Here is a 108,594-nt window from a genome sequence, read left to right as displayed (position 1 = left end):
GGATTGCATCAATTGACTCCTGATTTCCTGAAGAATTGGCAGTTTGGGTTTGTACAGGTGTGTGAGAGACCAGACCATCCTGATGCCCTGATTAGTAGCTAGTTCTTGAGCCATTTTGAGGAAAGGATGGAGGGTCTCACCCCAGTCCCAAATGGTATTGCCAGCAAAGGAACACTTCATAGACCTCACCCCAATTCCCATGTACATATGTACCCTTTGCTTCCTCCAAGGGCCTGATGGTAACTCTTGCCGAGGGAGGGGGTTTAGTCTCTGGGCCACCAGGTGCTGATCCCTATTTTAATATGTGAAGATACTCAAGGCTCATCTGCACTTCTGCTTGTCCTATGCCTAAAAAGCACAGGTCCAAGCAGTTCCCCCCTGCTCCTTTCCCAGGGAAAACCAGCTCTTTAGTGCTAAATCGGAGCAAACATCAACCTGGAGAAAACCCAGATTGAGCACTAAAGAGCAGTTTACCCCGGAGGAAAGTATTAGGACAAGAGGAAGTGTAGATATGCCCTCAGTACGTTGAACAGAAGTGCCATACACCTAGCTGCTGTCTTTGATGCTGTTTAACTAGAGTCCTCCTCTTTCCACTTTATAATAATAATTATTTATTATTTATTGTGCTAGTTATTTAAACCACTATACTGTGACCTTCTCAATGCAAAAATAATTAATATTAATAATGTAGATAGTAAACCATTTTGCACAGCCTATTGCAAAGGCTACATTAAGGGCATTTTACAGAGATTTTGCAAATAGTACCTTATTAGATTTACAGGAGCTGCTAAAATTCCCCCTCCTGCAAAGGATGGCTATCAGTATCGACAGGGGCTGAACTGGTTCCAGTGTGATGACTAATCATTTTTTGCGGCACTTAAAAAGCCTGAGTTGCTGAAATAGACATTCTGAATGCACGGACGGCAAAGCTAATGTAGTGGTCACTGTTATTTTATAGTGAAGATTCATTCCTATCTGCGAAAAAAAAGAGATTTTTAGATCACTGTATGCATGTTGGTGATCAGCAAATGTGGTACGAAAGCTATGTTGTGGCAGTGTCTCTGTCAGAAGCTGGGTATTACTAATACATTTCTGTCCTCTGTTTTGCTGTAACTGAAAACGAGAAAAATAAAGTAAACTGGAGACGAGTTGGTTTTGGCTTAAAGCGTTGGGGAAAGTGTGACATCTCCATATGCAGTTTTGTGGTCAAGAGATCAGGACTGCCTCATGGGTTTGTGCATTCGCTCTTCTCTCCCACACACACTCCTGCCCCACCCCAGTTTCAAAGTCAGGTGCAAAATAATGGTGCCAATTACCTGTTTTACCCAGGAAGCCATACAGCATAAATACCAGGGACTGCCAACCTGGCCCTGTATGTGACAGTGTGCCCACCAGTACCTCCTATGGTATCTGGAAAAGATCTTGGTAAATATTCCTGCCCTGTTCTATGTTCTTGTCTCTTTATTCTGCTCTTTTAAATGTGGCAGACCTTTTGTGTTATGCCACAAACCTGGTGCCTATGGAACTTTCTCAAATTTCTGAATATCCTTACTGGTAGCCCCTGATATATACAGAGCTATATATTGCAGTCTGAGTTACTCTACAGTAAGGATTCTAAAATGCAAGCTTAAAAGTTGCCAGTACAGCTGTGCAAAGACCGGCAACCAATTAATACACAGGTTTGTCCTGCCAATTCTACTTGCTGGTGTTGAACTCTAAGGAGGGAGAAACCCTTTCCAATCTACTGCAAATAACCACCAGGAGATTCCAATCTATCTTCTGCCCATCTGTCCTGCAGTGTTGCAGTCTGCACTGAGGTCAACACTCCTTATGGCTAGCTTTAACAAAGCTGAGTTCAATATTGGGGATTTGAGGCTGGTTTGTAAAATCTGTTTAAAGGTAACCATGGTTAATATTTCCCTCTGCAGATGGCATGCTAAATCATGAAAACTGAAAAGCAGGAATGCACAAGCTTGCAGCCTGATGTTCATCTTTTAATCATGGTTCAAGAAACCAGAAAACATTACATACATCTCTCTGCACTGCACCAACAAAATAAATCTAGCATCTCTTGACAGCAGCCTCAGCCTTCTAGACTGTTCCTCAGCCATTCAGTTGGGCTTATACTTAGTTTTTAACTTTAACCCATGGTCTTTGGTTTTCGTAGGAACCCCTATGCACTGACTGACCCCACAACACACAATTTGGGTCAGAGATTCTTTTCTCCCAAAATACAGATTTATGGACACCCTGACTTCTCACTCTCCCTCCTCCTGGCAGAAACCTGGCATGATGACTTATTTCAAACTTCATGGAAAAGATGATTTTTAAATATGAAGACTTAACTGACACCAAATCAGTAATCTTGGGGAATCTTGTATCCAAAGTACTGTAGTGTTAAATAACTCATTCCATCAGTGCAAAGACCTCTGCTCTGTGTGCTCCCTAAATCTATGATGGGGGTTCCCCCAACCTTCTGGAACAAATTTGGGGAGGATATGGGGCACACAGGGGGAGCAGAGGAAGGATATTCCACTGCACAGGCAGAAATTGCCCTGACTGGACACATTAGTTGGATACTGCCCTAAATCATGCCAATTCCTTTTTTTCCATAGTCACATTAATATTTCTTTGTTCCTTATGATGCGTACATACTTCCCAGGATAATTTCTTCATCTTTACTTGTGTTTGTAAAGGTGTAAAGTGTAGAAACTTGGGTGGGTTCATATTTCAGTGGGAATCAGCCTAACTCATACTTCCCAGAATGATTAAGCAAACTAAAAAGCAGCTTATCTTTGAAATTTGCAACGCAGTTCTCATACCAAAAGATCATGCATGTTAGAGGAAATTGTGTAAAAATATGTATATGCCAGTGAAAGTAGCATTTAAATATGCATTATATAAGCGGGAAGTTGTTTGAAAAATGGGCATATTAAAATTGGCACTGAAACTGGATGGTTTACAACAAATTAAGACACAGTAAGGCACCAAACATTAAAAAACACCTTATACAGGGCTGCCTTCAGATGTCTTCTAAAAGTCAGATAGTTGTTTATTTCCTTGACATCTAATGGGAGGGCATTCCACAGGGCGGGCGCCACTACCGAGAAGGCCATCTGCCTGGTTTTAAGGGAAACAAATTGCAAACCAATGTGGTAAACTGAACTTAAGACTGGGAAAAAAGGATAAACTGAAATAAAAAATGTGGGTAGATTCGTCCACTGGTATCTGCAAGTACCCACCAGCCCCTTAAGGTGATAAAGCCATTATTTGCAGGTTGGGGTGGGGAGACAGAAAAAAAGGATTACTGCTAGTGTCGTGGTGTTGCATTTGGCATAAGTGTGTGGTTATTTATGGCAATTTCTTTTACTGGCCCTCTCATCTGAACTGCGGGACTATGATTAACCTATCATCATCATCATCATTAAAATTTGTATACCGCCCTTCATCTGAAGATCCCAGGGTGGTTCACAACAGAAAAAATATAAAACAAGAATACAAAATATATAGTAAAGCAAAAGCAAACACAAACCAATAACTCCCCCCCCCCCACTAGTTAAGACAACTACTAGCAAAAGAAAAGGCACTGTTGTTGATTTCATGCATCCTTTCCATTTTCCCTGCACAGCTGAGTTTTATGGAGCAGGTTTAGCCTTTGGCTGGGCATCTGCCTGCCTGCTTGCCGTACTGCCATGATGTTATAGGCCCAGGCTGTTTCTAAGCTGTCTCCAGCAATGCTGGTAGGAGTCCAGTTGAGGAAAGGGAAGCGGGCAGCCACCACACAGGCCCCATCAGGGAGTTCTGAAAGCAGTTTTTTCTCCAGGAGCGGGACCTGCCGAGAGAGGCCTGCTTTACAATGACGTTGACAGCAGCAAGATTTGACAGACAATGAATCTCGGACAAAAAGCCTTGGGGAGGGCAAAAGTGCTTCTCTATCAGCAGAAGTTGGTCTGTTAGGGCAAAGTCCCACCAACCTCCATCTGCCCTCAGCCCCCATCTTCATGCCTCCTTGCTTAACTATCAGGCCAGGAATTGAACTGCCTATCCCTTTTCTGCCCCTTAGTCTCAGGGTTGCCTTTGTAGAATGCAGCAGGGAAGAGGATGGGGACGAAACAAGAATTAGGGCAGGTCCACACCATACATTGAAGGCACATTCAATGCATATGTAAGAACATTCAACACATCCTCCAAAGAATCCTGGGAACTAGTTTAAGGGTGCTGGGTACTGCAGCTCTGTGCAGGTGAAACCATAGTTCCTAGGATTCCTTGTGGGGGGAGGCACATGCTTTAAATGTGTATTGAAAATGCTGTAAAAGTATGGTGTGGATTTGCCCTGAATTGGCCCTGCCTGTCCTTGGCTCTGGCGCCACTTGCTTTCTGCCCTACCATTTCCAAAGGGGACCAGCCACCACTGGGCTGTATAGAACTTCAGACTGAAGCATAATCATTTGTTGCATGAACTAAAAGAAAACCTACAGAAAAATTGTTCTATTTCTATGAATTTTGGCCGTAACTGCTCCTTTGATTCATGTGGCTTATGTGATGAGTTTATGTGAACGTTCCTCTACCATTGCCTAACATAGAAGATTCATCGAAGCAAGGCAGTCAGCATCTATTAGGGACATGGGAGGAGACACAGGGCCATAATGTTTTGGTTTTAATATAAAATGAGCGAATAGATCAGCCTCTTCTTGAGCTAAAACAACACCATCTGATAACTGCCTAACTGGAGCTTGAAATATCTGAGTGTTTTTACAAGGTGTCTGAAGCAAATTGATGATGTCTCTTCCTGTGCAGCAGTGGGAACAGCGAAAAAGACCTGTTTTCAGTCTGCATACCCTATGATAGTCTGCAGAGGCAGGGTTATGTATAAAACACCCCCCGACGATGCATACAGAGCCAGATGGTCCTTCAGAAAGAATTCAGTTTGGTAATTCCGGACTTAAATCAATTAAAGGAAACCCTTCAAGGTGACTCCTGGAAGCTGCAAAGAGAAGACTGGGCCAATTTCTCTCTTAACTGACCAGCATCTAGCATAAGGTGACTTGGGAATAGTGAATTTCAAACTGCAGCCTCTGCAGAAATGAAGCAACATTATTTGCTTTCGGCTGACTTTGCAGTTGGGGTGGGGGAAGCTGGCAAGCTCAGCATCTGGCTGTGGTGACTACACAGCAGCAGTGTAAATAGAGCACACAGTAGTGATGTCTCAGCAAGACTGCTGGGCGCTTCTAGGGCAATCGTCATTCTTTAGCAACGGTTGCCACCTGGTCCCACAAAGGAAAGCCAGCAGACAGTGTTAAAATGAAAGACACTGCCAAAACAACTAAATCAGTATGTGGTGAAGATTGTTAAATCCCCTTTGGCTGTCAGTACAGGAGTAGGATTTTTAAAAAAACCAAGCACACCTTAGCAAGCAGGTGCAGAAAACTAATTCTAGTTATCCTGTTGAGTTATATAGGGACTAAGGAGGAGGAAGCTGACTCCCCAGGCTGGTTGCAAGTGAAGTAGGCAGATGCAGGCACACACAGTCTGGTAGGCTGTGCCCCTTTTGCTCAAATGGAGCTGCCTCCACTGTTAGTATAAGGTTTTCATTTCTATGTCTCGACTGATTTCTAGGACAGAGGCTGGACAGTACGAAGCAGATGGGGACAATTCCTTCTGCTGGGGAAAATGAGAGCAAGTGTTTTGCAGAAGATGTTTTCCACTTGTTGGCTGTGACAAGGAATTTATCCATCTAAAATGCTTCTATGCTGCCTTTCAGATGCAGCCCTCTCAGGGCAGCTTACAGAAGGTAATTAATAAATGCAAGAAAGCAAACACCTAATTATAGAAAGGATAAACAGCAGGCGTTCAAAACCCAACACACTTTTTAATAGAATGCGATTTGTTTTTAAACAGACCTTTACGACTTAAGAAAGATTGGGTCATATGCAGTTCTTTTGGCGAGAGTGCCAAGGATATGGGACCACAACGAATAAGGCCCTGTCTCCAGTACTCACCAGCCTAATGGATACTGAGGTGAGCCTAAGAAATAGGGTTTCAGACCGAATTTTAAGACCGGGGCAGGTTCATAAGACTGAATGCATAATACTCCTGCCAGTTAATTGAAGGCATTAGTCTATTAGATATCGTGAAGCCTGGGCATTGCACTGACCATCCTTGGTTTTGCTAAGGTAACAGAGACAAGCAACTACTCACCAAGCTGGGAGCCAGGAACACAGTGACATTGTTGCAGTCAGAGAGATCTGCCTTAAAACAACAGCACCAGCACCAGCACCAGCAGACAATTAGTCAAGAGAGATGGTTCAATGGTTGTTTTCTATTCTGGACTGGACTATTTCCCACTGTGCTTTGGGAGGCAAAGCACAGTCCCATGGTCTCAGATATTGCAGCACATAGTTCAGCTACGGAACTCGCTCTCTTAAAAGAAACTGGGGCCAAACAGTGATGCTGAACCTTGGGAGATTTGGGACAAACACAAGGAAACACTGCTTCACAACACATAGCTAAACTATATAGCAGGAGCAACCAGTGTGGGTTGGTTGGTGTTGAACTACATCTCCCATCACTAGATGTTGTTAGACTACAACTCCCATCAACCCCGGGCTTCTGGCCATGCTGCTGGTGCTCATAGCAGCTGGGGGCCCAACAATATCTGGAAGTTGCAAAACTTAGGGGAAGCCTTGCTGCTAACGTTTGCTTCTCCTGAGCTTCACTTAAGATGCAGGTGAGATGGCTACCGCAGACAGCTCCTTCTTCCACTTTCTGTTTGCTCCTTACAGGCCTAGCTTCTTGCCTCCGTGTGGGAAGAGCTTACCTTCCAAAGGTCTTCTCGCCGGAAGAAAACCTTTCCATAGCATCCAGCCCTCCAGGCACGGAAGTTGGACAGTTGTAAAAGCCATGGATTGAGCTCATAGCCAACAGTCGGCCTGAAGCCTTGTTTGTAAGCCTCCAGCACCTGGAAGTGCAGCTAGAATCAGGCACATTGTCTGTTGCCTAATGCTGTGCTAGTTTCATGGCGCAGGTCACATCTGCACACATTTAAACCCTCTTTTATTGTTTTAATGGTTATGGAGAATCCTAGGAAATATAGTTTGCTGGGAACTGCAACTGCCAGGACCATATAACACCGGTCCTGAAAGACCTACAATGGCTCCCAGTACATTTCTGAGCACAATTCAAAGTGCTGGTGCTGACCTTTAAAGCCCTAAACAGCCTCCGTCCAGTATACCTGAAGGAGCGTCTCCACTCCCATCGTTCAGCCTGAACACTGAGATCCAGCACCGAGGGCGTTCAGGTGGTTACCTCACTGCAATAAATGAAGTTACAGGAGACGAGGCAGAGGGCCTTCTTGGTAGTGGCACCTGCCCTGTGGAACGCCCTCCCATCAGATGTCAAAGAGATAAGTAACTATACAACCTTTAGAAAACATCTGAAGGGGGAAGCTTTTTAATGTTTTATTATGTTTTGTATATGTTAGAAGCTGCCCAGAGTGGCTGGGGCAACCCAGTCAGATGGGCAGGGTACAAAATAATAATAATAATAATAATAATAATAATAATAATAATAATAATAATAATGTGAAATTAAAGGTAAAGGTAAAGGTACCCCTGCCCGTACGGGCCAGTCTTGACAGACTCTGGGGTTGTGCGCCCATCTCACTCAAGAGGCCGGGGGCCAGCGCTGTCCGGAGACACTTCTGGGTCACGTGGCCAGCGTGACAAAGCTGCATCTGGCAAGCCAGCGCAGCACACGAAAATGCCGTTTACCTTCCCGCCAGTAAGCGGTCCCTATTTATCTACTTGCACCCGGGGGTGCTTTCGAACTGCTAGGTTGGCAGGCGCTGGGACCGAGCAGCGGGAGCGCACCCCGCCGCGGGGATTCGAACCGCCGACCTTTCAATCGGCAAGCCCTAGGCACTGAGGCTTTTACCCACAGCGCCACCCGCGTCCGTAATGTGAAATTAGCAGAATTTAATTCCCAGGATTCTTTGGGAGAAAGCTATGACTGTGAAAGCGGTATAAGCATGTTTTAAATGTACGGTGCGGATTAGCCCCTGAAACAATGTACAGCCGCAAAGGGTAGGATTTCTGGCGTTAAATATGAGGAAGCACGTATATAGCTCAGTGTTAGAACAGAAAACATCCCTGTAATTAAACAGCCCCCACCCAATCAACAAAAGGTCATTTATTCCTCGTTTATCTCAATCACAACCGAGCAGTGAGTGTTGCAGGCAGATGCTGATCCTTGCCGTGCACCAACAGCCTTGGCAACCCCACCCTCGGGTGCATTTTGACGTGCTTACAATTCTGCCATCACCCGATCCTAAATCCACCAGCTTCCCAGAGCGCCCCTGCAGCAGCGACATCATATTCCTCACTTGCTTGACACTGGAGGGTACATATGGCACCTGGATTAAAAAGGAAAGAAGCTGGTGAGTTTTGCAAAAGGCATGGATATTAGGAACATGGGAAGCTGCCTTATACCACATGAAACAGTTGGTTCATCTTGCTCAGTGACAGACCCTCCAAGTTTCCCTTTTTTCCAGGGACGTCCCTGATTTGGAGAAGCCGTCTCGGTTTCTGGTTTGATCCCAGAGTGTCCCGCTTTTCCTTTTCCTCTTTTCATTGGAGAAATGTTGGAGGCTATGGCGTTCTCTGACCCCCGAGCCATCTGAAGGCAATCCTGCATAGGAAAGTTTTTTAAATGTTTTATTATGTTTTTATATATGTTGGAAGCTGCCCAGAGTAGCTGGGGCAACCCAGTCAGATGTGTGGGGTATAAATAGTAAAATTATCATTATGGAATGGGACATCCCTATTTTCATCGGAGAAATGTTGGAAGGTATTCAGTATTTCAAGCAAGGGACATTTCCACTCCTACCTGGAGATGCCAAAGATTCAGCCTGGGACCCTGTGCTCTACGGCTGAGAGTTGGTCCTTCCCTAAGATGCATCATTCATTCATTGAATGAATTTGTCTGCCATCCCTTTGGTAAGGGTTACCGGGGCCAGTCTCAAAAATATATGTAAAAGGGGAGATGATAAAACCAGAGAGCGAGATAGGGTGGGGTGCTCCCTGTAGATTAATTTATTTGTATCTAGTCACTAGGCCATGGAGGATGATCAATACGGAGGTATCATGCACAGCCCAGCCAACCTCAGTCTGCCCTTGGCCAGGTAAAGGGACGCCTGACCATTAGGTCCAGTCGTGGCCGACTCTGGGGTTGCGGCGCTCATCTCACTTTATTGGCCGAGGGAGCCGGTGTCCAGCTTCCGGATAATGTGGCCAGCATGACTAAGCCGCTTCTGGCAAACCAGAGCAGTGCACGGAAACGCCATTTACCTTCCCGCCGGAGCAGTACCTATTTATCTACTTGCACTTTGATGTGCTTTCGAACTGCTAGGTTGGCAGGAGCAGGGACCGAGCAACGGGAGCTCACCCCCGCACGGGGATTCGAACTGCCGACCTTCGTCCCCAGCCCTTGGCCAAACCCCACCTAATTATTCCCTTTCTCACAATCATCCAGTACCCTTTAGATGTGTGCTCTGCTGCCCCCTTGTGGTAAGTTACTTATTGCCCATACCCTCCACAGACCTGGAGCTTCTCCTGTGCCCTTTGCTCTGGTCTCTAACATTTTAAAACGGTGGTAACCCCTGATACCTGTAAATACACTTTGCGCAAGCCTAGGGCAAGAGATCCGGCCCAGGCAAAATAAAGGACCAAGCTGGTGCTTGCTGCCACCTGGAAAGGGCTCCAGGAACTCCCCTTTTTATGCAGCTCTGCCGCCAGCTTTTCTATGTTGTCATGATCCATGCCTGCAAAAACAAAGGAATGTGCAAATCAGTTCCTAGTTAAATATTGCATCTCTGCCACTGCAGTATTGGCTGCAAAAAGAAGAAAAGAAAAGAAAAAAAGGACAGATCTCTGGTCCGTAGGGCAGATTGGAAAAATGGGAAAGTCATACTTTAAAAAACAAACAAACCATTTTAAAAAAATAAAGTGCAAAGAAGTGTCTCCTGCTTAATAAGAGAATCTGCAACAAGAAACTTACCGAATCTTCTTCCAGTCCTTTAACATTTGCAGCCAAAATGGCCAGACTGAAATTACCTTGTGACCTTGGTGGACTTTACCCTTTGTGCAAAAACACAGTTTGCGTAGCAATCCGAACGGAGCAGAAAACACATCCCTTATTCCATGCATAACAATTCCGTGTGCCTGTGAAGGAAAGAAAGGACTGCTGGTCTGTTGGAGCGGCTGCTTTGCATGCAGAAGGTCCTGGGTGTTCCATCTCTTGCATCTCCCAGTAGGGCTGAGAAAGCCCCTTCTGAAACTCTCAAGAGCAGCTTTCAGCCAGTGTAGACAATACTGAGCTAGGTGGGAACAAACTGGTGTTAGGATAGCTTCTTATTTTCCTAAAATACCTGTCACAAAGCCTGACCTAAAGAAAGTCATATGGATTTGACCAGTGCTTTTTTTTCCTTTAAAAATGTTTAGGGGTACTCTCATTTTCCTACTCATATTGAAATACTGCCCCTCAATGAGGCCAAAGATTCACAAAATCTTCTAGCGTCCCCCTAGAAAAAAAAGCACTGGATTTGCCTCCCCACAGTGAGCTGATAGTTCTCATTTATGGTTTTGACATGGGTGTGTGCAGTGCTATTTTTCTAAAAAAATAGGCGCCAGTATTCACCCTGAAGTTGCTACAGTAACGAAATAAAACACCCCATTATCTAAACTATTTAAAACATTTAGTTAGGGATTGCTCTTGGTGGTTTATATTTTCATCGTAAGCAGCTTGAGTTTGATTTTAGCACCAGAAAGCGTGATATAAAGTGCCCTAAATAAACACACACACACACACACACACACACACACACACACACACAGAGCTTTTCTCCCCAAGCGAAATCAACCCAACACAAGCGGCTGCATTCTCTTTGCCATATAATTAAATTAGTTTGCTCCTTTTGCCTGGAGTTGACATAACAAAGGAGTTCTACATGTTGCGTCTCCTATTGCTTTTCTGAGGGTTTTAATGCATTACGGGCAAGCGGTTTATAGATTCTTCTGCGTAAATAGAACGGATGGGAACAGGCCCACCATAGAGATACGATGGTTGCAGAGAGGCCACGGCACCTTATTGAGAGCGCGCGAAGTGCTTTCTCGAACGCCCAGACGGAAATCGGAAGCGAGAGCGTCGCTTGTCACTCTCTCCATGAACTCTGTGATAGGGCGGCCGCTCTAGCCCTAGCGGAATAGTAGGCTTTTTCTCCATCCTCCGCAGTCCGCCCGAGGCGACTCTATGGTTTGGGAGGCTGGGCGCGCTCCTCTCGGGCAGCGGCGGGAAGGGAGAGCGGGCTTGAAGCGGAGCCGCAGAGAGAGCGGGGCAGCCATGGCCAGAGGTGCCCGCCGAGGGGAGCGGGAGGGCAGGGGAGCCAGGGCGGGTATTGGGCTCTGGGGAAATGAGGGGCACTAGGACCCCTGCACGGCCAGGCGGGACTGGTTTGGAGGCTCCTCGGAGTCTGAGCATCCACGGGGCGGGAGAGGGAAGAGTCCCCGACAGCCCCACCAATTCCGAGACAAAGAAAACCCGTGGAGCTGCTGCTGCTGCTGCTGTTTCCTGACAGGGCTCCTGCGCTTTCAAAGCAGCAGCAGCATGACAGGACAGGCAGAAATTCGCCAGGTGTAGCCTTTTCGCTCCTCTCTGTGATGAGGGGAGACGCATCTCCTCGCCTGCTGGATTTCTGCCTGTAGGCAGCCGTGACTGGACGCAGTTCTTATGTTTTTAGTGCTTATGAGATGATTTTGGCTTTCTGGAGGACTAGATGAGTTGCTGTGTGTGTGTGTGTGTGTGTGTGTGTGTTTATTTGGATTTATATCCTGTCTTTCCTCCCCAGGAGGAGCCCAGGGTAGATATACATATACAGTATATATATGAAATAGTCTGTGATGTTTTGGATCTTTTTAGTTGTGATGTTTGGACCCTAATCGGGGAGGGTTTTTTTGGGGGGGGGTCTTTTTAACATTTTGCAAGTTGTGTTTAAACATTTCTTGTTACGTTGCTCAGAGAGCTGTGTTACAGGGCAATTAATGAATAAGTGAATGAGTAAGTTGCATGTATTGTATTGAGCAGATGTATAGTTGCCAGACGTCCAGCCTTCCATCCTCCCCAAGAGGAAGGACGCTTGGGATGCACAGGAACTCTGCTTATGCAATATTGTATTAAACGGCTGCACAAGATGAATTAAATGCAACTGGTGGTGATTTCTACCATCCCTGATTAAACAAAGTCCAGCTATCAGATTTCTGTCTCACATACTGGTGTTAAAATGCACAGGAGCTGTGCTAGGGAAAAATTTTTATATATAGTATGATGGGCATGAGTCACAACAGGCTTATTCTCTCCCCCTTCCCCATTCCTGCCTCCCCACTCGTTTCTGCAGTATTGTTTGAGATATGGGATGCTAAACCACTGAGCTTCCCTGCAATGTGGTGAGCTCCCGTTGCTCTGTCCCAGTTCCTGCCAATCTAGCAGTTGAAAGCACACCAGTGCAAGTAGATAAATAGGTACCGCTGTGGCGGGAAGGTAAACGGCGTTTCCATGAGCTCTGGTTTCCGTCAAGGTGTTCCATTGCACCAGAAGCGGTTTAGTCATGCTGGCCACATGACCTGGAAAGGTGTCTGTGGACAAACACCAGCTCCCTTGACCTGAAAGCGAGATGAGTGCCGCAACTCCATAGTCGCCTTTGACTGGACTTAACTGTCCAGGGGTCCTTTACCTTTTACCTTTAATTGTTTGAGATACATTATTGTTTTTCCTAGTTGGGTTGAGCTCCTGTACATTTAACAGTGCATAACAGGCACTGCTAACTATTCTTCATATATTTCTGTCTGCCATGCAGCTCAATGCACAAAAATACTGCTAGGAAAAATAGTTTGCATCTATGCTTGTTACAGACATTTTGCAGCTACATGACAGGTAAAAATTCAACAAGTGAAGTTTTTTGGTATGAAGGGGGGTCTTCACCTGTTAGATATCTGTCTGATATGCAGTAGTTAAATGCTCAGTAGGACTTACAGTGCCTTAACAGAAAAAGTAAAATACAATCTGGGAAAACAGAATATACTAAAAGTGTTAATCCCAAAAAGTCACATAGAACAAAACAAGAATCAACCCCCACCCCCTTACTAAAAGTAAGGTCATTATAGGCATTGGACCTTCTCACATATACCTTGGCTAAGTTTTTATTTCTTTTTCTTCATTTTTTGATGTTGGAAAGTAAGATAGCATTTCTACTGATTATCTTTAACAGTGGGAAAATTGAGAGAATGAGATCATTTTAGCAAAAATGCAACCCCCCCCCCCCGGGACTCATAGCTGTCCTTCTGTTTAGGAGGCTAATTCTAATTTTGGAAGATAGCATAGGGACAATCCTGCTTTGTGTAAAGGGAGGGAAGTAGTTTCAAGAGCAGGAATTACATTGTTTGTGGGTTAACTGATCTGTTTTCTCTACAGTGTGGCAGCATCCTTATCTAAACATCTTCAAGCACTTTAAAGTTGAGGAATGGAAAAGGTCCACGAAGGAGGGCGATGTGACAACCTTTATGGTAGTGTCAGAAGTTCCTGATCCTTTCTTGGGTAGTTAAACGTAGCCTTGGTATTAGCACTCAGCTGGTCGCCTGTGGTGAGTGGAAATAGTCTGCAGACGACCAAGTGTGGCACTGCCACCACTGCTGCATGTGAGCTCTCCCTTCCATGAATAGGGGGGAGATGGAAAGAGCGACAAATTTATCGTGCCTTTCCCTAATGGAACTCAAAAGTAGCATGCATAAGGGCACCTTTGCCTCCAGATATCTGGACAACAAAGTAGTAGTCCAAAACCCCTGTAATCATAGAATCATTGAATTGTAGAGTTGGAAGGGACCCCAAGGGTAATCTAGTCCAACTCCCTGTAGTGCAGAAATCCTGCCCACAGCCATCCCTGGGTGGGTTTGAAACACCAACCTTCTGGTCAACAGCCAGGCGCACTGACCCACTACACCAGGTTGAAGAAGGCTGGGCCAGCCACAGACCTGTTTGGCTTTAGGAAGGTTTCTGCATCATATGCCTTCCCACCAAAGCCATGTACATTTTCATATGTGTCAGGACTTCCATCTGCTGGAGGTCTCAAACCTGGAGCTTTCTGGGAATTGAACTGGATCCTTGTTCCCCTCCACTTGGGGATCACATCAGGGAGAGTGAAATGGAACACTAAGTCCTTTGCTGATATTTCCTTAATGCTGTGTTAATTGCCATTATGCTACATACATCCTTGGTTTCCTCCAGCCTTGTACTCCAGCTTCTGTGTGACTTGATTTCTTTTACCTGAGCTGTTCCATCTATTTTATCCTCCTGTGTCCAGGACAAGACTCTGAAAGGGACGGTGTATCGCATCAGTGGTGCTGTGCCTGCTAGTAACTACCTCCAGCTCCCCAAGACCAGTACACAGTCATTGGGTCTCACCGGTCGCTACCTCTACATCCTCTTCAAGCCGGCACCGACCAAATATTTCGTGGTGCACTTGGACGTTGCCACAGAGGTGGGTGAGAGTTTCTCTCCTATTTATTAATGACCAGTTGTGTAATGAAATGAGCAAGATGGCAATGTTAGGTGGTCTGAGGCAATGCAGATCTCTTACAGTACCTTTTGTGGTACCATCGAGTGGGCCTATCCTCTTTGGAGGCCTTGATCCATTCACCTTTGCAGACTTGGCTTTGTGAGCATTGTAGCTTTCACTTTTATGAAATGCAAAGTTCTAGTCCTTACGGTTGTCAAAGATAGGCCTGAAGTAATCTCAGGGGGCCTCTGGAACAAGATTACTGTGGGACACGAATGGAGAGTCATTGCCCGGCAGAGCTTCCCCATTTCCTGGCTCACTTATAGAGCAGTTGCTGTGCATACAGAAAAGTTCGAGTGAAACCCTTCACACTGCTAGTTTAATCTTAACTTTTTTTTTTTACTCCATTCTTCAGCCAAAAAACCTCCCAGAGCAGCTTAATGAGGGGCAATAAAAGACCCTCCTCACCAACGGACAGTCAGAAAGGCATAACAAAAAAGGAAAAAGGAAATGAGGCGGGAAGATAGGGAAGCCATAAAAACTTAGACACTAGTTCTTAAAGTTAGATTGTTGTTGTTCCTATAATACCAAGCTGGAATGAACACAGTTCAGAGAAGGTGGAGCCAAACAGTTGGGAGTTAGAACACCTTGCTGATCATCAAGAGATCACTCAGTAGAGCCTGAACTGCCTTCTTCCCATCATTGGTCCACATGGGCCACAGTATGTAGCTTTGCTTAAAATGTAGGTTTTCTTTCATCAGCCATGGTTACTGATATTTATTGTTTCTTAAAAACTGAGTGTTTGCTGCCTTCCTATTGAAATAGCTAACCCATGTGAATAGTCTGCATTTCTTTATTTCCAGGACAGCCAGGTGGTCCGCATTTCCTTTTCCAATCTCTTTAAGGAGTTCAAGTCAACTGCCACATGGCTGCAGTTCCCGTTTATTTGTGGGGCAGCCAGAGGGTCAGTCTATGAAAGCACATCCAAGGCTTCCAAGCAAGGTAAAACGCAAAGAAGACCAACCAAATTCCTGTTTGCTCAGCAAGCTTAGGTAGCTCTGAATACCTTCTGATTTGGTCCTCAGGATGCTGGTGGCTGAAATTAAAAGTTCCTTGAGAATCTAGGTTTTTGGTTAGACTCTGAATTGATCTGGTAGGGAGAATAGAACGTGGTTATGGATGAAGAAGCAAAGCTTTGCCACCCCCAAAATATTGCCACCCCCAAAATTTTCAGGGAAGTTTTTAATATGTGACATTTTAGTGTATTTTTCATCTTTGTTGGAAGCCGCCCAGAGTGGCTGGGGAACCCAGCCAGATGGGCAGGGTACAAATAATAAATTATTATTATTATTATTATTATTATTATTATTATTATTATTATTATTATTATACTGCTTTGGGCGTCTATATAATAGCACCTTTGACTGTTCCCAGCGCTTCCTATATATCATCACAGCAATCCTTCTAAGGCTCCTTTAAAGTAGACCATGATGATTATGCTTATACCTTATATGGGAAGCAGGCACTGAAAGATTATTGGGTCCCCAGGAAGTTTGGGATCTAGGAGAGATTTGAACTGGGTACTTACCTGGATCCCAGCTCACAATCATATCCACTTCCTCACAAAGCATTTGAAAATTAGAAGTGGGCTAATGCGTGAAGCCCATTCTGCCTGTAAGGTTTGAGATTTAGTGTGTTGAATGTCTATATAAATTCAGGTGTTTCCTTGGTGTGTTTCTGACTTTTAGACCTGGTGGGCCTGGCTCCCAGCAGTGTGCGGTGGACCTGCCTGATTCTCGACCTCCGCTACATCCTCTCTCTGTACTTGAACAGAAGCTATAGCCATCTCAAAAGTGTCAAGCTCTGCTCCAACCTGCTGGTGAAAAACCTGTTCACTAGTGACTTGCTCTTTGATCCAGGTGAGAATTAAAAGGAACTTGCGTAAAGGATCGCTGACTTAATAGTTGCATGAATAGTTGCTAAGATCTCATGGTTAAAGCCGTTTTATATCTAGGGCATTTATTTAGTTAGATCATTTATATGCCACTTTATTTTGTGTGTGGGGGGGGGAATACACAGCTCACAACATTTCTTCAAACATCACAAACATAGTGTAACAATATATCAAAAAAAGAACATCATGAAAGAAAATCAAATGGAAAAACAAAAAAAATCCACATTTCAAGCAGCCTCATTAGCAGCAAAATGGAACAGCCTTTTCAACATCAGAAAATCAAAGATCATTATGTAACTGGGCACAAGTTTGTCCCCCTCGTATTCACCCCAAAATCCAAAATGAAGAATTACCACCTACAGCTATAGACCAGTGAGGATGGAGCGTCCTCAGTGGGCATGGAATACTAACTGAAATGTGGAAGAAAATTGAGAAAGCAGGGAATGCAGTCCAGTTGCTTGGAACCCTGAACACTCCAGATTGCAACATGTTCATGCCGAGCCCCACTTGTTAATTGGAAGTCATGAATTCCAGCTGTTGAGACTTATAGCACAAACAGACCCCAGTCTGCCAATCAGTCATAGGATACTGACTAGTTTGCATACCATAGGATTGGGCTGGTGTAATACTGTTCTCTAGAGGTCGATACTGGAGTTCTGCAAGCTGTTTTTCTAACAAATGATGCTTCTGCCTCCTTCATCCTTTCTATGTTTTTAGGTGTGACCTCCTCTGAGGCTCATCAGTCCAAATTAGCAACGCAGGGCATCTCCCCCATGCCACGAGAAATGACATTTCCTGTGCCGAAAGGTGAAAATTGGCATGACCTCTACGATTATGTTAGGTACGGTTTGCTGAATTGTATTTCTGTGGTTCTTTGTGGGATGCCAGCTTTCTTCCATTGCTTCTCTTTGTAACTGGTATACCTCTCCTTTAGAGGTTAAAGAAATGGTGTGTGTGCATGTGTGTGTTGTGAGTGAGCAGTTCTATAGTTCATGTATGCTTCTGACTATTGTGTTTCCATAACTTGCTAAGATTTGGCATATTTTATCAATTTATAAGAATTCTTCCTTCCCTTCACCACAAGGTCCCAGGGTAGGTTACAACAACATAATAAACAGTTATAAAAACCAAACAGCCAACAATTTTAGAGAGTAAAACTGCTCCAACCAGAAGAGAACAGTATGGGTTCAGCAAAAGAGGTGAGATCCTGCAAAACAAAATACTTTTAACTCTTAAAGACCAGCGTAAAGAGGTGTGTCATCATATGGTAAAAGCTGTACAGTGAAGATGTTAGATGCACCTCTGTTATTCTCGATCTATATCTCACCTTTCCTCTAAGGAATTCAAGGTGGTGCATGTGGTTCTCTGCTCACCATTTTATCCTCACAACAACCCTGTGAGGTAGGTTAGGTTGAGGGAAGGAGAGTAACTGGCCAGCGGTTGCACAGTGAGATGCATGAGCTTGGATTTGAACCCTGGTTTCCCAACTCCACTGCACTAGAATACTCAAACATTAGCCAACTCCAAGGAGATTTCAACTGAACCAAATAAGCTTTTTACCATCCCTGCTCTCGAGAAGCTTCTGGAGTCTGGCACATAGCTCAGTAGGAAGAGAGGTGCCCCTGCAGAACTTAGTGTTGGCAGTGATACTGCACTGGGCAAGATCCCGATAAACACCTCTATGGTGCTGGGACCAAGGAACATCATTGGGCTGTATTCCTGTTGCTGCAGTTGGGGTTTTGAAGTAGATATTTTCCGCATATCTGTGTAAATACAGAAAGCTCCCCGAAGAAAGCCGTTTGGCTGCTAACCATTCATTAAGAGTATCTTGATATGTGGTCACTCTCTTTGGTTTGTCCACATTGTTTACCGCAACATGCAGAATTTGCTGCATCTGGCCACATTCCAATGGTCATAGTCAGTGTAATTGTGTTTTTTGTCTGGTAGTCCAGCATCCTCCTTTGAGGCAGTGAAACAAAACCATTTCTTCCTTACATTCCACACTTTTTACCAGTCACCATTTCTCTGATCTTCTTGCTCAGGTTTCCTTCTGATGGGTCCAAGATGCCGTTTGACTCTATTCAAAAAGGCACTTTGAATCCTGCTGCAGGTAGGCAAAAAAGAAAAAAAGGGAGGCTATAGGGGAATGGAAGCTCTTCATCCCAGGACAAAATTCATCCAACACAGACCACCTTATGCCAGATGAGAGTGGATGTGAGCAAAACATCTACTACAGGAGTAGCCAATGTGCTGCCTTCCAGATATTCTTAACTCCCATCAACTCCAGCAAGCATGGACAGTGGTCAGGAATGATGGGAGTTGTAGTACAGCAACATCTGGAGAGAACCACATTGGCTAACCCTGTACTAAAAGATGCTACTAGCCATGATCACTATGTTCTACCTCCACTGTTGGAGGCAGCGTACCAGCTTCTGGGAATCCTAAGTTGGGGAGAACATTGTTGCATTCAGGCCTGCTTCCAGAAGTTGTCCGCTCTCCCTTCCTGAATTCAATAAGAAATGAGTTAGCAATAGAATACAGTCCTTTTTGCAGCAATGCATGGCTTGTTCCGGTCCTGGAATCGATTCCCATTTGAGACAGTTTACCTTAGAGGTCTTCAAGAACCTAATGGTGCAATCCTTTACATGCCTATTCAGAAGCAAGTCCCAGGTGAGGTTGTGTAGATATGATTACCTGACAGCACAGCCCCATTGACTGCAGTGGGACTTATTTCTGAGCAAACCTGCAGTGGATTGTTGTCACATGTTTTCTGCTTGTCCTTTCAGTTGCTCATGTAGAAGACAATCCAGTTGGCCAGCTTCCAAAGGAAGTATTTCTAAGCAAGCCTGTTCAGGACAGAGTGTCTCTTATCCAACAAATTACCAGTCCGAAGCGAGTGAGTATGCCTTGATAGCTATTTCTCTTGCCCAGAGCCATGTATATTTTGGAATTGGATTGCATCTGCCTTTCCAGGAAGCAGTACTCTATGGCAGTTGCATCTGGCAAAGGGTCTTGATTTAGCCCTCCTTAGAAATGGGAGATTTGTGACTGTGATCCTTGCTTTTCAATGCTTATCATTTTCTCAGACTCCTCGCCGGTCTCCCTTCCTTACAAAGAGCATCCCCAAGATTCACCGGGTAACCTCTGCGCCTGTACAGACAGTAGACACTGTGGACCAGACCTGCTGGAGGGAAGAACCACAGGCCAGAGGGGATTCCTCTCTCCCAGCACCTTCAGAGGGCGATGGCAGCATTCATGTTTACGCCCACAAAAATGGGGATGTTACTGTTCAGGCTGTCAGTGTTGATTCTGATGAGGTAAGCATGCACCATAGCCATGACTGTTGAGTGCACATTCTAGAATAATAAATCCATAGCTTGTTTTCACCTTTGATTGGAAAAGATGGTCAGATGAGGAAGGCTTATCTGCTAGTCCTCAAGAAAGAAACAGCAAAAGAGCCACCATTGCTGCTTCCCAGAGAACCTCTTACCTGTTAAGGGGAAGATATATAATACCCTTCCTTCCAAAGGACTCCAGGGCAGCAAGATGACTCTTGTCTCTGTAAGGAGAAGTGTTCAATGGCTACTTCCTCTTGCTTGAGAAGTGTTCAATGGCTACTTCCTCTTGCTTGATTGTGAGAGTATTACCGTATTTTTCGCTCCATAAGACGCACTTTTCCCCTCTTAAAATCTAAGTAGAAATGTCTGTGCATCTTATGGAGCAAATGCGTGGTCCCTGGGGCTGGGGGACGGGACCCGGGCTTCCCCCGCCAGCCCCGACAAGCTCTGGGAACAGCGGGAAGGCTGCCCATAGCCTTTCCGCTGCTCCCCGACCTGCTCTTTGGGGCTGTCGGTGGGGGAAAGCCAGGCTTCCCCCGCCAGCCCCACAAGCTCCTGAGCGGCTCTGGGGTAGCCCGTGAAGCCTCCGCAGAGCAGTGGGGAGCCTTCATCCTGCTGCCTTGGGGAGGCTTCGCGCAGCTATCCCTGGCTTTTGTGGGAGGTGGGGGAAGGGACAGAGCGAGGCTCTCTCACTTCCCCCACCTCCCGCAAAAGCCCCCAAGAGCCGCATATTTTTTCTTGAATTCCCCCCCCCAAATAGGTGCGCCTTATGGTCAGGTGTGCCTTATGGAGTAAAAAATACGGTATGTGCAGTGAAACTGTATGTTATGGAGAGCCATCTGCGATATAGCCACTAGACTGAACTTTACCTTTATAAGGTTGCACAAAGAGTGCATAACACTCTGTGACATGGGTGGGATACCCACCGCCCTCCAGAGGTTGGACTACAACCCCCTTCATCCTGACCACTGGTCATGCTGGCCAGTCCAACTACATCTGGAGGGCTAATAAATAATAACATATCCCTAAGTGGTTCTTGGGAGACGCGGGTGGCGCTGTGGGTAAAAGCCTCAGCGCCTAGGACTTGCCGATCGAAAGGTCAGCGGTTCGAATCCCCGTGGCAGGGTGCGCTCCTGTCGCTCGGTCCCAGCGCCTGCCAACCTAGCAGTTCGAAAGCACCCCCGGGTGCAAGTAGATAAATAGGGACCGCTTACTAGCGGGAAGGTAAACAGCGTTCCGTGTGCTGCGCTGGCTCGGCAGATGCAGCTTGTCACGCTGGCCACGTGACCTGGAAGTGTCTGCGGACAGCGCTGGCTCCCGGCCTATAGAGTGAGATGAGCGCACAACCCTAGAGTCTGTCAAGACTGGCCCGTACGGGCAGGGGTACCTTTACCTTTACCTTTAAGTGGTTCTTGACTCCCATACCAAAATTTTAATTTATTTTGTCTCTTTCCAGGATGTGTGTGCACAAGCGATGGGACCAAAGGTGATCTCCACCAAGGATTCAGTTCGTTGCATGGTGAGAGATCCTGCCTTTTAGTACTATTTAAAGTGACACTCTTTAACTTCCCATCTCCCCTTGCTACCTGGAAGAGATGCCTTGATTTCACAGACATAGCTACATCAGGCCTCTTCAGCCACTGATAGCTGCAGACTGTCAGTATTTTGCAGGAGAGTTTCAGGGACAAACTAAAACTTTTGATTTGCATATTTATAGTGGATTAAATCACTCTTCTTACCCCAGTGCAGAGGTCTTCAAACTTTTGAGTCCATTGTTTTCTTAACCAGCTAAATCCATTCTTTCTGCGGCAACCCTGTGGGGCTCAAGAGTCCAGTTATGGCAACCCTTGCCTGCAGAGCTGACAGCCTCTCACACTTTTTCAGACACCCTCCCTTGTGGAGGGTGTCAGCCTCCTCTCCCCTCTCCTTGGGAGTCCTCCAGGCAGCTGCTGCTGCTGTCTCTGGTCTCTGGTGAGCTTCCTCCCCACTAAAGAGAGGTGCTTCCCAGAGGCACCATTCACCTGCGGAACATATAGCCAGGGCTGCTGCAAAAAAAGCAGTTGTGCAAGCCTTTGGGAAGCAGAGATGTGAGAAGGCATCAAAGGATGGGAAGAAAACAGGGACAGAGACCAGTGTTGCCCACAGCACCCCTGACCATTCATTCAAGTCACCCCAGGGTGCCACGGCACACTGGTTGAAAACCACTGCCCTGGTGTAACAGATCCACTCTAAAAAGGAACAAGACTACTAGTGGTTTGAAAAACAGCGAGGAAATGAATTGAAAAGTTTGATATGAACAAATGATTAACGGTAAGATGTGCAAATACCCTGTAAACAAATCAGGATAAATGCTCATTGTCATGTAACACACACCCCGCTTAAACAAATCATGGCGTAAGGCTCAATAAAGACCGGCCATGGCGTTACCACTTCAAAAGCTTTTTGTGCAAGCAAATCGGGATCAATTCTGAATCCACAGGTTGGCTGGAGAAGCTGTGGATCTCTTGAGTCTTGGCCTCTTTCCTATGATCATTGCTGCCCACATCAGTCCCTGCGCTAGCAGTGGCTGCCGGCCCTCCAATTCTGGCCACAAGCCATATGTGCATGGAGCAGCTACTGGAAACAGGGAGCTGCCTTATCCCGAGTCAGACCATTGGGTCCATCTGTATGAGCATTATCTACACTGACTGGCAGCAGCTCGCCAGGCCTTTCGGCCAGCAATCTTAAGAACGTAAGAAGAGCTTGCTGGATCAGGCCAGTGCCCCATCTAGTCCAACATCCTGTTCTCACAGGGGCTAACCAGAGCACTCTGCCCACCGGCAGTTCCCAGCACCTGATATTCAGAGGCATAATGCCTTTGACCTTGGAGGCAGAACATAGCCATTATGGATGGTCGCCATGGATAGCCTTGTCCTCCATGAATTTGTCCATTCCGCTTTCTAAAGCCATCCAAGCTGGCGGCCATCACTGCTTCCTGCAGGAGTGAGTTCCATAGTTTAACTATGCACTGTGTGAGGGTCGCCATTTATTTTATCCGTCCTTAATCTTCCAACAAGACCTTTCCCTACCCAGGGATTGAATCTGGGACCTTTGCTTGAAAAGCAAGCGCTTTGCCACAGAACAACAGTCCTTATGTCAAGGAGAGGCCTCTCCCATCCCATAATTTGGTTGGGTAACATGCCCTTACAGGAAACTTCTAAGCATGTCAAGATTCCTTTCCTGAATGGAAAAGGTGGAGACTCACTTCACTGTATTATTATACATAGTCCTGGCCTTAGCAGAGTATCTTAAATCTGATGATGGGTTGATTTTTCTCCTCCAGAAGCTCTTGCCAGATCCAATCCTGAAGCTGAAGAGGGTTATTGGGTTTGGAGGCTTCAGTACCAGATGGGTCAGTATGCTTGAATTTATTCATCATGCGTATTTGGCCCTTAATGCTTCAAGCAAGAAGTGTAGTCCGTTCCCTGCAGAAGTCTCTCATTTGACCTTTTGTCTTTGTCACCCAGGCTCTGTGGGCTGCAAATGGATCTGTGGTGGTCTACCCCTGCCATGCTCTGATTATAGCAATTGCATTAGACACTGGCAAACAGCGGTTCTTTGCTGGGCACACTGATAAGGTAATATTTGTTTCTTTTGTCTTGTTTTTCCACATGTCAATAAAAATACAGGAGAGACTTAAAAATACACCAGTCCTTCTCAACCTGGGGATCTTCAGATGTTATGTACTGCAACTCTGCTCAGCCCCAGCAAGTATTGCCAGTGGCCAGGAATGGGCACCAGGTTGCAGAAGCCTGGTATGCACCAGGAGCCTTCATAACGTCAGATGAATGCATTCTGAGACTTGGGTAGAATTAGACGCAGTATTTCGGTATCTCATAAACTTCACCCAGCTGTTGTGAAAGCGGGGTTGCGGAACCTGTGGTCATCCAGATTGAGGTACAACTCCCAGCAGCCCTGACCATTGGCTCTGCTGGCTAGGGCTGATGGGAGTCAGCATCCAGCAACATCTGGAGAGCCACAGGTTACCCACCCCTATGTTAAAGAATTTCATATCTACAGCCTGACTTCCTGCTTTAATTCGCGAAAGTTAATTTCTTTGATTTTGATCATTGTGCGCATGCAGTTTTTGCAGCTGTTAATAAACAGCAAGGGGCAGGCATTCTTTTGCTGTGTTATTTGTCCAATATCCTTGTACACCTTGTACACTTCCGCATATTGCTTCCAAAATACCTTTGTCATTGTTGCTGCATTGGTGCATGTCTCTCTGTGTGTATTGTGTGAAATCTACAGGTATAATACTATGAATACAGTGGTGCCCCGCAAGACGAATGCCTCGCAAGATGGAAAACCCGCTAGACGAAAGGGTTTTCCGTTTTTGAGTTGCTTCGCAAGACGATTTTCCCTATGGGCTTGCTTCACAAGACGAAAATGTCTTGCGAGTCTTGCGATTTTTTCCCACTCCCCCCCCCCTTTCTAATCCGCTAAGCCGCTAATAGGGTTGCTTCGCAAGACGAAAAAACCGCTAGGTGAAGAGACTTGCGGAACAGATTAATTTCGTCTTGCGAGGCACCACTGTATACTAATAGTAATAAACTATTGTTTATGAAGATGCACTCATTAATAAACTGTAGTTTGTTAAGCCAAGGATGACCATTGGATTCAGCGCAAGGTCCTGGGCAAGTCAGAATGGGCAACAGGCATAACTGAGGCTAGAAGGGGATAGTGGGAGCACTTAAGGGGCATTCAGACCCATAGGACCAAATGCCCCCATTCAATTTTATAGCCCCTAAAAACAGGCGTTAACTCTGGGCAAAAGGGTCATATCTATTTTTTACTAAAAAGAGGATATCAATTAGCTTGATGATGAGCGTAATGACTAATTAATGAATGAGTTGCTTCTTGCAAACAAGAAGTCTTGAAGTAAAACATAGTGTACCAGTTTAAAACATGACACGTTGAAAATGTTCATGTACAATAAACAAATTATAAAAGGAAAAGCATCCATCCTCCATGCAACTGCAATACCACTACAAACATGCTAGCACATGCACAAAACCATGGCCACCAAAAGCACCATGTCCCTTGAAGCCTTGGAGAATTGGAACATGTTTGCCTGCTGTCGAAAACATGCCATTGTTGGCACCGGGTGACGTTCCCTGGGGAGAGAGCACTGAGAGACTAAGCTGGGGTCCAGAAAGTCTGCATTTGAAATCTTGCCTTTGTACGGATAGCTCAGCTGGTAGATCACGAGACCCCTTAATCTTAGGGTTGTGGGTTCAAGCCCCGCCTTGGGTGAAAGATTCCTACTTTGCAGGGGGTTGGACTAGATGACCCTTGTGGCCCCTTCTAACTGCAATTCTATAATTCTATCATGGGCTTTAGGCAAGCCATATTCATCCTTAGCACCACCACTAACTATCACCATCTGCAACGTGGGGAATAATAATTCCAGCCTACCTTACAGGGCTCTTGTAAGTGAAGGTGAAGCTCTTCCAGTTCTATGTGAATGCTAAGTAGCAGGTGGTGGTTGAGGCTACAGCAGCAACAGCCATTCTCTGGAGACCTTCATGCTTCTGTTACCAGTTTAATAAAACCCCCATAATAAGGATTTGATTACCTTTCAGCTCTTTGATCAGCTCCTGTTGGGCAAATTGGTGTGGTTTGAAAGAGGAGCAGCAACAGGCAGTTCCTTCCTATGTAAAAGGCACATAATTCTCCTGAAAGGAATCCAATTCTGCTTAATGCCACAGGGTACCTTTTCCCACAATGTCTCAATTTTCTGCAGGTGGCGGCATTGGCGTTCAACGGCAACAGCACTTTGCTGGCCTCTGCACAGATAGGGCAACTGAGCGTGATACGTCTTTGGGATTTTCCATCGGGGAGGTGCCTCTGCATGTTTAAAACGGGGATGCAATCAATCTCTTGCCTCAGGTAAGTGCAGGAGGGAGCAGGGTAGGCTGGGGCACAAGGAGGCATCCAAGGAGTGTGGCAGTCACTTAGGGTCCCCGGACGTTTCATCGTCTATTGATCCCTGCGCCACCACTTTATTTCTCACTGCCACCACCCAGGCCCTACCTGGTACAATACTGAGTCCAGTCAGGGTTAAATTGGAACATAAACTTCTGTTTATTTATTGCAGTTTAACAGGTGTGTGGTTTCATAAACGGTATCGGTCTATTACAATCATGGGGTGCCTATCCAGACCTATAACTTCCGCTACCTGCTCTTACTCATTAAACCACCTCTCAGATATTTACTTGTCTTCCTAGTCCCTAACTATTCCTGACTCAACTTATTTTGCTACACTAACTCAACCTCCCCACAGACTCTATCCCAATTCACTCCCACTCCAACCAACCACCCAACTCCCAACGAACTCCCCTTTCGCCCCTCCCAGAGCTGGTTTTATAGTCCCTCTGACTCCACCCCCCTGGGTTCTGATTGGGTAACTTGTTTAACTATTTCACCTCCAGCACCCTCATATGTTAACTTTACAAGGAGGATCTGGAACTCTTGACTCCCAAAGGCTTTAATTTTAAGATTAGTATGGTACGTAAGGCAAGTTACAGGTTGCAAGAACCAGCGGTTACATGGGAGGTCAAAGGCATGGTTGGGCACGCTCTAAAATATTGAACCGACAAGTGACAAGCCCCTTGCACCTTCCATTTGAGGGACAGGAGGGCACAACATTTAGCAAGCCAAGCAGCCAGAGCCCTGAGGCTAGGCAGGCAAAAGGGCACTCCTTCTGTAGTGGGTTGGCTAGGTGAGGTTTGTGCACACTGGCATCTCCATGCCCTAGTTGCCAGCTTGGCATCAGATGTATTCCCAGCTGTTTCCCGGGAAGGCACTGGAGACATCTCAGCTGGTAAAGCTGAGGAGTGTGTGTCTGGAACAAAGATAACAGAAGGTACCTCTGAGAGTTTTCCTGAGCCTCCTTTGGAGGGCAGATCTCAACAGATGTCTCTTGGTCAAAATCTGCTATGCCCACCCTGCCAAGGGTCTAGATCTAACTCCCCAAACTCCTTCTTAAGGTCTCGGTCTCTCTCTCTCTCTCTCTCTCTCTCTCTCTCTCTCTCTCTCTCACACACACACACACACACACACACACACACACCCTGTCCATGACACCTTCACAGGACTCATGGCAGCAAGGTAGAAAATGAAAGACTGCCAGTTTTGATGCTGTCAAAACTGGGTTTTTAGTGAACAGCAGAATCTGGCTTATAGTAAGTACTCAGGCTGCTTCTCCACTTATGCTAGTGCTGTCCACTCTGATGGGCATAAGGTTGCCAAGGAGTTCAGGCAGAGGTTTTCCACATCACTTGCTATTACCTGATGCTTTTAACTGGAGATTGAACCTGAGATTTTCCGTGTGCAAAAGACTGTTCTCTGCTGCTGAGCTCTGGCCCCTTGTTCTTTTGCAGCTTCTCCTACAGTGGGGGTATCCTGTGTGGCACTGGGAAGGACCGACATGGGAAAACAGTGAGTGAATCAGCATTTATTTCTTTGCAGAAGGTGTGGTGTGGGCGGAGCGTCCAAAGGGACGGCTAGAAACACCTGCAGTGCTGCATCCCCCCCCCCCCCCGCCCTGCCCTGAGGTTCCCCATCTCTGGTCTGAGTGACATTCTCGAGTGACTTCTGTCACAGCCTGTGGCAAGAAGGGGGTGCAAGGTTTTCCAGATCAGTTATTCACCTGGTTATTAATGTAAAAGGTAAAGGTACCCCTGCCCATTCGGGCCAGTCTTGCCAGACTCTAGGGTTGTGCGCTCATCTCACTCTATAGGCCGGGAGCCAGCGCTGTCCGCAGACACTTCCGGGTCACATGGCCAGCGTGACAAGCTGCATCTGGTGAGCCAGCGCAGCACACGTAACGCCATTTACCTTCCCGCTGGTAAGCAGTCCCTATTTATCTACTTGCACCCGGGGGTGCTTTCGAACTGCTAGGTTGGCAGGCGCTGGGACCAAACGACGGGAGCGCACCCCGCCATGGGGATTCGAACCGCTGACCATGCGATCGGCAAGTCCCGTGTCCCCGGTTATTAATGTACTGAGATCCAAATGAAACTTTACTAGAGCTGCTATTGCTTTTTTTTTTTATAAAAAAAAATTCTCAGCACCTTAGAAGAGTGTTGCATTGATTATATGACAAGGAAGTGCTGCTTTGGTGTGAGTTGCAGGTGGGTGTCAGGCTGAGTTGCACTCTGGATTCTGTCACAGTGTTCCATTGCACCAGAATCAGTTTAGTCCTGCTGACCTGGAAAGCTTTCTGTGGACAAATGCCGGCTCCCTCGGCCTGAAGTGAGATGAACGCCGCAACCCCATAGTCGCCTTTGGCTGGACTTAACCGTCCAGCTGTCCTTTACCTTACCTTTACCTTTACACTACTGATACGTGCCCCTTCTGCAAGGGCTATATCTGTGACCTGTTTTCTGAGATTGTTGCTGGAGTTGTGTCAGGGTCAGGCTCAAGCCACAGGCCTTCCAAGAGTGTGGCTAGTGGTCTGCTCCTTGAGCTGCTGTGTTTTTAATGCCACTGAATGTCTAATAATAATAATAATAATACATTTTTATTTATACCCCACCTTCCCCGGCCAGAGCCGGGCTCAGGGCGGCTAACACCAATAAAATTACAATAAAACATAATGGGGGGGGGGGGGACACAGACAAACAAAACCAAAAAAGACCAAAACCAGTTTATTAAAATATGGGTTGAAATACAATTTAAAATGCAGCCTCATTTCAATAGTAGCCCATAAATCAAAACCATAAGGGGAGGGGAACATAAGGGTCAGACTGAGTCCAAACCAAAGGCCAGGTGGAACAGCTCTGTCTTGCAGGTCCTGCGGAAAGATGTCAAGACCTTAGTTTAACGCTTGCTAGAGAATTGCCTTTGGGGTCTGTACAGAAGCTCCTGGCAATGTGTTTGTTTGGTTTGTGCTGACTTTGACTATGTCCACATGGTGAGCTTTTAGGGATGAGGAGGGATATGAGCCTGGCTCTCCTGTGTCCCACCCAGCTGCCTCTCTCTCTCCTCCCTTTGCAGATGGTGGTGGTGTGGAATACTGTTCAGGTGAACCATGGAGGAGAGGTAGTGATGCTTGCCAAAGCGCACACAGATGTGGACATCCAGGCCTTAAAGATTGCCTTTTTTGATGACACCAGGTAAAGAGTGGAGCTTGCTGTTGCCGTTTTATTGCATGTGTATCCTGCCCTTCCTCCCAAAGATAAGCTGTGTCCCTTCCTCTGCCATTCGTCATTCTGGATTCCGTCCTTCTGGCATCCATAACCAAAAACATTGGGATTTCAGCTCCGGTCCTCCGAGCTGATAAGGCTCTATCACCCTCTTTGGGTGGAGCTTATTGTTGCCGTTTTATTGCATGTGTATCCTGCCCTTCCTCCCAAAGGAGCCCAGGGCAGCAAAGCAGAGGCTGAAAAAGGAAAGGCAGCATCACGCAGGAGGAGAGAAAGAGGGAACCTGAACTGTGCCAATGCACGATGCAAGACTTTTACCTTAAAAACAAGTCCTGTCTAGTTCCATACTCCCAGCGTTTCTCATAACAGAATGGTGTCGTGTGGCCGGGACAACGTGAGGCTGTGGCGGGTCCGGAGTGGAGTGCTGCGCTCCTGCCCGGTAAATTTGGGCGAGTACCGTTCCATGGAGTTCACGGACTTGGACTTTGAAGCAGGCCATTCCACCCAGCGAGAGCCACAAGACCGGACACTGTAAGAAGCTGCTCCACTTTATTGCTCCTTGGTGAATGCTTTTGAAAAAAGCTGATAACTGCAAGACAGGCTTCTGGGTTTCTATACTGTTTTCCACACCTGGTAACAAGAGCATACCTTCATGCTTCCAGGACCCTCAGCTAATTAGAGTTGGGCAAGTCAGGGATGATCTCGTTCCCTAGAGCCCTGGGTAGATCCACTTCTTCGCACCAACAAAGCCTATTAATAGTTCAAATCAAGCATTCCAGAAAACATAGACTAAGCTACATGACATCTCTCTCAGAAATACAGTATACGTGAAATAAGCAGGAGCTCCCTTAACTCTCTTCCTGTTTAATTAAATTGCCAGCTGTAGATTTAATCAGCTACAACTTTTGTTGCTTGACCTACTGATTTAAAGCTGGCACCCCTAAAAGTCTTATAATTGCTTTTGGTCCTATAATGATGTTGCTGCTGAGTGACCTTGCTGCTGTCCTCTCAGGTTTGTTTGCAGCCGGAGTGGACACGTTTTGGAAATCAACTATAAGAATGTCGCTGTCAGAAATGCCCGGCGCCTCTTGCCATCGGAAGGGCAGCACTCTCATCAGCGGGAGAAGCAAACTTTTAACTCAGGTGGGCTGCATAGGATTCTCTGTGTGGTGTAGTGGTTAAGAGCGGTAGTCACGTAATCTGGGGAACCGGGTTCGCGTCTCCGCTCCACCACATGCAGCTGCTGGGTGACCTTGGGCTAGTCACACTTATCTGAAGTCTCTCAGCCCCACTCACCTCACAGAGTGTTTGTTGTGTGGGAGGAAGGGAAAGGAGAATGTTAGCCGCTTTGAGACTCCTTAGGGTAGTGATAAAGCGGGATATCAAATCCAAATCCAAACTCTCTGTAGCTGCCTACAGAACTTTCCTCTTGGGAACTTGCCAAACTGGCCTTTCCCTGGTCCCCTCCAGATGTTTTGGAATAAAACTCCCATCAGTCCCAGCCAGCATGGCCAAATGGCCAAGGATGATGGGATTTGTAGTCCAAAACATCTGGAGGGGTCCAGATTAGAAAATACAAGCCTGGAGACAATCCGTTTGTAACACAGGTGTTGGGCAGGAGCGAGCAGTCTTCTTTCAAGGAATAATTTCTGTTTCGGTGTTGCTTAATTTTCCTAGCACTCAAATGGCAACATGTTGGTGGCAGAAATCAGCTTGGCTCTGATGCCTTTAAGAGTGTCGTGGTGGGATATGGCTCTGACCCATGCAATATTCTCCTGCCCAGCTCTATAGAAATGAATGGCTGATGGAGGGATAGATTTCATTAGGTTCCTCTACACAAGCTAGTTCTCGCTAGCTGTGGAAGGTTGCACTAAAGGCTTCTAGCACGGAAAGGATTTCAGAATTATCCCACAATGCCTGACATGGATATCTGGGCCAGCTCCAAATCTTCTTGCTCAGATTACAGCTGACTATACAGTGTGGGGCCTTCACTGCCAGCTCTTGTGCTTCAGAGTGTACTGGATCTTTGTTCTTTCAGGTCCTGGGATAGCACTGAACAGCATATGTCTCTCATCAACTTTCTGTGCCACAGCCTCTGAAGATGGCTACCTGCGCCTGTGGCCACTGGACTTCTCTGAAGTCTTCTTGGAGGCAGGTGCGTAGAGCTTCGGGATCGTGCTGTCAATATCTGCATAGGTGTATAACTGAGACATCTAAAGGCGAGATCTGTGTAGTAAACTAAGGATCAACATCCTCAGGCCCACGTGGTCCTCTCAGCCTCTCCCATTGGGCCCCAGGAGCTCTTCCCAAGCCACACCCCTCATTGGCCAATCCTTGCAGCCTCTTTGAGCTTGTGCCTGGCTGGAATATGTCCTAGAATTCTGGTGATGCCTGTTACTAGCCTGGATGGAGGAGATAGCAGAACATGTGCAGAAACGGCCTTACTGTGCAGAGGTAAAATTCACATCCATTGTTCTGTCCTCTTTTGTCTCTGGCCCTGCCCACCAGTGATATGTAGCCTCTGGGAGGTTGTCCAGAAGGAAATGTGGCCCTTGGACTGATAAATGGTCCCCTGTTTTAGAAAACAGAGCTCTGTGGCACTTCCACCACCAATCCCTGTGACATGTTCACCCTGCAGGCATGGCTCCAGTAACCTATTCACCCTGGACATCTTCCATTGTCTCGTTAACAGGCTACATGTAAATTTAGAAAAACTGTGTAAGATCCGTGCCCATTTGCTTCCCTAATCATATGAAGAGTTCTCATGGCCTACCTAGAAGCCTGTTTAGTCCAACATCCTGTTTTCCACAGTGGCCAACCAGATGGCCTCTGGGTAGCCCGCAAGCAGGATAGTCCATAGCCATCTCCTGCTATTGTTTCACAGCTACAGGTATTTAGAGGCATGCTGCCTCTGAGCCTCCGGGTATTGTTGTTGTTGTTTTAAAAAACGCATTCTGCCAAACCTGTGGCTGGTGTCGCTTTGGTTTCACAAGCATAAACACTCTTGCCTGAAAGTGAGAAATAAGTTTTTGCATAAATGAGTCGCAAGCATGTCACCTGCAGACTCTTCATTGGGCGGCTTGTCTTCCTGCAGAGCATCACAGCCCGGTGAGTTCAGTCCGCATCAGCCCAGATAACCTGAAGGTTCTGTGCACAACTGCCTCTGGGAATGTGGGTTGCCTGGACATCCAGTCTAAGGACTATTGCACCGTTATGCGCTCCCATCTGGATTCTGTTTTGGCATTCTCTGTGGAGAGATCCCAGAAGCAGCTGGTGACTGTCTCTCAGGATAACACCATTCGCGTCTGGAACCTTGAGTCTATGCAGCAGGTAATGTCAAGAATGCCTTTTTTGTAAAGTCTACCAGGGACACAGAGGATCATATCGAACGTTAATTCTATTTGGAGTCAGCTTGTTGAAATCAATGGACGTGACTATCTTAGGTCTAGTTGACAGCACTAATGCCAGTCCTCCCCCCACCATAGTTCAGTCCTTCCTTAATAGCTGATACTTCTATTGGATTGGATTGGTGAGTTATCTCCCATTGGTTGTTTCGTTGGGTTCAGGCCTATCTGCTCGTGTGACATTGAGCTGAGATTTGAGGTTAAGGCAACATCTGATCTATAAATGTAAGGCACTGTGATACCGCATTATTATTATTATTGATATCCTGGCTTTCCCCCTGATAGGACTCAAGGCTACTTACAACTAAAATTTAAACAGCTAAAAAAATGGTCATTAAAAAACAATGAACCATTAGTAGAATTCAAATATATACAGATAGAAGATCACATACAAATCCTTACAATAAAAACAGCACAGCAACAGCTCCTTCCTAAAAATAGTAAAATAAAAATAGTAAATTCCCAGAAGCCTATTGAAACAAGAAAGTATTACAGTCATGGCTTCACTCAAAGAATCCTGGGAGCTGTAGTTTTGTTAGGCTCCTCTGAGTTCTTAGGAGACCCCTATTCCCATCACAGAGCTACAGCTCTCAGGTTTCCCTGGGTAGACGGATTGGTTAATATACCACTCTGGGTATTGTGGCTCTGTGAGGAGAGTAGGGGGTCTCCTAACAACTCTCAACACCCTTTGCAAACTACACTTCCCAGGATTCTTTAGGGGAAGCCGTGGCTGTTTAAAGTGGTATCATAGTGCTTTAAATGTGTAGTGAGAATGAGGCCTAAGACTTTGGCAGCTTGTTATTGCCAGCCCGTCTTGTGTCTGATCAGCATGATCCTCTGCCCCCTATAGCTCTATGAATTCACTGCCTCTGACGAAACACCGTGTGCCGTCTCTTTCCATCCCTCGCAATTTATCTTTGCTTGCGGTTTTGATACTGGTGTCGTGAGGACCATCAGTCTGGCTGCCTCAAAACTCCTTGAGGAACACAAGTATGTTTTCAATATATACTTTCAAAGTTGCATCCTGAGCGTTCTTCCATGTGTCAATCCAAAATGATGAAAGTTGAGGGCAGTGGGTTGTATCTACTCAAAGAAGAGCCGTTGAAATTAACAAACCTGTTACTAATCTCCATTTCAGTGGGTTTACTCTGAGTAGCATTGGATACAACTCCGTTGGATGTTCTTTCAAGAGGAACAGAAATGTGGGAGATCAACATTATCTTGTGTAGATATTAGCTTCTTGCAGACTTTGGAGTTCTCTGTTCCAGTTCTGATGTTGTGAGAAGCTGGAAAAGAGGCTAAAAGTGGCAGGGTGGGGGTGAGGTCTAGGAGAGCAGGCAGGCTTCTCTGTTGACATGGACCTGGTTCTGACCAGTGAAATGGTAAAAGCTCTGTATGGGCTGTACCACTTAGAGTGTAGGGGGGAGAAATCAAATGGTGGGACACACCTCCATTATAAAATATATATATCCCTCCATATAGAAAACCTGCCTGTTGGAGAGAAGGCTAGGCTGGAATCCTTCTTGTTTTCTATACAAAAGGTTTTGGTTTTTAATGGAGGAACATTCCGTAAGAAGAGTCCTTCTGGATCAGACAAATGGTTTATCAAGTCCAGCACTGTTTTCTCACAATGGCCAACTAAATGCCTACAGTTCAACAGTGTTCTCCCCACTTGAGATTCCAAGCAAATGGCATACTGCTGCTATCAATGCAGGTAGAACCTAGCCACTGTGGCTAATAGCAACTGATAGTCTTGCCCTCCATATGTTTCTTTAACTCCATCATGTGAGCTCATTGCTGCCATCTGAAGTGTTATGGCCCTGACATGTGTGCCGCCTCATTAAGGATCAATGTATGAACTAGTTTGATTGCCATCTTAATTTTCGGTTCCCCGTTCTGCTTTCTTTCATTCTTTTTGGTACTTTGCAGGCAGCACCGTGGGTCAATCACAGGCCTGACCTTCTCCCCAGACGGCAATTTCATGTACAGTTCCTGCAGCCATGGGACCCTGGCTCTTTATAACTCTGCCATCCAGAAAAGCCACGTTATCAGAGTACTAGGTAAGGTTTTTGTTTGTTAATATATTTACTTAGAGCATTTGTACTCTGCCCTTCGGCTTCAGTAGGTCCCAGAGCAGCTTGTATACCATCAATTAAAACAGGACAGTTCCTGTCTGCACTCTTTCAACATGGCACAAAAGGAAAAGGGAATAGGGAGGGAAGAGGAAGCAAGCAAACTCAGGCAACAATTCTTAAATAGTTGTTCTTAAGACCAATTAATTGTACTAGTGCCCATTAAAGCACCCTGCTCTTTGCTTCCTTTCTCTTGCATTCCTGTCCCCACAACGGCTATTAACTAAGTGGTGCTCCACCACCAGCAAGAGCCTTTGCTTGCGTTTCTTTTGCCAAAGTTCATTTTCCATTTTTATTTCCTCATTTGGGAAAGACTTCCATGAAAAGGGGTGCCCCCACCCACTTTTGGGTCTGGTTCCGCCACCACTGGTGTGCTGCAGCCAACAAATTACCCCAAGGGTATGTGGCCATTGACAAGAAAAGGGGTCCTGACTCCGGCCCTAATGGTTTGGGAACTCGTGCTGCATTATGATTTTGGTGTGAGTTGATGAGTGAGTCTTTGCTTCTACTTTCTTGGTGTGGTGGTTAGAGTGCCCAACTAGGACCCAAGAGTAAGGTAAAGGGACCCCTGACTATTAGGTCCAGTTGTGGCCGACTCTGGGGTTGCGGCACTCATCTCGCTTTATTGGCCGAGGGAGCCGGCGTACAGCTTCCAGGTCATGTGGCCATAATGACTAAGCTGCTTCTGGCAAACCAGAGCAGCACACGGAAATGCCGTTTTTACCTTCCCGCCGGAGTGGTACCTATTTATCTACTTGCACTTTGATGTGCTTTCGAACTGCTAGGTTGGCAGGAGCTGGGACCGAGCAACGGGAGCTCACCCCGTCATGGGGATTTGAACCGCCGACCTTCCGATCGGCAAGTCCTAGGCTCTGTGGTTTAACCCACAGCGCCACCTACGTCCCTAAGGACCCAAGAGACCAGGGTTCAAATACCCTCTCTGCCATGAGTCACTGGGTAACCTTGGGCCCTTCACTGAGTCCCACCCTAACAGGGTTGTTGTGGGAATAAAATGAGGAGGGGTGGGGAGCCCTGCACGCCACGTTGAGCTCCTTGCAGGGAAAGGTGGGGTAGAAGTGCTCTGATTTAATAAAACAAATAACCTCTCATTCTAAATATCCACCTTTCATTCAGCAAATGTCACCTCACAAGATGCTGACCACGGTCCTGATGCACTATCTGTCAGCAGCGATGGACGTCTCTTGGCCTTTGTGGGACCTTCCAAATACATCGTGACTCTCATGGATGCTTATTCCTTAGATGAGGTAACTTGACACCTGCCCACAACTCGCTGTTCCTCAGGAAAGAAGCTTCAAGAAACACGTAACCCTCACAGTTACAGAGTGGAAACGTTGGCAGGTTTTTTTGTCTAAACCCAGAGAGCACCTGAAATGCTGGCCTGTTCTCAGTCAGGGCGGCCCGTAGCTACATCTGCTGGGCTGCAGTAATAGTTTGTTTTATAAACATGGGGGCTATTCCTGTCCACCGTTGTCACTACATAGTGCTGCCGTTCTCTCCTGACAAACATTTGTTCGATCCTGATTGGCCAGGATCCCTTCTTGCAAAGGGGGCTTTAGGATAGCGTGACTGGTTTCCCTACACAGGTCGAAGGGGCCAAGGGAGCGCATTCTCGTCTCTTTCCCAAAGCCTAGTTAGCACTTCCTTCTGGAAGGAGGTGTAATGGCTATGACAGGGTCCTAGAGTCCCCTTTCCTCCTTTTCAAAGCCCAGTTAATGCTTGCCCAGCTTTGGGAAGGAGACAGGAAGGCTCTAAGACCCTGCCAGAGAGCTCTCACACCTCCTTCCCCAAAGCCCAGCACCCCGCTTACTTGACTTCGGTAAGGTGGCATGAGGGTTGTATTACTAAGGTCGGCCCCTGCTCCTGTATTGATAAATAGTGCATCTCATGCCTTATGATGTTGTACAGTCCACTTCACTTAATTGTGCTGTTTGTATAGACCAGGCCTGAGTGTTCTCTTTCTAAATATTCCTCGTCTTCTGTTTTAGTGCAGAAATACTTGCTTCAAGAAATGGGACATCATTATTATTATTATTATTATTATTATTATTATTATTATTATTATTATTATTTGTTCTGCCTGGCAGTTGCTGAGAGTAGATATGAGCATTTTGGATTTGGACAGCACTGTTCTGGACATGGCTGAGAGACTCTGCTTTGCCCCTTTCCCTCTGGGCCACCTGTTGGTGGCAACATGCTCGCAAAAGGTTCTGGTGATTGATGCCAAGTCTGGACGCTTGATCAGAGTGGTAAGGGACTCCCGTGGTCACTTCTTTGTGTTCTGAGGTTGGGCTCACACACAGTTTCCAGGGTGTTGTTTTCCTGTGCATTTGCCTTTGCAGTGAAAATCCCAGGGATTGAGTCATTCTGAAATTACTAAATTATTGCCAAATGCCAATTTATTTGTATCTCTTGAAGTTTCTCAGTTGATCAAGCTAGTGCTCCCTATTCCCTTAGTTTATTATGGAGACATTCTTTATTCAAAGAAATGAAAGATAATCTCCTGGGTGGCATTTCTAAGGAGCTGGTACCCAAAAATGAAACACGCTGTAGACATAGTGATGGCAAAGGAATGAGCAAAGGCCATTCAGCTTAATCGTCCTGATCAGACAGCACTCCTCTGAAGAAGAGGGAAATGAATCTCTTTGTCCTCCTTTGGTTCTCAGCAGCTTAATGTAGCCCAGAAATAGGCCACCCCCACAGGCCCTGTGCTCAGTGGACAGTTGAGCAATTGAAACCAACTCCAGAGCAGGACTCTTCTCAGATCTTGAGAAATGGAATGAGGCCACAGAGATGGTGATTCCAATACCAGACTCTTTAATGATGCTGATTTCGTACCATTCCTCTTCAAAGTAATCTTATCCTTGGGTCTCCAACTGGTCTCAAAGGATCTGTCTACTGCAGCCTCTTGAAAGAGGTGTTTCATGAATTCTCAGTGTGCAGTTCCTTTCCATTTTATCTTTCAAAGACAGAATGGGCTAGACATAGCCAAATAATCTAATGGCTTTGCACAAAGATTTTATTCTTTTGATCAGCAAGCCATAGAGGACCTTAAAGTCCCAGCAGTGGATGCCTTTGTAGCAGACTGATGGAGATGCGCTTCTCAAAGATGTGTCAGAGCACTGCTCAGACTTTGACCTAAAACCTACTCAGGAGCCTGCGATCACTCTTCCTTAGGGCAGCCTTCTCTGCTAAATTTGGTTGGATGGCTTGGTAGAGCAACCACAAAATGACTCTGTCCAAAAACACACACACAAAAGATTTCTGAAATGGTAGCATCCATTGCCAATGCTACCCAGGACCCCACCCAGTTTTCCACGGGGACCGTAATAGTGGGGGCAGTAGCTAGAAGATTAAAGCATTGAAATGTTGACACTAGATACAGTTCACCTTTATATAAACCTCTTCGCAGGGTTGTTAACTCCGCTTATTTGATTACTTCCTAACTCTTTAACAAACATTCTTTTCTTTGTGTCTGTTCTCAGTGTATTTGTCTTTTTGGTGGAAACAGATGGGGGTGGTTTATCTTGATTGCAGGTCCCACAAGTGCACAAGCAGTCTTGTTCTTCGTTGGCCTTCAGCTCCGATGCCCGGTTTCTTTTGACAGCTGGCGATAGGGTCCTCAAGGTGTGGGATTATGGCATGAGATTTGATGTCAACTCTCAGGTACTATACTCAACAGCAGGGCAGACTTTTCCCCTCCAGTTGTCAGTGTTCAGGCTAGATTGTACAGTGAACAGCATAGCAGAGCATTCAAGTGATGAAATGGAGCCAGAACAGGGCAACAGAGAAACAAAGGGGGGAGAAGTATTGTTGTGCTTGGGGGAATATCTTTCGGCGAACAACAACAACACCCAAGAGGTGCAAAACTCCCTGAAACTGATTAAGGAGAGGTGAAAATGTGCAGCAGACATTGGATGTTGAACCTCACTTGGAAAAGGAAAAAAGGGGAAATTGTGAGGAGAGAATAGAATGGTTGACTGGAATCCTGAAGCAAACCTATAAAGGATATAAGAATATATTGCAATGGTCAGTTGTTGAGGAAAAAACCCACTTCATTCTGCATGTTATGTTTCTGAATACAGTGGATACATTGATTAAGAAATTAATTTGAGGGAATAAATTAAGATAGGATACTTTCTCTAGAGATGATTTGGGGAGTAAATTAGTGGGGATAATTGGAGGGGAATTGAATTGATTTGGAGCAGACTCTAGAAAAACGTAGTATAAATCAATTGAAAAGGAAGTGATTTTGAATGATCTGAGATGGGGTGCAAATTTAATTAAAGAACATACCAGGTGTGATTTGGATAGAAAAATTAGTTGGCTTGTCTTCTGTGATGATTAAAATTTGCATCTATCTTTTTAGTGGCTTGCAGTGCCGTCGCTCTGTAGCACAGTCACATGCATGTTTACTTAGGAGTAAGTCCCACCATGTTCAGTGTGACATATTATCTAGTGTGCATGCTTAGGATTTGAGCCCACAGCATATAAGTTCTCATTTATTCATTTCACTTACTGTTTGGAAATAATTACATCTAATCAAGATTGCTAACAACAACAAAAGGATAGAGCTGCCAAAAATATATGCAATAATATATTTACTGAAGCTGCCATTGTAAACACCCCTGAAAATGAAATTTTGAAATACTAAGTCAACCAGAGGAGCTTCATGTTTGACTGGAGATTTCAACTCTGCTCTCCCCTGATCCTAGTCCAACACTCTAACCACTAGTCTGCATGGTATAACTATAATAATTTGGATCCCCCTGTCTTTACATGCTCTGCAATGCAGTTCCAAGAGGCCGTGGCTGACAAAGGACAATCTGCTTTTGCTTTTCTTTCTCCAGGTGTTTATTGGCCATTCTGAGCCAATACAGCAGGTGAGCTTCACCCCTGACCAAAGGCAAGTCATCAGTGTTGGAGATGCCATCTTCCTCTGGGATTTCCTAGGTGTGTTTGCAGAGGAGTCCTTCAAGGATGAGTAAGAGCCCAATGTTTCCTCACTAAAGCAATTGTCTTTGGAAATATGATAGTCTGTAGGTGCCTGCATATTTACATTTTCACATTTTCATTTTCCCGTCTTTTAAACTCTGGACTTGTTACCATTCCAGAATCGATTCCTCCGAGTCCTCAGATTCTAACAGAGTTGGTAAGTCTGCATTTGTTGCTGAGTTATGCTATCCCACAGCTGTCTTACAATGAAATAGCTATCATTACTTCGCTGGGTGATTGAGCGAGTGGTTGCTGAACAACTCCAGGCATGCCTGGAAGAAGCGGACCATTTGGATCCCTTCCAGTCCAGGATTCAGGCCTCATCACGGGACTGAAACTGCCTTGGTCGCACTGGTCGATGATCTCCAGCAGGCTAGGGACAAAGGCGAGAGCTGTTTCCTAGTTCTGCTGCATCTCTCAGCGGCTTTTGACACCAGCAACCATAACATCTAACCCCGTCTAGAGGGGCTGGGAGCTAGGGGCACTGTTATACAGTGGTTCCGCTCCTTCCTCCTGGGCCGTGCCCAGAAAGTGGTGGTGGGGGATGAGTGTTCAGACCCCTGGGCCCTCACTTGTGGGGTGCCTCAGGGTTCTGTCCTCTCCCCCATACTTTTCAACATCTACATGAAGCCGCTGGGAGAGATCATCGGGGGTTTGGACTGGGTGTTCATTAGTACAGTAAAGAGTACAGTAAAGAGCTCTGCCATTGCATCTATTACTGTCTGTGTATGTCTTTGACACAGATTTGTAGACAGACATTTTCCTGGTTGTCTTTGGCAAGTAGAGAAATTTTCCAGGTGAGCAGAGCAGGGAGGGAGGGTTAAGGCTATTTCCTTTTATGGACCAAATGCCTGATATATGGGGCAGAGGGACCAGTAAAAATGGTTTGGGCTAATAACTATGACCTTTAAAATTCAGGAAGTTTCCTATTTTGACGGGGGGGGGGGGGCGGGTTTAAAAAATAAAAATTGGGACATAACCATTTTCAGAATAACCCTAACAGATATTAGAGCTGTTGACAACTACAACCATCAAAAGAGGTGACAAAGGTGTTGCTTCTGTTCATTATATTTGTATCTTAACCTTTCCCCCACTCCTTTATATCCTCTCAACCCTGGGATGTAGGCTAGGCTGACAGGAGAATGATTGGTCCAAGGTCACACAGTAAACTTCATGACTGGAATGTTTTACCTGGATCTCCCTGGTCCCAGTTGAGCACTTTAACCATTAAACCACCCTGCCTCTCATTCTCCCCCCCCCCCTTTTCTGTTCTTTATCCACAGAAGCCAATCTGGAAAGGTCACATTATTTGACGCCAGGGGCTAATGATATCCCCCGCCAGGTGGTTCCTCGGCCAACCATTGTGTCCCCACCTTGTCTGGAGCTCAGCTCCATCCATCCACTGGGGCATTGCGGTGAGCAGAGAGCACTCCAAATGAAGCAAATCTTTGTCAGCCCCTTAAAATCCTCCAGGCGCCCTGAACCCCATCCCCAATGTTGTCTGCCACTTGCTATTTTCATTCCCTTCCATGCTTAATCAAAGTGGGTTGTATCCAGCTAACTTTTACTATTATTAATAAGTCGAAGTTAGTAATGTCATTAATTTCAAGTAGTCTACTCTGAGTACGGGACGCGGGTGGCGCTGTGGGTAAAAGCCTCAGCGCCTAGGACTTGCCGATCGAAAGGTCGGCGGTTCGAATCCCCGCGGCGGGGTGCGCTCCCGTTGTTCGGTCCCAGCGCCTGCCAACCTAGCAGTTCGAAAGCACCCCCGGGTGCAAGTAGATAAATAGGGACCGCTTATTAGCGGGAAGGTAAACGGCGTTTCCGTGTGCAGCTCTGGCTCGCCAGAGCAGTGATGTCACGCTGGCCACGTGACCCGGAAGTGTCTCCGGACAGCGCTGGCCCCCGGCCTCTAGAGTGAGATGGGCGCACAACCCTAGAGTCTGTCAAGACTGGCCCGTATGGGCAGGGGTACCTTTACCTTTTACTCTGAGTAGACCTAGGTGAACATTCCATTTGTTTGGGGTAAGGATTATCAATTGCATCCCATAAAACAAACACTGAAAAGTTATCCAAATACAGGACACTGCCTTACCAGTCATACCATCTAGTTCCGTATTGTAGGCACTGACAGACAGCGATTCTCCAAGGTTTCAGGGCAGGGGGCATTTCCAGCCCTACCTGAAGCTGCTGGGAACTGAACCTATGACCTTCTGCATGCAAAGTAGATTCTTGACCACTGAGATATGACCCTCCCCCTTACCGCTTGCTGTGAACAGCACTCTAACCCAGTGTTTCCCAACCTTGTGCCTCCAGATGTTTTTGGCCTACAACTCCCATCATCCCTGACTAGCAAGACCAGTGGCAAGGGATGATGGGAATTGTAGGCCAAAAACAGCTGGAGGCACAAGGTTGGGAAACACTGCTCTAACCAAACTGGATGAAAAAACATCAATCTAATTCCTTCTCTGTTCAGGCAGAAGGCTGGAAGTAGCCATTGCTTTCTGGCACTTTCATCTTTAGCACACTTGGTGCAAGTTAAAATTCATGGGACTTGCCCTGCAGAACTGGCCTGGTCTCTGTTCCAGGCTTGGTTCTCAGGGGGCTTTGTATTTTGGAGCACCTAAATGAAAGAAGTGAAGCTAAAGTGTTTCAGTTCCAATACTATACTTGAGCTCCAGAAGTGATGTACAACAAGGGGCTGTTGCTCTTCTTTCAGTCACTTTCCCCTGTTTCCTCTCTTTTAGATACTTCTGAATCTGAAGAAGAGAAGGAAGCATATCAGAAAGGCAGCTACAGAGAGGCTGTTAATGAGGATAAAGTCCGGTTAGTTCTTGCATTGAAGGGCACTGTCCCTAGTGAAGACTCTCTGGCTGTGAAACCTGAAGTCATTCAGCCTTGTCCAAGACCCTATAGCCATGCAGGGAATGGTAAGTCAACATGTACAGGGGCTTTGCAAATTTTTATTCTTCTCAAGATAGCAGATCCTTGCTTTTTATCCATATGTATGTTACTAAATCCAGTTTGATTGTATGCTTCATCCGTTTCCCAAGTTTGCAAAGTATTAAAACCAATTTTCACAGCTCGCAAATAATAATTTATTGGGGAACATGCTAAAATTCTGTATAACAATAGCTCTTAAATAATGCTGTCATAAGCTCTGTGCTAAAAGATACTTTCCAATTGTTCTCTCCTGCGTGCTAGAAAGCAGAAAGGAAAGCAAAGGATCCAAACCCCAAAACAACACCCGCCCAGACTGCTACAGGCACTTTACCCCTCGTTTCAAAACATCGGCACCCCAGAAGGTAAGAAATGGCCTGGTGTGAACATAAAAATCCTGTTGAATCATACCAAAGGCCTATCTAGGGTCAGCATCCTGTTCTCACAGTGGTCAGCAATATGCCCATGGGAAGTCTACAAGCAAGACCCCAGTTCAACAGGATTCCCCCCATTTGAAAATCCCAGCAGATGGTGTTCAGAGCGATACTGGTCTGGTCTCAAGACTTGATGAAATGGCTTCTGAGCAAAATAAGAGTCTCAGTGCTTCTGAGAGCCCCTTTTGCACATGGTCAAGTTTTCTCGAGGCAGTGTGAGAGACATGTCTGGAATCTCTTCTCAAGTTACGCTGAAGCTGTGCGTCTTTGTCTTCTAGGTATTCTCCTCTGCTCTAACTAGTAACGAGGGCCTGAAACTAAAAGCAGTCATTGGCTACAATGGGAATGGCCGGGGAAATATGGTCTGGAATCCAGATACAGGTATAGTCTGCGTTTGCGAATTGAGATTCCAAAATCTGTAAATCTTCTGTACCCAAACCTTCAGCTGGATGACCAAACCAGCTGGCATCTTTGTCAGAAATGCATTACAAGAAAATCAGTTCTATTGAAATTATGTAGTATGTTTAGGGCTGGAGAGCAAAGCCCTCTGAAATCAGTTGGTCTTAGAGTCTAGTTGCTCATCCCGTTAGCGAGGCTCTGTTGTGAAAGCTGTCTCTTGACATCCAAGGAGAGCGGAAGGGCCTTGAAGTCAATGTTGATAGAGAAGGAGAGGTCTCTCAGCAGCAGATGTCTTCCTTCTTTTACCTCCCTTGGCTTATCTCCTCTAGCTCAGTTGGTGGAGCACGAGGCTCTTAATCTCAGGGTTGTGGGTCTGAGCCCCATGTTGGGCAAAAGATAATGGAACGTAAAAGCCTTCCAGGCAGCGGACACTCAGAGGGTGCTTGCTTTTTCACATGGTGGATCCAGACAGGCTCCTACTTCCAACTTGACTGCATTTGGTGGTTTGTGGCTTTGCCCATCCTTTGCATGCAGAATTCCAAGCACTGAATGCAATCTCTTCTCTCTCCTTAGGTTTCTTCGCCTACAGCTGTGGCTGTCTGCTCATTGTCGAAGACCTGCACTCTGGATTCCAGAAGCATTGGCTTGGTCACCCTGAAGAGATTTCAACATTAGCTGTTAGCCATGATGCTCAGGTACAAACATTCCTGTTTCCATTAAGAACATCTGGGTGGTCTGGCTAGCACAAACCACCTGCTTTCCTTCCAATGCAGTGGATACTTCTGGTGACAGGCACAGTGCTTCTGAACAGCCAGTGGGCAATGAATGCTCTGCTCCCTTTTCTCCTCACTGACGGGAGGAGGAAGAATGTGCTTGCCAAGCATTTCGCTGAGCCTTAGGCTGTGTTTAGCTTTTGGTCTGCCGTTTGGGTATTTGTTCATGCCCCTGACACAAAGCAGGCTGCCACTTTGCTCTGCTGCTGCTTTAGTGATTTGTATTGTTGGCTGCCCAGATTGCACTCCAAGTCAGTAGAAGGGCAGGATAAGAAAAGTGCTAACTAATAAAACGAATGAACGAATATCCCCGCAGGCCCTTGCTTCTGCCTCTGGTCAGGGTCGTGGAGAGTCCCGCTGCCAAATTCGCATCTGGAATGTCCAGGATGGATCCTGCCAAAAGGTTCTGTTCCATCACGAGACCCAAGTCCAAGCCATGGCGTACTCTCGGGATGACTGCCTCCTTGCTACTCTAGGTGGGCATAAGCAGAGAAGTGCACACAGGGCATTGGGAGAGCTTTTCGTGTTGAAAGACCTAGAATTTTTCTCCCAGAGGAAAAGGAAAATATCCTACATGAGACTGAAATAAAATAGGCCTGTTAATCATGTTTATAGAAATACTGGATTTGCACACTGCAGTGAGACTGAAATAAAATAGGCCTGTTAATCATGTTTATAGAAATACTGGATTTGCACACTGCAGATGACTTAATCTGCACTGAGCTGCTGCCACAATTACTGCGGCACCTTAAAGCAAGGCCAGAAATGGAAAGGGGCCACAGCACAGCTGCAGAGCACTTGCCTTGCATGCAGAAGGTCCCAGGTTCAATCCTTGGACTCTCCAGGTATAGAGTGGTAGGTTTGGAAGGGATCCCAAGGGGCATCTAGTCCAACTCTGGAACCCAGGAATCACAGCTAAAGATTCCCTGACAGATGGCCATCCAGCCTCACTTTAAAAAACTCCAATGAAGGTGTGTCCACCAACTTCTGAGGTAGCCCATTCCACTGTCCAGCAGCTCTTACCCTCAGAAAGTTATTCCTGATGTTTAGTTAGAATCTCCTTTCTTGTAATTTGAATCCATTGGTTCCGATCCTACCCACTGGAGCAGCCGAAAGCAAGCTTGCCCCATCTTTCACATGACAGCCCTAAAGTTATTGGAAGATGGCAGTCATATCAGCTGTCAATCTTCTCTTCCCCAGGCTAGGGTGGGGCTGGGAGAGATGGTTTGAACAGCATCTTGGCTTTTATTGTTCAAGGGGTTGTTCGTTTTGATGTATTTTTGCACACTGAAATGCGTACTCTGTGGTTCCCAGGGGACTACATTGACAGAGTCATTGCCTTATGGAACGTCCACACTTATGAGCTGATGTCATCCACTCGCGTCTCGGAGCCAGTCCACGAAATCGCTTTTAGTCCGCTTTCTGCGGGACACCTTGCCTGCGTGGGGAAGGGAGCAGTGACCTTCTGGCTAACGGAGCGACAGGGAGCTGACATTAGCCTCAAGGTACTTCACCTGCGTCACACTCTGGTGTTTCACAGCAGGGGTGGGTGTCAGGGACTGGGCAGAGGAGGAATGGTGGAGATTGTCCGTCCCCCGTCCCCCCGCTAATCCTGACCCTTCCAGGGGGGAGGGGGAGGAGGAAGACAGCATAGATTTACAACAGGAGTTTGAGGGAGGTCGCAGCTCAAAGGCAGATGAGGGGAGAAGTTGGGAAATCCTGGGAGAACCAGAGCAAAACCTGGCTGACACGTTGCCATTAGAAAGCATTCCAGACCTTCCATCTCCCAGAACACGGCGAGCCTTAAAAGTAGGAGAACAAAGAGCTCGAAGAGGATGGCAAATGAGGAAGTGGGAGAGATGGGGGGGGGGGTGGAGATTCACTCGGGACAACACCATTATCCAAGAGGCTGGGTTCTATAGCCTCTCTCTGTAAAGATTGAAATAAAAAGAGCTGTAAGAAACTTTTCCTTGTCTTTATACTTTCCTGGGCAACCAGCCTTCCTAATCTGGCCCTCAGGACTCTCCCCTGACCACACAAACCCTCCAAAGGCCACATCCTTCACTGGCTGGAATGTGTTCCTTGAACTCTGATAATGCCTCTTGTTTACCTAGATGGTGGATAGAAAGGGTGGGTGAATGTGTGCAGAAAGTAGTCTACTGCAAGGTTTGGGATAGCTGCTCCACCTACTTGTGCCGCAGGCCCTTCATGACATGTGGTCCCCAGATGTTTACCCACAAGAGAACCTGGCCCTTGGGCAGCAACAGGTGCCCTACCCATGTTTTTAAGACCCAGAAAAGGAGTAGAGTCAAAAGGTTAGGAGTTCAGCCTCAAGGCTGACAGCGGGGGGACATAAACAGCTCCCAAGGCACCAGCTGACACTACTTTTCTTCTGACTTCAGGTTCACAGAGTCCCTGTCCCTGATGCAATTGGTCCAGTGGAGCTGACCTCATTGTGCTACAGTGCCGGCTGCCTTCTGTACACTGGGACCAGCACAGGACAGATCTGTGCGTGGGACATGCAGACGAATCGTTGTTTCATGACATGGGAAGCTGTTGAAGGGGAGATTGGTGAGTCTTTGGGCAGCTGTCTTCACACAACCAAGCTTTCAGGGGAAGCAGGGGAGGGGCATGGCTCAGTGGCAGAGCATCTCCTTCACATGCAGAAGGTCTCTGGTCAATCCCTGGCATCTTCAGATACAGCTGGGAAGGTGCCCTATCTGAAACCTTGGCAGTCAGTGCAGACTGTACTAAGCTACTTGGAGAAATGTTCTGGCTTTGTCTTAGCACCTTGGACCAGCTCAGTTTTGATTCTCAAGATGCTAGAATTGATTGTGGCTGGGTTTAAGACATTTTTATGCTGTCTCTGTCATTTTTTTCCATAAAGCACCCCTTAACCCTCACTGCTGTAGTTCCTGCAGCCGCCCTGGCAAGCTGCTTTTTCAAAGTTGTTTGTGTCATTGGCTGTGGGAGCTGCAGTAGCGAAGGCTGGAAGAAAAGAGTCTTGTGGTTTGTACCCTCAATGCTCCGCTTTGGATAGTCAAAGATCTCTGGAAAGGATGTCTCTATGGTGCTGACATCACCAGAGGAGGAAACCCAGCCATTAACCAGAATAAATGCTTGACTTGTCTAGGGGTGCTGCAGTGTCACAGAGACAGGCTAGTCAGCGGCAGCAACACCAAAAGAATTCAGCTGTGGTCAGTGGCAGCGGTTCAGGAGCTGAGAGTAAAAGGTTCCAGTGCCAGGTAATGCATCATCTGACTCAGGTTTGCTTAGCCCTAGAGAGAGGTGATATTTCAGATGTCCACTTAGGAACTTGTACTGGGTGGGTGGGTGGGTGGAGGGGAGAACAACAATCCATATTTTAAAAATCAGTTCCATGATCACAGGGAGGTGGGGAGCCTTTCAGCCTTGAGGTATGGCTGAACTAGAACTCCCATCATCCTTGTCCACTGACCATGGTTGTTGGAGCTAATGGTTTTTTTAGTTCATCAGCATCTGGAGAGCCAACAGTTCCCTGTTCACAGGCCAGCATCAAGAAAAGATAAGCTTGATTAATGAGCCATTTCTTGATTTTGGAGAGCAGCAGCTCCTTTATATTTTTACCAGCAAGTGCTGTCACACTTTTTCTAGGCGGTTATCTTTGACAAACTCTTTAAATAAGAATATTTTATGTTTGAAATTACTTTTCCCAAGGCAAAAGAATCTTTCTTTGCTTAACTGAGGTGGCTTAATGAGTCTTTGATTTGTCTGCAAAGGAATATTAGGGATCATGTTAATAATTTGCATGACAAAGTTCTAGTGGACATTGACGTTGTGTGGACTGAAGAGCTGGATATAGACTCTTACATGGGCCTCATTGTAAACAGAGCATCTAGGATTGCCTCGCCTAACCTGGTGCCCTCCAGATGCTCTGGACTGCAATTCCCATAAGCCCCAGCCCCTCTTTCTGGCCCTTGGAACGCTCCGCCACTGTCTTTTTACCCGGAGTGTTTGTACCTGCCTGGAATGCGTCCTTGAAATCTGAGAATGCCTCTTCCTTATATGGATGGGAGAACACAGAGGAGAGTTGGAGTGTGTGTAGTAACTAGCCTGCTGTACAAGGGTAAAATTCACATCATGCCTCTAGCTTTGCCCACCACTGGCATGTGGCCCTTGGGAGGATGCCTAGAAGGGAATGTGGCCCTCAGACTGAAGAAGGCTCCCCACCCCTTCTCTGAAGCCCAGGTAGAGTGTGATCTGTTGTTCTGCTTTTCCCTCTATGTAGATCTAGCTCAGTCCTTTTGGAACAGGAAATGACCCTGGATGGAACCATTGTAAGTGCCGCCTTCGATGACTGTATGGATATGGGCATTGTTGGCACGACAGCAGGGACGTTGTGGTACGTCAGCTGGGCAGACAACACCAGTATCCGGCTGATTAGTGGGCACAAGAACCAGGTAAGAGGTTTTGTAAGCAGTTCCTTGACGGTAAAGAGACCACTCTTCTTGGAAGTTTCTCAAAGCTTCGTAATCTGGTGAACCTGGTTCGCGTGTCTGCTCCTGCACATGCAGCTGCTGGGTGACCTTGGGCTAGTCACACTTCTCTGAAGTCTCTCAGCCCCACTCACCTCACAGAGTGTTTGTTGTGGGGGAGGAAGGGAAAGGAGAATGGTAGCTGCTTTGAGACTCCTTCGGGTAGTGATAAAGCGGGATATCAAATCCAAACTCCTCCTCCTCCTCTTCTTCTTCTTCTTCTTCTTCTTCTTCTTCAATCCTCTCTGTTGCCACTGCAGGTTAACGAGGTGGCCTTCAGCCCTGGAGAGTCTCACTGTGCTACCTGTGGGGAGGATGGCAGCGTGAGAGTTTGGTCCCTTGCCAGCATGGAGCTGGTGGTGCAGTTTCAAGTGCTCAATCAGGTAACTGCCGAGATGAAATGCAGTCTCACAACACCCAGTTACTCTTTCCCTAGAATTCACTAGAGATGAGTGACGCTTTTGATGGCATAACCTCCTAGCCCAGAAGTTTCATATTTGTGGTGTTGTGCCTGAAAGAACCAATGGGTATTCCCAATATGTTCCTTACTCCCTCCCCTAGAGTTCCCTCTGCCTGGCGTGGAGCCCCGTGGCCACCACTGTCAGTGGGGAAGAAAGCCAGCATATTGTGGCAGGGTACAGCGACGGCACCATCCGGGTGTTCAGCGTTTCCCGGACAGAGATGGAACTCAAGATGCACCCCCACCCAGTGGCTGTAACCGCACTTGGATACTCCGCAGATGGTAGGACCTTGTTAGATGCCAACATCAAATCTTGCCCCAAAAAGCACTGCATTATTATCAATTTGCAATGGGGTGGAAGGTTCACAGGCTTTGAAGGACTTGCTCACAAATTTATTGACAGCTTCACGCATTATAGTTAGGCAGTGGAAGGGGCAAGCAGAATATAAAATGGAAGAATGGTATAAAGAGGTGTGGGTTGATTCATTGATGATAAATTAACATGTGTCATTAAGGTAAGATGGGGAATATGCAGGAGAAATGATTTTGAGGTGATATGGAGAGTGTTTGTAGAATATGTACTCTTAAAATGGAAAGGCGTTCAACCATCGCAAGAGGTGCAGAAATTTTGGGAGGTTGGATAGTTACAAAGGAATGGTCTCAGTAGTGGGGTGCACATTTTTATTCTTATTTATTTATGATTATTACTTTGTCAAAATAATAAAAAGCACTGCTCAGGTGCCACTAAAAATTAATAATAACAATCAGCAGCTCATTTAACATACGTAAGCTTTTAAGTAAACACAGTGGGTGAATTCAAGTATCCATTAAGCAGCTCCCTTCTGTGGGCTCCTAGGGCTGGAGGGTGGGGCAAGGCAGATGAAATCACCCAACCCCTGATGGCAACCCCAGAATCTCTTTCCCCTCTTCTTTGTGCTCCGTTCACTCTCTAGGGGAAATCATCTTGTCTGGAGGCAAGGATGGGATGATGGCTGTCAGTAGTCCACGCACAGGGATGACCATTCGTGTCCTGACTGACCACCGATCATCACCTATCAATGTTATCCACTGCACAAGAAAGCAGGTGAGACGGTAATCTGTATGACGTCCGAACAACCTTTCCTCACTGGCGGATCAATGGATGTTCAGCACTTGATTTTTAATTGAATCTGTGCTGTAAGCCACTTGGACCCAGTTTGCACATAACACAAAGCCATACTACGACTTAGCGTGAATGAGCAAATGTGTGGTTTCACTGAACAAAGGTTCCAGGCGCTGCACTCCTTTCTCCGTCCTGCTGTTGCTGCCATGGTTTGTCTTCCCATTACATCCAGACTCGGGCTGTTGGTTTGTCTCACTCCAGGCAATAATTCAACCACTAAGATTCATGTGTAAGACTCAACAATTCAGTTCAAATCAGAAAAAAAAATTGCAGTATGAAATGTAAAAACATTTAATGACCAATTCCTAAACCAGTTGGCACAGTACAGCAGGTTAGCAAAGAGGTATTTATTCAGCTGGCACTGAACAATAAACAATGACCGTGCTGTCAGAAGGGAGAGCATTCCATAAACAGGGTGCCACTGCTGAGAAGATCCTACTGTGCATCACTGTGCAGTTTACTACATCCAGCAACAAGGCAACAAAAGGGTCTCCCTTGCAGCTCTTGAATCATGGGCCAGTTGCTATCAGGAAAGACATTCCTTCCAAGTATTTGTTCTCCAAGTAACCTAGCAGTTCGAAAGCACTGCTCTGGTTCTCCAGAAGCGGCTTAGTCATGCTGGCCACATGACCTGGAAGCTGTACGCCGGCTCCCTCAGCAAATAAAGCGGAATGAGCGCCGCAACCCCAGAGTCAGTCACGACTGGACCTAATGGTCAGGGGTCCCTTTACCTTTACAATGGTATGTCATCATGCCCTGCACCAGCAGTTTCAGAGGACAGATGTGTAAAACAAGAGCCGTTGTCATTTTGGTATCCTGTCCTCTAGCACCTAGAACTTGGCGTTGAAGGTGATGATCTCTGGTTGGCTGCAAGTGACGACCGACGTGTCAGTGTCTGGGTCTCTGACTGGATGAAGGACAAATGTGAGCTCATTGACTGGCTAAGCTTCCCAGCTCCTACAGGTCCCGAGGTGAGGATATCTTGCTGTAGCCTCCAGTCCTCTGCTCATGAGCTGAGCAATAAGCTTTTCAGCATGTGGTGTGTTTTGTAGTGTTGCTTGTTAAAATTTCCTGAGGCTGGAAAATTTTACAAGGGAGAAGCAAGAGCAGATTGAGTGCCTTCTTGGCATTTGCCAAATGAATATATAGGACGAGGCTAGCTCTGCAGCTCAGGAGATCTAGAAAACCGTGGTCACAAAGAATCTGTAGAATTTTGGCTTTAAATAAAGGACTAGTTTCTATTTCCTCATTTTTTGTGGAAAAGAGCTATTCAAATGACAGGCTTAGTTTGCACTAAATGTTTAGAAGGGTTTCCGGATGCAGCTTCCAGATTTCAAAGAAGCGAAAGCGGTCCATTCCACACCCCAGAAGAAATAATTGTTCAGATTTCATTAATTTTGTGCTATCCCTGAACTGGAGGTTGGTTAGCTCCAAATGATGCACACCTGCCTTGTCACTCATGCTTTTGCCTTTCCCCTTCAGGTACCCAACCCTCTGCCTCCCAGCCTAGCAGCATTTTGCCCTTGGGACAGGAGCATGATTGCTTATACAGGCTTTGGATTGCAGAAGGAGATCCTCTTCTACAGCCTGCATCAGAAACAGGTGCCTCATATCTTGGCTTGTCTGAGATCTTGTGTGTTCTGCCAGCAGGACTGCTGGAATTGCATGTGACCAATGAGCCTAATGTTATTGGCTCAGCTGTGGACTTCGTGGTGGGTCACCTTCTGTTGGCACGCTTCCCTTAATCTTTGTTATGGGTCTATTTTAGCTCTCTTAGCTGTTCCACTAGACAAGCAGAAACCTGACATCATATGAGAGTTGTCGCTCAGTGTTAGAGCATCTGTTTTGCATGCAGAGGGTTCCAGATTCAGTCCCCAGCATCTCCAGGTAGGGCTGAGAGAGAACCTCAGTCTGAGATCCTGGAGAGCTGCTGCCAGTCAGTGTAGACAGTGCTGAGCTAGAAAGACCAGCAAACAACAAAAAGTAGTTTAATATGTTCCTGGGCTATACAGTTTCAGGCTGTGGCAGCAGGGGATGTTTGTTATATATGCAAAACTCACATACACAAGAAATTTCTGGCTATTTGCCTGAGTCTCTAGGTGTTTGTGGTTTGGTGAGCATAGGAAGCTGCCTTATACTGAGTCAGATGATTGATCCATTACTGTCTACACTGACTGGCAGTGACTTACCAAGCTTTCAGGCAGGAGTCTCTCCCAGTCCTTCCTGGGGATACCAAGGATTGAATTTTGAACCTTCCATGTGTAAAACAGATGATCTGCCACTGAGCCATGACCCTTCTCCTTTGTGGGAGAAGCATGGAGACTTGTAGCCCCCTGCCTTTAGTCTCAAAAATGCCACATGCCCTAGCACCAGAAATGTTACAGGGAGCTTCTCCTTGTTCTGTTTAGCTCATAGAGTTTGACTGTAAAGCAAAGCAGCGCCAAGCAAGTCGAGATGTAACAGGTCACTGCAGTTCAACAGATTTGGACGCTGTATAACTTTGTATAACTTTGTATAAATTTGGAGCCTCTCCCCCCACCCCCAGACTTGAGCAGGATTGGATGCCCCAACTGAAGCTGAAATGGAGAGGGACAGAGAAACCCATGGATTGCTCCATTTTCTCAATAGACCACTCAACTTATATCTGGGGGGTTGACTCTCTCCCCACCCTTTTTCTTTCCTTTTGCTTTTTCTCAAATGCCTAAGATTTTCCTGCAGAAGTGATGGCTTCTTCTGTTTTGCAGAGTCAAATTGCCCAGCCTAATGGGTTCCACCCTTTGTGCCCTCTGTAAGATGTTGCAATTGCTAGTTGCACATTAATCCGATTGCATCTTAGAGCAGATTGCAACATTTATTGCAAGCCCACACATACAGAGGGTGCATTCCTTTGTTCATTTGGACATTTTTCTGTTCAAAAATGCCTGCAGGGAGAAGTTTCTCCTCCTATGCCTTCCTGGTGTGTATTGGGATGAAAAATAAGCAGCCTTTTCCACACTGCAAAAATAACACCTCCTCTTCATTTTGCAATAGATTCTAACACTTTGGGACTTTTCCTCTCGCTTGTGTGCAGGTCATAGAGAAGATTTCCTTGCCGTACTTTGCCACGTCGCTAAGCTTGTCTCCTGCTGCCTGCATTATAGCCGTTGGCTTCAGTGGTGGGTATTCAGAAGACCCCAATGGGCAGGTGGGGGTAGTGTCCGAAGACCCCTGGGAAGGCAGTCCTGTATATGGAACGAGCCAAGTAACCTTGCATAGGAACATAGGAGACAGCCTCACATGGAGTCAGGTCATTTGTCCATCTTGCTCAGTATTGCTACACTGACTGGCAGCAGCTCTTCAGCGTTTCAGGTAGAGGTTTCCCCCCTGTCCTACCTGGAGAAGCTGCCAGGGACTGAGCCTGGGACCTCTATATGCTCTACTTAAATATCTATGGCACTTCAGGCTGCCTCAGAAGGTGATGGGCTCTCCTGTGATGAAAGTAGTTAAGTTGAAGCTGGATGGCTGTCAAGGGTGGTGTAGTTGCCGCCTGCATTGGAAATACAGCACTGAACATAGGAAGCTTCCTTATGCTGAGTCAGACCGTTGGTTCATCTAGCTCAGTGTTGTCTACACTGACTGGTAGCAGCACTCTTAAGTTTTCAGACTGGGAGTTTCTCCCTGTCCTACCTAGAGATGCTAGGGAATGAACCTGGGACTTCCTGCATGCAAGGCAGATTCTCTAGCACGGAGCATTCCCCTTTTGTGTTTCCAGTGCCCCGCAGAAGTGTTATCGCCTATCAGACAGGTGGGGCACCTATGAGAACGTAAGAAGATTCCTGCTTTATCAGGCCAGTGACCCATCTAGTCCTGCATCCTGTTCTCACAGGAGCCTACCAGGTGCCCATGGGCAGTCCACAAACAGGACCTGAGTGCAGCAGCACTCTCCCCACTTATGAGTCCTGGGTACTCAGAGTGGAGGTAGAACATGGTCATCATGGCTGGTAGCCACTGATAGCCTTACACTCCATGAATTTGTCTAATCCGTTTTTAAAGCCATCCAGTTGTGCATAGGGATGGACTTGCAGGAGACTTCATTGGTGCTAAGTGTTAGTCTCATGCTTTTGAGCATACATTCGTAGTGGCTAAGTCTAGAAACTTGAGATCATTCTCACCTTCAGGGAGCAGAAAGTAGGGCAGTCGGCTTTGCCTAAAAGCCCACAGGGAGCCCACCAAGGAGGTCCAAGGAAGCTAGCAAAACTTTCCAACTCGGACACTGCATTCCCTTTGCTTTTTTACTTTTAAAACCTGTTCTGTTATTGCCCTCAGGTGACAAACAAAGCAATGACTAATTTCATATGGCTGGTAAAAAAAACCTTCAGAGCAATGTAGCCTCACTTGCATGAGTCATCTGGTCAGAAGATTCCTGGGTGCTCTTTATTAATGTCTCTGCCCCCCACCCCGAGGGCAGGGCACCCTGATGATTTATTGTCTGGGGAACTCGAAAATCCTGACGCCAACCCTGGCTGAGATTCTTGGGCAGATGATTTTTACACATGTGCACATCCCTCAAATGCAGAATGGCACTATCCTTGATTTATAAAAGGATGTTTTCTTAGCCTGTGGCTTTGTCTGCCCTACAGAGCGCATGTTGAGGCTGATCGAGCACCCAAAGAAGGCCGAGAGAGACTACCTGGGCCACGATGATGCTGTGTGCCTTTGCCGGTTTACCCCTTCTGGGAAACGCCTCTTCACAGCTTCCTATAATGAGATCCTGGTGTGGGAGGTCCACAGCAGAGGAACACAGAAAGCAGTTTCCATCACCAGTTGAGTCGGATGCAAACATGGTTGCTACCTCAGGGTTGCCCTGAATCCCGATGCTGTGCATCAGCTCCAGCCTCCTGTTTCTGAGTTCAGCAACCAATAATGCCCAGGAGCTGCACAGCTGTCCCCATTGGACCATTCCTATTGGACCCAGGCAGGACCATTCCATGATCTCCATTTGACATTCCAGGAAGTGAAAATGGTCAGTGGCAATTAGCCAGAGCCTGCAGGGATTGGGAGTCAAAACGCCAACACCACCCACCTCTTCCACATGTGCTTCTCCTCCATTTAGGCATACAAGCCCCTTACTGTCAGTCACCCCCCTCTTCTTCATATTGGGATGGAGGGCAGGAAGGAGTCCTCCTTTCCTTCCTACGTTCTGGCTGTCTTATCTCCTTTTTCACCATGGTAGGACAGCTAGCTTGATCAGAGCTCCTGAAATTTGGGACAGGCAGGCTGTAGGTTGATGCCTGGATTTTATGGGGGGTGTCTGTTGCCCTCTTTCCTGTTGGATGCAGTGGGCATCAATGCAGGGATCTGATAACAGCCACTTCTCAAGCAAGCAGGGCATATCCTCATCCACATTTTCTGAATGGGAAGGTTCTAGGACTGGGTGACCTAAGCTGCTCAGGATCAGGCTCCAACACACCAGCATTTTCACACTTCCTTGATCCCCTTGAGGTTGAAGGATGGGCAGTGGTCACTCAGAAATAGCCCAGCCCCTCATGAAGAGCAGCGGTGGTCATTTAGATACTCTTCCAGAATGTCACTTTTGAAATGCTGACGAAGAGATGATCTCGTTCTCTTTTTTTACTATATATTAGTTGAGCTCGTTATACCCAACTATAACTTGTTATGTATTACAGTACGATTGCGTCCTGCACAGGGGTAAAGGTCTGGGGCTGGCGCATATACGCAAAAACGCATATACTCAAACCACTCGCCCACAAGAACTTCCCAGAACCCAGTAAGCAAGTATGAGAGCTTAAAAGCTCTTTCTGGGCCAGGAAAACCTTATGCAAAAGGAGCTTTTAAGCTCTCCCATCATGGGTGCAAGCAACTTGTCTGATTTCAACTGGCTGGTTTTCAACTGCGTAAGGTTCAAATCACGCAAGTTAAATGTGTATAAAATGCGATTTTGCTGTACATATGGATTAGGATGAGTTTCTTGATTCTTAGCATTAAGAATGTGTACACATTGAACATTACTCCCTCTCCCCCCCCCCAAAAAAAGAGAGAGAGACCAAAATGGGTTCATTATTCTTTGCTCATCTGTCCCAATACTAAATTTTGATTTTATGGTTCTCTTTACTAAGTTTTCTGTTGACTGTATGAGAACCAGAAGGGATCACACACACACACACACACACACACACACACACACACACACTGCAGCAGTTTGCTGTATTCTCTCAGCAAATACAGTGGCAAAACATATAAAGTCACACACAAAAATCAGCCATGACCATGATAAGGAAAAACACTGAGTGGAAACTTTATGAGCACAAATTTGCCTTTCTTTTTTCAGAAAGAAAAATATTTTTAAGGAGTATTATCAGGGATGTTCTAGAGTGTTTTTTTTAATTCAGATTTTGCAAATGTTTGTGTTTTTTAGAATGCACAGATGATTGGGCAATAGTTTGCTTCTGAGGTGCAAAGCTGATAGAAATGGAATTGCTCATAAAGCCAGGCAGTGAAACAATTAATATTTCCACTACTGTATCTCAAATGTGGCCTTAACACAAAACTACATTGCTAGAGTTTTGGTTTGTAATTTATAGTAAGATGGAAGTTTTTAGTAAGATGTGTTTTTTAATTTTTGATCTAAAATAAAGTAGTATTTTTGTGCATTGGAACCTTTGTAGAGTTCCAATTTTGTATGTAGGCTTTAAGGTATCTGGGGACCATGTAAAAATGGACGAGACTCTTGTCACTATCCATCTGGAAACAATGTCAGGTCTTGGCACCCTCTTGCAGCTACAGTGGTGCCCCGCAAGACGAATGCCTCGCAAGACGGAAAACCCGCTAGACGAAAGGGTTTTCCGTTTTTGAGTTGCTTCGCAAGACGATTTTCCCTATGGGCTTGTTTCGCAAGTCTTGCTAGTCTTGCGATTTTTTTTTGCTCCCCCCCCCCTTTTTCTAAGCCGCTAAGCCGCTAATAGCCTTTTAGCCGCTAAGCCGCTAAGCCTTTAATAGCCGCTAAACCGCTAATAGCGCTAATCCGCTTAGCCGCTAATAGGGTTGCTTCGCAAGACGAAAAAACCGCTAGACGAAGAGAATCGTGGAACGGATTCTTTTCGTCTTGCGAGGCACCACTGTAGTCAAAGGACAACATTCATAACTCAAGAGGAAAAAATATCACTTTATTGTATAAAAAGTATATCCCTGCACCAAACATGGATGGTTGCTGCAATAATTGTTCAACTTTTGAAGCTAACAAAACACACAATTTAAAATATGGCACAACATTTCACATGGACTGCCAAAGACCCCTGGCATTATGAAGGAAGAGGCAAAGTGCAACAGAAAGAAAAAGTGGTTTATGTATTCAGGCCGAGACAGGCTTAATTTCTGCTTTAAAATAAATTACCGGCAGGCAACCCCACCCGCAGCTACATCTTACAAAATATATTACTAAAAAACTTGTCATAAGATCGTATGCTATAGGCCTAACTTAGGCCATCATACTTAAGGCGTTAAGAGTCAAGCACTCTGATAACCAGAGTTGGAAGTAAAATTCCTCACAGTGAAGCCCTTCTCATTATTAATTCTTTTAGCACTTTCTCAACATGTGATGCTGAACCAGGCTCTGGTACGTCTCCCCCCAGCATGGGACAGACTGGAGCAATACAAGTAATGAGCACTGTGAACCAGCACACTGCTCATTTGCATCAAGCCAGTTAATTTTAACTAGGGTTTAACATTATTTTTGAAGCAGCCCATTAGTCTTCCCAGCAACAGCTGCAACCACCACTTAAAGAAATTAGTAAGGATGTACCCAGAATCTTCTCCTGCCCCTTGACAGCCCTGGATCCGGCCCAAGCCTGGATCCCAAACCAATTGGGATTGAGGCAGAGGCATACAGGCTTTGGCTGGATCCGGGATGTCAAGGGGGCATGGGAAAGAGAGGAAGGCAGCAGCCTCTGCAAAACAGCACAGGGGTGTTTGCAAGAAGGCTTTTAAACAGCCCCACTTTGCACTTTGGCTATATCCACCTGTTATCAGCAAGGGTTTCCAGATGGGAATATGGGGCCTTGGACTGGGAAAAGGTCCGTTGCCCTTAGCCGAGGCCAATGAGAGGAGCAGTAGTCAAGTTCTACGTGGAAGTCACTAGTTCCTTCTGGAAGGTTCCGCTACAGTGTGTCGTCACACAAGAGTGATGGATGGGGCCTCCTGCTGGTTCTCACATCAAAGGATCACAGGCGTCTGTGTTAGGTCTCTGTGTCTTCTGTGTAGTCTTCATTCTCTCCTCCTGCAAGTGGAAAACTGTTTGATTTCCCTAATAGTTCATAGTGGGAACTGTTGGGACGCCTGGAGAAGTAATCGTTATAGTTCTGCCGGCCTGTGGAGCTGCTGCAGCAAAAGTGCTTTATGTTGAACCCGGCGCTAACCAGAAGCAGCACAGATAAGACTCCTATAAACCATCCCTTACTGTAAAAAAAGCAAAATAAAAATACTATTAATAATGTTAACCGATGAAAATAATAATCAGCATGTTTACAGTGCCTTAACACACCAGCTTGCGAACTGACAATAGAAGTCAAGAGATTCCCATTTCATCCTTGTAATCACTTTGCTAGAATAGACTTGTCCCAGCAGACGAGGCTAGAACTAATAGCCTTCGGCTGCAGGAGGAGAGACTGCGCTTGAACATTAGAAGCAGCTTCCTGATGGCAAGGCCAGATGGAGGATGGGACCGATTCCCTAGAGTCGTGGTGAGCATCTCCCATGATGCAGATTCTTCAAAGCGGAGGCACACACTGCATAGTCAAAACTATGGAATTTGCTCCGGTGGGAGGCAACGATGGCCAACAACTTTGATAGCTTTCAAAGAGAATGGGACAAATTCATGGAGGGAAAGGCTAACAAAGGCTACCAGCTGCCGTGGCTATGCTCCGCCTCCAGAGTAATGTTTCTGAATACCACTTTCTGGGTTTTGCAGGTGCAGAGTGCTCAGCTCCTGCTTGCAGCCTTCCTGTAGGCATCAGGTTGGCCACCGTGAGACCAGGATGCTGGTCTAGATGGGCCACTGGCCTGATGCAGCAGACCCCTTGTTGTGTCCTGATAAGGATGGACAACCGTCTATTGGGGGTGATCTATACTGCCTGCACTGGGCAAGGGGCTGGACTATGCAGAGGTGGATGGGGCCTTGTAGACTAGGACTCTGCGACCAGCTCTATTACAGGAGGCTGGAAAATATTACAACACACAACCACACTACAAAAACACAAAGCACACAACTTACATTGTAAACCCAAGGAGTGCACCTTTCTCATCGGCCTTCAGCAAGCACTGCCCTGCAAGAGGGAGAGAGAGATGCATTTAGATGCTTAATTGCCAAGCACGAAGGACAAGGCAAATCTCCAATGCAGCAAATAGACTGGAACGGATCCATGAAGGCTTAATTGTCGCGTCAGATCAAGAGTCTAGATTTCTCTTGCTGTCCTGAAAGGGATGGGCAGGACAGTTTGTTCAAGACAAAGGCAGATGACAACTGTGTAAGGGGGTGGGGTGGCGACAAAAAAGAGACAACGCCCCTAGTGCCCTAACTTGTTTCAAGGAATTCCTTCTCAAAGAATCCATACATTCCATCAGACTCGATCCATTTGTAATCTGCTCAACTTCAGCAAGCATTCAAAGATCAAGACATAGTAACTTTGGTTCCAATGCAACTGGAGCTTAAGCACCCTTGAAATTGACGAGATTTCCAATGGGACTCAAGCAGGTCTTCACTTCACCTGGCTCAAAGCCTGTTTACAGTGTTTACACTCCTTGGGAAAGAGGCACCCCTGAAACGCACCAGGAATAAAGTCCGCTTCCCACCCCACTTTTCTATACAGTGGAATCGTCCCATTTCCCCTTTCTTACAGCTTTTTGATCCGTCGTCTTCCCTTGTACGTTGCACCACTAGAAAGCTACCCCAAAATCCACAGGCACTCTGGAATGTAGACCAAGAAGAGGGTAGCTGGGATATATGAAGCCATCAAATCTCTTGGGCCTATTCAGCACGGTACCGCTATTCTGACTGGCAGCAGCCCTCCGGGGTGTGAGGGAGAGAAAGAGCTGTCCCAGGTATAACACCACAGGGAAGAACCACATGGCTGAGGCAGAGCAACAGCCTCACATGCAGAAGCTTCCAGGTTCAACCTCCAGCATCTCCAGGTAGGGCTATAAGACAGGCAAAGGCAACCTCGGACCTCCAGATGTTTTGGGACTACAACTCCCATGATCCCTAGCTAACAGGACCAGTGGTCAAGGATGATGGGAATTGTAGTCTCAAAACATTTGGAGGGCCAAGGTTGCCTATGCCTGGGCTAAGATGTAGGAAAAGCACTGAGGCCTAATTTGATCAATAGAATACCTGGCCTCTAATGAGCAGGGCTTTTATGCTGTACTTTAGAATTGGCCCCTTTCTTCAGGTTGTCTGTTTAAAAAAGGCTACCTGTCACTTGCCTCAATATGTTTTGTTTCTCTCAGTCAGCATGTTACACTTTTCTACTATTAAAGCTTTGCTTCATATATATGTATGAGTGAGGAGATATTTCCCTGGCAGGAGGGCTGATTTTTAGTCAGCACAACATGAGAGAGATCCCTGCCCAAAGTCCTGGAGAGCAGCTGGCAGTCAGGGAAGACAATACTGAGATTGGTGGGCCAATGAGCCAGAGTCAAAATAAGGCCTCTTCCTATCTTTCCAGGACCCTTTTAAACAGGAAGCAAAAAGGCCAAGGGCCAAACCTTCCGGAAAAAAAGCTCCTCCTGAGTCACGAGGCCCCTGAGTCACCTACCTGTGACTACGTCGTCAGGCAGGGGGCATTCAGCAGAAACGTTGCAACTGCCCGTCTTCCGATCACAAGGACGCTGGTTTGGGCAGGGACAGGCATCCTGGCAGTTTGGCCCGTACCGTCCGCTGGGGCAGACTGAGAAAACAATCACAGGGAAGACACGTTGGGGGTTACACAACAGCAAGCAGGCCAGAGAAACACATGTCAGAATCAGGCCTGGCTCTCTGTCTTACAGCAGGGTTTTCAGGCACGGATGAGCAGCTGATTGCCAAGGCTTGCAAAGCCCTTCTGCCTTTGCCCAGAACAAGCTGTTCTTACAGAGGCTAACCAGATACCTGTGGGGAAACCAGAAAACAGGATGTGTGTGCAAGAGCACTCTCTTCTCCTGTGGTTTCTGGCACCTGGTATTCAGAAGCATGAATACCCCGACTGTGGAAGCAGAACAGAGCCATTGGGGCTAATAACCATGAATTTGTCCAATCCATTCATGTTGGTGGTCCTCACTGCCTCCAGTGGCAGTGAGTTCCACAGTTTAACAGTGCACTGTGTGTAGAGTCTGTGATGCAAACAAAGAAGATGTGGAAAGGTTGGACATTCTTCATCCACTAGCTGGCTCCACTGAGCCTCTCCTGTCAGCTAACTCGCCCATTTCTTCGCTGCTTATACCCTGTCTTCCGGCTGTCCCAATTTCTTTGGAGCCCAAAGCATGCCTCCCCACAGCACGTTAAGGAATTATAAAGGCTGGGAGGGGAGCAGTGACAGACACAAGTACCAGGTGCAGACAGTGCTGTTTTAACCAGCAAGCTTTAACTCAGCAAGAAGGGAGTAGAGCAAATACGTTATCACCACAGCCAAGTTAAAATAAACAAATCTCTCACCTTCTTCGCAATGCGTGCCTTGGTAGCCAGCTGAGCAATTGCAAGTTCCGTGGACAGGGTCACAGGCACCACCATTGAGGCAGAGGCACGTCTGAAGGCAGCCGTCGCCATAGGAACCAGGAGCACAGGCTATGGCAGAAGAGACAGAGGGAGGGAGGAGACCACATGCAAAACACCATCAGGACTTTGGGTGGCGAGGAATATATATTTACTGTTTATTTGCTTTGCAAAAATTATATACAGCGCTTCATCCTACAAAAAGAAAACAACCTTAAATCCTTTACAAAAAAAGAATAAAGCAATAAAATTATCAGTTAAAAACCAATTAAAAACCTTCAGAAATAAGCTAAAAGCCTAATGAATACACATGCCAGCATTCCACAGGTGTGGGTAGGCTTGTCTAAACAAAAATGTTTTTAGTAGGCGCCAGAAAGGTGCCTTCGCTGTAAGTACTCTGCCGGATGTCAATAGTGCGAGCCAAAGTGAAGGTTCTGCCATGCTAAAACGCTGATTTCTTACAAATGCTGAACAAATACTATGTGGCACTTTTAACCGGGCCAGTTCAGAGCAGTCAAGTGGGCTTATATAGGGCAAAGCAGTCTCGCAGGTAAACTGCTCCCAAGCTGTTAAGGGCTTTATATACTAACAGTAAGAAACTAATTGAACTTGGCCTGGTAGGAAGCCAGTGCAGATCTTTGAGCAGAGGTGCTATATGCTGGTGGGGTGTCAGTCCCATGGGCAGCTGTGCAGCAGCATTCTCTGCATTGCCTGCAGCTTCCAGGTCAAGAGCAAGAGAAGCCCCAATATAACTGAATTATACCAAAGCAGACTATTTGTTCAATTGGCTCAGTACTGTCTGCACTGATTGGCAGCAGCTTCCATGCTTTCAGAATGGCCGACTTGCCCAGCCTTCCCCACAGACGCCAGGATTTTTTATTTATAGATGTATTTATATACCGACAATTGATACAATGCAAGGATTGAACCTGGGACCCTTCTGCATTCCAAGCACATGTTCTACCAGTGAGCTGCTCCCCTCCCTTGTAAAGCAGGGATGGCCAACATGGCAGCCTCCAAATGTTGCTAGACTACAGCTCCCATCATGCCTTGCCACAAGCCGCACTTGCTGGGGCTGATGGGATCTGGAGTCCAACAACAAGAACAGCCAGAGAACACCTGCTGGCTTTCCCTGCTACGAAGGGTCACACACACAGTTATTCCAACCTTGCATTTAAGCACTAGCCTGGTGACACAGATGGTAAGGACCTTGCATGGACATGAGTAAGCTGGATAAGGGGGCAGCTGTAGATCTCTCCATCCCCTACATCTGTCCCAGGACAGAAAATGCAGCCCATGTTGTTTCTGCAGTTTGCATAAGCTCGTCCTTCTTTTGGAATAAATCACAATAATAATAAAAAAACTCAGCATTTGGTGGCCACAATGCAGGCCACCAAAAGTGCCTCCCCCCCCCCAGATACATGTAGCAATGTCAAAACAGAAAAGTCAATCACAATGTAAGTTGCCCTGGAAATATATATCTACTGTAGTTAATTTCTATCCTGACCAAACAATGCTTGGAGCAAGGAACACAAAGTAAAGCAATAAAAGAAGAACAAGGCAATAAAATCAATAAAACTGGAGAAAAACAGCTACTGCCAGTTCAATCAACTGCAGCGTATTTTCAAGGACTGTAACAATTCAGCTTATTATTTGGCCAAAGGGTGAAAAGTTTGTTTTGTTTTGTTTGAGTTTATACTCTGTCCCATGATGGCTGGGGCCGATGGAACTTGCGGTCCAAGACCACTGGAGGGCACTAGGTTGGCAAACGCTGCCCTAACTTTTGCAATTGGTTTCCCAAGTTACAAACTGATGCAATAAATAAATATTCACACAAACACACAACTCTACAAAGGAAGGATTGTTAGGGAGGAAATCCAGCTACCTTCACTGCAGTTGGGGCTCTTCCAGCCAGCATCACAAAGACATCCCTCTGCAATAAAGGGGAAAGAAGAGATGGATGTGATTTTGGAGCAGTGAGTTCATGGGCACAGAGAGGTAAGTTGTGGCACAACTGGGAATAGAGACACCAGTGCCGGCAAAGGACAGAACGTGGGATTTTCAGATAAGCCATGGCCAAGGGGAAACAGAAGACATTTGGGGAATATTATTATTAAATTAGTCACCTTATTTTTCAGTGACAACTCAAAGCAACTGAAAATATTTGAAGAAAGTAACAAACACGTAAATACATTAAAACAGCATTAACAAGTCTAAAAGACAGTTCTGTTTAAAAACAAGCAGACAGAACCAACACAAAAAGGAAACAGAGAGTTAAAAGCCAAAGGCCAGTTTAGGGGGCGAGGGGGAGCCTGGGGAGCAAACACAGCTCTGTCCTCCAAGATGGGGGATTCAGGAGGAGTAGGTGGGAAACTGCCACCACTGCTCCTATGCTGGATACCAAGAAGTTGCCTCACTCTGCCCAATGGTAGAGCCAGCATCCTAACAAATCAGAACAGGTTAGTCCAAGGCTGCCTTTAACCAAAAGAAAAAGAGGCGTGGAAAAAGCATCCCCTGCTATATATCCAAGGGTTTTTAAAACCCCCAATTTGGCCAGAAGCAGTCTAGGCAGGAGTCCCACTTGTTAATAACAATGTGCTTTCTAGAACCCTAATTCTATAGGCAGCCTCCAAATCAAGGGCGCTGTAGGGACGCGGGTGGAGCTGTGGGTTAAACCACAGAGCCTAGGACTTGCCGATCAGAAGGTCGGCGGTTCGAATCCCCATGACGGGGTGAGCTCCCGTTGCTCGGTCCCTGCTCCTGCCAACCTAGCAGTTCAAAAGCACGTCAAAGTGCAAGTAGATAAATAGGTACCACTCTGGCGGGAAGGTAAACGGCGTTTCCGTGTGCTGCTCTGGTTTGCCAGAAGCAGCTTAGTCATGCTGGCCACATGACCTGGAAGCTGTACGCCGACTTCCTCGGCCAATAAAGCGAGATGAGCGCTGCAACCCCAGAGTCGGCCACGACTGGACCTAATGGTCAGGGGTCCCTTTACCTTTTACTTGCTACTAGTGATGTGCTTTCGAGAGCCCCATCTCTATAGGCAGCCCTGACTTGGAGGCCAGGCACCTGTTCTACCTGACGCACATGCTCACACCTCTCCCCCAGCCTATGCGGCCTTGCCTTCTGTACAGATTCCATGCAGGGTGCAGTTGGAAGGGCCGCAGTCCAAGACATCGCATGCTGGTCCTCTCCAGAGAGCTCCGTTGCACTGGCATTCCCCAAGGATGCAGTGCCCATGCCCGTTGCAGTCCGGAGGCTGGCAGACAGGTTCATGGACACACAGGATAGTCGAAACCTGCCGAGGGCAGCGCCACATGGGGTAATGTTCACTGGGGAGAAAGAAATACTGATTGCACCAAATGAAAAACAACAACAGCCAGGCTAAGCCCTAGTACACATCCTGGCCCTTCTTTAATGCTGGGAGAAACAGCGAGGTTTCTCAGCTGTAGTAACTTCATTTGACACCGATGCAGACCCACAGAAAACTGTCTCAGCCCCCAAACATAGCCTGACCACTTCAGGACCAGAAGTGTGACAGCAGGCGGCTCTTTCTGCATTGTCCACAAGTATAGGGTCAAGCTCCCCTTTAGCAAACAGCGACAGCACCTACCAGTGATCTGAAGGGTAACTAGCAAGCGTTCCATTTAAGACCAGGGTTGCAGACCCTCCGCCGTCCAAGTTGATGGCATTGACGACGCGTTGCTGCTTCAAGAAATCAGCCATATCCCAAAGGCTGAGGCTGTGCAAACGATAAAGGGGATAGTTGTGAGAAGATGCCTTGCATTGGAGGAAGAACAAGGGCCGGCCCTATCCTTAGGCGGAGGAAGGAGGCAAATGCTGGAGAGCAGGGAGCGAAAGTTAAGTGTTAGGGCTGGATGAGCCATGTGGCATGCTCTGTTCCCACCCAAGCTAGCCTGTGGCCCTTGTGCGTAGTGGAATGTTCTGGCACATTAACAGTGTCAACGCAAGATTAAACTGTTTGTCTGCTAGGCTTTTGTGCCTCAGGCAGTGAGAAGTCTTAGGGCAGCCCTGAAAAAAGAGCCAGAGATTACTGTAGCACAGACAAGATAACAGCTTGGGGGGTTGGGTTGGTGGGAACGACCATATATTTTCATGTGAGAGAGAATTCATGTACCACAGTAACCAACCTTCCAAACCTGGCTCTGCTTTTTTAAAGAGGAGGGTGAATTCAGGTCATTAAAAAAGAAGGCTCTTTCATATAGGCCTGGTTAACTAAACTGTGGTTTAATTTAATCATCTGAACCTGCCCCGGTGCCTTAGCCTGTAAGCCATGGTTTACTGCGCTTAACATAAACTAAGGTTTGCAAACCAACCTCTTAGCATTATGGGCAAACCGGGATACATTAAAGAATCATACTTGTCTGGTGCTAGGCAGGCCTGGTTCATACATGACACTAAGTCCTCTGGGATTGTTTAAGCCTTAGTTTGCTAAACAAACCAGAACCAAGTGTCCCTACACCAAGGTTTATTGAACCACGGCTTAGTGTTATGCCCAAATCTCATCACACTTTGTTGAGTCATAGGATGGAAATTCCTCAGACACCTACATGTTAAATGCTAGCACCTACAGTTGGATTCCTTATTTAACTTTTATCCCGAATTGTTACTTAAATAAAAAAAGGAAAACTGACCCACAACACATCAAGGAGACAAAGAGGCCCTCCAAGCAGAGCTCAATCTGAGGCATGGATCACCTGCCCCACTAGGAGGAACGACTTAAAAAACTACACAGACTTACCCCCTTGTATGTGTCTGCCCATCAAAGTGCGCCAACACCAGCTGTCCTTGCCTGTCATGCCCCACGGCTGTCCTGGCAGACACAGTATTGATGAACTTGTCAAACGTACCTACCACAAAGGGGTGGGGAGAAAGAGAGACAGAGTACAAATAGCTGAGAAACATAATCACTCTGCTACAAGGATGGTTTTTTAAAAAAACAAATCACAGGGCAAAACCTCTCCTTGCAGCAGAATGGTGTAAGCATGTTTTGTTTTCTTAAATACTGTCTGCTTGAAGCTGGGTACCATCACAGCTCTGGTCTTTTGTTTCGCCATATATAAACATATGTATTTAATTTTCATGAGCATACAGACAAGAAACATAAATGCCATGAATCATCTGAAGAGAGAATACAAGAATTCAGTTTCGCTGAAGCGTGGGCATGGTGATTATAATGAAAGAACATTAAAAAAACCCCAGATATCTGGTTCTGGGAAGGAAATAAAAATTAATACGATTAGCTGCAGTCCATTAACCACAAGTCACTGGTGTGTTTGAGGAGGTGCAAAATGGTTTTCTTTGTTGCATACAAATTCAATTAAACAGTACCACAAATCACCACTTGTCTTTTTGATTACCGTTTCCTAATGCTTATCTTATATCTTATATCTTAATTTTTCCATTAGGGCCATGGAAAGCCTTGGCCTCGAGCCTGCTGAGTCTGGGGTGGTCTAGAGCTTGCTAGGTCATGCCAGGACCTTCATGGAAAATGTTCTTCCCCTGCCCAAGCCTTACTCACCAGAGGAACCAAGTGAATCCCATAGCTCTTCACCCACCCAACAGCACAGAAAGCATGGGGGGGGGTGGACAGAAAGGCAGTGGACTGAAGGAAAAGATGCAAGACACATCAGTTCCTCTCCAGTCTTGGGTGGCTACCAAGCCTTGTGGGTGCTTCCCATTATGGACAGATCGATACATGCCCCCTGTTATCGCTCCTCCACCCCTTCTGATCATGCAGTGCATCAGGCAGACAAAAGGAACAGGCCCCCTCCCCACATTTACCTGTTTCCTGTGTCTCGTCACATTCCACCGCCCGACTCTGATTCACGTAGACCTCCCCATCTCGCAAGAGCCAACCCACCCCACTCACAAGCTGCACAAAGGGATTGTCTTTAGCCAACACGTCCTCCTCAGAGAGGTAGCTGGAAAAGACAACAGAGGAGCCATGTTATAAGGAGGGAGAGACATTTGAAAATTTTTTAAGGACAATTCCTCTCTGGGAATTGTAGCTCTGTGATGGGAATAGTGACCCACTCTCAGCACCTTTAATAAACCACACTTTCCAGGATCCTCTGGCGAAAGCCTTGACTGTGGTATGATACTGCTTTAATTGCCAGTGGCTCAGGCTATCTCAGGAAGTGGTAGAGCTCTCCTATGAGGCAGAAGCTGAATGGCTCTCCATCAGGGATGCTGCAGTACACTCTGCACTGCAAACCCAGCCCTGAAAAGTAGGTTGAGCTAAGTGTGGCCACCAATGTCCCTTCCAAGTTCACAGTTCACCATGACCTGCTCAGCTGGAAGAGTATGAGACTTGTAATTTCAGGGTCATGGGTTCGAGACAGACATTGGGTGAAAGTTTCCTGCACTGCAGGGGGTTGAACTGCATGACCCTCATAGTCCCTTCCAAACTCCAAGTCTGTGATCATGGTATCTCCCCTGCTTTCTAGGATTTCAGAAATCCTAGAAAGTCACTGCCAATCAGTGTTGACCATGCTAAGCTAGATGGCCCAATGGCCTGACAGGTACTATGTGATTTCCAGCTCCCCACACCTGGTTTAAAAGGAAGAGTTGCTGATCCCTTACCCAAAGACCAGAGTGCCATCCTTCCGGATGCCAAAATTAGCATTCTGAATCCCTCCGGAGGACTGGATGAGATGCCCGTCGCTCACAACATTCCCAAGGCACTCTCCAGTTTTCGTGTTGAAGTACCCCCCGTTCTGGGCCACAAGGCACTTGCCATGCCTGGCAGTCTCTTCCACCGTTGCTCGGCTGCGTTTACGGCAGCCCCCTGGCCCACCAGGCTCCAGCACAGAGAACGTCCTCAGGGGGTCCCTCACTGTAGTGAGATGGCCATAGACATGTCGACTATTCTGACCCTTTGGAGGGATGTCAGAGATGAAGATGCTTGTGACGGTCAGTGGAGAGACAGTGCTGTTATTGCTAGGCCAGGACTCATGTGTTGTGTTGCCGTGTCGGAGAGCTTGACAGTCCCGAACGTACCGATGGTGATGCCGTGGACCGTGTCGAGGTGGAAGATACGGTGGTAATAGGTCATCGTTCAATGAATTCCTGAAATTTTGCAAGTTTCCAATGTGAATCATACAGGTTCAGACTCACTAGCTTGCCCTGTAAAATCGTTTGCACCACCTTGCTTCCTTACAACATATGTCGGATACAAGGTTGACCCCAAAATGTTATTTGGAGCAAATTTCTAATAAATCTGTACAAAGCTGGGCCAAGAAATGCAAAACCCATATAATTAAATATGGACTGATAGCTGGTGTCCTCAGTGTTACTACCCCTTTAACTGAAAAGCATTGCGTTACAAATAAAGTTGCAGAGTGGGACCTCCTGCTAGCTAGATATCACCTCCAAACTATGCAAGCCTCATAATGTTATTATTCTGTGAAATCTTAAATTCTAGATTACTTTTTTGAATTATCATAGGATGCATTGAGGAAAGCATTTAGAACTTGGAGTATATCTGGGCGGAAGAAATGCCATCTGTTATAAGACTGGTATCCATTAGGAAACACCACCTCTCCACCTACGTGGAGTGAAGATCTTTCTGAGACAACGCCTCTATTTCACCACAAGCAGCTCTAATGAGCCATTAAAAGCCGTTCCATTAATGCTCAGGTAATAAACACATTAAGGGACGTGGGTGGCGCTGTGGGTTAAACCACAGAGCCTAGGACTTGCTGATCAGAAAGTTGGCGGTTTGAATCCCCGCGGCGGGGTGAGCTCCCGTTGCTTGGTCCCTGCTCCTGCCAATCTAGCAGTTCGAAAGCACATTAAAGTGCAAGTACATAATATTATGTTTGCTGACTGGGAACAGTTATGGACCACCGGTATAAAGTTCACGGCATGTAATGCCTTAAGAGAGAATATTATGAAAATGATTTACAGGTGGTACATGACCCCAGTCAAGCTTGCAAAAATTTATCATTTGCCCAATAATAAATGCTGGAAATGTAATGAAACTGAAGGTACTTTTTATCACCTTTGGTGGACATGCCCGAAGATTAAGGCCTTCTGGGAAATGATTTATAATGAAATAAAGAAGGTACTTAAATGTACCTTTTATAAGAAACCAGAGGCCTTTCTCCTGGGCATGGTCGGCCAATTGGTGTCAAGGAGAGATAGGACGTTTTTTATGTATGCTACTACAGCAGCAAGGGTTCTTATAGCAAAGTATTGGAAGACACAAGAACTACCCACGTTGGAAGAATGGCAGACGAAGGTGATTGACTACATGGGACTGGCCGAGATGACAGGCAGAATCCGCGACCAGGGAAAAGAGACGGTGGAGAATGATTGGAAGAAATTTAAAAAGTATCTTAAGAACTGTTGTAAAATTAATGAGTGCTAAAATGTCAAGGGTACAGGAAAATGAGGATTACAGCTGTAAACGACTATGTAAGAGAGAAGGAGGGAAAAAATGAGTAATTAGTTAAATTAAGTGAGGACTTGCTGAAGAAAGTTTGAAATAGGGATGCAGAAAGGGGAGGTATGGGGAAGTCGGAGAAGTAAGATTTATGAAAAGAAGGTTTTGAAATTATACATGTTTATGTGTTTGTTTGTTTGTTTGTTTGTTTGTTTGTGTATTGTGCATTGTATTGTCTTTATTATGTGTTGGAAAATCAATAAAATATTTTAAAAAAAAAAGTGCAAGTAGATAAATAGGTACCGCTCCAGCGGGAAGGTAAACGGCGTTTCCGTGCGCTGCTCTGGTTCGCCAGAAGCGGCTTAGTCATGCTGGCCACATGACCTGGAAGCTGTACGCCGGCTCCCTCGGCCAATAAAGTGAGATGAGCGCTGCAACCCCAGAGTCGGTCATGACTGGACCTAATGGTCAGGGGTCCCTTTACCTTTAATAAACACACTAAGTTTGCTCTTTTCCCATGCCTGTCATTTTACATGGAGCTAAATAGGCCAGGGGAGGGGCTGACCAAAGAAGAAACTCTGACTCAAGGGACTGCAAACAACTGCCACTAAGCAGGTCAGAAATCAAAAGGGTGACAGGCAAGATCAGGCTTGTGCTTGGATGAGGAAGCACACTTGGAGGGCTGAACATCTGTAAGTAGGCAGTTCTGCGCTAAACTAGATCCTAAGGAAACCCACATTGTGTAAGAAGATGGAGGAACACTCAGTGGATTTAAGAAAACTACTGCCCCCACTCACGTGTCTTTTAATGCAGCCTGAGAGCCAGAAATTAAGGTGCCCAGAGTTTTCTCCACCACTGGAAAAACTTCACTCAATCTCTGTGTTAAAGCAACTGGAACAGAGGAAATGAAAAGCAACCGTCCTAGTAGGTCTCACTCCCCCATTTCCGCCTGACAAAACTACCACCAAGTTCTAGAACAGAACTAATTTAGTTACAAAGAAGAATGTTTGAGAAAACTGGAGAGCTTCCTGCACACAGCCGCCAGATCCACAAATGTGATAAGATGGGGAAGTACTGATGTGGCAGGATAAGACGAATGAAAGCATTTTGTTAAGGCTCTCCCAAATTAAAAAAGTTCTCTGCAAGGACTTGTATGCGTATGCATATAGAATCTCTACCCTGAAACAAACAAAAAAACACTCGGGGAATACGGTGCTATTCCAAAATCCTCTCCTTGTTCTACTACCTTTATACTTGCAAGCAGTGTTACTTGTTCAACGGGACATCAGCCCGGGTATTGTCAATTTGATCTCTTCGGCCCTCGTATCACCTGAGTTTCCTTCACGTACAAGCACAGCTAAAGATTAGCTAAATGCGGCGGGGGGGGGGGGGAGAGCCGGAAACTCTCGCCCCCGCGCCCGCAGGATGCTAAAGAGGTGGAAAGGCTTCTCCTCTGGTTTGAGCACTTACCAAGCTACGGCGTGACCCTGAACTCCCAGAAGGCAGCGGAGCAGCACCATAGAAAAAACGATCAAAGCAGTCGGTCGCTGCCCCTCGCCTACTCTATACACTAGGCGCTCTATGGAGGCCGCCATATTGAGCCTGCTGCACGGTCACACGACAAGCCATCACGTGAAACTATTTCAAAAGCTGCAAAGCCAGGAGCGGAAAAAGGAAGCGTGGTTTCACTGCTCCTTCTGGTGGCCAACTAGCGGAGCCACAGGATTTGCTCGCCTGAGATTAGGAGGAGCAAGTGTCTTCTTGTTTTCGTTGTTGTTGTTTATTGTTGTGTCCTTAAGGCGGCCACTTATGCTGGAACAGGATGTACATTTGCATAAAATTTGCATGTGCTAATTTGATGCAAATACTATGCTAATTTGATGCAAATTTAGAAATAACTACTGTAATTTAAACAGACATACCAAATCTCATCGTGATGGGAAAGACTGACCCCGGGGGACCAGTGTGCCTTCTCTAGGTGCTATCTCGTGGTGGGCAACTGCAACCCCCCCTCCCTTTTATGACTTTAACTTATCTTTCAAGTGGGTGTTGGACCTGACAGCCTTTCAGACAGGAGAGCTGTCCTCTAACAGCACTCCAAACTGAGGGCCATCTTCTGTAAACTAAGACACACTGTCACCCACCTTACAGTATAAAATTTGAGACCAGGCAAACCGCAAGGGAAGGGGAAGGTGCTGGGTTGAGGAGGGAAGGAATATTTATTTATTACTACATTTATATCCCACTTTTTCTCCAAGGAGCTCAGTGATTTGAACCCTGCTCTCCCAGCAACTAGTTCAGCATTCTAACCACTACACCACATTTTGATTATCCCAGCTACATGTTGCTTAGGGTTGGGTACAGGCTCCATTGCAAGAGTGCAGCTAAGGCAGCAATCCTGACTAAGGTCACATCCACATCAGACACATCTTCCCCTAAAGACTTGGGAACTGTAGTTTACCCTTCACAAAGCTACACTTCCCAGAACCTTTAACAAACTACATTTCTTGGGATTATTTGGGACTGATTGCTAAAAAGCGGGTTTTTGCATGGAAAGCTCCAGAGCCAAAAAAATGATGCTCTGACACGGAGCTTTAAAGGATGGACCGCGTCTGGAAAGGTAAGTGTGGAATAGCTGCAAGTTTCACTAAATTCAGTAGAGCTTTACTCCCAGGTAAGTGGGGCTAGGATTGCACCCTTAGGCCATCATGTCATTTCCACTCTACCTTATTCCAGTCCTCTAATGGTATTTCGTTGGGATAGACGAGCAGTTTCCACCTGCTGCTTTGCACAGGTTGCTTCTCTGTGTGATGATTTTGCATATGACCCTGGGACTTGCTTACCTACTAGTTTCCTCAGCTGTGTTTACATGAGGCAGGTGGGGATATGAATCTGTGAGCAAGGGACAGCACATCACAAATCACTGGCCTAACTCCTTTGTCTGCCCATTGAACCCACCCAACCACACCCAGCACCTGTTGCCTGAGGACAACACCCCACTGTCTAATGTTAGGGCGGGCCCTGAAATCTGTCAGCACCCCCACTTGCAGAGCAAAGGTGGAAAAAGTGGATAGAGAGTTCCCCCCCTTTAATTGTCATAACACTAGAAACTGGGGCCATCCAATGAAGCTGAATGTTGGAAGATTGTCAGGATAGACAAAATGCTTCTTCATGCAGTGCATAGTTAAGGCACCAAGCAAAAAGTTTGCTCTATAACCAGACCTTTGGCCTTCAACTATTTGTGGCCTTTTAGAAATGAGTGGGATGTTTTAAATGCACCCCCCCTCCAACCACCCTTGATTTTAATATATCTATGTGGGTTTCTTGGTTTGTTGGCTGTAAGTCACTTTGAGGAGCCTTGGGCAAGATAAAGCAATGAACGAATAATTTATTTATTTATTATTATTATTAATAAATAATAATAATAATAATAATAATAATAAAACTGTGGACTCGCTCCCACAGGAGGCAGTGATGGTGAGCAACTTGGATGACATTAAAAGAGGATTGGACAAATTCATGGAGGACAAGGCTATCAATGAGCATTAGCCAATATGGCTATGCTCTGCCTCCTGGTCAGAAGAAATAGACCCAGTTGCTGGAAACCACAGGAGGGGAGAGTGTTGTTGTGCTCCTACCCCACTTGTGGGCTTTCTGTGGGTATCCGGTTGGCCACTGTGTGTACAGGATGCTGGACTAGATCTAGCACTCTCATCTTATGTTCTTAAGTCAGTGCACCTAAGAGGGTTATAGACAAACTGGGACCACCACATCTCTAAATCAATCTTTTGGATTAGCTAGCGTTTTGTTTTGTTTTCTGAATGGGGTGGAAATTTGCTTTATAAATGGACATCCTCAATTAATGAATGAGAGCTTGGTTCAGGAACAATTTGAAGCGGGGCATATCAACAACTGCCACCAACTGTCCTATCCAGTGTACAGTTCCTCTTGCTCAAAGTGGATTTTTCAGGAGACTTTGGCTTAAATGCTCGGGGGGTGGGGCACCGCTTGTCATTACGATAGCGAGCAGAACATGGTGCTCAAAGTGGGAGGGAAGAAATTTAAAGTGTTCTTCAAAAAAAACTACTCTTAACAGCACAAGCATACATGTTTACTCAGAGATAAATCCATCCAAGTTCAATGAGGCTTATTCCCAGTGTACAGGACTGCCATCCTAGTTACTTATTTGTCTTTTAAAGTGTCCTGCTATATCCACAATAATAGTAGCTAAATGGGAAAGTATCTTCTCACAGGAAACCCCAGTGTTTCTACATGAGTTATTGATTCTAGGTAGGCCTCGTGGTTGGAAGGAGAAAAGCCAAGGGAGCAGGGGCTCATCCAGAGAGACACCAGGCAGCTTCCTCTGAGGATGGGTCTTTCCGCTTTCTGAATCAGGAACCTCAGGAACCTATGAAAATAGTAGATCTAGTAAGCCTGGTATCTGCCCACCTTTGATTCAGAAGATGTTCCACTTTGTGCTTGCCAGTCTTTTCACTGCCAGCTTCACTTCCTGGTTCCGTAGGCTGTATATTATGGGGTTTAGCATGGGGGTTACGATGCAATACAGGGCTGAGACCAGTGTGTCCACATCTAAGGAATAGCCTGCACTGGGCCGGTTGTAATTAAAGAGAGCAGTCCCAAAGAACATAATGACCACTGCAAGGTGAGACGTGCATGTAGAGAAAGCCTTCCTCCTGCCCTCTGTGGAACGGATCTGGAGGATGGCTAAAGCGATGAAGACGTAGGAGATGATGATGAAGAAGCAAGGGCTAACCCCAATGAACATGCTGGCTGTGTGGAGCACAATATTATTCAGGGCTGTATCCGTGCAGGACAACTCCAAAAGCGGGGGGACGTCACACATAAAATGGCGGATCTCCCTCGGCCCACAGAATGACAGGGTGGATGTCAAGAGAGTGTGTACAAGGGAGTTCAGGAAGCCCCCTGTCCACGACCCAGCCACCATTTGAAAGCAGACTTTCCTATTCATGATGACAGTGTACAGCAGCGGGTGACAAATGGCTACGTATCGGTCATAAGCCATGGCCGCTAGGAGGATGCACTCTGACCCAACACAAGAAATGAGGGAGAAGATTTGGACCATGCATCCAGCGTAGGAGATGGTCTTGGACTCTCGGAGGAAGTTTGCCAGCATTTGGGGGACGGTGGCGGTCATGTAGCAAAGATCAATGAAGGACAGGTGGCCGAGGAGGAAGTACATGGGCGTGTGGAGACGGCTGTTGGCCATGACAACCAGAATGATGAGGAGATTCCCCGTCAAGGTCACCGCGTAAACGATGGAGAAGGCCAAGAAGAAAAATATTTGCAATTCGGGATGGTTTGAGAATCCCAGGAGGACGAATTCATGGATGGAGGTTTGGTTCCGGAGGTTTCCTACACATTGGGAAGAAGAAAGAGTATGAATGAAGCTTTGGAAGTCATGTGATGTGGTGATGGTCACTAACCTAAGCCTTATTAAGGTGTTCTCATTCCCATAAGCTTAAAATCCAGATGGCGTGGTGGAAATGGGGGCAAGCATTCTAGCTGTGTATGCGCACACACACACGGCCCCTCCTTTTTATTGTGTTTCCATGATTATTTGTGCTCATGATGCTGTCAGGACTTTTATACAAGATCCCACGTTCAATGTTGTTTGAGCCTGCAAAAGTTTTGGGGCGGACATGCTCTTTCAATTTGTGCCTGTTCTGCAACTTCCTGCCGAAGTCCTGTAACTCTTTATGCCGCAAACATTCTGGCTTATTTTTGTTCGGCTTTTGTCGTACCGTAGTGCAAGGGAGCCCCTCTGGGCAGTAATAATGCAGTAATATTGGGAAGCATCACAAAACAATGAAGAAAATGGAATGATGTGTGGACAGTCCAGTATAAATCCATGCACAATAATTGCATTAAGGGAATTTGAGTTCATTTGAGGCTTTGGTTAGATCCAGAATGTGCAGAATGTCCATTGTCATTTGCATACATGCTTGACTTTCAGTTTTCTCTCCTTCCTTTAAAGCCTCTTTTGGAGGTTGATATTGGAGGTGTATTGGATAATGTGCAGTGGGAACAGCTATGGCTTACTATTCCCACATTTAGATCCGTTTCCAAAAATTTCAGTGGAAACCCCTGAAAAATAATCCATCAGTTGTTCTTGACTCCAGTCTGCCTGGCACATATGTTGGATAATTTATGCCCCCTTGTATGACACCCCCCCCCAATGCATGCCAATATCATCATCACCCTCCAAGATATGGAGAGAGAATTACGGTACTTCATTTTTACCTGTTTGTTATATATTTTTCACAAAAGTTACAAAAAAAAGCAACACTTATTAACAGAGTAAAAAGAGCAACGTGTGTGGAAGGGCAGTAGTTTTGAAGAAATCCAGCAAACAAAGATTTACAGAAACAGACTTCTACACAGAGCCAGTGTGGTGTAGTGGTTAAGAGCGGTAGACTCCTAATCTGGGGAACCGGGTTCGCGTCTCCGCTCCTCCACATGCAGCTGCTGGGTGACCTTGGGCCAGTCACACTTCTTTGAAGTCTCTCAGCCTCACTCACCTCACAGAGTGTTTGTTGTGGGGGAGGAAGGGAAAGGAGAATGTTAGCCGCTTTGAGACTCCTTAAAGGGAGTGAAAGGCGGGATATCAAATCCAAACTCTTCTTCTTCTCTATTTAGCCTTCTGTGGTCACAACACACATTCCAGTAAACTATGAAATCCATCCATTTATCTGCAACGTTCATCTATTCATTGCTTCTGGTAGGTCATTTCATTTCATTGCTTCTGGTAGGTCATTTGTCTCCTTTTCATGAACCATGTATATATGATATGCAATGAGAAGTTGTATGGGGACATAAGCAAATAAAAAGTTTTCTTGGGAAATGGCGCAAACCTGATTTTCTGGTTTTTCAGATCACAGGCAGGCTGAACCAGTAAGACCTACTCAGCAGCCAACTTTTGTTAACACCACCAACTTTATCTAGGGAAATTCTAGAAAGCATTGTGGAAAAGGAGGAAAAGAATGAAGATTGAGGATTTCTAATAGCAGAATGCTCAGGTTTAAATACTTCTAAGCCATTGTTGCCCTTATGCTATATAAAATTTATTTAAGATATTTATACACCATTTAATTATTCACATTTCTAAGCAGTGGACTTCAAGAAAACGAGACAAGAAAACAATGAAAATTTATCATAAAACCCCAATAATACCTTAAAATGCCTTATGGAGCAAGAAAGTGGGCTGGGGGTTCATCAGAAAAGATTGCAAAGCAGCTTGCAAGGGAAACAGAACAACAAAATTAAGTGATAGAATCTATAAAGCATTAACTGCATTGAAATCCATAGAACAGGGTTCCACTCCCTCCATGCCACACAGATGCCACACACATTCACATACCAAACAAACTACACCTACATTTACACACACAAACATGCCGTCCCTCACTCTCAACAATTCCTGGTCTCAACAGCCCCCTAGACACAGATTCAAAAGGAGTATAAGAAATGCTGGCAGCCTAAGACCAGAAGACTAAAACCAAATCTAACTTGCAAATCTCTCTCTCTCTCTCTCTGTCTGTCTTGAGGATGCATACCCGCCTTTCAGTTGAAAGGAGCTCAAGGTGACTTATGGAAGGTAAAGGGACCCCTGACCATTAAGTCCAGTCGTGGCCGACTCTGGGATTGCGGTGCTCATCCCGCTTTACTGGCCGAGGGAGCCGGTGTACAGCTTCCAGGTCATGTGGCCAGCATGACTAAGCCGCTTCTGGCGAACCAGAGCAGCACACGGAAACGTTGTTTACCTTCCTGCCGGAGTGGTGCCTATTTATCTACTTGCACTTTGACGTGCTTTCGAACTGCTAGGTTGGCAGGAGCAGGGACCGAGCAATGGGAGCTCACCCTGTCACGGGGATTCGAACCACCGACCTTCTGATCAGCAAGTCCTAGGCTCTGTGGTTTAACCCACAGCGCCACCCGCATCCTGGCTTATGGAAAGTATGTGGCAAAAAAGGATAGAGGCATACAAGTAAAAATCTATCAACCGAAAATCTAACAATGTTACTTCAACGGTTCTGGATCCAAATGAAGAATGTCGAGGAAAGAGCTGCAGCAAATGGAACCCTTTGTTTTAAATGCTGTTTCTGCCTTCAGCTGGTCTCTGAGCGGTGTTTTGCTGATTCGTGACGCCATGCATTTTACTTTAAGGGCTCGCCCACATTTCCACTTGTCTCGTGCCTTGCCCCGTGCTTTCTTGGCATGGCTCTGAGCGGTTTTGCCTTTGTCCTGCTGCTTTCCCACTGAAAACCGACTCTTTCACACTAAATCAGAACAAACAGCAGTTGGGGAAACCGGGGGGAAGTGGTGGAGCACAGGGAGGTTTGGATGAGCCCTAAATCAGAACCTTTTGCCTGCCAGGGGCTGCTGGACTACAACTCCCCTCATCCCTGGCGACTGACCATGCTGTCTGGGGTGATGGGAGTTGGAGTCCAGCCACATCAGGAAGACCTGTGGGTCCCCTGCCTCTTCTTCCCCATCCTCCTCCTTCTCCTTCTCCACAGGAGCTATTAAGGACATCTCCTGAATAGCTCTTCATATCAAACTAGCAGCCTCTTTTATACTGAGACATTGTTCCTGGTGCGGATGGGCAAATCTGTCAATTTCTGTTTCACCAATTTCTAATTTCCCCACTCTTAAGACCAGCTCTCCACATTTCAACAGTGCAGAACTGGCCCAGGTGCATTTGTAAGATGTCAATCTTTTGGTGTGGCAGCACTCATACTTTGGAACTTTGTTGACATCCGGCAGGCGCCTTCACTGTACTCTTTTCAGCACCTGCTATAAACATTTTTCTTTAGGCCAGCCTATTCATTCATGTAGAATGTTGACATGGGCTCATGGGCTTTAGCTTATCATTGATTTTAACTTTTTTAAATGTTTTAAACAGCTGTTTTTTCTGTTCTCTCTCTCTCTTTATTGATGATTTCCTTGTTTTATTCTTTTCGTAAACTGCTTTTAAGGTTTTTTTAAAACTAAGCTGTATATAAATTTCTTTTCTTTTCCAAGAAATGTCTTTTCTTTTCCAATATTCACATTTTCGTGTGCAATTTTGCCTCGTATGTAGACATCTCTGCAAAGCAAATCTCCCCCAAATGCATTTGGGTGTGTTATTTTCACTAATGCATGCATTTAATGCATATTTTAGCCTAGTCTATATATTTTTGGACATATTATGAACTACATGCAAACTGAACCTAATTTCTCCCTTTGTTCCTCATTACAGCTTCCACTTATACCGTCTAAACACCTACCATTGAAGCCAGGAGCCATGATGGCTGCTGCAGAAGGCTGCCTCACTGGAACAGAATTGTGAAGCAAAGGGACCTGTGGGCATGAAAGAAGAAAACAGAGGTGCTGCAGAGCATTTGAGAATCTGTTGCATGCATCTGTTGGAAAAAATCAGTGTTTTTATAATGCGGCACAGCTAATCAGTGATGATGTTCCCTCACTATTGAGTACCAGCCCTTGTCTTTCCCCCCAGAATCTTTCCACATTTGTATTAATGCCAAAACTTCCTTTCTGGACCATCAAAGCTGGGTTAGCTAGAAAAACATCTACCCTGATTTTAACAAGGGATGGGGAAGAAGAGGTGCTTACCTTGCTGGGAGCCAAGGTCTGCAGAAATGTGCTTACTTGGGTTGGCGTTTTAAAATGCTTCTGTGCCTCTAAGGATATGTATTCACCGAAGGCTCTCAGATCCAGCAATCCACACCGTGGGGGTTCTGTTGTCACGGATAATGAAAAGGGAATAATTAACATAAGAAAATAGGAAGAGCCTGCTGGATCAGGACAGTGGCCCATCTAGGACAGCATCCTGTCCTCACAGTGGCCAACCAGGCAATAAAAATCTAGCTTAATATCGTCTACTTCAGGGGTTGTCAACCTGGTCCATTCCACCCACTAGTGGGTGTTTCAGGATTCTAGGAGGGCGGTAGGGGGTTCTACGGCACAAACTGAAACCTCCTTACATCGAACACTGGTGGGCAGTGAGGAAATCTTACCATCAAGAAAGATGCATTAGTAGGCGGCAGGTATAAAAAGGTTGACTACCCCTGGTCTGGGACGCAGGTGGCACTGTGGGTTAAACCACAGAGCCTAGGACTTGCCGATCAGAAGGTCGGCAGCTCCCGTTGCTCAGTCCCTGCTCCTGCCAACCTAGCAATTTGAAAGCACACCAGCGCAAGTAGATAAATAGGTACCGCTCCCGCGGGAAGGTAAATGGCATTTCCGTGCGCTGCTCTGGTTCGCCAGAAGTGGCTTAGTCATGCTGTACACTGGCTCCCTCGGCCAATAAAGCTAGATGAGCGCTGCAACCCCAGAGTCGGTCACGACTGGACCTAATGGTCAGGGGTCCCTTTACCTTTACCTTACCCCTGGTCTACATTGACAATGGCTGTCCAAGCTTTAAGGCAAGGATCTCTCCAAGCTGCATTTGGAGATGCTGAGACTTGATCTCGGGACCTTCTGCATGCAGAGCACATGCTCTGCCACCGAGACAGGCTCCTTCCTCAAGCATTTCTTGGGGTCTACCCTAAACAACCCTGTTTGTGATGTACCCTCCAACATTTATCTGTTGAAACAGGGACATCCTAAGGAAAAGCGGAACATTCTGGGATCAAATCAGAAACTGGGACGGCTTCTGTAAATCCGGGACTGTCCCTGGAAAATAGGGACACCTGGAGGGTCTGTGACTGACACTAGGGTGGTCACAGAAGTGTCACTAGAGAACCAAACAGCACATATTTTCACAATCTAAACGGAGACACAATGCATCTCACCCTAGTGGGGAAGATGGTGAGCAGGTGACTTGTGTTGTTGGGGTCCGCTAATCAGGCCCAAGCTATCACTGAAAAGCCAATAAATGCTATAGACAGAGGAGATTCCTATAATCACTCGTTTATTCAGCTGAGTAAAACAGAGCAGGCGAGCCACACTCACCAGTGCGATGGTGAAGCCTCTCCAAATAGCCTTTGTTCATACTTTTTATAGGCACCCCCTCCCTTTCCCCCTATCAAAGTTCATTGCACTGATCAAAACACCCTGCCCTCAAGGTCTTGAAGGGGAGAGTTGCCTGGCAGGGAGGTTTTGCTGAAAATCGCCTAGCAACTTTATCTGGTCTTCACATATTTGTGGCTCACGCTCCTAAATTCTAAAGCAGGCAGTTTTTTTTTACAGAAGCAAAATGGCGTCGGTTAGGCTAACCAAAAAAAACAGGACAAGGCTTCTGTGGCTTTTCCTGAGACCCCACAGTGTGCCTCCTCACTCTGCTCTGCTGGTGCTCACTGGGTATGGACAACTTTGAGGCCCCTTTTTCTCTCCTTCCTTGGGATTATTTGTCTTTAAACTGCTCTTGGGCCAGGCAGTCCTTCAAAGAGGGACCTCTGTACAGTAAGACACACTGCCACACTGGCAGGTTCATGTGGACGTAGGCCAGGGCTGGCCCACCCATGAGGTGAGGTGAAGCCATGGGGACCAGTTGGGAGAGGTGTTCTGTGCTGCTCAGTTTGTATATATGCCTGAATAAAACTGCATATCCTAAAGACACCACTGTCTCCGCTGAGCCTCATTCCAAGGGAACCGAACCCTGGGCAAGTGTTGGAATCGAGTGAATACAATTGGCACAGTTGCTTTCAGTCCACAGAAAAGACATTCTTGATTATGTCGTCCCCTATTTGCAGTGTGTTTCCTTTGCATGGAAACAAATGGGGTGAAATAACATAATGATGATGCCATTTGTGGAATGAATTATGTAAATTACATTAAGTGTGTGATTTTTCCACAGTGGACAGTGGTGGCTTTTTTCGTTTTGGGAAGATGATCTGCAGCAGAATGGAAACAGTGCTCGCTTTCAAATCCCCACTCAGTCATTAAACTCACTGGGTAATATTGGGGTCAGTCGCTCACTCTCAGCCTAACCTACCTCACAGGTTCAGGTAGGTAGCCGTGTTGGTCTGACGCAGTCAAAATAAATACAAAAATTAAAAAATTGTCCAGCTTATACCCAGAACAGTTGGTCTCTAAGGTGCTACTGGACAATTTTAATTTTAATTTATTTATTTATTTCTACCTCACAGGGTTGATGTTAGGATAAAATGGGGGGTGGGAGGAGGACTATGTACGCCACCTTGAGCTCTTTGGAGGAAAGTTGGGATATAAATATTATAAAGAAATGCATGTGAAATACAGGGTGGTGCAGAAAACAATGGCTTCTCACATCCCTACTAGCAGCCATGGCTTTAAGAAATACCTTGGATTGGATAATGGACAGATGTAAATGCCTTGGGGGTCAGATCCAGCTGCTGGATCTTTATCCAGATAATGCACACTAGGAGAACAGCAGGCTCGTAAGAGATGCAAACGACTTAACTTCTTGCAGTGTTTATTTTTTAGCCTGTTCCTGGAGGAACTGTCCCTCAGCTACTGCTATGTAAAGCTTAATGTGGGGTATCATTAAAAGTTAGCTGTAGTTTTTTTTCTAGTAAAGGACCTGTTTAACTTTCAGACGTGGTGCCTGGGGCCTTATTATTGTCTCCCAGCTTTCTTTAAAGTGCTTCAGGGGGGAATTCCTTATTAAGATACGTTTGAGACTGATTTTCTAGTCTCCGGTGCATTCCAAACTCAAAACCATCCCTCTGGCTTTTGGTTAGCTCAAAACCAAAATAACTACATACATGGGAGACTGCTTTGTTTTTGTTTTAGTGTCAAGAAAAGCAACATTATGTCTTCTAAACATACATTTTCTCTCTGCATTCTGAATAGCTGGGGGGGGGGGGAATCACACATGCACACTTGAGCAGGGGTTGTTTCATATTGTCACAAAGATTGCACCACCCCAACATCTACTGAGTGGTAGAAAGATTCCAAGGGGTTCTTCATGCTTCCATTAGGAATCAAAGCACAGCAGAGACTGTCATGTCTTTAAGAAATATGGTTTATTAACACACTTTTACAACTTGAGCGTAGATGCATTGCAGACTTAAACAATGCCTGTTGGGGTCTTGAACCAAAAATCGTAATCAACCATGGCAGAAACCTGAGCATCCAGGTGGAGAGACGACAAGTCAGATCTTAGGGTACTTGAAAATGCAGTTTATTGCAAAAAAAAGACTAAGTACATGGGTGGCACATTCAGATGGAAATGGCAATTATTTGGTTAAAACTATAGAGACGGCAGAAGATATGGAAGACTGGGAGAAGCAGGATAGCACACGGTGCGGAAGGAGGGAACAATGCAAATAGAACCAGATAGACAAGTGAGGAGCCTAATTAGATTGGATAAAAGAGATTAAAATGTAAGTGACGCCTAGGCTAGGTGTGGATGAAGCTGTCCGTCTGAGGCCACATCTGCACCAGACATTTAGAGCACAAACCTCTGTGCAGAAGCCTCTGACTTTCATGCGGCTGGAATGCAGCCTACTGTACAAAAGTTAAGAGTCACATCTGTTGTGACTCTTACTTTTGTACACTTTTGTACACTCACTTTTTGCCTCTGGCCCCACCCACACCACTGGTATGTGGTCCTTGGGTTGAAGAAATTGACTTAAGTTGTGTTCCATTGTGCACAACAGAACACGCACACCACTCATTCCCTTAAAACTGCAGCACCGTGTGTGACAGAGACCCTGCTGCAGAAATTGTTGTCTTTGGCGATCACTCGTACCTGAGTAAGATTGTCTTCCATAAACACGGTTTTAACAATGAGTCCGTAAGTGACTGTGGAGGCCAAATCTGGATCCACACATCCTTCCACAGTGGGGACATTGGTTTCCGGGCGGGAGCTGATCACGGTGTGGATTTGCCAAGCATGCCTCCCTCTTAGCACGTTTCTCCCTTGCTTCCTGAGCGTGAGTGTTCTTACAGAAGTTTCTTACAGAAATTGCAAGAGGTCTTCAATCCCAAAGATCCTGGGCCAGCACATCACTGCCCCTGCCCCATGCTGGGGAGACAGTTCAAGAAGACGGTGAGTCTCCTCCCTGTCCTAATGAGGGAGCAGTACAGCACCCCACAATATGAATATGATTTTTCCAGTGCCCTGGTTGAGAGCACAGTCATGTTGACTAGCACCCAAAATGTACCTAGAGAGAAGAGCGACAGGTCCTGCATTGCATATTAAAGCCAGAAAGTTTAGCTCAGTTGCATAAGAAGAAAGAAGCATGAAAGCATCAGAACGCATAGTGGAGAAAGCCTCCAATCGCTCCTACGGCCACGGCGGTGTTGTGAGAAGAACATTCACCTGCAAGAAAATGAGACTTTTGGTTATCAAAGGAAAGAGAGGGTCGTAATTTAAACTGGGGGTGGGGAACCTTTGGCCCTCCTGTTGTTGCTTAACTACAGCTCCCATCAGCACCGGGAAGCATGACCAATGGACAAAGGATGCTTGGAGTTCTAGTTTAGCAAATTCTGGGAAGGTTCCCACAAACTATATAGTCTCAACAATGGGCTCTGTGCTTTATAGGTTTCTTACAAACATGGAACGAGTGTTATGTGGCACTTGTAATGGTGCTAGTTTTGCAGCTCAAAGCTGTCAAACGGGCACATGCAGGGTAAGGCAATCTCACAGATAAACTGTTCCAAAGTTATTAAGGTCTTCATATACTCATCGTAATAGCTTGAACTTTGCCTGGTAGCAAATTGGTAACCAATGCAGGTCTCTGAACAAAGTATTAGACGTACTAAGAGTAGCATATCCATTGAAATCAATGGATCCGATGGGTCTACTCATGGGTGACTTGGCACATTATTTTTAAAATGTGTGATAGGTTGGGAAACAATTTTTATCTATGCACCCTCATTATCTTTACCTTCAAGAATCTTCTCCGTTCTCTTAACTCTTCGTGCTTCCTTATGATGGTCTTCAGAAACTGGGCTGGAGGAGTCTAACAGGGCACCGAGAAAGAAAGAGTCATTTGCTTGAAGGCAGAAGATGTGCTTTAGAATGTGGGTCCTCATTCAGTCACAAACTTACAAGGCAAACTGTGCATGTTACTCAGTGGGATTTCCCACTGAGCTTGATGGAACTTACAGAGTAATCATAGACACATCTACTCCGAAGTAAGCCTCGTTCTCTTCCATAGGGTTTACTCCAAGGTAAGAGGATATAGGATTGTAGCCTTATTCTTTACCAACAGTGCAATCCAAGCCCAAGATCTGCCAAGATGAGAGTTTGGATCTGGCGGTTCTTGGACTTTCCCAGCTTGGGTACCTTACGCCGGTTGAGCCAGAGATACACCAGGGTAAGTCCCTCAGCCAGTGCGACTTAAACCAGCGTAAGTTAAAAAATGGGAGGTTTTCGGAGGGCGTGAACAAAGCTAGACTCGCCCAGTGGCAGAGCTGCATGCTCCGGCACTGGGAGCGGAGAGCAGACAGGGGCGTGGCTCGCCATCCACAGGGGTGTGCTGCCCGGTTCGGTAGGGGGGTGCATGGCGAGCGTCTGGGGGAGCGGCCAGGATGGTGCCCCCTTCCCCAAAATTTGCCTAATCCTATTGAATTTGTAGCAACTCTACTCAAGTTGCAGCATTCATTTTCTCCATAGATTTTTTTTAAAAAACACAAATTATGTAATTTGCCACTCTAGCACTGGATGCATCAAACAGCAGTGCTCACTCACCGAACATCCAGAAACATCCTCTTTCCCTTTTTTGCCAGTTGAGAATGATGTCCAGCCACCGTGGTTTATAGAAATCAGAGAATCCAGCCAGGCCACAAAACATAACTGAGAGACAGAATGCAAACATGTTAAATGGCAACTATTGTCTTCCATCCATCCTTCATTCTTTCCATCCATCATAGAACCCAGCAGTCAGTCTCTCACCCAAACACCAAGCAGACTTGGACCAGCTTAACTTCAGCAAAGATGGTAGCCTCACATGTCTTCATGGGGCCCTGCCCTTCTTATTGTGCATTTGTGATGCTTTGTGCTCATGGTGCTATTTGGATGGCCCAACACAATCCTGCCTCCAACCTTATTCATGCCCGCAAAAGTTTTGGGGTGGACATACTGCTTCATTTCCGTTCAGTGCTTATCCTGCATTTCTGTTGTTGTTGTTGTTGAAATCCTTTAACTTTTCATACCACAAATGTTCTGAGGGTTTTTTGGTCCCATTTTTATGCAGTGGTACCTGTTAGGATTGTCCTACTTTCGTGTGGGACCCTGGCAGAGACACATGCCCGACTGGCATGTCCTCTCCCTCCTGGTCGATCGTTCACGAGCTTCAAAAGCTTTCTTCAGCCTGAACATCACAGCAACTGATGCCAAAAGGCATTAGCACGCTTAGGGATCCTGCAGAGTATTGCAGTTCACGTAACAGAACTCAGTAGCACAGCATTTTGGCTAATCTACTTTATTTACTGTCAGGGAACTGCCATCGGAGCCAGAGGCGGAGGCAAGGCTCCCAAGCGATGCTGGAGAAGGGCCCAGCAGGGAGAGAGGCAGCTCATCGGCTGGGGAAGGAAATCAGCGTAACACCAGGGATAAAGGGGGGCAGATGGGGGAATCGGCGAGGGGGCTCCAGGACTCCTCGCCGGAGACCAGTGGGGAGAGCACGGGTCCTCCGCTACCCACACCCACCCTGCGCAGGAGACTTCCGCGCAGGGAGAGTAGGCGCAGACTTGGCATCAAAGAACTTTTGTGCTGGAAGAGGTTCAAGAAACGCCCACTGACGGATTCTGCTAGCGACTGAAACAGCCACGAAGTGAAGGGCTGTCCAGACAGAAAAGGTTTAACCAGGCAACCTAGCCAGGAGTGGCGGCAACTTACGCACGAGCAACCCCTATAACCATTACATTTACATATAGTACACTCGGAGCATTCTGACTTAACTCCTTCCTCTTTCCCATCAGACAACAAAGAAAGAAAGAAAGAAAGAAAGAAAGAAAGAAAGAAAGAAAGAAAGAAAGAAAGAAAGGACAATAGCCCTACATTCTGGAACACAGTAGCACAAAACATCCTGTCTCCATCACTTCCCACACTGTGGAATGAAAACATATGCCGTCATGTGACAGACAACAATCTCATGACTGCAAACATGGAGCAAGCATCCTAACAGTACCTTGGTTCTCAAACGCCTTGGGCTCAAACAACTTAGAACCTAAACACTGCAAACCCGGAAGTAAGTGTTAGGATTGCAAACTTTTTTCGGAAGCCGAACATGCTCTGTTTTGAGTGCCATACTTCAGTTTTGAGTGTTACGCTGAGGTCTGCCTGTTTTTTGCTATTTATTTTGCATTTTTGTTTTTGCGGCTCTTTTTGTTTTGTTTTTGTGACTGTGTGGAACCCAGTTCAGCTACTGATTGATTGTGTGACTGCAGTACATTGTTTAGTGCTTTCATTTTATGGATCAGTGATCTCGTTAGATAGTAAAATTCATGTTAAATAGCTTTTTTAGGGGTTGTTTTTAAAAGTCTGGAATGGATTAATCCATTTTGCATTACTTTCTATGGGGAAGCATGCCTTGGTTTTAGAACGCTTTGGTTTTAAAACGGACCTCCGGAACAGATTAAGTTTGAGAACCAAGGTACCACAGTAAAGTGGTTCCCTGAGTGAAGAACACTGCCTTGAACAGTGACACTACAACATAGCAGTAAGGCCACTTACTGTTTTCCGTAAAAAGGTCTCCCACGGTCCCTGGGAGCGCTTGCTTTTCAGCTTCGAGATTGATTTGCATCATTAAGTGACAGAACACACTCTTGTAATATTGCGCATTGTGGAAGAGGGGATCCGAGCATCCTTTCTAGATGTGAACAAGAATCAGGGGAAGAAAGACTGTTTTTAATATACCATCTTGTAGCACAGTTTTGCTTTTCAAGAAAGGGATGGTGAAGAATGAAAATATTCAGCTAATCAGAGAAACTGTCATTGCTCTTCCTCCCAATATCATCATTAAACTAGGTACATAGAGAGAACCAGTGTAAATATTCACAAATATTCAACACTCTGAAAATTTCCAGTTTCACCAGGACACATTTGAGTGGGAAAATCTAGAATGAGACTATTGAACCTTAAAAGATTCAAAATGAATGTGCTTTCAACCTGATGGCATTTTGTGATTGTTTTCATAGGCAAAAGCCCCTATTCCCCTCACAGAGCTACAATACCCAGAGTGGTTTAACAATCAGTCATTTCCCCTAGCAATTCCCAGGGAATTGTTACTCTGGAACGGGAATAGGGGGGTCTCTTAAGAAGTCTCAGGACCTGGAACAAAGTATGATCCCAGGATTCCTTGTAGGAAGCCATGACTCTTTAAAGTGGTATAATACGTCTTTAGATATCCTATTGATAACTGAAGCACTGGAAGGGCAATTTCAACCAAGATAGTGGCTGCATTGTGGTCCTGCAAGAAACCACCCCCACTCCTAGCAAGGATTCTTTAAAAAAACAACAACTCAAAACCCAATACCCCATAACCCATAACCCAACTGCAATTTACACAATTATGTAACGTGCAGTTAGCCCTAAATATAAGTGCTTTCCACCTAACAGCTGCTCTCAAGTACTAAATACCATTACATGTCAACCATTAAATACTACCCAGTACTAAACCAATGCATGTCAACTATCAAATGCTGTCAAATATTGACACTGAATGTTAAAATCACATCAAATACAGACAGTACCACTTATTCTATGAATATTTGACTAATCTGTTCATGCACACACATTTACCGTATTTTTCGCTCTATAAGACGCACCAGACCACAAGACGCACCTAATTTTTGGAGGAGGAAAACAGGAAAAAAAATATTCTGAATCTCAGAAGCCAGAATAGCAAGAGGGATCGCTGCGCAGTGAAAGCAGCAATTCCTCTTGCTGTTCTGGCTTCTGGGATAGCTGCGTAGCCTGCATTTGTTCCATAAGACGCACACACATTTTCCCTTACTTTTTAGGAGGGAAAAAGTGAGTCTTATAGAGCAAAAAATACGTTATGTACAATGTGCCTTAGAAGTCATTTGCAAACATTAACCTGTTTTAACTGTTTTTAATTCTGAATTAAATTGTCACCGGTCCTGGGTCCTGCAAGTGAAAGGTAGGTAATAACTTACTCTACCACCACCACCACTAGAGTAGTACTAAGCTAGTAGTAGTAGTAGTAGTAGTAGTAGTAGTAGTAGTAGTAGTATTCATGGTACTTTTCATCCAAGGTTCTTGATTCTGGATGAAAGGTGGTATTCTGAACATAATGCTAGGCTCATTCCCATTCCCTACCCCTGCCCGCCCCCCATTAATGTTTCTGCCCTGTAAGCAAAGCACATGGCCAACTCCTTACCATCTCTGCAAACAGGAAGTAGAAAAGCTGATGGGACAGGCCATATCCCGAGCAGTGTGTTTTTATCATGATGCTTCTGCAGTTATCTGGAACAAGGCAAGGTGTGCCACCAGCCCTTTTGTAGAAAAGCATGGCATTAGGCAATTTCAAGAGATCTGTGAGATTTGTGCAACAGGCAACCCATGCTTCGGGGGAACCTGGACTGCACGAGACACACCAGTATTGTGGTGTTAAACCAAGATACTGTTGCATGCACCCCTATCTCTAGGTGGCGAGAGACTCCTGGGGTTCCAGCCATTACCTAGCATTTGGTTTTCTTAAAATGAAGGTCAACAGACACTGTGGCGTCTTTAGGATTTATGGTTTCATTTACATATATAAATCTAGAGCAGGGGTCAGCAACCTGTAGCCCATGGGCCACAAGTGGCCCACAGGGGTCATTTAAATGGCCCACGAGCCGCCCCCGAACCGAGCCGCCTGCTTGGCAAGTCCCCCCATGCTGCGCTAAACCAGCGCAGCACAGAGTGGGGACTCGCTTATGTGGCGCCGGAAACCACGTTTGCACAGACGCGATCTGGCCTGCGGCGCGATCTCCGCAGAAATGAACCAGCCCAGGCGAGGTAAACCTTGCCAACCCCTGATCTAGAGCCACAATATTAACACTAGCTACGAAAGAGAGGTAAGCAAAATTCCTACCCTGATCCTAGCAGGATGGATAGGCAGTAATCGCTTGTTTCCAAGTCCAGACATGAGCCATTGGTTGGGGAGAAAGAAACAGGAGGGTCATTCTGAGCCCACTGATGGGGAATCTTCCAAAACCCTGGGCTTAAAGCTTGATGAAATGCTGCAAAGGGGGAGGGGGTGGCAAGGGGCAGAGATAATAGTTTGTTATTATTTTGCAATGACTTAGTTTGTAGGCAATAATATTGAGCTAGAGAGACCATTGTTGTGACTTGGAATAGGGGAGCTTCCTATGTCCCAATAGGACAGGGGTAGGAATGGATGACAACAGTGAATCTGTGAAGCCTTACATGGCTAAGAGGCAGGTACATCCTGCCTGAGGGCCTCATTGCCCTGACTACATTCAAACATATTTCATACATATGTCAATTTTGTGTTGATACCTATTTGAACTTAGGGAGGGCTGGCATATAAATGTTTCATTTAAGATTAATATACTGACGATCACTGTAACTGCAATGTGAACTGACGGTAGCCTATTGTTTTATCATATTTTATTTTATTTTCTCTCTTTTTCTTCTTTCTCTTTTCTTCTTATTTAATTTGCAAATAAAAATCAATAATAATAATAATAAGACAGGGTGGGGAATCGTTTTCTGCCCAAGGGCCACATTCCCTTCTTGGCAACCTCCTGGGAGCCATATGCCAGCGGTGGGTGGGGCCAGAAGCAAAAGTGGGTGGGGCAATACATGCAAATTTTACCATTGTTCTGTAGGCTAATTTCTGCACACACTTGCACACCCCTTTCTGTCTTCCACAGGGGTGGCCCATCCCATTTTGCCGCCTGAGGTGTACCTCACGGACAGTCTGGCCCTGATACTCCAACCAGTCCAACGGGAGGGATTATCAGAGTTCAGGGACACATTCCAGCCAGGCAAAAACATTTCTGGGTGAAGCAGGGCCATTGAGGGTTGTGGCCTGGGGAGAGTTCCAGGGGCCAGAAAGAGAGGCCTGGAGGGTGACATTTCCCCCCTGGGGTGGAGCCTTGTCAGCCCTGTGAGAAGTCACCTTGAAACATGGGGATAGCAGATATTTGGGGAACGTCTTTGCCCTAAAGACAGATTCCTGCCCGCCTAACATCCTCTCTAGCCACAGTCCCCCCCCCCCCCATTCCACTATGGTGAGATTTGATACTACCTCTGTAAGAATCCGGCTCGTTTTTCTCTAGAGCACGCTTTGCTTTTTCGATCAAAGCTGACACCTTCGCATTCAAGCGTCGCACTCGCACTTGCTCAGACTCTAATCCAGACACCGAGGCCCATTTCTCCATTGTTCCATTCAGATACGCTGGATATTTAGAGAAGGGAAAGAATATTTTTGAATCCTGCCTCTAAAGGATGGAGAGTTGGGGTAGGTCAATTCCCCCCCCCCCCCCCGTTATATTCAACTAAGTTCTATTCAGTGTAGACCTATTGACATTGGTGAACCTAAGTGAGCCATGCCTGTTTACTTCAATGGGTTTACTCTGGGTAGGACTAGCATTGGACACAGCCCACAATTCAGTTCTTCACATTTCTGCACTAGTGTTCTCTCTCTCCCTCCCCACCCCACTATATAAATTCACACTTACTTCTTTACTTTCTGGCCCCCTCCATTCAGTATTATAACAAAGACAATATTGCCTCTGTCTAGAAGAACCTGAAGGAAAAGCTGCTTGGTTTTTAATGCTCAGAGGGGTAGGAAGCACTCCTCACCCAAGAAAGACGTCTGGAAAATGACTGTACAAAATAAAGTCACACCCAGACTTGACGAGTGAAGCTGGCAATTTTTAAGGTGAGAGGAAAGAAAGAAAGAAAGAAAGAAAGAAAGAAAGAAAGAAAGAAAGAAAGAAAGAAAGGCGGTGTAATAGGAAGAATTAGTCTAAAACACACTTAGCTAGGGAGGGAGCGCCATTGAACATAATGGGACTTAGGGCTCAGCCACACTTTCCTTTTGCCCTACTCTTTGCAGACAAAGGCCCACATTTTGTAGGCCCTGAGCTTTCCCTGCAAAAACCTGCTCAGTCAGAGCAAATGCCATTTTAGGTTTTCTAGGGATTGCTTCAGTTCAGCTTCAAAGAGCGAGTTTTCATGGGGAAAGCTCCGGAGCTAAAAAACCAAAAGCTCACAGACCATGCCTGGAAAGAGGGGAGGGAAGGTGAGTGTGGATAAGCCATTATTCCTGAGTAAACACGCCTAAGGGTTGTGCTATATGTCTCCAAAGTAGCTGGAACTGTACCTTGCAACAGACGATATCCAAGCACTCCATCTATGTTGAGTTCATTATATTGCTCTTCCAGGAACAAAGTTGCTTTCTCCAGTGCGGAGATGATCGAATTCCTCTTGTCCTCACATCTGGATAAATTCAGGTTAAGGAGGAAAATCAACAGCTGGAAACGGAGGAACAGCATGCTTTGGTAGAAGGGCTCTGCCACTGAGGAGTGCCAGTTGCTTCTGAGCGGTGCCTGAGAAGTGACCTGCTCCACTCTTTCAAAGCAAAATATTATCTTTGCAAATACTTGTCAAAGGGAGGGACAAAGCACTACACTATGACTCCGTGGACACCTTCGGGAAACATTTGCATGGTATGTGAATGTCCAGGTGCTGTTCTTCTGATGAATCATTTGCACACATCCTTTCTCCTGGATGTGCAGGGTAGCTCAGGTGGTACAGCATGAGAACCTCAGGTTTGTGGGTTCAAGCCCCACGTTGGGCAAAAAATTCCTGTATTGCAGGGAGTTGGGCTAGATGACCCTCATTGTTCCCTCCAACTCTATGATGCTATGAATTTCATCTTCCTCTTGATCCTTTAGTCAGTCCATGTATTCTGGTTCTTCTCAGTGGCTGTTTCTTCTAGAATTTCAGCATGAGAGATACCTGAATCCAATCCTCTTCAGGGGACAAATCAAATCTACTCCAATCCCCCTGAGTTAACCATTCTGAGCTTTCAGCTTGAACAACTTCAGTTGACAAGTTTAGTGTACCTCCTCTTCTTTAAGAACTTCTCTTTTAAAATTAGTGTTTCAGGCTTCTTCCATAAATGTTCCACAGTTCAGTCTAAGGTGTTTGTGTATAGAGTGGATGTTTTTATTGCTCTCCTTCTCTTTTCTTTTTTAAAATTATATTTTTATTAAAGTTTTCTTTTTTCAAGTTACATTTTCCATAGGTCAATTTCATTTGTTGAGACATTAGGGTTACATTAGGAAGAAAAGGGGTGTTACGGAAAAATCCCGGGTACGGAGTTGCCCTGACACCCGGTTTGTCGGACGGAGTCCGCGGGTCCTAGCGGAGAAAATAAGCTCAGCCGGAAACAGGAGCAAGATGCGGAGATCCGAGTTTATTGCGCAACAGGTTCAAGACGAGATTGAACCCCGAGAATGGGGCGACATAAACTTTTAAAAGTTCCCTCCGACTCCCAGAATACAGTGCACGAAACGTCATGAATACATTATGGGAAGGTTGGGTTTCATGGGTTACATCATGAATATATTTCACACTTCATGAATATATTTAGGAAAGGTGGGGTTACATTAATTAACATTTGAGATAAGGGAGGGGGGAATATGCAGAGTGAGGTATATACATAGGTAAACATTTATTGAGTACCGGTGGTGGCAAGACAATGGGCTAGAGATATGCATCGTCTGCCACCTAATATTGCCCGGAGGAAGGGTTAGGCGAAACGATCTGACAGGATTAAGAAGTTCCTGTGTACGTGTCCTGTCGCTACGGGGATTATGGAGGTAGGGGTCACATCATGGAGTCCAAAGGGAGCTGAGTAGAATGACACCAAGAGCAAAGAAATCGGAGTTACGGTTGATTTTATATCAATTTCCAAAGGTTTCTATGCTTTCCGACCCATTCTGTACCGTTGGCCGAGATCGGAAACAGAACGGATATATTGTGGCAAGAATGGATACATTGTAACAGGATTTTGACAGTTTTACAAGGTCTCTGGTTTCGGATCCATTGTTCTCGCAGTGGGGGGCCGTCAGCAGCTTGTCAGGAGTGAAATGAGGCGTGCAGTAGCTCCCTGAGCTCGCTTCTGCAGGGCGAATGCATGGCTGTGATTGGCTAAAGCGGAGCTCAGTATAGTGAATGGGGACGCAGTATGATACGGTCAACTCACATTAGGAATAGGGCGAGAGGAAGGCACAGGAAGAGATCGGGGCTTATTTCGCCCGTATAGAGATAGGAAAGAGAGCCTTTTATTAGCAAGGCAGGGGTATAGTGTGGTGCTTGTGTAACGATGTGGGGGCTGAGGGTTCTAGGAAGGGCTGGGCACTGTCGAGGTCATCGCCTCGGGCCCCTTCAGGTAGCGATGGAGGGGAGGATGGTTGCCCCCCCCTTCCTCCTTCCGTATCAGTCCCCCATTCGGAGATAGATTTGCATTAAAGTTCTGTAGGAACTTGCAAATCCTTTCTCCGCACCCTATACCCCTGTGATTTCATACTCCCCTTCTCCCAGATGTCTCATTTGTACATATTCAGGGAAGACAGGAGCGTGGTGGGAGCGGGAATAGGCTCGAAAGGAAAGAGGAGCGGATTGAGCAGGGAAGCGGAGAAGAGAGCAGCAAGGAGAGACACAGTGTATGGCACAGCAGAGTACTGAGATGCAAAAGGCAACAGTGAGAATTGTGAGCAATATGACCTTGATCAATTGTCGGAGCCACCCCAGCTTGGGCAGCCATCCCCACAAGTCGACGTCAGACAGTCCCTCGTGCTGTATCTCATTTAGCCTCTGTGATGGCCTGGGATTCCGAGTCTGAGAGCGATCCGGAGGAATCCCAGCCGGCACAGGAGTCCCCGCCTCCAGGGCCGGCTGAACTGGGGCAAGGCCTAGATGCTGAGGAAACTCAAGAACAAGCACCAGGTGAAACCATTCTGGCCCCAGAGGTGCTGGAAGACTTAGTGGCTACAGGTGAGCCTTCCCCGGGGCCCAGTAACCCTTCGGCCTCTCCTGAACTGCAGAGGCTTAGGGCAGAGAGGCGAAGGGAACTGGTGTCTCCCAGGAGGAGTGCTCGCCTTAAGGCCAAGAGAGGCGGGGCTTCTGGGGGCCGGGACCGCCCCCGGCCTTAGAAGAAGATAAAGGTCAGGCAGCCCAGTCCCAGGTTGCGGGAGCAACGTCGTTGTGGAGTACCTGCTTTACCCAGTCCTTGATCTGCACTCCCAGTGTGCCTGTACCTCGCCCGGCTTCCTGTTTCTGACTCTCCGGTGTTCCTGTTCCTCGCCTGGCTTCCTGCTTCTGCCCTACCAGTGTTCCTGTTCCTCGCCTGGACTCCTGCTTCTGCCCTACCAGTGTTCCTGTTCCTCGCCTGGACTCCTGCTTCTGCCCTACCATCGTTCCTGTTACCCCGCCCGGCTCCCTGTCTCGGACCTCGCGTCTCATCTAGTGATCGTCTACCCTGCTAGAGACTCTGGACTGATCTTGGGCTACGGTAATAGTACCTTATCCCCCCTGGGACCAGCACAGTTTGCTCCCGCCACACCCGCACTCCCCCTTCGTTGGGGTGCGTTCAGGAAGAGGCCATGGCTGACCAGGCAGCGGCGCTGGTGGCATTGGCCCAGGAGAACCAGGCCTTGACCCACACCGTTCAGCAGCTAAACGATGTGGTTGCGGCGCTTCAGCAGCGGTTGGATGCCTTTCCAGATCCTGGGGCCGACGCCCCAGCTCCAGGCAAGTACCCAGTGGCCTTGCCAGAGAAATTTGATGGGACCCTGGCCAGTTTTCCCATGTTCTTCGCCCAGGCCAAGTTGTATATTCAGGGGCGAGCCCGGAACTTCCCTGACGACCGCACCAAGGTGCACTTTCTGATCAGTTTGTTAAAGGACCAGGCGGCCAAGTGGGCTTTGCCACTGCTCCAGCAAGACTCTCCTTTGCTAACGGACTATGTGGGATTTTGTAACCACTTAGAGACTGTGTTTGGCAACCCTCTGAAGGAGAGCCAAGCCAATCGGGCGATTCGTCAGTTGAGACAGGACAAGTCCACAGCCGCCGCCTACGCCACAGAATTTCGGCTGTTGGCACAAGACTTGTCTTGGAATGACTCTGCACTACGGGACCAGTATCTTGAGGGACTGTCGGACGAGATACTGGACCAGTTGGCCATGATGGATCGTCCCACCACGCTGGACGCCCTCATTCAGCGGAGCCTGCAGATAGACGATCGGTTGGAGGACCGTCGCCAGGCCCGGGACCACCAGCACTCCCGGCTCCTGGCGCCAGTCCTTCCCAGCAGGTCCACGCCCACAGCCAAGTTGCCAGTCGAGCCAACGCAGCTCGGGGCTGCGCGACCTCGCCTCTCCCCCTCGGAGAAGACGCGGCGTCGGGAGGGAAACCTGTGTCTTTACTGCGGTGGGAGTGGAAATTACGCCCGTTCCTGTCCCAAGAAGATGCCAGTCGCAGGGAAACTGCCAACCTCGGTAGCCGAAGGCCCTAGCAACATGGGGTCCCAATCCATGCAAGAGGGGCCCTCACCAGTGGAATTGCGACATCTCATGGTTCCAGTGCGTCTCTACCCTCCAGGTGGGCCCTGGATTCTTACCCACGCTCTGGTAGATTCGGGGGCAACCCGCTCCTATATGGACGCTGCCTTTGCTGCTCATCATCAGGTGCCACTTCAGAACAAGCCAGAACCGGTACAGGTGGAGGCAATTGACGGACGGCTCCTGCGTTCAGGTGCCGTCACTCGGGAGACCCAGCCCTTGGTCCTGTGTCTCCAGCAGCACCGGGAGGTGCAAACTTTGGACATTGCCTCCATGCCCCGGTTCCCCCTGGTGCTTGGAATGGACTGGTTGGAGGCTCACAATGTTCAGATTGACTGGGTTAATCGGACTGTGCACTTCCCAGACCCATGTCCCCATGCTCTGTCCGAGATGCTAGCGGCTGCACCCACTGAGGAGGCAGTACCCACGCTCCCAGCCGTGTACCGGGACTACCAAGACGTGTTCGAGGAACGGGGGGCAGACCAGCTGCCGCCGCATCGGTCTTTTGACTGCGGCATAGACCTCCAGCCCGGAGCGCCCCTGCCGGTGAGTCGCTTATACTCTCTAACAGAGCCAGAGCGCGAAGCTTTGCAGGACTTCCTGCGCAAGAACCTGGAGCGTGGGTTCATTAGGCCTTCTACCTCGCCCACCGCTGCGCCAGTACTCTTCGTTAAGAAGAAATGTGGGGAGCTTCGTCTTTGCCATGATTACCGGGCCCTGAACAAAATTACCATCCCGGACCGGTACCCCTTGCCCCTTATTTCAGAGTTGCTGGAGCGGGTGCAAGGGGCGCAGATGTTCACCAAGCTTGACCTCCGGGGGGCCTACAATTTAATTAGGATCCGAGCCGGGGATGAGTGGAAGACAGCATTCGGGACCCGGTACGGGCAGTTCGAATACCTGGTTATGCCCTTCGGATTGTGCAACGCGCCCGCTGTGTTCCAACGGTACATTAACCACGTGTTCCAGGACTTGCTAGACAAGTACGTGGTGGTGTACTTGGATGACATTTTGATTTTCTCCCGTGACCCGGCTCGCCACGAGGGCCATGTCCGGACCGTGTTGCAGCGCTTGCGGGAGCACCGCCTGTATGCGAAGCTCAGCAAGTGCGAGTTCCATCAGCAGACAGTGGACTTTCTTGGTCACCGACTCTCTCCAGATGGGGTGCAGATGGATCCTGGGAAGGTGGCAGCGGTTCGGGAATGGGCGGCACCTCGGAACCGCAAGGACCTACAGCGTTTCCTGGGGTTCACCAACTATTACCGGACCTTCATTGCGGGTTACGCTCGTCGCACAACCCCATTGACCCGGCTACTGCGCCCCAAGACACCGTTTTCCTGGGACAGCGAGGCAGAGGAGGCGTTTCAGGGGTTGAAGGCCTGTTTCCAGAGAGCGCCGATCTTACAACATCCTGATCCCTCTCGACCTTTTGTGGTAGAGACCGACGCCTCCAGTACGGCTCTCGGTGCCGTCTTGTCTCAGCAGTACGGACCTGATGCGCCACTCTTACCCTGCGCCTTTTATTCCCGCCAGCTCCTGCCAGCGGAGCGTAACTATACTGTATGGGAGCGGGAACTACTGGCCATCAAGGTGGCTTTTGAGGTCTGGCGCCACCATCTTGAGGGGGCACGACACCCGGTGGAGGTGAGAACTGACCACCGGAACCTGGAGTACCTCCAGACCACCCGCAAGCTGAACCAAAGGCAGATCCAGTGGGCGTTGTTCTTTTCCCGGTTCCAGTTTCGGATCCGCTACATCCCTAGCTCCCAAAACCAGAAGGCGGATGCCCTGTCCCGGAAACCTGAAGACAATGCAGACACGGTACAGCAGGCAGTACCCACCATGATCCTACCACCGGCTGCATTCCTGGCCACCCAGGAGGCTGAGCCACTGCAGGCTCGGGTGCGGGAACAGCAGCAGGTCGACGCTTGGGCCCAGGAACGACTCCGGGAACTGGCCGAAGGATCATGCCCTCAGTATCCGGGGCTGGTCTTGCATCAGGGCCTTCTGCTGCACCACGGTCGCCTGTACATCCCGCCAGGGCCACTGCGGGCTGAGGTTCTCCGGATGACCCATGATGCTCCAGCAGCGGGGCACTTTGGGCGGTATCGGACCACCCATCTGGTAAGCCGTGAGTTTTGGTGGCCCCGTCTGAAGGCTGACGTGGCTCGCTACGTCGCTGGTTGTGATGTCTGTCGGCGGGCCAAGGGCCCTACCGGGCGACCCCCCGGCCTGCTTCAGCCATTGCCAGTTCCACCACGTCCTTGGCACACGGTTTCACTGGACTTTGTAGTGGACTTACCCCCGTCTCGTGGCTGTACCTGCCTTCTAGTTTTCTCCGACCATTTCACTAAGATGGTGCACTGTGCCCCCTGCCCATCTGTACCCACAGCCAAGGACACCGCTCAGCTGTACCTTCAGCATGTCTTCCGCCTGCATGGCCTACCTGAGCGTGTGGTGTCTGACCGGGGCGTTCAGTTCACATCCCGGTTCTGGCAAGCATTGCACCAGACCCTCGGGACGGAGGTCTGTCTCTCATCAGCCTACCACCCACAGACCGATGGCCAGACGGAACGGGCGAACGCGGTGCTGGAGCAGTACCTTCGGTGTTACTGCAGCTACCAGCAGGATGACTGGGTCGACCACCTAGCATTGGCGGAGTTCGCCTACAACAACGCGGTGAATGCGTCCACCCAGCAGACCCCGTTCCAGGCCAGTTATGGGTATCATCCACGGCTGTTTCTGGATGTGCTGCCAGCATCCGCGGTTCCTGCGGTGACGGAGTGGCTTCAGGAGCTCCAGTCCCAGCAACAGCTCTTGATGGAACAACTGCGTCAGGCCAAGGAGGCGTACAAGGCCCAGGCCGACCGCCACCACCAGGTGGGGCCGGAACTCCACGTCGGTGACCTGGTATGGCTCTCTACTCGCCACCTCCACCCCTCTCGACCTTCGCGGAAGCTGGACGCCCGTTTCACCGGCCCGTTTCCTATCGTGGACCAGGTCTCGCCTGTAGCATTCCGTCTCCAGTTGCCTGCAACTCTGAAGGTTCACCCGGTCTTCCACAGGTCCCTTCTGAGTCCAGTGGCCCCACCCGACGAGTTCCACCCGAACCGTCCCAGACCGCAGCCAGTTATAGTTCGGGGGGAACCTGAGTATGAGGTTGAATGCATTCTGGACTCTCGATTCCGCAAGGGGAAGCTGCAGTACCTCATAGACTGGAAGGGGTATGGGCCAGAGGACCGTTCCTGGGAACCAGCGGCCAACGTCCACGCGCCTGCCTGCATCCGAGAGTTTCATGCGGCGTACCCCGGCAAGCCGGGTCCGGACCCTCAAGTGAGGGGGGGGCCTGGGAGGGGGGATGGTGTGATGGCCTGGGATTCCGAGTCTGAGAGCGATCCGGAGGAATCCCAGCCGGCACAGGAGTCCCCGCCTCCAGGGCCGGCTGAACTGGGGCAAGGCCTAGATGCTGAGGAAACTCAAGAACAAGCACCAGGTGAAACCATTCTGGCCCCAGAGGTGCTGGAAGACTCAGTGGCTACAGGTGAGCCTTCCCCGGGGCCCAGTAACCCTTCGGCCTCTCCTGAACTGCAGAGGCTTAGGGCAGAGAGGCGAAGGGAACTGGTGTCTCCCAGGAGGAGTGCTCGCCTTAAGGCCAAGAGAGGCGGGGCTTCTGGGGGCCGGGACCGCCCCCGGCCTTAGAAGAAGATAAAGGTCAGGCAGCCCAGTCCCAGGTTGCGGGAGCAACGTCGTTGTGGAGTACCTGCTTTACCCAGTCCTTGATCTGCACTCCCAGTGTGCCTGTACCTCGCCCGGCTTCCTGTTTCTGACTCTCCGGTGTTCCTGTTCCTCGCCTGGCTTCCTGCTTCTGCCCTACCAGTGTTCCTGTTCCTCGCCTGGACTCCTGCTTCTGCCCTACCAGTGTTCCTGTTCCTCGCCTGGACTCCTGCTTCTGCCCTACCATCGTTCCTGTTACCCCGCCCGGCTCCCTGTCTCGGACCTCGCGTCTCATCTAGTGATCGTCTACCCTGCTAGAGACTCTGGACTGATCTTGGGCTACGGTAATAGTACCTTATCCCCCCTGGGACCAGCACAGCCTCCCTGCTAACTCGTGGATGTTATTCAAATGTCCAGTAATGTTTAAAGTTTGGTCAGTTACGTATGTGCAGCACTCGGTACCTATTAAGGCGCACGTTCCTCCTTGGCTGGACAACAGAAAGTCCGTAGCGATTCTCGTCTGTAAGCTTAGCTGTCTCACCTCGGACAGTTCCGACATCAGGGAGTCCGTGATCTCAGTTGCCTCCTGCATGAATTTGAGGAGGATGTCGGTAAGCCGAAGGATGTCGACGTGGTTGGATCCTGCCCCGTAGGCAGGGAAGAGTGCTCGACCCACGGTCTCCCCGTTTGCAGCAACATCGGATAGGTCAGACAGTTGCTTTTCTTCCCTTTTATTTCTCTGTCTCCCAGGGGGTAGATGTGGTACTACTCTTATGCCGGGAACGATGTACCCGACGAAGCAGGATCCGGACATATGGGGGCTCACCCAGGTATATGCGCGATGACCGCATACCCAAAACAAGCCGCTGAGATACGACTCCATTCTCCCTGAGGCGAAGGCTTGCAGTAGCATGGCGTCGGCGGGTTGAGGCTGCCAGGTTGGAGGGTGGCCGATGACAGTGGCCCAAGCGAGGGTGAGGTTTGGAAAGGTCCGGGATCCCGTCATGTCCGTGATGGTGACATGGCCGGTGGATAAAAGTTCTAAGTTGGACGTACAGGTACTGGAGCCGATGAAGGTCCCTTCCCCGGTGAAGGTGCGGCAAAGTGGACCCTTTGTCGGGCCAGTGAGGTAAAGGTATTGGTGGGTCAAGTTCAACGCAGTCAGGTTCCAGGAGGCGACGTCCCCTGACCGGAATTGTTCTATGGTGACTGGGACGGGAACGAGGGGAAGGCTCTGTTGAAGGTGGCTGGGCGCATGGGCGCAAATCCAGCATTCAGGGTAGGGTGCCTCTTTAGCCACCTGACCGAGGAGTTTAATATAAGAGTTCTGTTCCCAGGAGGAAAGGAGATCTTCTCCCGGGAAGGAAGGGTTAGCGCCGAGTTTCCGTGGTGCCGTGCCGAGTGGATGAAGGGGGTCGGTGGTATTTAGGAGGCGCCTGTCTTTGGCTATGCCCCCACATCGCAAAGGTCCAACGTTATCCCACGTGGGGGAGCGTGAGGGATGTGCTGGATGGTACCAACCCTCTAGGTATTCTGCCCCTCTCCAGTCGTGGGTAACTCCGAGGATAATGTTAGGACCGGACAGATGGTTCGGGTTTGGTCGGGATCCCCTTCTAATTGTCAATAGGTTTCTTGGTCGTCAGGAGGGGGTTGGTTAGGTGGGTGCAAGGGAGGTGCCGTGGCGTTGGTCCACGGGTGGGTGGATGGAGTTATAGCAGGCATCTGGGTCCTTGGTCCCGGTAAAGGTCTTTGGTTCTGGGTAGATGCATTTGGAGGCGGTTGAGGTTTATATGGGGCAGGGGCTGGTTGAGGGGTATGGATGATGTGTGGTTGGTTCCCGTATCCGTAAGTCGCATTTGGATGCGTCGCTCCATAAGCCATATTATTGAGGTAGGGGCAGAATCTTCTTATATGTCCCTCTTCCTGACAGTAATAACAGGCTCCGGTGGCTGGTCCCCATGATCTATGGGAATGGGGAGGTCCTCCTCCTCGGATTCCCTTTCCTCGGCTAAAGCCCCTGCCCCTGCTGGAGTTTAAGTCCATACTCAGGGCAAGAATCTGTTCGGTTTCAAGTTTAGGATCCTTTTTCTTCCTCTCATCCCGTGAATTGTAGACGGATTTGGCGATGGAGAGGATTTCACTAATACTTTTGCCATCATACCCTATTTGTAAGTTCAGGGCCTTTCTTATATCAGGGCAGGCTTGGTCCTTAAAGAAGCCTTTGACTATGACTTCATGTTGGGGGTTTTCAGGATCGATTCCCCCCCAGGTCTTGATGGCTGAGACCAGCCTGGTATAGTAATCAGATGGGTGTTCGCTTGCCCCTTGTAACACGGTCTGGACCTTCGTCCAGTTGACGGTACGTTGTCCAGCGGCCTTAATGCCATCTAGGATTGCCCGTTTGAACAGGTTCAGACACCAGATGCCATTGGTGGTATTGTAATCCCAAGTCGGCTCGGTGCGCAGGCATTGAGCCGTAAGTGGTTCTAACCCTTCTGGGCGTCCCGCCTGGTAGTTGGGGAGTTCAATTGCCTCTCCGGCCTTTGCCAGAATATCTGCCTTCTCGGCCTCATTGAAGAGGGCGTTTAGGAGAACGTGAACGTCTGGCCAGGTCGGTTTATGGGTCGAAAAAATAGCGCTGACCTGACGATGGCATTTGTCCGGGTTGTCTCTTAAGGATGGCATTTGATTTGACCAATTTACCAGGTCAGCCGTATAGAATGGCTGATGGGTATACACCATCCGAGGGGGTCCGTCTGGTTGCAGGGGTGGGATCGGCAGGGCCCTTAAGGGCATCTGGACAGCTGCGGAGTCTGCCTGATTTGAGTCCGCCTGCTTGGATGTCCCTGGGGTCTCTTGAGATTTCTCAGGGTTCTCTTTTGATTTTTTAAGGAGGCTAGAGTATTCTGAGGTGGCCTCTAGTATTTCTTTGGCTCGCTGTCTCAGGGTCAGGAGGTTAGAGCTTTCTAAGGTGGCGTTTTGTATTTCTCTAGCTCGCTGCCTGGTTAACCGCGGGCTCGCGCCCCCCCGCGCCCCTTGTTCTTCTACGTCTCCATCGCTATCTGAGTTCTCCCTTGGGGCGGGTGGAATAGTTGGCCTATAGTAGAATGGAATGAGCTCTTGTTCCATGGAGTCGTCTCCTGGGTGTCCTTCGTATGGGGGGGGCGGAGGCGACCTTCCATGATTTAAGATAGGTAGTTGGTAGGTCGTGGCTCTTTTGGTGGCCTGGAGCAGTCCTCTGACCGTCTCAAAGGTGGCTAGGTATTCTAATTGACGGGGTTTTTCTTCCATCAAGTACTTCCTAAGGTATTGTAGGCGTTCTTCATTAAAAGAGCCCCCTTTTGGCCACCGTAACTCCGGTTTTGCGGAGGCAGTTCCAGCGGGCCAGGTGTGTGTACAGAGGTCTTCTAACTTCTGTCTCGATAGCAATTTGTGCCCGGGAATAGATTTCCAATAAGAGATGACGAACTCAAGAGGGGAGTCGGGGTCTCTCTGGGACTCGGATGGCTTCCTAGAAGCCTTCCTCCCGGAGTGAGCCCGCTCATGTTTGGAAGCTTGGGTACCCATTTTATTCACGCGTGTCTAGGTAAAGAGAAGGGAGAGGGATCGTTAGGGATATAGGGCTTTGGGGAAGGTTTCGCTGCTTAGCAACTTCCTAGCAGGTTCCTTTAGAGAGCTCTTCTTGCCTATTTCTTATTCCTTCCTTTCCTACCTTTCAATTTCTTAGGGGTTCCTCTCCACTCTGCCAAGTCCCACCCAACTCTTCTCGGACTAACCCTCCTGGCAACCTCCTACCTATCGTCAAATCTCGGAAGAGGGACCCTACTGAACGCCCGCGCCGTGCGGTGCCAGATCGGGTGATCCCTTGATAGAGTTTCGGACGGAAAATCCCCCTTGCTATCGGAAGCGGGCTCACGCACGATACACGTGTTACGTGGCCCGACCGGTGCGGCTGGGATTAATTGATAGGAAAGCAAGACCCCTTCCTGCCCCCTCCGTAAGGGCGCTCGGGAAGTTCGGAAGAAGAACTCCAACCCCTTGCTTTCAACTGAGATGTCCATTGCGGAGAGTCGGCTGTCTTTTCAAGCCGGGTCTCTCCGTCTTATTTTCGGACTCTCGGTTGGTGCGGCTGACTGGAGAATTTGAGAGAAAGAGATAGAGCTCAGAGCCCCCCGTTCGGGCCGAGCGGCAGTCCACGGTCTCTCTCAGCACTTGGACCAAGGGACAGGCGAGAAAGAGCGATAGAGGAGGGCAGAGAATTCAGTTGCCAGGAGACTTCCACCCCCCTTTTCCACCAGTGCACTGGGTTTCCTATACTCACGCGTCTTCCGTGTAGATCCCGGGATCGAAGAAGCCGGCTGGATGTCCCTTTGCTCCCCGGCTGAACTCCTGGGACGTTTGATTACCGCCCGGAAGATGGCCGGGGGTCCAGTTGGTCTTCCCGGGCAAAATGGCCCGGAGCCGGCAGAAGATTCCGGGGCCCCCGGTCAGCAACACGGGAGAACCGCTCGTCCCTGCTTGGGCGCCAAAAATGTTACGGAAAAATCCCGGGTACGGAGTTGCCCTGACACCCGGTTCGTCGGACGGAGTCCGCGGGTCCTAGCGGAGAAAATAAGCTCAGCCGGAAACAGGAGCAAGATGCGGAGATCCGAGTTTATTGCGCAACAGGTTCAAGACGAGATTGAACCCCGAGAATGGGGCGACATAAACTTTTAAAAGTTCCCTCCGACTCCCAGAATACAGTGCACGAAACGTCATGAATACATTATGGGAAGGTTGGGTTTCACGGGTTACATCATGAATATATTTCACACGTCATGAATATATTTAGGAAAGGTGGGGTTACATTAATTAACATTTGAGATAAGGGAGGGGGAATATGCAGAGTGAGGTATATACATAGGTAAACATTTATTGAGTACCGGTGGTGGCAAGACAATGGGCCAGAGATATGCATCGTCTGCCACCTAATATTGCCCGGAGGAAGGGTTAGGCGAAACGATCTGACAGGATTAAGAAGTTCCTGTGTACGTGTCCTGTCGCTACGGGGATTATGGAGGTAGGGGTCACATCATGGAGTCCAAAGGGAGCTGAGTAGAATGACACCAAGAGCAAAGAAATCGGAGTTACGGTTGATTTTATATCAATTTCCAAAGGTTTCTATGCTTTCCGACCCATTCTGTACCGTTGGCCGAGATCGGAAACAGAACGGATATATTGTGGCAAGAATGGATACATTGTAACAGGATTTTGACAGTTTTACAAGGTCTCTGGTTTCGGATCCATTGTTCTCGCAGTGGGGGGCCGTCAGCAGCTTGTCAGGAGTGAAATGAGGCGTGCAGTAGCTCCCTGAGCTCGCTTCTGCAGGGCGAATGCATGGCTGTGATTGGCTAAAGCGGAGCTCAGTATAGTGAATGGGGACGCAGTATGATACGGTCAACTCACATTAGGAATAGGGCGAGAGGAAGGCACAGGAAGAGATCGGGGCTTATTTCGCCCGTATAGAGATAGGAAAGAGAGCCTTTTATTAGCAAGGCAGGGGTATAGTGTGGTGCTTGTGTAATGATGTGGGGGCTGAGGGTTCTAGGAAGGGCTGGGCACTGTCGAGGTCATCGCCTCGGGCCCCTTCAGGTAGCGATGGAGGGGAGGATGGTTGCCCCCCCCTTCCTCCTTCCGTATCAGGGGGGAAGAGGTGGAGGGGGAAAGGCGAGTGGGGGTGGGGTCAGGAGGCGATGTTTCTATTTTGCTTAATATATGTGTGGGGTTTTGTGTTAGCATCGTTTGTGCAGATTCTCTTTGCTATTTGCTTGTGTTGCTTGTAATTGGTTGTGGTGAACTTTGTTTTCATGTGTGAGTGGGGTGGGTGGGTGTTTTTGAATCAGGTTAGCCATATTGATTCGTATACTGTTGGTGGATTCTTGTCGTTGTCTTTTTGGGCTGTGTATGTGATAAAGGGGATCCTTTTCTAACAGATAAATGGGTGAACGTCTTGTCTGCCTATTCCTTTGTGGTGATTCATGCTCTGTGAGATGGGAGATCCCCAGGGACTTAAAGCTCCAGGTCCCAGTTTTACAATTTAATGAGCAGAGTTGAATCTTGGCATTACTCCTTTGGTTGTTTTCTCTCTGTCTAGTTTTCCTGCAGAGTTTAAAGACTTATCCACATTAACCTTTCCTCTGCTCTTTCCAGACACAGTCCATACTTTAAACCTCTGAGTGCCCTTTTTTTCTTCTTTTGCCCTGGATCTTTCCCCACAAAAACTCACTCTTTAAAGCTGATTCGGAGGAAATGGCAATCTGCAGAAAACCCGAATCAATGTTTGCTCTGATTGAGTGTTAAAAGAGCAGCTTTTCATGGGGAAAGATCTGGGGGGAAAGAAAAAGAAAAGGAAGAAAGAAAAACACTTGGACATGGAGCTTTAAAGTGTGGAGAGGTGCCTGGAAAGAGTGGATCAAAAGATAAGTGTGGATAAGCCCTAACTGGAAACACAGGCTGCAAACCAGAAATTTGTATACAATCTTGGATACCTGTAGATCTCAGGGCAGTTCACAACGTAAAATCACAATGTAAAAAACATAAAACACGTAATAAAAATATGAACCAAAACAAACACACATTTAAAAGGGTATTGGATATCAAGCAGCAAAAGAACAAGGGAAAGTGTTCTAAAAACTCTTTATGGCATGGTTGTAAACTTTTACAAAGTTGTAAGTCTTATCCTGTTGCCTTGTAGAAGTCATGCCAAAAAAACCCCTCTCCCCTCTGCCAACTTCCTCACTAAAGAATCAAGCAATTCTTAAAAAAGATTTTCTGTAAGTACAATGAAGAGCTTGTCTCCCAACTATCTCTGTTGCCATCTTGATCATTGGCAATTTGAGTGTTTTCAGCAGGTGTGATTTCCCCTGCCATCACCATGCTCTGCTAACTCTTGGCATAAAATTAAAGGGGAGATGCCCTTTAAATGTTGTATTAACATTTCGAGGTTAAATTGGTGCATTGTTGTCGTCCCCTCCTTATTCATGCCCTTAACAAAACACCCTTTTGCAAGCAATTGTGACTGTGCAAGCATTTATCCAGCTGAGCTGGGAATAGAACCATCAGGTGGCAAAGCCTTGGATGAGTCCAGCTGGTGACCCTTGATTCCAATTCCAATTTTGGCGGGGTGATTGTTTTTATTCTCATTTTATAATACACAAAAAGCAATAACAACAAAGCAAGTGGGTTAAAGAAAAGAAAGCAAGGCAGTGAGAAGGGAGGAGAGAGTGCTAGTATTCAAAAAACAGCATTATACCATATTTTTTGCTCTATAAGACTCACTTTTCCCCTCCTAAAATGTAAGGGGAAATGTGTGTGCGTCTTATGGAGCGAATGCAGGCTGCGCAGCTATCCCAGAAGCCAGAACAGCAAGAGGGATTGCTGCTTTCACTGCACAGCGATCCCTCTTGCTGTTCTGGCTTCTGAGATTCAGAATATTTTTTTTCTTGTTTTCCTCCTCCAAAAACTAGGTGCGTCTTGTGGTCTGGTGCGTCTTATAGAGTGAAAAATACGGTAATTCCTAACAATTGTCCTTCACAAATACATTACTATTCAATAATGTTTGTGCACAGCAGCCCATGAGAGGTGGGTGGTTGCGAGTCATGGTCCTTTTATCTTAATGTATTCAGTAAATGGATGCAAAACATTTGAAAAGTTGTTGTTCCTTTTTGGATAGTGTAGGATTTGGGCATCTTTTGTTAACTTCTCCATTAGAGCAATGGTCCACCAGCTCTGGAGGTAAAATCAGCATCCATGTGTGCAGCCTGTAGGGTTTCGGGATGTTATCTGCAGCATCCTTGGAGTAGGCCAGCTTCTGGACCATCCACCTGTCTCCAGCCTTCTCTCCTGTGGCCTCTAGGAA

At 47.1% G+C, this 108,594-nt stretch overlaps 5 protein-coding genes across 9 annotated transcripts; 1 reads left to right on the top strand and 4 right to left on the bottom strand.

The window, feature by feature from the left end:
• Positions 1 to 1,973: 1,973 nt before the first annotated feature.
• LOC114583949 (adenine nucleotide translocase lysine N-methyltransferase-like) lies at positions 1,974 to 11,219 on the bottom strand. 3 transcript variants are annotated; one of them, XM_077918382.1, is made up of 7 exons: positions 11,139 to 11,219; positions 10,054 to 10,372; positions 9,663 to 9,817; positions 8,306 to 8,410; positions 6,818 to 6,958; positions 6,199 to 6,249; positions 1,974 to 3,832 (listed from the first exon to the last, which is right to left on the bottom strand). In XM_077918382.1, exons 3-7 carry the CDS (start codon positions 9,813 to 9,815, stop codon positions 3,599 to 3,601), a joined length of 684 nt encoding a protein of 227 aa, XP_077774508.1. In that variant the 5' UTR covers positions 9,816 to 9,817; positions 10,054 to 10,372; positions 11,139 to 11,219; the 3' UTR covers positions 1,974 to 3,598. The 3 variants fall into 3 exon arrangements, with proteins under 3 accessions (XP_077774508.1, XP_077774510.1, XP_028561169.2); XM_077918384.1 differs by lacking the exon at positions 6,199 to 6,249; XM_028705336.2 differs by lacking the exon at positions 11,139 to 11,219 and having other exon boundaries at positions 10,054 to 10,857.
• Positions 11,220 to 11,278: 59 nt separating this feature from the next.
• On the top strand, positions 11,279 to 56,969 carry WDR90 (WD repeat domain 90). Of its 3 annotated transcripts, XM_028705335.2 has the most exons (43): positions 11,279 to 11,404; positions 13,519 to 13,610; positions 14,405 to 14,581; positions 15,463 to 15,601; positions 16,348 to 16,518; positions 17,271 to 17,394; positions 18,596 to 18,663; positions 19,340 to 19,449; positions 19,640 to 19,870; positions 21,348 to 21,410; positions 23,214 to 23,282; positions 23,398 to 23,508; positions 25,677 to 25,822; positions 27,316 to 27,373; positions 28,934 to 29,052; positions 29,452 to 29,613; positions 30,095 to 30,225; positions 31,121 to 31,237; positions 32,177 to 32,412; positions 33,337 to 33,476; positions 34,416 to 34,546; positions 35,753 to 35,883; positions 36,724 to 36,885; positions 38,174 to 38,302; positions 39,487 to 39,620; positions 39,751 to 39,788; positions 40,915 to 41,046; positions 42,379 to 42,561; positions 42,836 to 42,936; positions 43,284 to 43,386; positions 43,978 to 44,099; positions 44,494 to 44,653; positions 45,492 to 45,682; positions 46,580 to 46,748; positions 47,311 to 47,422; positions 48,445 to 48,616; positions 48,952 to 49,074; positions 49,253 to 49,433; positions 50,105 to 50,235; positions 51,141 to 51,284; positions 51,796 to 51,915; positions 53,384 to 53,468; positions 54,933 to 56,969. In XM_028705335.2, the coding sequence occupies exons 1-43, from the start codon at positions 11,305 to 11,307 to the stop codon at positions 55,118 to 55,120; spliced, it is 5,706 nt and encodes a 1,901-aa protein (XP_028561168.2). In that variant the 5' UTR covers positions 11,279 to 11,304; the 3' UTR covers positions 55,121 to 56,969. The 3 variants fall into 3 exon arrangements, with proteins under 3 accessions (XP_028561168.2, XP_077774506.1, XP_077774507.1); XM_077918380.1 differs by lacking the exon at positions 53,384 to 53,468 and having other exon boundaries at positions 54,933 to 55,089; XM_077918381.1 differs by lacking the exons at positions 11,279 to 11,404; positions 13,519 to 13,610; positions 14,405 to 14,581; ... (2 more) ...; positions 17,271 to 17,394; positions 18,596 to 18,663 and adding an exon at positions 18,893 to 19,223.
• Positions 56,970 to 57,455: 486 nt separating this feature from the next.
• Positions 57,456 to 72,184, bottom strand: NAGPA (N-acetylglucosamine-1-phosphodiester alpha-N-acetylglucosaminidase). Its single transcript, XM_028706408.2, has 11 exons — positions 71,931 to 72,184; positions 68,657 to 69,142; positions 67,856 to 67,995; positions 66,813 to 66,921; positions 65,664 to 65,792; positions 65,174 to 65,382; positions 63,936 to 63,983; positions 61,994 to 62,122; positions 61,119 to 61,250; positions 59,579 to 59,630; positions 57,456 to 58,764 (listed from the first exon to the last, which is right to left on the bottom strand). The coding sequence occupies exons 1-11, from the start codon at positions 72,053 to 72,055 to the stop codon at positions 58,545 to 58,547; spliced, it is 1,779 nt and encodes a 592-aa protein (XP_028562241.2). The 5' UTR covers positions 72,056 to 72,184; the 3' UTR covers positions 57,456 to 58,544.
• Positions 72,185 to 74,616: 2,432 nt separating this feature from the next.
• On the bottom strand, positions 74,617 to 81,984 carry LOC114584636 (olfactory receptor 5V1-like). The gene is made up of 3 exons (XM_077918934.1): positions 81,925 to 81,984; positions 79,769 to 79,841; positions 74,617 to 75,959 (listed from the first exon to the last, which is right to left on the bottom strand). Exons 1-3 carry the CDS (start codon positions 81,982 to 81,984, stop codon positions 74,917 to 74,919), a joined length of 1,176 nt encoding a protein of 391 aa, XP_077775060.1. The 3' UTR covers positions 74,617 to 74,916.
• A 1,446-nt stretch (positions 81,985 to 83,430) lies between these two features.
• Positions 83,431 to 93,613, bottom strand: C14H16orf89 (chromosome 14 C16orf89 homolog). Its single transcript, XM_028705864.2, has 8 exons — positions 92,738 to 93,613; positions 91,658 to 91,807; positions 90,476 to 90,623; positions 89,780 to 89,894; positions 88,111 to 88,246; positions 86,125 to 86,229; positions 85,319 to 85,393; positions 83,431 to 84,750 (listed from the first exon to the last, which is right to left on the bottom strand). The coding sequence occupies exons 1-8, from the start codon at positions 92,907 to 92,909 to the stop codon at positions 84,680 to 84,682; spliced, it is 972 nt and encodes a 323-aa protein (XP_028561697.2). The 5' UTR covers positions 92,910 to 93,613; the 3' UTR covers positions 83,431 to 84,679.
• Positions 93,614 to 108,594: the final 14,981 nt, after the last annotated feature.

Source organism: Podarcis muralis, chromosome 14 (genome assembly GCF_964188315.1).
Source record: "Podarcis muralis chromosome 14, rPodMur119.hap1.1, whole genome shotgun sequence".
NCBI lineage: Eukaryota > Metazoa > Chordata > Lepidosauria > Squamata > Lacertidae > Podarcis > Podarcis muralis.
This window is presented reverse-complemented; position numbering and strand designations above follow the sequence as displayed.

Excerpts from the sequence above, each read along its gene's own strand:
- LOC114583949 (XM_077918382.1), bottom strand. The coding sequence starts at position 9,815 with ATGGATCATGACAACATAGAAAAGCTGGCGGCAGAGCTGCATAAAAAG. Across the intron at positions 6,959-8,305 it reads GATCGGGTGATGGCAGAATT|GTGCTGGAGGCTTACAAACA; the intron begins GTAAGCACGTCA and ends CTGCACTTCCAG. Across the intron at positions 6,250-6,817 it reads GGCGAGAAGACCTTTGGAAG|GCAGATCTCTCTGACTGCAA; the intron begins GTAAGCTCTTCC and ends TGTTGTTTTAAG.
- WDR90 (XM_028705335.2), top strand. The coding sequence starts at position 11,305 with ATGGTTTGGGAGGCTGGGCGCGCTCCTCTCGGGCAGCGGCGGGAAGGG. Across the intron at positions 36,886-38,173 it reads CTGGACGCTTGATCAGAGTG|GTCCCACAAGTGCACAAGCA; the intron begins GTAAGGGACTCC and ends TCTTGATTGCAG. Across the intron at positions 39,621-39,750 it reads GAGGAGTCCTTCAAGGATGA|AATCGATTCCTCCGAGTCCT; the intron begins GTAAGAGCCCAA and ends TTACCATTCCAG.
- NAGPA (XM_028706408.2), bottom strand. The coding sequence starts at position 72,055 with ATGGCGGCCTCCATAGAGCGCCTAGTGTATAGAGTAGGCGAGGGGCAG. Across the intron at positions 62,123-63,935 it reads GAGCCCCAACTGCAGTGAAG|CCTGTGCTCCTGGTTCCTAT; the intron begins GTAGCTGGATTT and ends CTTCTGCCATAG. Across the intron at positions 61,251-61,993 it reads AGGCACGCATTGCGAAGAAG|TCTGCCCCAGCGGACGGTAC; the intron begins GTGAGAGATTTG and ends TTGTTTTCTCAG.
- LOC114584636 (XM_077918934.1), bottom strand. The coding sequence starts at position 81,984 with ATGGCTTCACCTCACCTCATGGGTGGGCCAGCCCTGGCCTACGTCCAC. Across the intron at positions 79,842-81,924 it reads ACGTCCACATGAACCTGCCA|GTCCCTTTGCTTCACAATTC; the intron begins GTGTGGCAGTGT and ends TCATGCCCACAG. Across the intron at positions 75,960-79,768 it reads CATGGCTCCTGGCTTCAATG|CTTATGGGAATGAGAACACC; the intron begins GTAGGTGTTTAG and ends CTGGATTTTAAG.
- C14H16orf89 (XM_028705864.2), bottom strand. The coding sequence starts at position 92,909 with ATGCTGTTCCTCCGTTTCCAGCTGTTGATTTTCCTCCTTAACCTGAAT. Across the intron at positions 89,895-90,475 it reads TCCATCCTGCTAGGATCAGG|GGCTGGTGGCACACCTTGCC; the intron begins GTAGGAATTTTG and ends TTTCTACAAAAG. Across the intron at positions 86,230-88,110 it reads AGACCTTTTTACGGAAAACA|TTATGTTTTGTGGCCTGGCT; the intron begins GTAAGTGGCCTT and ends TCTGTCTCTCAG.